Below are 138,995 nucleotides of genomic sequence, written 5' to 3' on the forward strand. Positions count from 1 at the left end.
CGAGAGCTGGCACCACCAACCCCACTCCAGCTCCCATCTCATCCTCACTTCTTCCAGTCAATTCTCCCTCTATCTCAACCCAGTAACTCCTGGACCTGATCCCCGGATAGAGATGGCTGCTTCCTGGCCTGGAGTTCGATGCCATGACCCTCCCAGCCCTGCTCCTCAGCTGGCCATGTGACAGTACTCCACTTAATTCAGGATTTGAGGCAGAGAGGGCATTAAAGAGTGGTCATTATTCATATTTTTGGCAACTCCAAATGGTTTTTCTTTTAGATGGAGATTTGGGGGCAAAAAAATCAACAGATGAAGAGAATGGAGATTATTAGATTAATTACAATTTTATTCTCAGAGAACCCAGGACAACAATACTGGCAAAGGTTTGTTTGCACCATTTGCAATAATCGCCGATTTGACCCAAGTCTAATACAATTCACTGATCACGCTCCAAAGGGCTGATTTAAGAAGTGAAACAGCAATAGAATACACGTCAGTCACATTCACATCCCCATACGACAGGTGTGGGGGCTGCACAGTGACAGAAAATCTGCCCCCATTCCCTTATTACCATGATATGTACAGATTATCCCAACCCATCACCTGTATAACCAGAAAAGGAAATATTCTCGGAAACGGAGGAGGAAAAAGAAACCCACAAATCTACACTCTCCCCTTCCCCCGCAGCAAAGCAGCTGCTCCCACCCACAGCACTTTCAGGTCACCTTCAGGAAATTGTTACCAAGCCCAGCTGAAGTGGCTGGCAGGGCCGATGCCAGTAGAATGTCCGGTCATTTTCCATGTGAAAAACAGATGCCAGGCTCTGGTGACAGCGCCGAGGGTGAATGGACAGCGAGTGAGCACACAATGTGCTGCGTTGGCTGGGAGCTATCTGGGGACGACGTGCTGTTTGTTTTCTACTTCTAAAATTACACACTGGGACGTTTCAGTAAGAAGTTGGCACAGAGCTCTGAGGCCAGGAGCTGTTTTTGCAGCAGGGTCAATCGTTTCTCCCTCACACTCTCACACCCCACCTGCTTTCACTGTACGATCACCTGTTGCACACCCTGGCATGCTCAGCCATCAGTCTGTTCTTGGCAAGAATTTCCACGAGAAGCCTCCATTACAACCCTGCTAACTACAGCGTCACACCAAATGCCTCCTCCTTGCTAGGGTACAGCACTCCGGTGGAAAGCCAGGAGGAGGGAGGGGCTCATGGATCAAGTCCTCCCAGTGCAATGGGAGATTTTAAAGTGGCTTGAAAACTATTTGCTCCAGCACCCGTACAAACGCAGCAAACAAGGAAAACTAAGGGTTAAAACCAGAGGCAGGGCATTTTGCTTCCCCTAAGACTCAGGACACGGGAGACCAGGCGGGAATAAGGCAAGGCCCTGGGATGGCTGCTGGACGGAAAGGGGAGGTCAGAGCCCTGGGCCTGCAGAGCAGGTGCCAAGACCTGGAGCGAGTGGGGAGAAGGGACGCTGGCTCTTCAGGGGAAGTCCTGCTAGGCCAGTCTCAGGGGACAGAGCAGGGGTTGGAATGCCAGGCAGGATGCTGGCACCAGCCCCACCCCCACCTGGGAAAGCCCAGCCATGTCTCAGCACTATCAGAAGAGGATGATACTGAGGCCTATCGCGACTCCTTCCAGCAACAGGCTGACACCCACCAGCTACCTAGGAGGCAGCAGATACGCCAGTTGGTGCCTACCTTGGCGAGCGAGCCCAGCCGTCCTATAGCAGCCCTGGTGTAAGGAAGGCAGGAGATGCTACCAAGGTGAAGGAGCCATTCTCTGGACCAGGGGTTCTCAGCCTCTTTCTGAGCACCCCCCAAAATGCTTTGAAAAGTCCACGGCCCACCTGTGCCACAACTGGCTTTCTGCAAATTCAGTAGATCAAAAGCCAGGGCCAGCATTAGGGGGTAGCAAGCAGGGCCTGGCACCACAGGGGCCCCCCTGAAACCACGTTGCTTGGGCTTCAGCTTCAGCCCTGGGCCCCAGCAAGTCTAATGCCAGCCCTGCCCTCTGGGTTATTTTAGCGGAGCCCTGGTTAGAGACACGGCTCTGGACTGCTGCCCCAGCAGCTGGCTGGACTTGACATTCTCCGCTAGCCAGACAACAAAGTGCTGCTGAGTCATACAACTCCTCCGTTCGCTCACTCTAGCTATGGCTCTGCAAAGTTATGGGCTCCTGCACCCAGGGGTCTGGCTAGTTTGGGATCTCTGTGAAGCAAGATGAATGGAGGATACCAGGGTAAAGAGTGTTTGGAATTCGGAGCAGGGGCTAACAAGCGATAAGGACCAGGATTGTGCTGGCCTCTACTTTTCCTAAAGCTTTCAAGATGGCCTGTCTGGACTGATCTTTCCACAGACGTCTGGGGAGCATGCAGAAGTCACTCTCTGCATTCACCAGCTCAGTGCAGCTGGGCAGCGGTGGAATTTACAAGCTCTGAAATTGGAAGAGAGCCAGGGCACTGGGTGGTTTCTCTGGGAAGGCAACAGGCAGGTTAAACGAGGGGGAAGGCAGAAGAGAAGAGAGAGACACATACGTATTGCTGGGACAAACATACGGGCTGTAGATTTCCTCATCACCGGGACAAGGATGTTACAGGCAGCTTAAGTTCAAGAGTTTGGGTTTTGAACAATAAGACGAAGCAGCGACAGAGATAGAGATGGACAGACATCTCCCCTAGGCAGGGGCAAACATCATGGCATGTAGTCAGTTACATCTAGGCGCGCGCACACACACACACACACACACACACACACACACACACACACACACCACTGTTAGCCACCACTAACAGTTCTCCAGGGTTACCACCATGCTGACAGTCTCTAATTTCCACTGAACACCAGCTATTGTGCTAACTGCAGTCAACATCACTAGGAGTCCTCTAGGTAGCCACTTGCCAGGTCTTCCCAGCTTGGCTCATGTTCTCCAAGCCATCGTCCTTGCAGACTTCTCTACGGCCCAGTCCGTCAAACACAGACATCTGACCTTCTGTCCAGTGACTGCAAAGGGCTCTGGATCAGAGCCTAAGGCACTCCCAGCTAAGTCACTGGAACCACTCAGGTCCTTACTGGTGAGCAAGCACTTTGTGGGGTCGGTGCTGAAGGGACCAAGTTCCCCAGACTCACGCACCTCAGGCCCCTGGGCGAGTTCTTGGCCTCCTGTTCCTTGCTCGGAACAGCTTGTGTATTACCCCCTTCTCTCTCGTCACCTCTGTGAGCTGAGCGGGCAGCCCACCCCAGCCCAGCAATGGAGGTTACTCAGGGCTGCACCCACAAAAACAAAATCCAGGCTCCCTGCCACCTCCACTCCCCCCCAAAAACCACACACCTGGACTTTATCTTAACAATGGAAGTAAATCTAATTTTGAAAACAAGCCCCCCCTCCCACACACACACACAAATCAAACACTGCAGCCCCATGCAGACTAGACATCTGGGCTACTAACTCCCAGTTTTAACAGAACCACGAATGGTCCTAACAGGGTCACACACAGGCTGGGCCCATTCAGACACAAGGCATGAATTCTCCGGAGGACGCCCAATCCAATGGAGGATGCCCAGATTGACAGGCTCTCCAGCCTGCTGGGTGGCACAGGGATGCCAGAGAGCTTTCAGGAGAACCGAACCAGGCCAGCTGTAAACCTCAGACAGGGAGAGATGGAGTTTGAAACATCAATGGATTGGCAACGCTCGCCACCCAGTGGGGGCACAGCAACACAGCAACACCTGCAAATCTACTTCATTAACTCCCTTTGGCCATCAGGAAGGCACTTGCTGATCCCTTCGGCTTCCTGCCGCATTCCTGGTCTCTCTGCTTTTACCAGCGGAGCCCAGAGCACCCAGCCTTTCACTTGACTCAGTAAGGCCGTAATCCTGTAATGTACAGCAGGCCCCTGACTAATGCAATTGCAGAGGGGAAGCCAGGAATGTCATTATGCACAGAAAGGTCCTGTTCTGTTTTTCATCTGCTCCCCTCAGCAACTGCAATAACAGGGGTGGGGGGGTCACACCCCTCCTCTAGTCAGGAGGCCCTTATCTCAGCACTGCAGGGAGTCCCTTCTCAGCACTTAACAGCCAGAAAGGATGGTGGACTAGCCACAACATGTGGGTGACTTAAAGTGGCATGCAGGGACTAGGGAATCTTTGGGGTACCTTAGCGCCCCCTCCCCTTGCAAGAAAGGGGCATTTTCCCCTATTGGGCACACAGGATTCATCAGAGCAGGTTTGTCAAGGAGCGGAAAAATAAGTGTTCAACTGCCTGAGTCAGCCTGGCATTTCACACTGCCCCGAGAATCCCATTTCAAAAACATCATCACCTCTGCGCAGCAACGGGCTTCCACATTCTCCCCAAGCGTCCAGTAACCTGGGAGATCCACTTCCCCACAACTACTGAAGCAGGTTTCGCAGCGCAGAACCACAGGCTCTAGTCTCAGAGGACGAGTCAATCCAATGTACAGAACAGCGTATGTCTTATTTACACAGATTTACAATAACCCATTTCTGCAGCGGCTGAGTGCAGAGTCTGAGGTCCTGTGGGCCACACAGCTTTATGACCAGATGTCCCCACAACGTGCTCGCGACATCTTCCAAGTCTACAGAGTCACCAGTTGCTTCACCAACATTTCCCACTTAGCCGGAAATCCCTCAGCAAGCTGAGGATCAAACAGATTTCATAACAGTGGAAACGGAAACGCACCATGTTGCCCGGTAGCACAGAAGAGCATTAATTACAGTGTGTGGGGGGGAGCGTGTGGGTGAGATGGATCGTTGATGTTCTAATGGAACGAGTCACAGGATTAGAATTAAAACTTCTGAAGGCAAAAAATAAAACCTAAGCTCTGGCGGAGGGTGACGTTTACCCAGGATTCTGGTGCACCCAAGAGTCAAAGGCAGCAGAGAGCGGGTCTCAGCATGGCCACAGATTCTGGACAGGGACTGGATGAGAGTGCACAAAATCACCGCTTCTCGAGAGCGGCTGGCTTGAGACCCGCATGCTGCTGGGAAAGGCGCTCAGAAGGTCTCGCATGACAGTTTCCATCAGGGAAGGGACAGCTCCTCTCCGCACGGCAGGGCCCCCTCCCCGACAGCTTTAGTCTATTTTCAGAATGTCCGAGTTCGCCTTCAAGAGGTACAGGCTGTCGTCACGGAGGAAACTGCAAGGATAATGAGAACAGCGTGAGCGAGTTCGAGGCAGCGTGGCCTGGGAGCCGGGGGGGGGGAGGTTCTAGCCAGAAACTGCCCCATTTCAACCCAAGCCATTGCAGCGGCAGCTAGTTCAGGCTAATTCCAAAAGAAAGGGGTCTTTTTTGTCAGAAATATCCAGTCAATGCAATATGGAGTCAGTGCCAGGGCAGAAGGGACCCAGTCTGACCTGTACCAGGCCACCACCTTTTCCCAGCAGCCGCACTCAGAACCCACCATTTTGTGTTCGCTGTTGAGGGCCTGCTCCTCAGCAGCCGGAAGTCAGCATTACCCCAGCCGCGGCTCTGAAGCGAAACCCCCACACTTTGGATCCACCATCCATTTTGGCACTGACTGTGTCACTCAGATCAGAAGTTGCAAGGAGGTTGGGGTGCCAGCAGCTGGGTCAGGGGACCAGGAAGGCATGGTGGGGGGAGCTTTGGGAATGGAATGCATCTTCTCTTTGGGTGAGATAGGATGGACAGGCACACTCTGGGTGGGTGATGTCCAAATGCAGATCCTGGGGAGTAGAGATGGGGGGGGACGGACTCCTGCACAACTGGACATAGCACCGTCCCCCCCCTCCCCTGACCCAAATAGGCCTACCCAGCACGAGCGTCCTTGGGCAGAAGTGAAGTTGTGAGCTTCCGTCTGGAGCGGCAGCTAGGCCTGGCCGCCAGCGAGCAGTGCTCGAAAGGGCACCGCTAGCATAATTAGTTCCTACAGCTCACACCCTGTTAGCTTGTTAACCATAATGAGCTCACATGACATGTGCTCCATCTAAAAACATTAACGGTGCCAAGTCCTTGCCCTGCACTGGCTCCTGTGCTGCCGACACACACAGCTCTGCACCGAGGGGCTTCCCTGCTGGGTTACTGGTTTAGGCTATGTGGGCTGGTGGGACACTAATGGGACAGGATTACACTCATGCTGAGGGATTCGGCACACTGTCTAGGTACTTGTATGGCCCCCGTCCCTAGTACCTGAGCATCTCAGACTTGTTAATGCATTTACCCCCCGGGTAGAGGTAGGGAACCTGAGGCACAGAGCCATTCGGTGACTTGCCCAAGATCAAACAGGGAGGCTGTGGTCTCCAGAGTCCCAGGCCAGCAGCCTAACCACGAGATCTCCCTTCCTTCCTGCTCTCAATGTTGGTGGGTTGTAAGATCTGCCTGTCCGGACTGTGCTCCCATTTGAGAAGAACTCACCATGAAACTGCTTCTTGCTGTGATGCCAAAAGCTAGAGGCAGTTCCCACTTTGCGAGTCAAGAGCCCCCTTCTCCAGGCATGGCTTGGTCTCACTCACCCTGCCAAGCTGGCGAGATCAGCTGGAGCTGCAGCACATGGCAGAGTGGCTGTGTAACAGGGGATTACATTTCAGAGCTTCCTGTTGTGCTGCCTGCGTTCCTGCTGTAGCCACCCCAGGGAGTGGATCTCAAAGGGGGGAATTGCCTGGCGAATAATTACACAGTTCTGTCGCCCAGACAGCCCCCCAGAGACCGCGTACCCAAGGCTGACCTGTAGAAGAGGACGTTGACAGGAATGGTGCTGATGTGCCAGATGGCGTGTGCGTCGAAGGTCCAGAAGAGGGGCGGGAAGTCGAGGAGCTCAAGCAGCGCCAAGCCCTGAAGGAGCAGCACCACCACCACGCACTTCCGCACGTATGGGAGGCGCTGCTGGTTCCTGACGCACCAGCCCAGCCACCAGAAGAGGTTGAGAAGGCCTGGAAGGCAAGAGGGACGGGGCGGAGGATATCATGGTCACAGGAAGCAGGACTTGCTCTTTGGGCTGGGCAGATGTTTGCTGCTCAGACGCAAGGGCAGGGAAGGAGTCACCTCCTCTACTCCACACCCATACGGTTACTCCCCCTGTCCTGGAGCCCCACCATGTACTCAGTTCCTCTTACCAATCTCGCTAGCCAGGTTCAGGCTCCATCGAGAGCTGGCCAGCACCCTGACCACCCCTGCCTTGCCTCTCCTCCCTCAAAGGCTGAACTCACCCTCTTGGGGGTGTTTCTGTCTTCTGCCAGCCCAAGGGCACAGAACCTGGCTGTAGAGACCTGGCCCTGTACGTGACTCAGCCCTCGCTTCACTCACCCACAGCACGGCTCACAAGCCGATACGAGTGTCATTTAAATGTGCCCCTGCCGCGGGGTTAGCTCCCCTCTCCCCAGCTAGCCCAAGAGGCAGGCGGCTCTCAGATCCATCCACTGGGATGGGGGGAGACTATATTCCCCTTCAGCCACAACTGCCAACCGTCCTACAGTGCCTAACGTTGCCACGTTCCTTCCTCTTCACCCCTGCGATCTTCTCCCCATAGTCACCCTTCCCCACTCCCCCAAACACATCACCCTCTGGGGAATTAACAAGCTGCCTGCCAATCAGTGTCCTGATCACCTGCTCCTCTCAATTTGTCCCTATGCCCCCACTGTCCAGAGTGCCCCAGCTGTGTGCAGCAATGCACTCTGGGCCCTGCCTCAGTACTAGGCTGACCCTGCAGTGCCATAGAGTTGTAGGGACATAGGGACATCAGCCTCACTGCTGCCAACGTAGCAAGGAAGCAGAGCGTGGCTAGAGGAAGGGGCATGACCACGGTGCCTATGTGGCACCCAGGCTTCAGTTGCATGGTCAGCTTCTCGTAGCCATCTACAGCCCATTCTGCATTCCGGCTGCCTTCCTCTTTCTGGGCCTTTACGACACACCCAGGGTCACGTTTTCAAACTTTCCTCTGAAGCCGCGAGGGCTGCAAAGTTACCCTGTTAAAAACGATGAAAACTGATTCTCACAAAACACGACGCCAGGAGCTGGGGCTCAAAGTAAAACATGAAGTAATGTGAGACTCGCGAGAACATGGAGAGCTGGGGACGTGGGAAATGGAGGCACCAGGGGAGAATGACTGGCCTGACACCACAAGTCAATGGCAGGGGTCTAGGGCAGTGCCAGGCAACTCAAAAATGGCATTTTCCATTAACAAAGGGGGAAGTTGGACTAGCACCATGTCAGGACTGTCCTGGTGATGTCTCCAGCCACACAAGCTGCAGTCCTTAGATTTAGCAGACAAACAGCCACCCCACCTTGTGCTACAGAGAGCAGAGACAACACACACCAGTTCCCAGGGAATGGATCAGCCCCTTTCCTCAGCACACAGGTGCAGTGGAATAGCTAGGAGACGCCATCGCCAGAAAGTAGAGCCAGACAGACTCTCTCTAACCACCGCAGATTCCCAAATCCCGCCCGGGGGTGACACTGAGCAGCATGTGGCTGTGTGTGAATTACATACAGCTCCATTGCTCATGTTCACTCCAAGTCACTACCAAAAACCGACCCGTCCACCCTGCCCCCACCTTCCAGCCTCCCCCGGGCCTTACCGATTGCCACGTTTGCGGCCATGTTGTAGCCATAGTCAAAGCGCACGAGTGTCAGGTACGAGACATGGCAGGCCAGGAAGAGGATCAGAAAACCCCCAAAGGCATTAGCAAAGGCTGGGCGTTTCAGACCCAGGGTCCTACAATGGAAACCGAAACAATGCAGAGAAGCTCTCAGACTCCAGCAACTTACACAGCTCCTGCAGGACACACCAGCGGCTTCGCCCCAGCTCCTGCAACCCCAGGAGATCTCACCTGCTCTATTCCCAGCCTCTAGAGAGAGTCCCAGCCTTCAAGGCCGGAAGGGACACCAGATCATCCCGTCTGACCTCCTGTATAGCACCCGCCACCAACTCCTTCCAGCACCTGCATGCTAACCCCAAGCACCTGAGACCCAAGTATCACAGCCGAAGGGAGACTGGATTGCTATGTGCCGCAGGCAGAGAACAGGAGGGACCGAGGTGCACCAGTGCCCAGGGCACCCCCACAAAGGCACAGGAACGATTAAGTGAGATACCCCTGAAAATCCTGGCAAGTGACCCATCCCCACATGCTGCAGAGGAAGGTGAAAAATCCCTATGGTCACTGCCAATCTTACGTGGGAGAAAATTCCTTCCCAGCCCCACATATGGAGACCTGATAGATCCTGAACATGTGAGCAAGAACCAGCCAGCCTAGGCCCTGAGAGAGAGGCAGACAGACAGACAGACACTGACAGCTCGGAGTCACCTCAGAACCCTGGCCCACTCCGCCCGGTGCCCACCTCGGGCCATGGCCATCCTCAACGCTTCACAGGAAGGGGATAAAACAAAATGCACACCCCGCCCCAGGGCCTCCATGGCATTGTCCTTTCTCCCCCTAAGGCACACAATTGGGCTCAGTCTGGGGCAGCTGATGCCACACAGGAGGTCACACTAGCAAATCTAAAAGTTCCTTCTGGCCTTATGCTCTTGGAAGTATAGAAGCTGTTTAGTATCTGACACAACCCCCTGGCAGAGGATGGATCTGCCCTTGCAGGGGAGAAGTCAGTGAACTCAGAGGTCTTTCTGCCTCTTAACTACTATGTATCTCACAGCTCACCTTCCTGCCCCAGAAACAGCCAGGTACGGCGAGGCACTGGCTAAACCGTACAGCAGCTGAATGCTTTGGGCTGTGCTTTCAGACAGCAATAAGGAGCCCCAAGCCCTGGGACACTAGCAGAATACAAACCTCGCCGGCACTTACAGATAGCTACTGCTGTTCCTGAAGTGGCTAACCCTAGCATGGGCACACGCCAGCTCTGGCTTGGTCCAGGTAATCCTTAGCCCAGCCATGAGTGCAGGGGATTGGACTAGATGACCTCTCGAGGTCCCTTCCAGTCCTACGATCCTATGATGGGTCTCTCCCCTTCACTTCCTGAATGTTAGGCTGCAGCAACGTTGCTGTCCCTTATTGGAAGTTCAGACGCATTCCCCCCTCGGTGTGAGAAGTGGCACTCCCCAGCTCCTTGGCTAAACAAAGCCACGGTCAGATTCCATAGCACAGACGGGGGGAGGAAAGTAAATACCAGGTTCCAGCTTATCTAGCTGCAGGGCTGCCAGCCGAAGCCAGAGACACGCCCATCATCTCAGGGAGCCTGGGACCGTAGGAAGCTCACCTGACACAGCACAGGTAGATGGAGTGCAGGATGACGGTGGAAGCGCAGAAGTAATCCATTTTCTGTGGGACAAGAGGCCGGGTTAGATCATTGGTAGAAGAGCAACAAAGAGAGCCAAGGAGGGACAGCAGAGACACTGCTGAGCATCAGGCAGATCAGGGTTTTAAAGGGCTGAGAGTTCTACAAATGGAACTTTCCACGATTTCTTTTCACGAGTCTTTTGAATGTATGTCGTGCACAGGAAGGCAACAGTATCAGATTAGTTTCCAGGGGACTTAACTCCATCCTTACTCAGGAGCCACTGACAGTTTGCTCAAGTAAGCACTCCTAGGACTTGGCACACGGTGAACATAAATGGGCCATAATGCTGAGAGACTATCTACTGGTAAAATCAGCTTATACTTCTATCTGGATCAGGGCCTAGACAGACAGGACACAATGGGGTACAAGAAGAAATGCAGCTAGCTAGTCTCCATGTGAATTCAATGTCTTTTCAGATGCTATAACTGGCTGCCCGTTTCTGGTATTTGTACAGCAGTAGCACCTGGCAGCCCCACTCCTGGCCAGGACCCCACTGTGCTAGGTGCGGTACAAACACAGAACAAAGAGAAAGCCCCCGGCCCAAACAGCTGACAGTCCAACTGTCGGAGACAAGCACTGGAGTCTGCAGTTTTACAGTCACATTTTCGTAGGTTTCTCACATCACAGAGAGCACTGACAGCTCTCGGGGGCTGCACAGATTTGTTACACAGACCCATTTTTCAGGTCAGACAGATTCACCAGATCCCCTTCTGCAGCCCCCCAGCTTCATGCCAGCAGCAAAGGGGCATCTTAGAACATTATGGAGGTAAGGGCAGGTCTCTCTCAGCCACATCTCAGCAGACACTGAACTAGAGAATAGCCATGTGTTTCTCACCCTCATTTACACCCAGGGTTTGCCTTGTAGATTTCAGGGGGTTGAGAAGCAAGGGTAGATCACAGATCCTCAACTGCCGAGACATGCAAAGCTCCCCCAGCAGGGTAACACTCACCTCGGTTACATCAGTCTCCCTTGTATGGAAGAGTGTAGACCAGAACCAGGCATTTAATGAAACCTAAGAGAGGCAGACAGTTAGATGTTCTGTATGAGACAGTCCCCCGCCCCAGAGAGCTTACAGTCTAAGAGAAACACAGGTGATGGGATTCAGTCGAGAGCACGCACAAAAGGATAACTTGGGGGCAGATATTTTACAAACCCTTTAATGTTTAAGTGAAGGCACCATTGAACCAGAAAGGATGTTTAACAGATGGGTCGACGTATGTTCTCATGTACAGCCTGCAACACCACTGACACCAACAGAACTGCACAGAAGGAACTGAAGTCCTAACCTGACCTACAGTCTATCGCCAGCCATTACCAAAGATCCTAGCGCTGTCCGACCACTGTCATAGATCCCTACGGCCAGAAGGGACCATTGCATTCATCTAGTCTGATCTGCAGTATCCCAGGCCATAGCACTTCATCCAGTAATTTCTGCGTCAAGCCTATGCCTCGTGGTAGGACGAGGGCCCTGTTTTCCTGACATCTGGGTAAAACCTACAAGAGTGCTAAGCTCCTAAATGACTTAGGAGAATTTATTTTACTTTCTTTAAAGCTTGTTTCTACATGGTTTTGAGGTTTTCACCATTTACATTTTTTTTTCTTTTCACTGCAGTGTAAATATTTAAAAATAAAACAGAACTGAGGCATAGCTCCTAGATGACATTTACTGCAATTCTGTTTATACAACTAAACTGGCAAAAATAATATCTGCTTCTCAGGGATTTTGTGAGCTTAAATAAATGCCTGGAGAAAGCTTTGCAATCCATAAGTGAAAACACATTGTACCTCCAGCACGGTGCCTGCTATCTTACATAAGAGTTCCACGCCTCCTGATGCACGATTAACACCTGTTTTTTCCAGTCTCTCTCTCCCCTGCAACTCTTTAATCCCTGCACACAAATGAGCTCCTTCAAACAGGATTATAAAATCATTAAATCAACAGCTTTGTGCTACATACCTGAGATGTTCATAGGGCCCACACCTAAATAATGCCCTTTGGCTCTTCCAAAAGTATCAGCCCACGAGCCACAGTGAAGATGCAACAAGGGGGACCCTGACCAGCTTTTCTTATTTTATTAAGGATAAGCCTGTAGCAGCTCAGCCTCGCCGGGTGGGGATGTGGTGGAAAACAATCTAAATAAAGTGATCTAGAACAGAGCCCAGAGGTGCCTCCGATTACTAGATTAAGAAGATGCTCCTAAGTGACACAGGTAGGAGCTTTAATTGCAGAGTGAAATCAATCATCATGCAGAACTAAAGAAACCAGAAGCTGACTAATCGCAAAGAAACAATCCAAGCAAAGGTTTGAGTCCCCGGGCTGGAGCTCGGGCTCTGATGCCCAGGGAAGGGTGTGGGTTTCAGAGCCCAAGCCCCAGTCTGCAGCCAGGCTGTAAGACTTGCTGCCCTGGGTTCTTACACTGTCCTCGTGGAGTTCCTTGTAGCCTGGGGAGCAGGTGGAGGGGAAGAACACAAACTTCCCAGCGCTTTCCACGTGGAACAGAGAGAGGTGAAGAGGAAAAGCAGGATTTCTAAAACAGCAGAAGCAGAAATGGTAATCAGCAGCAGGCCAAATGCACCCGTCTAACTCCGGGGAAGCCAGGGGAGTTAGCTAAGGGAGGGATATGGCCCAGTGTATTGCAATGAGAAGCAAGACTCCAATTTCGCTTTACAGAGGGGCTACGCTTCATCACCTTGTTAGCTGAGGCATGGGGTGGATGGGAGAGGATTAAGTGACTATCGCTATTAGCTAAGTGCCAATTGTTCATTTGAATCACATTTCCACCAAACAGCCCGTCAATCTCATTATCAAGAGTCCACGAAAACTGGATTTGAAGACGCATGTAGCAAGGACTGGCAGCAGCGAATGGGGCTGTGCACATTTTGGGGATCAGCTGTTTATTTAAATGCTCTGGAGCAGGGGTGGGCACACTACGGCCTGCGAGCTGTTTTAAGCCAGCCCGCTAGCTCCTGCTGGGGGGCGGGGTTGGGGGCCAGACCACCCAGCCCGGCCACACTCTGGCCAGGGCGCTGGGTCGGGAGCTGCTCCGGCCGGGGTGCTGGTTCAGGAGCTGCTCTGGCGCTCTGGTCATGGGCCACACCACAGGGTCGGCTCCACTCCAGCCAGGGCACTGAGTTGGGGCCCGCACCACGCGGCTTCCACAGTATGGACCCGCTCTGGTGCTCCAGCCAGGGTGCAGGGTTGGGGGCTGCACCACGCGGCTCCCGGAAGCCGCAGCATGGCCCCACTCCGGCTCCTATGCGCTCCAATGGCCCCTCCGGTGCTCCAATGGGAGCTGCAGAGGTGGTGCCTGCGGATGGGACAGCATGCAGAGCCGCCTGGCTGTACCTCCACATAGGAGATGGAAAAGGGACGTGCCGCTGCTTCTGAGAGCTGCTTCAGGTAAGCGCCGCTCAGAGCCTGCACCTCTGAGCTGCTCCCCACACCCCAACCCCCTGCCCAAGCCCTGATCCTCCTCCCCAAACCCCTCGATCCCAGCCCGGAGCACCTTCCTGCACCCCAAACCTCTCATGCCCAGCCCCACCCCAGAGTCCACAGTCCCAGCCGGAATCTGCACCTCTTCCTACACCCCTGCCCCAGCCCTGATCCCCCTCCCACCTTCCAAACCCCTCGGTCCCAGCCCAGAGCACCCTCCGACATCCGAAACTCCTCAACCCTAGCCCCACCCCAGAGCCTTCACCCCCAATTTTGTGAGCATTCATGGCCCACCATACAATTTCTATTCCCCAATGTGGCCCTTGAGCCACAAAGTTTGCCCTCCCCTGCTCTGGAGACAAATGAACAGCCTTTGATCACTATTAACAGAGACTCGCCTGCCCTAGAATGGTAATTGCAGGTGCTTTGATAAGCAGATCCAAAGGTTGTCAAATTTTGGTGGCAATCCCATATATGCCTCTTTGCAGGCTCTGCTAAGACGCTGTAGTATAACTTCCTACAATGGTACTCCTGGATTAGCTGCCATCTACACCCCACACGACTGTCGCTGCACCTCCCATGGTAACACTGCACCAAGAGATGGTCTGCACTTGGAAAGCTACCCAGTGTTAGAACATGTGGTAACCACCCTGTATCAAACACGGCTTAGGCCTGGTCTCCAGCGAATGCTATTGTGTTTAACAGCATGTCAGCCAGTCGTTAACTTGATAGGACACTGGGATTAACCCCAGCCGGCCCACACAATGTTAAATATATTGAATTGCCAAGAGTGGGTCAGACCCATGGTCCATGTGTCCTGCAGAGGAAGGTGCAAGAACCCCGCAGTAGCAGGTGCAGGATAAACTGCCACCCCACATCAAGTCTCATTGTGACTTAAGCACACAACAGTCCTTGTCCGCACTTGGGCTCAGATCCTTAGAAGGTACCCGGGCATCTAAAGAGGCACACGGCCGTCTACATCCACCATTTAGGTGCCACTGACATTTTCAAAACAGCCACTCTGCTGCTGCCTAGGCACCTACATTTCCAGCAGTCGGCATTTGCAAAGCACTGACCTTGCCCCACAGCTGCTCAGAGCCCTAGTTCAAGCCGAAGCCCAGAAGCAGGGTTCTCGGACTAGGTGGAGGAACTCCAATTTTGCCAGCAGAGCCTGGTCCCGCAGGCGTGCTCCTAGCACACCGAACACCTGTTACCTGCCCCCTGACATCAGGAGGGCTGGAGGCAGCTCACCAGTCAGTGGAGAGGCTGCAGAGCATCCACACAGGACAGTCGGGGTACAGAGTAATGCAGAGCAAGAGTGAGAAGAAGTGTCCAGTGAAACAGGAAACAAAGAGACAGGGGTTTGGCTGCTAGGGCACAGGTGACTTAGGCACCTAAGCCAGGTCAGCCCTTACCTCCAGGAGAGGGTTCACAGCTGAGGATCCTGAGCAGAGGAAGGCACTTCTCTCAGACTGTGTGCACCAAGCCAGCCCCTTCAGTGCCTAAGTCCCTCTCCTCAGCATTCATTTCTGGCTAGCTTACGCAGCTCCCCACCCAGCTAGCCAGCGGCTGAAAAAAATCCTTTCCTGAGGCACCCAGCTCTCCCCATGTACTGCGTGCCCTGCTCTGGGTTGAGAGTTGCACTGGGCGGCAGGCACCCTAGGAGTCAGGCCGAGAGGAGAACTCTAGATACCTTTAAGAATTGGGCCTTCACATTTCAGATTGTATAGTTAGTAGCATTCTAACTCCCAGTGCCGACAAAGCCTATGGGAGAATCCTTTCCTGTATCCCGCAGTGGAATCACGACAGTCACAAAACACCGTTGAACACAAGCCTGTTCTACACAGATACCAGCCAACCCTCCACCTAGGGCCTGCTCTTGTACTGAAGTCCAAGGGAGCTGACAACACTCTGCTTCTCATAAGACCAGTTCCCTAAAGCACAGGCATAGGCCCAGACAACACAAGCACTGTTACAAGGTTTAAAAGACCAAGACGAGGGCTGGACAACTTTATGATCGATATCATCTGTAACGATGTACTGAGAGTAAATCAAGTCACATGCTTCAGGGAACAGACCACAACGGTCAGGAAGAAAACTCCCCACCACATGCAACTGTGCAGTAAGCCAGGAGCGTGATGTTTTCCACCTTCCTCTGAAGCATCAGGTGTTGGCGTCTGCTGGAGGCAGAATCCAGACTTAATGGACCCGGGTAAGTTCTGTGCACCTGTGAAGTTCTAACTGTAAGCTTAGTGACAGAGCCCTTCTACCAGGTGCTAGCAAACTCCCGAAAGAAAGTCAGTAGGGACACTGTGAAGGAGCCAAACAAGGCAGTTAAAGGAAGATGAAATGTTTAAGGAGTAGATGACAGCTGGGTAACAGAAGAATAAGAACAAAGGGGGGAAAAAACCCTCCGTGGAGCTGTAAGAAATAAATCGCATTTCAAGGAGGAAGGAAAACCAAGCCAAAGGCTAAATTAATAAACCCAGGAAGCAAACACGGTTTAATCAGTCGAAAATTGATACTATCGAATAGCATGGTGCTGAAAGTTGGAGCAGTGACAGCATAGTCACCTTGCAACAGACAAAAAGAGGCAAATCCTGCTCTCAGTAGCAGGCGTAAGCCAGAGTAACTCGATCCATTCCGATGGCGCTCATTCTGATTGAACTGACGAAACCCAGAAGAATTTGGCCTGGCTGGATTAAAATAGAGCAATTTTCCAAAAGAACTCAGAATACTAACCAGCACTCTTATTGGCCTTGGGGGAGAAGGCGCGCTGCTGTATTAGGCTGCCTCAGAGCTGCCAGATAATCCAGCACCACACAGTACAGCACCTGCAGCAAGTCTAGGAGGCTGCAACCCAAGGAACTCAACAATACAGAATGAGACAAGTTAATCAGTTGCATTAAAATGGCAATTCACAGCCTCAGACAGTGACAGCAGAGGGTCTGTTCTCTTTCACGCACACACAGCACTATTCATTGCTAACTCAAGAGCACTGCTCTTTACTCTGCCCCATAATGTGCGGTTGGGAACAATATACAAGGAGAATTCATAATCCCCTTTGGGCAAGGTGCAAGGTCACGTTTCCTTGTATCTTAAAGGAAACCTGAGTAGTGTACTCCCCCCTCCATCTGTCCTCACTACACGTATGCAGTTTGCACACTGCTTTCACTGTCCCAGAAGTAGGCAAGCGATTGAGCAGGAATTATTTTTGCTAATCCACCAACTCACCTTTTTAAAAAACTTCGAACGTGGGGTGAAACATTAGGTTTGTTGCCAACTTGGATGACCTTATACTAGGTCTCCATAATAAAGGGCAATTTATCTCTTTTCTTTTTTAAAGCAGTGCAGGTTATTAACCATTAGAACTAACTAGCTTCAAATCAAGCCTGGATGCTCGTTTGGAAGGGATGCTGTAGCCAAACACAAGTAATCGGGCTCAGATTCTATGGTGTGTGTTAGAGGTCAGATGATCGAATGGTCCCTCAGGATGCCTCAGACTCTGAGTGCTCTGAGCAGTTCACAGTCTTGCACTGCAGAGATGGACGTAACCACCTTGTGCAGCCCTGCAAAAATCAGGGCAAACATTCACCAATCCAGGCACGACAGCTACTCACAGCCCTTAGCCCAAAGCTGAGGAAATTATATTTTCAATGCCCATGAACAGGATTTAAATGTCTCTGTCACAAGTTCCCATTTAGTCCCTGGGGATAAATGAACAACAGGGCTGTGGAGGATTTCTCTTTCGAAGGCTCTTCATCACAAGGATGCCCTGAATGGCAGCTGTTTACAGCTGAGACCCCGGTCAGGCTCCATGAAAACTGGGGTTGTGGTCAGCACACTGGGAAACACAGAGATAAGTCAAGATTCATTTCTAATTCTCTAGGCACTAAATGTGGCTAGAAGCAAGCTCTATCCAGCGAACCTGCTTCTAGAAGACCCTTGAAGTGGGATTCCAGACACGCCCTCTGCTGTGAGTTCATTCGTTCCCCAGACTCTCTCCTCCTTGGACACAAATTGTTACACTCAGTATTTACAAGTGGAGGGCCAAAATCTGGTCCCTGTCTCCAGAATCACAGAAATGGCTTGGGCAGCCGGGCACAGGACAGGACAGGACAGGACAAGACATGGATGGGCCTTTGCCCAGTGACTGGCCATGCTACTTGCTACTTGCATGGTGTCAATTTCAGGATCAAGATCAATGTGTGTGAAATCTCTGCCATCATTTAGCAGGGATGTGCTTCCTAAAAAAAAAAATTTAAGCTGTTCAAAGTGAAAGCCGCAAGTTATACAAGTGTCTTTCATTTACAGGGAGAAACTCCTCCTGGGGCTATTGTATTCTTCCTCCCTCAAGTACCTCCTCAGTTTCAACAGATCTGATGCCCTTCTTTCCAACAGATCTAATACCCCTTGCGCTTTCAAACAGCTCCTGCATACCACCCCAGGGGTGGCTGCATTTTAGCAAGCCCTTCTGCAAATCGCTGGGGATGAAAAGCGCTCTCTAAATGAAAGTTATTATACACAATGACTATTAAAAACAAACCAAACCAGGAAGTTCTACAAAGGGGTGGGGAGGAGGAATGAAAGGCACGAGGAGAGGGAACACTCCAGTGACGTTTTCAAGCTACCTACCCAAGCAAAGGCGATACAGGTGTGGTACATGGGAGATGAAGGCGGGACGGATGCTTTGTATCTAGTCAACATCACAAAGTTGGCAAGTCCGTTAAGGAAAGAAGCAAAGGCAGAGGCAGGTTCCTGGAAGAACAGGAAGCGGGAAAAGGGCCACTAAAAAATAAAAGTGGAAGGGGAAAGAGGGACACAGTTAACAAGACGAATTCACATTTCCCACTCTTCCCTGCCAACTGGAGGTGTCAGGAGTTAAACCTTCTACCCTGCTGGAACAGCCAGACTGGAGCTCCAAGTGAAAAAAATTCAAACACTCTGTTCTAGGAACAAGTCTGGGCTATGTTTTAAATCTCACCTGCTTTCATAGTAACTTTCATCTTCCTCTTTCTAGCTGCTGGGGCTGGCCAGCTTGGGGTGCTGAGGCCGGCCAGCCAGCCAGCCTGGGGATTAATGGTTAAGGAAGGTTAACTGGTAACACTAACACTTACCATTAACATTTCACATCCCTAACAGAGACCAGCTTGCCCAAGGTCATACAGGACAGTCTGTGGCAGAGCCAAGAATTAAGTCCCATTCCAAATGCCTGAACCCCAAGACAAACTGGTCTCTCTATACATTCCTCAGGATTCCTAAAGGAAACAGGATCAGTGCTGAAATCAGAGCCAAGTCAAGCCCAGACATGCATGCTTAAGGCTCTTCCACTCACCAGGTTATCAGGGGCATTTGGCACAGAAACAGGAGTGGAACAGGGGGTTAAATGATCTTGTTTAAAATTCTTTTGAGCCTCTGAAGATGCCAGGCTCCCCTGGGTTCTGTAGCGATGCATCATTCAGAGAGGTCACAGGATCCAGAAAGCCCTGACAGGCTCCTGGTATCAGTGATGGGCTAGAAAAAAATGGCATTTTGGGCCTCTCTAGCGAACCCAGAAGTGCCGGCAGATTTTAACTGAGGATGGAAACGATTTTTTTTTTTGTTTAGAAGTTTCATAAAAAATGTGTGTGCTGGATGCTCCCAGTAGGCGTCTCAGTGGGAGCCTTCAAGCACATATGAAAACAATAAATAATTCAGAATACTTTGCCTTTCCTCTCACCTTCTGCGCCAGGTTCTCAGAGAGCTTGGCAAACATTAATGAATTTAGCCCCAGTAACCCCCCTGTAACGTTCATATTATCCCCCCACTCTCTTTTTACTTTTTACACAGCTCTCCCATGAGGGGTTCAGACCAAGGCACTGCGGGTCTGATTTTCAGAGGAAGCAGAGTGCCAAGCACTTCAACTGAAGTCAATGGGAGCTGCAGGCATCCAGCACTGCTGAAAAACAGGACCTGAGCATCTTAAGGCGGGCACTTGAAAAACAGAAGAGCCTAAACTAGATGGTACTTTTGAAAACCCCAAAGTCAAATCTAGGTCTGCTGACTTCCAGGCTTAACCACAGCCCATCCTTACTTTCCACAGCACTACAATCACTTGCCAAAAAAAAGATCCTGTTTCTCATGCAGAGACCAAGGGGTGAGAGAAACAGACAAAAGAACTTGCAGGAGACGAATAGTTTCTAAATAAGGAGTCACCTTCCCCCTGCACTGGCAGGTTGCTAATGGTACCAACCAAGTCATCCTTTTCTATGAAGCAAAGGATTTCATGGCACAGGTCGGGTGGTGAACTGGAACCAAGTGCCCATAGGCAGGGCACAAGCAGTTCCCTGAAATTACAGAACTCTTTTGCCACAAGGTTGATCCAAAAAACCAACAGCTGGCTGTTTGCCAAACCAGGCCAAGATATTGGCATTCTCACAGCTGCAGCACAGGTCACAGGAGTTCTGATCTGGGGCCAAATGGCTCAGGGCCAAATGACTGCTCACCTTGCCATGGAACTGAGGCACTCTGTAACCTTCCTGGACATAAAGCCCCACGGTAAGCCACATGCACTCATATTTACAGTCATCTCTGCAGGTCCAGCCTGAAAGAGACACAAAGAGGAGAGATGGAGTCACTTATGAGGAGGTGGTGACAATGTCATGTCGAGTTTATTTTAGCAGCTCAGGTTGCTCACATCCCCAGCAGACAGAAGAGGGATGGGACAGAAAGGTCTCTGTGGAATGTAGCTCAACAGCCATGTGCCTATTGCAGGAGTTGATCTGACTATCTCTTTGGTAGTGTCAACATCCTCTTTCAGACCTCCTGCTTTGCATATGTATTAAGCTAAGGTACAAGGAAATCAACTGACTGACTGAAGTTCTGAAGGCACTGGCACTAGGTGGCGTTTTCTGACTGCTATTCTTGTGCATTTGCAGTAAGTTACCGTCACAAATAAACAAGGAACCTGAGAATATGATCTCCAACAGGCAAAGGTGACTGTTCCGGATCCTAAGGCCCTTCTACTGGTTTAAAGGCCATGTCTACTCAGCAAAGAAAAAGCCACGGCTGGCCTGCGCCTGCCGACACAAGTGCACAGGGCTCGGGCTGTGGGGCCATTTCATTGCAGTGCAGATTTCTGGGCTTGGGCAGGAGCTTGAGCTCTGTGACCCTCGCAGGGTCCTAGAGCCCAGAAGTCTATACAGCAGGGGTAGGCAACCTATGGCACGGGTGCCGAAGGCAGCACGCGAGCTGATTTTCAGTGGCACTCACACTGCCCAGGTCCTGGCCACCGGGCCAGGGGGCTCTGCATTTTAATTTAATTTTAAATGACGCTTCTTATACATTTTTAAAACCTTATTTACTTTACATACAATAGTTTAATTATATATTAAAGACTTATAGAAAGAGACCTTCTAAAAATGTTAACATGTATGATTGGCACGCGAAACCTTAAATTAGAGTGAATAAATGAAGACTCAGCACAGCACTTCTGAAAGGTAGCCAATCCCTGCTATACAGCAATGAAACAGCCCCACAGCCTGAGCCCCACGAGCCCAAGTTGGCTGGCACGGACCAGCCAAGGGTTTTTCTTTGCTGTGTAGGCATACCCAGACCAAGTGCAGTGCAGGCAGCAGCAATGCAAGATCCTATGCCCACATACCTCAGTCTGAAGAGGAAGCAACACCTCTATAGGAAAGGTTTCTGCAGCCCATTTAGTCCTAAGTATACCTGTTAAGATTATCAACAAGCAGGCCAAAGAGGGAGGTGGGTTGTGTGATGTGGACACCCGCCCACTAGAACTGAGAACCACCCTACCACCCACCAACGGAACAGACAGAGGGTTACAACTTTTATTACTGCTATCGAATGGATTTAGATGGTCCCGCTGGTTCCACAAAACCTCTCCTCTCCCTGGGTGATCCAGTTTGTGTTAAGGGTTGGTGCTGTTTCACTTCTGCTACTTGTGCTCTCTCTCTCTCATGTTATCTATCATTCTCATGACCGCTGCACCTCCAAGGTATCTGGTGTAATTAAGCAACTGGATCTACCCACAGGATCAAAAACATAGCAAGGAGACTCGGGGGCAAAACTGGTTCCTCTGAACAGCCTCAGGATCAGTCTACTTCTCTCACTTAAATTCTAGACAAGCCTGGGACCTTAAATTCAAAATTTCATTAGATTCTAAAAATCATGGACTTAATAAAGCCAGTGGATGTATGGCTCCTTACAGTAATCTATAACCCACTAATCCTCCTTTGTCCTACTACCGCAGAGGTGTTGACTGCCCTCTTCCTTGTGAAAGATCTCTTACATGCTCACGTCGTATGCAAAGCAACCTGCTCCACCTCGTATTTAGCGGCAACACTCAGGTTACCTTTCCCGGACCTGCGAAGCGCTCTCCCTAAGCACGGCAGCCAGTCCAATCAGAGATATGACCTCACCCACCTTGGCTCACTAGCTGCACTGTCAGCCTGAACGGCTCCCCATTTCACCTCTGTCATTTCACCTCCCCATTTCACCTCATGCCCAGAACCTGTTCCCTTTCAAGTGACTTATCACGAGGTTTGAGGGAAACAGGTTCCAGGCAGGGAAGGGAGATCCCTGGGCTCTGGGAGAACAGGTTCGGGGGGGGGGGGGGGGGGGGGGGGGCTTGTCGAGGATGCTGATGGCAGGAGTTTTGTGGCTGGGGGTGGGGCGGGAGGTGCCCTACAGGGGGGGTCTGGGAATGCCAGATCAGGCACGTGCTCGGGACTGGGGGGTGAGGACAAGGACTGGGGGGAGGCGGGGGGGTTGCCGAGGATGCTGATGGTAGGAGTTTTGTGGCTGGGGAAGGGGGGGGGAGGTGCCCTACAGGGGGGTCTGGGAATGCCAGAGCAGGCACGTGCTGGGGACGGGGGGTGAGGACAAGGACCGGGGGGGGGGGGCAGGGGGGTTGCCGAGGATGCTGATGGCAGTTTTGTGGCTGGGGAAGGGGGGGGAGGTTCCCTACAGGGGGTCTGGGAATGTCAGAGCAGGCACGTGCTGGGGACTGGGGGTGAGGACAAGGACCGGGGGGGGGGGCGGGGGGGGTTGCCGAGGATGCTGATGGCAGTTTTGTGGCTGGGGGGGGAGGTGCCCTACAGAGGGGTCTGGGAATGCCAGAGCAGGCACGTGCTGGGGACTGGGGGGGTGAGGACAAGGACTGGGGGGGAGGCGGGGGGGTTGCCGAGGATGCTGATGGTAGGAGTTTTTTGGCTGGGGAAGGGGGGGGGAGGTGCCCTACAGGCAGGGTCTGGGAATGCCAGAGCAGGCACGTGCTGGGGACTGGGGGGTGAGGACAAGGACCGGGGGGGGGGGGGGTTGCCGAGGATGCTGATGGCAGTTTTGTGGCTGGGGGTGGGGGGGGAGGTGCCCTACAGGGGGGTCTGGGAATGCCAGAGCAGGCACGTGCTGGGGACGGGGGGTGAGGACAAGGACCGGGGGGGGCGGGGGGGTTGCCGAGGATGCTGATGGCAGTTTTGTGGCTGGGAGTGGGGCGGGAGGTGCCCTACAGGCGGGGTCTGGGAATGCCAGAGCAGGCACGTGCTGGGGACTGGGGGGTGAGGACAAGGACTGGGGGGGGGCGGGGGGGTTGCCGAGGATGCTGATGGCAGGAGTTTTGTGGCTGGGGGTGGGGGAGGAGGTTCCCTACAGGGGGGTCTGGGAATGCCAGAGCAGGCACGTGCTGGGGACGGGGGGTGAGGACAAGGACCGGGGGGGGGGGGGGGCGGGGGGGTTGCCGAGGATGCTGATGGCAGTTTTGTGGCTGGGGGTGGGGGGGGAGGTGCCCTACAGGGGGGTCTGGGAATGTCAGAGCAGGCACGTGCTGGGGACTGGGGGGTGAGGACAAGGACCGGGGGGGGGGGGGCCGGGGGGCACCAGCAATGGAGCCAGGAGGGGGGCTGCTGCCAGGCCAGTACGAGGCTCACGGGGCCCGGGGCCCTCCGAAAGGGGAGGGGCTCCAGGAGGAGTGGGCGTGGCCAGGGCCCCGAGGGGCGGGGCTCGGCCGGCGGTACCTGTCAGGCTCATGTAGAGCGGCTGCCGGGAGCGGAAGTGCCGCAGGCCGGACCCCGAGCAGTTGCGCCGCTCGCAGTGGGCCAGGCAGTCCCGATACACTGGCTCCCGATCCCCCTGCGAGCCCCGCACCGGGCCCGGCGCCGCTGCCGCCCCGAGCAGCAGCAGCAGCGCGGCCCCTTTAGCCGCCATCCCGCCGCCGGACCGTGGGACTACCGCTTCCGGCCGCACCGGAAGGGGCCGATTCCCCCCGGAAACGCGGGCCGCGCACAAACGTTCCTCGCTGCGGGCGAAGGGGCTCATGGGAAAAATATCTGGCCAACCCCCACCCAGACAGAGGGGATCATGGGAAATAGTGTCTACTCCCAGGGCAGAGAGGATCATGGGAAATAGTGCCTGACAGCCCAACAGGGCAGAGAGGATCATGGGAAATAGTGTCTACTCCCAGGGCAGAGAGGATCATGGGAAATAGTGCCTGACAGCCCAACAGGGCAGAGAGGCTCATGGGAAATAGTGTCTACTCCCAGGGCAGAGAGGATCATGGGAAATAGTGCCTGACAGCCCAACAGGGCAGAGAGGATCATGGGAAATAGTGTCTACTCCCAGGGCAGAGAGGATCATGGGAAATAGTGCCTGACAGCCCAACAGGGCAGAGAGGATCATGGGAAATAATGTCTTATCCTCCCAGGGCAGAGAGGCTGATGGGAAAGTGTCTGTTTCCCCACCCCCCAGGGCAGAGAGGATCTGGTACACAGACACTGAAGTTCATGGGAAAGCATCCGCCACACACCCAGAGAAGAGAGGATAATGGGAAATGGTGTCTGTCCCTCCAGGTTGAGAGGCTTATGGGAACGAATATCCAATCCCCATGTTTCCGCTGAGGTAGTTGAGCTCTGAAGGGAATGATGTCTAGTGGTTAGAGCAGGGGAGTCCAGAATCCTGGGATTGGATATTGGTTCCCATAATCCTGCTCTCCAAACTTCCCTGATCTAACGACTAGACCCTAGTCCTGTCAGAGCGCGACTGTCTGAGCACACACAAGAGCAAGGCCACTAGATTTCAGTGGCCTGCTTCTGGTTTGCAATTTCTAAGCCATTCCCTATGGTGCCTTCCTAAAGCCCTAATACCATAACAGTCAGCAGCTGCAACCTGGGAGACCATCTTCTGTTTGCAGTAACAGGGCTTGTATCCTCTTGGCTGCAACTGCTAGATGGTAACATGATCACAAACACACAGGCAGGTCTGTGTTCAGTACAGGTGCAGAGTCCTATCCTGGTCCTGCCCATTTCCCCCTCCAAGATGCACAGGCCCAGCACATCAGAGAGTGAAACTGCTATTGTCTAATGCTAGAGCAGGGGACAAAAGTAGGGAATGAAAGTAGGATGAGGAAACAAATTGCCCCAAACCAAGGCCTTGTCTACACACACATTACACTGGTTTAACTTAAATAGGTTTTTTAACTGATTTACTTAGACAAGTGCAAACCCTATGTGGACACATTTTGGTTTAAAGAGTAGTTTATTTTCATGCATCTTAAACTGATTCCTAATCAACATCAGTCAAACTAAAACCTGGTTTAAAGCAAAGCCAGCGCACCCACGTGGCCTTTTGCACCAGTTTAGTTAAATCAGTTTTAAATCACACCTTCAGTTAAAACAGCAGCGACTTTCTCATACAGACAAGAGCTCATTAAGACACATGCAAATCTGTGTCTAAACAAGGCCCACAAAAGGTAATGCCTTAATGCCAAATTGGCAGAGGGTTTGATTTGGAAATATCCAGACCAAAAGGAACTCCAGTTCCTCCACCCTATCCCCCAAGACCCCTTCAGAACAAAGTCGCTCTTTCACTGTCCAATAGTTCAAGGACAGTGCTCGCCTAACTCAGTTCTATCTTGCGGAGTAGATGAGATCACACTGTTTGTAAACTGTGTCCCTGAATCAGGGTACAGCTTGGCTCTGTCTACACTCCAAGATGCAAATATGTTGTAACCATCCTTGTAATGTGACAAGATCCCCGGGACCTCTTCTTTTTTCTCTCTTGCCTGCACTCTCTCAACTCTTGGACCTGTATCTGTCTCCCCCTGCCCACTCTTTCACACACATCCCAACTGCAACACAATTGCACGGATTGTAAAGTGGTGCCTGCCTATTATCAGGTGCAGATTACAGGGAACACGAGCAATAAACTCGTTTTCCTGCCTGCTTTTTCCCTCTCATTTTCAAATGGCTGCAGGAAAGGGAGAAAAACAATAACAACAACAGATAGATTTTTTTTTTTTTTGGCTGCCTGGAAGGCTCAGCAGAGGCTTGAATGGAGTTCATTCTCTAAGAGCCCTTCCTGCTTCCAAGATTTCCTTCCCCAGGGTCTAATCTCTCAGGCCGACTCCACCCCCAAACCACCCTCTCCTGACCACACTCTCCTCTGAGACAGAACTGTGGCAGCCCATTATAGCCCTGATGAGGACTTCCAGCCACGGGAGGAAATGAATGGAGAACTGCCAAATATAGCAAGCTCTGTCTATTAGTCTTCTGAGGCTGGGAACAGCAATCAAGCACCAACTTCCCAGCCGTGGGATCCTGCCAGAAGTGCCAATACCTGCTCAGATTCAGATCACACATGCTATCCAGAGATACATGTACCCTCTTGGACACCATCCAACTGCCCCACGCTAGGCATCTTCACTTAGGATATTAACAAGCAGACTCCTCACCCTGCACTGTCTGTTTACGATATTGTGGCACTAGAAATACTCTCTTGTACTCAGGATATTGACCTCTGTTTATAATCCAGAAAATTACAAAGAAAACTAGTTTATTCTTAACAAGACACTTTCTCCTTCTCCAGGGCCTTTAATCCAAGGGCCTCAAGCTTTCAGAGCATTAAGTCTTGCAACTTCCCTTATTTAAGTTTTATTAAGCTAATTTAGAGCAGGGGAAAGTGTGAGAGAAGTAACCTGCCCGAGGTTACACAGCTGGGTCAGTGGCAGATCTAGGAACTGAACCTAGGTGTCCTTTTTCCCAGACCCTTATCACTAGACCAACTTCTCTTTACTTATGATAGGGACTAGTTAGTCCCTTCCTCTTGGGATAGGTTCAGCTCTAGCTCCAGGTGAACAGTGAATGGAAATTATCACCATCCGTTGGCTGTTTGGTGGCTTGTGTGAATGAATTTGGGGGTCTCAGCTAGGGATTATCTGAGAAAAGGGGTGTTTGTGGAAAATTTTAATGAAAACAATTATTTTTTTCATTTAACTTTTTCATGGTAAATTTCATCTTTTTGGTTAAAAAAAACTTTATTATTTGGAAATGCCACCATGGTGCCTCATGGGAGTTGTGGTTTGGGTGCCGCATGCTCCCCTTTTGCTCTGGGGGCTAGGTTTCATGGCTGGACTACATCTCCCACGTGGCCTACATTTCCCATGATGCAGCATGGTCTCCTCTCCTGATCCACTGAGAGATGGGGTTGGGCACCCTCTGTGCAGTCGGTCAGAACCAAACTGTGCTGTGGTTCCCTGATGGATGGTGTGGCATTTTGAGGGCATCTTCTGCCTGTGTGAGGCAAGGATTCCCTCCCAGAGAAGATTGGAGGGCATCTTTTCATAGATTTTCAGGCTATTCTGATTGTCTAGTGGTCTGACCTCCAAACTGATCTCCTTGGTCTTCCCATGTGCCCTAGTCAATCAGAATGGCTGTAGCAGTTTGATTCCTCTCCCAATAGGCAGTGATAGACCCATGCTACTAAATTCTGATCCTATCGAAACTTTCCTAACATTGTGAGGTGTTCAGATGCAAGGGGTTGGTTGAGGCTTAGCAATACCATCAGGGGTTGAATTGACAACATCTCCTGCAGGGATGCTCTCCCAAGTTCCACCCTCAAACCAAATTCTGCCCATAGCTAAGTTCATGGAGGACAGGTCCATTAATGGCTATTAGCCAAGATGGTCAGGGGCACAACTCTATGCTCCAGGTGCCCCTAAACCTCTGACTGCTAGAAGCTGGGACTGGACAACAGGGATAGAATCACAGAATATCAAGGTTGAAAGGGACCTCAGTAGACATCTAGCCCAACCACCTGCTCAAAGCAGGGCCAATCCCCAGACAGATTTTTATCCTAGTTCCCTAAATGGCCCCTCAAGGATTGAACTCACAACCCTGGGTTTAGTAGGCCAATGCTCAAACCACTGAGCTATCCCACCCCATCCCCTCACTCAAAATTGTCCTGTTCTGTTCATTCCCTCTGAAGCATCTGAAACTGGCCACTGTCAGAGACAGGATACTGGGCTAGATGGACCATTGGTCTGAACCAGACTAGCCATTGTAATGTTCTTTCGCTCATAAACCAAACTCCAGTCACTTTACTTCCAACTCTGCATAGCCTCACCCTCTATCTCCTTTCTCACATACCTAGATCAGCAGAAAAATGCTTAACAATGTTCACCTGAAGTAATAATTAATGATCATTAGTTTTCAGAGTTAAAATACACACTTGAGGGCAGTTCACGCTATTGTTTCAGGCTGTCCGCAGACTCAGGTACAGATCACTGCAGCTGGGCACTCGGAGCCCAGCACCCTTAGAAAGCCGAGCAGGAGGCCAGAATTTTCAGGAGGGTTCTACCCCCAAAATCAGGGCAGATTTCCAAGGCAGCCAAGCCTCTATTTTGGCACAGAAAGATGCGGTTGGCTATTCAAACTGCACAGCACCCAACCACTCCTGTTGAAAGCCATCTTGAAAATCCAGCTGCTTTAGGGGCCTGGAGAGTTGCACCCTTTTGGAGATTTGTGCCTAAATCCCAGAACCCCTGGGCAGCGGCTAATGTCCACCTCCCAGTTCCCTTGATCTGGAGGGAGTTTCCCTGCTATGGCCTGGTTCTTAGAGCAGTTTGCAAGCCTGCCTTCTCCTGGGAGAGATTTTCCAATGTGTACGCCTCAATCCGCCCTTTTTTTTTTCGCTCTCATCCTTTTTCTTGACATCTCCATTTACTCCGATCAGTCCCAGAGCAGCCCAGGCTGAGACCAAACAAAAGAGGCAAAGAGAACAGTGAAATCAGAAGGACCCTGCAGCAACAGGACAGAGAGAAGTGCTTTCCCAGGAGGCACACAATGGTCTTGGCATGCTACAAGGAGTGAGACTGCCTAGCCACTCCCAAGGGAGTTGGAATCCAGCTCGGGGGCGCGCGGCACGTCCCCGCCTCCCAGAGGAGGAAGTGCTGTGCACGAATAGAGTTGTGGCAGTGGGAGTGCAAAGGAAGGGAAACCCACCCAAACTTTCTGGGAAGCCCCCTCTCTGCAACAAGCCATGGGCTGCTGTCTGCAATGAAAAAGATGATCCTTCCCAGCAGCTGCTGCTTCTGCATGGGGCTACTTTTAGCCTCTTTCTTGCCAGGCTGTTGGAGCACAGAAGGTGGGTCAGATTTGGAAAAAAAAAAAAGAGAGAGAAAAGCAAGTTTGTGTGGGACGTTGGGAAAGAGAAACTTCAGCTCAGGGAGAGAGATCTTAGGATGTGGGCGAAGAAAAATCAAAAGAAGCACACGCAGCCCCGGAAAAGAAAGGGGGGCGGTGCAAACCCAAAAAACTTTGTCTGAAGTTTTGTGTAACTTGCATAAAGAAACCTGACCTAGTTTAACAATCTTATTGTCGATACTCAAAGATCTACCGAGAACGCAGAAATTAATCATTCCACCCAGCAGGATGAGGTGTGAGGGGGAGCTTGTTAATTACTTTTGCGATCATGACATTGACTGGGTCCCATGAGTCCTGGTTTAGCAAGGATTTAGCTGGAGCTTTCAGAGCAGGGCTGCCGCTTCACCGGGGAGCGTGTCTCTAGATGTTGTCGTTTTGTGTTGTTTTAGACACGCACGGAGAGGGACCCTTCCCAGGGACCATCCAGACGTGACTAGAGAGGCAGAGAACTGCGGTTGCATCAGGAGTGCAGGGAGGGGGAGACTTGGCTGGTTTTTAAAATGGTTTCTTTCATTCCCTGTTCTCGTTGTTGCTGTTACAAGGAAAGAGTGGGTTTCAAAAATAGGATCCATGGAGTTTGCCTAATAGCACAAAACCGATAACATGCAGACACTCATGCATGCAAAGATCTGGAGTGAGTTGTGTATCTAAGCACTGCGTTGTAAGGGGACAGAGTTACCCATCTGGTTGTTGTGTACAGTAGTAGATGGCTGGATCAGACTTTACTTTCTCTAAGGTGCTGGACGAACACTACAGGCTGAATTTTTCTCTTTAGTTGTATTTTACTCCGTGTGTGAAATCACCTCTGAGGATGAATCTCGAATCCAGTAATAGTTTACCTGGGCAATTATTTCATGGCTCACTCACAAATTAAAACGTCTGGAAAGGAGTTTATGTTACCAATTTCAGAGGCTGGGATCCTAACCAGTTTTTGTGATGGGGCTGGTTGAAGTGGATACTTGTTTGGCGTGTTTCAACATTTGCAGTGAGGAAATAAGTGAGGCCCAAAAGATTTTAGCTTTTTTGATTTATGCAGAAGGCAAGTTGTTTATTGAAAATGTTACCACCTCATCCATCTTGTCTGCAGATTACAGTGTCAAGCTGTTTATTGTATTTGAATACTGTGGGGCTGCAGCTTTATTGATGCAGTTACATTTTGTAGTTCATTGGCTGTTGGGCGAGAGGACAGACAGGAAATTCTAGGTGCTGATTCCCAAGGGAGTTATCCAGTATGTCAGATTTAGGTAAATAATCCATAGCACCTTATGCACAAACCCAAATATTTACTAACTAGTTGTGTTTGTTTTCTGATGTCTTAGCTGAGTATGAGTTGGATCTGCCAATTGGGCAGGTCTACTTTAAACCAATATCTAGGCCGTAGGGTCCCTGTAATACACTATATTTAGTGATAAGAGCTCCTGGGTAATGTGGCCCTCAGAGAACAGTATTCTATAAAAGACCTCTGATCCTGAAGTGCTTCAGAGACTTTACATATACAGGAGTAAGGATATATATCACTCACAAGGTGAGATGCAGCCAGTTCTGGGGTGGATCCCATCAGCTTCCTAACAACACAGAGCAATACTATCCAACGGTTTGAGGGAGAAAGTGAAGGGGAAAACTCCTTCAGTTGAATCTGCAGGAGTGAAGGGGGATATAGGGTGGCAGAATGTATTTACTCAGATTGGAATTGGCAAAGACAGCCAGATTATCACCCCCTACTCCCAACGGGAGAAACTCCCACAGGATCTTTAATTACTTTAGTTGCTGTCTCAGCCAAAAAACAGCACCAGTGACCCCCTTACTGCCATGGTGGGACATTGGTTCAGAAAGAGCATCACCTACTGACTTGAAAGCTCTGCTTGGGTTTCCTGTGTGCTTGTGTGTGTCTGTCTGTCCCATAGACATTCCATCTAGGCCCAACCCTGCTAAGCTGGTGAGATCCAAGCAGCACGTGGACACTGAATTCTGAATCGCCTTTTCCAGTTCGCATGCCAATAAGGTGCTTTGTGTTTGTCGGGATCAGAATATCTGAAAAAATGTTTGTTAATTGTTCTTCCTAATTTCCCTGGAGAGAGAACCTGTTCCCAGGAATGGGGACATCCTGGCAGGGCCTGAGTTACAATGTTCCAAAATAAATAGTGATAACACCCTGACACTGAAAAGAGTCACTGGGGATTTTCAACTTCTATATCCTAGTTTTGGGATGCAGGGCTTTACAGGTGTGCATGCCCCAATCCTGCAAACACAGAAGCCCATGCATAACTCGACACACATGTGTCTTCCCATTAACTTCACTGGAATGATTCATGTAGGTCAAGTTACACACATGCTTGAGTGTTTGCAGGACTGGCGCCTGTCGTGATTCGGTCCACTGGGTTACAGCATCCCTGTTGGTTACAGTAGAATTACTTTGGGCACTAAGAGAACTTGAATCTGATAACGTTTAGGGCACAAGGTCAGGCCCGTCTGTTTACACAATGGGTGATTGCAAGGTTTATGTGCAGCTTATCCTTGGGGTGAGTCTCTGTGTGTGTTGTTTGTGGATGTTTTGCACATGATCCTGGAATCAGTGCATCTAAAAATCTAACTAAATAACTATCTCCAACGTACTGGTCAGGCTATGGAATCGGCCAGGTTTGCAGTGGGAAAAGCCCTGTTAAATCGCATCCTCCCCGCAGGTTCAGGATTGTTCCATGGGTCTATTCTCTGTGCTTTTGCAGTCCTCCAGTTTTAAGCATTTGTAGAGATGGAGCATCCAGACTCTTCCTTAAGATCCAGTTCCACAGCCTAATGGATCCCTCCATTAGAAATCTTTGCCCGTAGAGTCCCCTCTTCAATTCTCTCTCTCCAGACCCTGCTTAGATTTTTTTTTTAAATGGTGGCTGTTATTTTAATGTAGGTAATAAATAATAGCACCTACAGGCCCCACCTGAGATCAGGACCCCATTGTGCTTGGTGAGGCATAGTCCTAGAGTAAGACACAATCCCTGGCCGAAGGGCTGATGCCAAGGATCACAGTGTGCTCTGCTTTGTACCCCTCTGCAGATGTCTAGTGATAGGCCCATTTCACTCGAGGCTGAATCCTGCACCTGTGCCCCTGGGTGATTAGCACCCACTCCTGTTTCTCCCCGGGGCTCCTTGAGAAGGAGGCTTCTCTCTCAGGAGCTGTGTAACCAGATAATGTTTGCAGCCACACAGTTCAGCCTTTTCAAAACAAAGTATTATTTAGTACTCAACAGGATCACAGTAGGGAGAATAGGGTTAAAACAACAAAGGCCAACATGCATGAATCGTACCAACACTTTGTTCTTTCCTTGCAAGGTTTGGGCAAGTTGCACTCAGCCTAGACATCCTCCACCTGGCCTGGGAGAGCCAGACAGCCTGCTCAGCATCCTCTCTGTGCATCCCTGTCAGAGATTCACCTCCTGCTCCTGCTGCCCACTCACCACCCTTCCTCTCTAGCCGGGGGAATTGTAATGGTTTAGTGTCCCTTTGATCCTAGGCTTGGGCCTGGGAAAAATTAACCTGCTGGCTGAGCTGGAGAGAGACAGATGGGCATTTCCCAATTAATAACACCCCAATTTCCCCTGTCCCCACCATTGCTCCCTGGAAGACCCATGGTATTCTCTCTGGAGGTACCGTCTCTCCATCATTGTTTTGTTTTCTGTCTGTTTCCTTCCTCTGATTTAATGCCATGGAATCAGGGAAGATAATATCAAGCAGACAAACTGGGGCACACATAATTATTAATAGAAACAATAGAGGAATCTCCCACACTCTCCACAGCAAGTCAATAGAATATAGAGGCTTTCATAGCTAAGTGGCCTGTTTGAATCCAGTCAAAGTCAGTACAAGTTACAATCTGATGGCTTTTTCAGTGGCAAATGTGTGATGAGTTTGTGACACCTCAGTCCAGTTTGCAGTGGAGAAGTGTTGGCACTAATTGGAACCCTTGTTAGCAGGGATTGAAAGCTAGACTCCCTGCTCTGCTGAAGCAGCAAAGAATCCTGTGGCACCTTCTAGACTAACAGACGTTTTGGAGCATGAGCTTTCGTGGGTGAATTCACCCATGAAAGCTCATGCTCCAAAACATCTGTTAGTCTAGAAGGTGCCACAGGATTCTTTGCTGCTTTTACAGATCCAGACTAACACAGCTACCCCTCTGATACTTGCTCTGCTGAAGAATTGTTCCCTCCAGGTCAGGTCTGAGAGTTGTTAGCAGAGTTTGATGCATGTTTGTGTGGGGAGCTCTCCCCACTGCTGCCCTGCTCTATGGTTAAACAAAGGCTTTCTGTCTCCCAGGTTTTTAAACAGGTTCTATGCACACTGAGACATTTAACAGCAGTATAAAGAAGAGGCCCTTAGCCTCCCAGCGAAATGTCCAGTGCTGATTGAATGAGTGAGCCTTTAATGATTGATAATTGACTAACCTTGCTGGACGCCTGGGCTGTCTCACATTCCTATGCAACTTTAACAACCTGCACCCACCCTCCTTCTTTGGCACCCGGCTCCCTTTAGATTTACCGCCAGAGGCACAGAGCACAGCTGGGGAGGCAGGAGACCGCACCATCCACCACCCCCTCCACCACTGCCCTCAGGCCAGCCTGGTGAAACGGGAGATAGCAGAGAAGGAGGGCGGGGAAAGGGACAGTCTTCCTGTAACGGATGGATGGATCTCAGCTTGGGACCTGCTCAAGGATGTTGCATCTGAGGCTGTGTAGGTTGGGATGCACTCTCCGTGGAGTGCTCATTGTAATTCTCCGTCCCCTAGTATGTGGGTGAGATGGGATCATAGTCAGAGCATTGATTCCACCTCCTGAAACAGCAGGATACATCCCCCCTCCCCTCAGAGAGGACAGAGCAAGTAGGGCAGCACTCGGCATCTTCCTTTTCTAGTTTACACGCTGGCTGGCCAGCGCTGGAGGCCAATGCTTCTTAGCCTCTCCCCAGACCGAGGACAGCCCAGAAAACAGCAGGGCACGCTTTCCACACCTTCCCTCCCTACACGGCATCCCTGCAACCTGTCTTGTGCCTGACCCCCAGGGAGAGTTTGGTCTCTACCACCTGCTTAGTCCTCTGCGGAGGCTACCAATAAAGGGATCCGCAGGTGCTGAGTGTGATGCTTCTCTGTGCTGTTCGGTTTCTTAAGTCCAGAAGCTGAGACTATCCTAAGAGAGTCAGGTACCCAATGTTCACTGAATCTCCCTTAGGAAATTCCTCCCTCCCATAGGCTCCTTTGAACAACCCGCCCCTGGTTAACAAATGGCTGTAGAGGCAAAATGGACCCGGTGGTTACGCCACTAGCCAGGGATTTAAGAAACTCGGGTTTAAGTCTCTGCTCTGTCACTGCACCCTGCATGACTCTGGGCAAGTCAGTTAGCCTCTCCATGCCTTATTTTCCCCATCTGCACAGTGGGGATAACTACCTTGCCTCATGTGGCTGTGTGAGGATAAATGCAAAGCTTGTGAGGTGTTTAGATCAGGTTCCTACCAGCAGATAAATAGATTCAAAGGAACATTATACAAATCGTGTGGCTAGGCTAATGATTTATATGGATCCAGACAGAGATAAAAGCTGCCCTGTCTTATTCTTAGGAGCACATGCAACAGCTTTGAAAAGAGAGGCCATCAAGCTAGAGCCAGACACTACCCCACCAGCAGTCCCTCCACCCCCCAAATCTCAGCATGGCACTGACCCTCTTCCAAAAGGCAGAGTAAACAGACAGGTCTTGCCTCATGCCGGGAAGATCAACAGACCCTGTGGGGAGGGGAAGGAGAGAATTGGGGATAGAAGGATGAGAGTTGGAAGCCAAAGCTCATGGATTTTGGAAGCCTGATTCCATTTAATTGTTACTGGGCATCCAAATCCAGCTCTGAGAAACCTCCCCTGTAAAATGTACTCGTGCTCCTGGGGCCAGGTGTTGTTTGGTAAAAGGCCAGCAGTTCTCACTGAACTCTTGTGAAAATCTGGCCCTGCTGCAGGTGCTGGGTCCTTCTGGCCTTTGCCGCACCGAAAGCCCCATCTCAGCTGCCACAGTTCATTGTTCTCTGGAATCCTACACCAATCTCGATTAGCAGGTGGATTTAGACCTTGAGCTTTGACTGCAGGTGATAGCTTGTTTTCGCTTTCTTGCCGTCTATGGGAGATGGGACCTTCCCCCTCGAATGATTCCCCTGGCAGCATGAAGCTTTACGTACTCTGTTCTGCTCTATGCACTGGGCACGCGCTTGGATCTGTTCTGGTCAAATGATGGTCCCCAGGACAGTTTGGTTGGGTCCCAGGATCCTCTAGGAAACAACACACACCTTTGAGAGCCCCACCTCCCTCTGCATAGCACCCATGCTGCTCGAAGGGGAGAAGCTTCCAAATCCAAAAGGGATTCCCACATCATGCTGTCCTCCGTGTGCTCAGTTGGGGCGGTCGGGAAACTGGGGAACCCCTGTGATGGTGCAGGGCTGAGCCAGGAAGCTCACAAGGACGGATCAGGTCAGCCCCTGGCATTAATTATTCTCTTTCTCTCCGTATCGCCCCAGCCTCTGGGGGATTCCTCTCTGTGCTAGCCTAGCATGAAATACAAATCTGCCCTGGCCCAGCTTGTTCTGAAGGTGACCTTTAAACTCATGCCACAGCAGGGATCTGCCACACTCAGACCTCTCCTGAGCCTCCCTGAGTCTCAGCAGCAGCTGTTAAATGTTAACTCAGCTTTCCAGAGCCCTGCCTGCTGGGCCCTGGGAAATGCAGCAACTGGGGAGGGGCAGGGGCTACTCTGAGTAGTGGGGTGGGTAAGAAATGGGTGGGGACAGGAAATAGGGGGGCCCTGCTGGCTTCCCCAACTAATGGGACTGGAGATAAATGTATCCACGGATATGTGTTTGGTGCAGTGGGTCCCAGCCTGCCATGCTTTGTCACAGAGCTTGGGCCCTTGCGATGGTGGCAGCCACCCTGGGGAGGGCTAGAGGGACTGAACCGAAGGGGTCGGACACCCACTGGCTCACCAGAGTCCAGTCGACGCTCCTGTCGGAGTCAGGTGCTGCCCCAGAGCGCTGGCAGGGCAAGGCAATGTTAGCAGCTGCACTCTGGCAGGCTGGAAGGGGATGGCAGCAAAGCCGCGGAGTGAGGAATGGTGCCAGGGAGCTGGCAGGAGGAAGGGGCAGAGAACACAGAGGAAGCTGAGACCAGGCTTAGCACAAGAGAGAGCTGCAGACAATGACATCGAGTTTAGGAGCCCGGGGCTGGACAGCACATTGGAGCCCCCCAAGGGGATCAAGGAGACGGCTCCAAACTCAGCCCCCCACTCAGCCCCTTTTTGCCAGGCCAGAATGCCTCGCCTTTTGACATTTAGCACAAACCTTTCCCGGGACAAGGGACAGGTCAGGAGCAGGCTGCGCAGACACGTCCTGTGACCCAGAGCAGGCGGGAGGCTGCTGGACGCAGCTGGCTTTACGCACAAGGCATGCCGTTGCTGGGCAGCTGCTTGGCCCCAGGCAAGCTGTCAGTCAGGCCGCATGGGGAGTGATCTGTTTGCTGTCCCAGCTCACAGGCCGAAAGCTGAGGAGGGTTGGTAATTTAGCACTGCGGAGGTGGGGTAGGAACAAGGAGATTTAGGAACCTCTCCCTGAAGTAACAGTGTGCCTGTGACAAAGAGAGAGGAGGCAAAACGGCATCTCGCTGAATCTCTGTGTGGATCAGGTTTTTCCAACCTGGATTTAAAGTCCGCAAGCCTGTAGGCTTCCCAGCCCAACCCAGGCTAAATCCCTGATCCCTGCTGCTCAGTCACGTAGCTGATGCTGCCCAAGCTTGGCCCGAGCTTTTCAGGAATCTGACAAATGGAATCCTGGCTCCCGTGATCTGTGGCGAGCAGCCAGTGAGCTTCTGCTGTAGGGTCACCGGGCCAAATGCCAGCACTGCTCTTCGGGGTGTATGACAAGGCAGTTTGCTTTTACTGTGAGGGACTTGTGGGGCACAGAGTGAACCTCAAAGGCTCAACAACTGCTGCCCCTTTTCTTCCTCCCCACCCCCACCTCAGTAGCTAGCAGAGAAATGTTTGCTCCCCCTCCTATTTTTTCCCATAATTCTGCATCCTGAAGAATTAAACAAATCCACAAGGCTACCAAATGGGAGGTGAGAGCAAGGGGGGCAGGGGGTGAGTCAGGACTCCTGGGTTCTATTCCTGGCTGTCCGCATGACCTGTTGTGTGACTTTGGGTCAGTCAGGTCATCATTCTGTGCCTCAGTTTCCCTACCTGCCAAATGGTATAACTTCCTTATTCAGCACTTGACAACTGCCTGCTGCGCATACCTTAATTTAAGCTTAAATTCATTAAAATGGGGATAATAAGCCTGGAGTCTGGGAGTGTGGAGAAAGTTTGTTCATGTGTACAGGACTTTGAGATGCTCATATGAAAGGCAAAGGGACATGAATATAAAATTCCCCAGTGATCAGTCCTGGGGCTCAATACCCCAGCTGGTGGAAAGTTTGGGGGGAGGGCAGGGGATACCAACCAAGCTGATTGAAGGGAAAGGACCTGGCTTGCACGAACTAGTCTCTGTCCCTCTGTCCCTCAGTTGTCACTCCCTGCTCTTCCCTTCCGATCCCTTGTATTTGCCAGCCTACATTCTCTCCTGGGGAATCAGGTACATGTCCATTTTACCTGTGCAAAGTCTTCACTTGCGTACACAGTCCAGACTAGGTGGGGGTGAGGTACTGTTTGCACACCCACTCGTGCAACAGTAGACGTGTGTGTGTGTGCAGGGGGGGGATGCTGGGATAGCTGCAAACCACCCCCAGGAGACCAAGGGGGACAGATCCTGAGTGAAGACCCTTTGGAGAACAGAGGTAGCACAGGGGCAGTGCGGCCCAGGGGTTATTGATTCCCACCCATCTTGCTTCCGAGGCAGAGTTGCCCATCTCTCGTGGCTGCGGGTGGCCCAGGCTGTTTGCTGGCTTGCCTAAGAGGCGCTGTTAATTTGAATCTGCCCTCCGCCCAAGCGCCAGATGAGAGCTCCAGAGTCAGGCCCCCCCATTCAGCTGGGCCATGCAGGCCTGAGGCCTACCGCTGTCGTTGCTAGGAGACTGGCTACCGACATCCAGAGAATGCCTGGCCGTGGGGAGTTGACTTTATTACAGGCCCTCGCGGGCCATTGTCCCCTGTAGAGACCCCGCTGTGGACTGAATGCTGGGAATGAGATGTCCTTAGCACGCCTGCCTCTTTGGGGGGGCGGGTGGGAGAAGCCGAGGAGGAATGGCGCGGTGGTGCCACCCCCCGCCATTGTGGGGGCCAACGGCGAGGGTTGCCAGTTTTGGTTGGATGTATTCCTGGAGATTTCATCACAACATAATCTTTAATTAAAGATTAATCTTTAATTCCTGGAGACTCCAGGTCAACCCTCCTAAGGATATCCAGCAACTCAGCTGCTTCCCCAAGGGGAAACACATGCCCCCCAAAGAAGTTTTCCCTCTGTACTATCCTGATGGGCCACCCACCCGACTGAGCCTAAGGGAAGACCCTGTTCCTCCAACAAGTTGGTGCAGCCCATTGGTCAGCTTCCCCCCATGCCTGATCCACAGAGGATCTGTCTTGCTTAAACTTAGCTCCGGAGGTTCCCTGGGTCAATCGGTGGGGTGTTGGCCAAGATGGCAGCTGTCATAGAAGTGGGACCATATCCTGGATTTGAGGTGGAAGTATGGCGGGGGTCCAGCTCAGAGGAGGACCAGTAACACGCATGCACCACTGGGTTACACCAGCATCTCTGTGGGAATTGGGTCTCTCTGCCCCGTGGACCGGATGCGTCTAGGAAAACATCACACATTCCAGAACTTCAAACGGGACTTGGCTCTGAGTTTCTGGTGCCTTATTGTCTGTGTGTTTGTTGTACTCAGGCCCTGGCTCATCTTTAAGAAGTAAAATGTTCAATATTTATTATCCTCTTGCAGCTATTTTACCCCCGTTTGGTTCTGATCACTTATAAATATTGGGACCCAAAATGGACATGGTGAAGAATCTTGGCTTGCCCCCTAGGTGGCACACACTACCCTGGGCAAGCAGAGTCAGGGTGATGGCCTGTCGAGCCCACGTGCACCTGGCAGGCCTGCGCCACCCTGGGTGAGCGGACAGTAGGCAGCTCACAGCGTATGGTGACAACCACAGCGGTTGCAGGAGGCAGGGCTGGGGGAAGGCTGCGTCAGGGCAGGCGAGGCGGAGGTGTGTCAGGGAGGGGAAGCTTGGCTCCACAACATTGCATCAGTCCTTTGCCTTTTTAAACACGCCCAACCTGAAAAAGCGGTTCCGTCAAAAACGGCAACTGCCTGGGGGTGACCTGCTGCCTCCATCAATCGCGGAGACAGGGTGAGGCAGAGCCTTGGCCGTACTGCCCTGCGAGGAGTCTGTGGTAGCAAGGGGGGCCTCAGGTGGGAGCACTTGTGTCCCTGAGCCACCAGGTCCTGTGTTTCTGTCCCAACCCAGGGATTAACATTGTCTAGAAATCGCCCTGCGCTAGCTCAACCCCAAGGTATGGGCTGGAGGCACGAATTGCAGGGGCCAGTTTTCTGCCCCGTGCTATGCAGGAGGTCAGAGTAGACAATCAGGATGGGCCCTTCTGGTTTTAAACTCTGTGAATCTGCCCAAACCAAAGGGGCACCAAGGCCTCTGGTATCCTATGACCACAGCTCAGCAGAAAGAATGAAGAGCCCCAGCACAGAGACTTATCTCCAGGTCGACTGTTCCCTCACAGATGCAACAGACATCCTCCTGGCTGACACAATGGGGACTGAACTGGAAACCACCAGCCCTAAAAGCAGGAGTTGCTACAGCTAGAGCTAAGGATTCATAGCTGTCTAGGGGGAGGTTGTAACAACTCACATCATGTCACTGAACTCCCTCAGGCACGAGTTGCTTGAGCAAAAGCTGGGGTACAAGGGTCTCCCCTGTTCCCAGAGCGTCCCGGCAGGGAAAGCCACAGGTGGGGTTTCAGGGAGGGATAAACGGACACGCCTCTGTTTCTCTCCCTAAATGATCAACTGAATAGCTTAAAATATTGTCCTCCATGTACAGCACACCTTAAAGCTGGGCCCGGAGCTGACTCCTTCCTGGGCTGCAGCCCTGTCTGGTGAAGGGAATGTTTTCTCTCCGGATAAATGGTAACAAGGGGGTAACTAGTAAAATTGCAGTGGTGTGTGAACGCTAGACAGCCTGTTGGCCTTCATAGCTTCCCCTCATCAAGCCCAAGAACCAGACTGACTTGCCGCTACTGACGCTGCTCAGCACAGCGGGTACAGAGACAGAGATGCTGGGCCGAGCACATTAACGGCCTAAGGGTGGTTTGCTGACCCCAGTGCAATGAGTTTGTTGGGTCTCAGCTGAGTTCCTATTGGGCAAACATCCACCTCACACAAAACCCACCATCCTGTTTGGGATTAATTGACCTATGGCCTCTGTTACCGGAGCGCCTCACAGCCTTTTAATGTATTTGTTCTCACACCCCCGTGAGGCAAGGCCATGCTATTATGCCCATTTTATAGATGGGGAAACGGAGGCAAGGAGAGGCTAAGCGACTTGCCCATGGTGAGATAGGAAATCGAGGCCTGGTCTCCTGAGGCCCAGACTAGAATCCTAACCCTAGCATCAAGTTTCCCCTCATTTCATACAGTGGTGATAGAGATTGTCCCAACGCCCTTCATCTTCCAACTCCCCTCCCCCAGTGATCAGCACAACCTCAGCTGGGGATGTCGGGCAACCAGGTGGGTGTGTATTAAACCTGATGCATGTGCTCACTGACCCGAACCAGAACTCACAACCCTTTGGGGTCTGATCCTTATGGTTTGGGGCCATCTGCCATTGCCATTCCTCGGAGAAGCAACTGTTCCTAGTTTTGTTTGTCTGGGGTGGGCTCTGACCAGCAGCTCTCTTAACAATTGGGTCTTTTTTATCACCCCAGTTGGACTCTAGGAGAAAATCCCGCATCCCTCTAGCTCCCCCGGCGCCCTCACTGCACACTTAATGCCAGCCACTGACACAGGGATTTGAGAGCCACCTGTAACATCAGAGCGAGCCACAGGAGTGATGTTTCTATGATCTGAGGGACTCTGGGTGTCCCTCTCTGGATGTGATAAGAAATGGAGCCCTCGCGTGCCCCTTCGGTCCGGTGGCTTCCTCCGGAACCGCCTGGGTTTTTTAAACCAGCGTCTGCTGGCTGGGCTTGGATTACAAAACCCATGTCTCTGATTTCATGAGCTGCAGTTGGACAGAACTTGGGTTTAATTGCTTCAGTGCCTGGCGCGTGTGTAGTGTGGGGGTGGGAGTTAAGAGGGATTTGTACAAAAATAATGTACCTCTGATACTGCATCGGACACAGCCATATCATGGGCACGACTGCCCCTCCAGCACTGTGTGCTGCAATGCCCCATCTGCCAATGGCCCTCCATGCACAGCTTCCTCTCCAGTGCCGCAGCATGCATGCCTAGGGGAAAACATGCTCCTCCATAGCTTCTCTTGCACCCCATCAAAGTGCAGCTGTTGCAATGGAGCACTGGCTATTTAGCAGAACTCTGGCAGCAAGGGGGTTAAAGTTACATTGGCCACTGTCTGCATTCACCCAGGTATCTGTATGTGTGTTGGAAAGAGAGGGGCTATAGGAATCATTCTACTGCCAACCTCCTCCCTCATGGACCAGGTTTGGAAGTCCGTCTTCATCTGAGAATGAGGATGACAGACAGGCGGATGGTGGGGGAAGAGGGAGAAAGCTTCTCCAGAAGTTCTGATAAATGCTTCAAAGTTTGGATACTTCTCCAAACTTTCCAGGCTTGTGTCTGCAAAATCCAGGTGGAGAGTAGGTAGGACAGATTCTGGATCTGTTTTGGTTCCTATCCGGTGACACTCTCCTGCCTCCCAGTATTTCAATGGCACGAGCCTGGAAACAGGTGGAGAGCGAACATAATGGTCTCCCAAAGCGTTTCAACTTCTATGGGAAGTTGGGGGTTCGGTTTGAGTCTGGGGCACGCTTCAGTGCGCCCGGTGGTTTCAATCCACATGTAAGCCCCACCCTTGATTATCTAACTCCAACGAGCCATCAGCATGGCTGTAAGGATTGTTTACCAGGAGCCTTGCAGAGTCAATTTCCCACTAAGGAGGCTTATCTGATCAAATGCCAGAGCACCAGTGGCAGCGAGCTGGCGGGAGCAAGCTGCCTTTTCTCCCTGCCGGATGACTGATCATGGCATTGCTTTCCCTGTGTGTCTGTCTGCAGGGAGGGACCCTGGGAGGGAAGTACATGCAGCTCTTCCTTTCTGCTGGCCAATCAGAAAAATGAGGTCTTAGATCACCTGCCCTAAGATGTGTTTTATAAGTAGTGTTTCCTTTGTTGGGTGCGCATAGGGGAGCCAATAGGGGCAATGCTATAGGGGGATGTTGGGTGAGGCAGCCAAAGCCAGCATGAGAGTTCTCTTCCCACTGGCACGTGGTCAGGTTTGTAGATGCAGCACCCTTGACTGGCGTTCGTTCTGCCCATGCCAACGCATCTTATGCTTGTAGGTGTAACCCATGGCCACGCGGTGTGATGCTCTGTCTCCCTCTCGTGGTGGCTGGGCAGGCAGACGCTCAAGCTAAGGTCCGGAGGTCCCTCATCTGATCCCCGCAGCCGACAAACCACCAACGGGGATTGTGTTACATAGAACTGCAGCTCCCTGAACAAGTGTGAACAATAGGCCAGGACCCGTGAGCCAGCGGCTTGGAATTGGAGTCTGCATCCAGATCCCAGTATCTCCCATGTTTGAGCTTTGGTAATAGAGGGACTAGTTAGTTAGTTAGGCTCTGAAACTCCTGCCCCCAAAGTGGGGTACCTTGTATTGGCAGGGCGTGGGGGCGCTGTTTAGTTCCATCTTTAGACTGAGAGCTCTCTGGGGAAGGGACTTTCTCTTGCTCTGTGTCTGTGCAGCACCTCGCAGGATAGGGCCCTGATCTCGGCTGAGGCGTTACCCCAATACATGTACCAGTCTCTTTGTTGAGCTGGTTTTGATGGTCTTGTTCTGATTCTGACGGAACCTTCTGCAGTAAGGGAAACTCACAGGGCTGATAAGTGTGTTCCTGGGCAAACAAGAGGTTTGCACAAACACTTGTGAGTCCAGACTCCTCGTTTGACTGGGATCGCACAGTGCACCAATCGCAGAGTCGTGAGTAGAACCAGGGAATCCTGTACAAAGACTCCTGACACTGACCGGACTCTGCTGCAAACTAATCTGAGTCCACTTGTCATGCAAGCCCTGTAGACCCAGAATCACGTGTTGGTTTTCCAACGACTTCCAGCCACCTGGAGCAACTGCTCTGCAGCAGCACTGTGCTTTTATCCTGGTTTGAAGTGTAGATCTGAACAGGGAACAAAGTTGAGGTGCAGGGTTCCTATCCTGGGCTCTTCTGGAACCTGTTTCACCCCAAAAGACTTAGCTTCCAAACCAGCTAACCTTGGAGGTGTAGTGCCATAGGAGTAACAATCTCCAGTCCCTTCCGACATTCCGCTCAGCGCAACACCCACGAGGACTGGATAGTCGGGCCTGTTTGGAATAGCCTGCTTGTTTATCACCCTGTCTCTTTCCTTTCTCCCCCCTCCCTTCTGGGGGGCTCTTCTAGGGAGCACAGGATAGGAACTTCCTTGGAATTGGAAGGCGGTTCGCTAAGGCTTTTCAGTTTGAACGTGTGCACACCCTTGGTCTCCAGAGCAGCAGGTGTGACCAAGCCAGGAGGAGGTGGAGATGCTGCGTGGGTTTGTGCTACTGTGTGTTTCTTCTCTCACTGGGCTGATTTCCTAGCCCAGCTCCACCCCAGCCCTGCTACAGAAGAGGCAGCAAAACTGAGAGCTTTGAAGCCAGCGTAACTGGGTTACGTAATGCCTGGGGCCCTTGGAAACCTGGCTGGCATCCAGCCCGCAGCGGTTTGGGGTGCCCACCCCGTGCTGGCTGTGTGCATCAGGACTGTTTTGTTTGGGGCAGCTGGGATTTTAGGAAACATGGCGCAGGGGTGCTGAGCTGATGCCAATCCAGGGGTATGCGCACCTGTCCCTTAGCTACGATTGAAGGATAGTAATAGTGTGGTGCAACCCATCCTAACCACCGCATACCATCCTAGGGAAGTAAAGCAGGGGGACCCCATGGCATATAAACAGGGCGCATGACAGGAGTCGGGGAATGGATACTCTGGGGTCAGAGGGGAAGGATCTAAACCAAGTGGTTCCCTGTGCCCCTGGGAGGAGCCATGGAGGCCCATCAAATGCTCTGTCCTCGGTTACTCTCAGCAGAGCTAAGGGCTCATACCCACCAGTGATTCAAGCAGCAACATGGAAACATCCCCCCAGTTTCTGGGGTGGGAGGGGGGAGCAACCTCTCTCCCCGCCCCAGCCTGGGAAAGTGAAACTGACTCATTTGGCTGGGCATCCCCAGGAACAAAAGAGCAGGGCCAGCAGACAAGCAGCATGGCTGGGGAACGGGAACGGGAACGGGAACACTTCAGTCTGACGCGCCTGGGAGGCTGTTCGGACCAGTATGGTCCGGGGTGAAAGGGCAGGGAATGAGACAGGACTCCTGGGAAGGGCAGGGTGTTAGTGGTTGGAGCAGGGGACTTGGAGGCCAGCTTTCTGGCTCTGAAGGGCGTGTGATCTCGTTACTAAAGCTCAGGAGTGGGATCCAGGGATCCTGAGTTTCTGTTCTCCAGCTGACTGGATGACTTGGGGCAAGTGCCGAATTTCTCCCTCTGTGAAGTGGGGCGGACGGGACTCCCCTGCTCAGGGAGAGAGGAGAGTCACTCAGCCTTTGTGACCGGCAGGAAAGTCGCTTTGTGGGCATCCGGATAAAACTCTCCTTGCTGGAGTTCCACGTTGACAGCTTCTGTCTAACATTAATTGACAGGAGCCTTTTGTTAGCTGATCACAATGGTGGGGGTGAGAGGTCCTGACACACAGAAGCCATCAATCCATTTGGCCTCCCACTGGGGCCTCCCCCACTCACGAGGAGCTTTTATCTGAGGCAGTGAGGGGGCTGAGAATGGGGGCTGGGACCAAACAAATTGCTCATTTAGAGGGTTGTGGCTAAACCCCATTGTTCTGCCTTGTGGTGGGGAGAAGTCATACAGGAAGCCCATAGGAAGCTGTTGAAAGCGCTCCCGAGATAAATGGATGTTACTTTAGTCCATGGCATTTCCTGTGGAAAGTGACACTTCCTAAACACGTCCGGCGTCCAGACCGTGTGGGGAGTGAGTCCGTGACCCAGAGAGTATTAATGCCGGCCTCACTACGCTTCCAGAAGTTGGGGGCGAGGGGCTTCCAGTGACAGGAAATCCTGAACTGTCCCCAGAGCTGAGGGGGTTTAAACTTGGCTTGGATACTGAGCCTCAGTAGCCAACCAGGTGGGCCTCTCTCCCTCTCTGTCGGATTTCTAGAGATCAGCAGGGTTTGTAACAAACGTGGCACAGTGCACGGCTGTGCAGTGCTCCTCACAATCCTCCTGCAACTTCGAACCTGCTTTGCATCCGCTCCAATCACTTCAAGATAAAAATAAACCCGGCACTTCGCCCAGATGCTCCATTGCTCCGATTCCCGTCAGATCCTTCCTCTCTGTCCGGCACAAGTCCTGGCACAATCAACCGTTTCTCGACTCTCTGCTTTAAACCCAGCTTGACCCTGGCAAACGCCAGTGAAAGGATTTTTGGGGGAGGGAGTGGGGTGCTTGTAAATTCCTTTTTTGTAATCTCTCCCACAGGGTTTCTGCCAGGCTTCAGACAGCTGCTGCCTGATTTACAGCCACTCCGCAGTGGTTGGGTGTATGGTCAACCTTTGAAATGGTTAACGGGAACCTGCCTACAGATGGGCAGGTTCTGACCAAAGTGGGCTTCAGGAGGCAAAAGAAAAGTCTGGGGATTTGCAGGAGGCTGAGTTTAAAAACACCACTCCAGGCGCTTTTATCTGTTGAGACCTGAGTACAGGGCCCTGTGTTTTCCTTGCAGCCGCTGATGCGTAATAATCCCCTGTGAGTCTCTTTTGTGTATTTACGGGAGCATCTAGGGGCGTAGTTGATTAGGGCTGAAGTGGCAGGTGCTGCACCCCCATGCGCTAACAGAATCCCAGCCCCAGGAATTTGCGATCTAACTAGACCAGCCAGGAAGGCGTGTTCCTCCCATTTTACAGGTGGGGAACTGAGGCCCAGAGGCACATAATGGCTGGGCTTTCTACAGAGCTCAGCAAGCCCTTTGGAAAACCTGCCCTAAATGGCAACTGAGCTCTGCTGCAAATCTGGCCCCATAGGCATGAGAACTAGAGGTCAGGCCGCCCTTCCTCTCTCTTGCCCTGCAGAAGGGCCAAGCACTCACTAGCTCTCCTGGGGTGGAGCAGCCTTTAGCAAAACGGTGCCGCGTGTCTCTCCGAATGGCATCCATCGTCTCTGCCCCTGTCCAAAGCTCTGACCACCACCCCCACCCAGCCTCACTGGCTTTTCCTTTCCACCCCCCTGCAGTCTGCACGGGCACTGACATGAAGCTGCTGCGTCCCTCCAGCCCCGAAAACCACTACGCCACCCTCAGCCGCCTCTACCAGGACTGCCAGGTGGTGCAGGGCAACCTGGAGATCACCTACCTGGGGCCAGACGCCGACATGTCCTTCCTCAAGGTGAGCAACTCAGCGGGGATGGGGGGAACCTTGACCCTGAGCTCAGCATCCTCCCTTCACCCCTCCTGCAGTGGGACGCTAGCTAACATAGCAACCCCTACTGTCAGGTCATGGCATTGCAGGGCCCTTGCCTCTCCCGCCCCGAGCTGATCATCTCTTTGGCCTTGCGATGGCCTGTTTCTGTCCGTGTCTCACCCCTCTCACGCTACCCCCCAGCCCATCCTCAGGGCTCATTCCTTAGCCCCACCCTGGGCTGGCCAGGCCTTGTGTTGGGGCTGGTCGGGGAACTCTCCGTTCTGGGTTCTGGCCCATGGATCACTTGCTACCTCCAAGCCCTGTGCTGCTTGCCTGTGGCTAGTAGAGCCCTTCCTCTAGTTCCTTCCATCTCATTCCTCCTCTGAATGCCAACCCAGAGGGCTTCCAGGGCCCACCGCAGAGAATAATTGCATCCTGGCCCTTCCCAGACAGCCAGCACCCCCTGACTCCTCTCGCGGGCTGAGTTCTCGCTCTCTGTGCAGCCCGCCCTGACCCTATCACAGCTGGGGTCACTCCGGGTAACGAAGCCAGCAGATCAGGCTCAGCTGGGGGATAGCTGCTTCTCACAGGCAAGGCTGAGCCCGGCTCTCCTTAGAGGGCAGCCAGCCTGGGATATGACTCTCTCCAAGAAGACACTGGGGTCTGTCCCTGCAGGGGATAACACAGTAGCAACCACCTTCAGGTGGGCATTGACCACCAGTCCTTCAGCACTAAATGCAACATCCTTTATGGCTGGAGCTAAAGGAGTAACTCCCCTCGCCAGTGGCTGTAGTAGATTCTTATCTGGGTGACACAGGCCCCGCACTCACCTGCCTGTAAGGAACCCCAGGGCAGCATCTTGACAAGTCTCCTCAGCCAGCGGGAGCTGTTCCAGCTCAGCTCATGAAGTCTTTGCCTGGGGACCCAGGTTCTGTTCCTGCTGCTGCCAGTTTCCCAGGGGTGAGGTTACCCCTTGTCCCCTGTTTATTGAGGGTGGAGCACACGCTCCTGGCTGGAGGGTCTGGAGAGCGGGGAGCACCTGCCGAGGCGCTGGGCTCACTCTCGGCAATTTCCTCCTCTGGTTAAAAGACCAGGCATTCTCAATGGGCTGGTCCTGGCAGGGTCTGGGGATCCAGAAAGAACAAGGAGGGGGGGGGCTACGAACCGCAATCCTTGCATCTGGAGGCATCTTTCCAGCCCAGCCCAGAGTCAGGGGGCTGAGAGGCTTGTCTGCCTCAGGGGAGGGAAGATCTCCGGCTCTCCCCACAGAAAGTCATCTCCATCTTCCCAGTGCTTGCTGCATTCCCCTGGGTGCTCTGACCCCATGAAAGTGCCTGTACCTGAAGTGCTCCTGCCTCTGCTAAGGTTGGCCTGTGGTCATGGGCAGAGACATGGGGGTTGCCCTTTAGCTCAGGCAGTAGCAGCTCCTGTGCTTAGCTCCAGGGCTCGTAGGTTCTGCACCCACTGACGGCCCCATTCAGGGGCTATTGCCTCAGCCTGATGGTGCCCAGCCTCCTCCTGACCCTGCTCTCTGCCTGTCTAGGATATCAAGGAGGTCCAGGGCTACGTGCTGATTGCGCAGAATCAAGTGAGCCACATGCAGCTGGAGAGCCTGCGCATCATCCGGGGCACCCAGCTCTACGAGGAGAAATACGCTCTGGCCGTTCTCGCCAACTCCGACCCCACTGGGACGGTGGGGCTGCAGGAGCTGGGCATGAGGCATCTGACAGGTGGGGAGGCTGGCTCCTGAGCCAGTTGGGGGGCCCGGGCTCATCCCAATGAGCACTTAGAATTAGGGGGGATGCACCAGGGACCTCTTTAGAAGAGCTGATTAGTTTGCGGACGATACCAAACTGGGAGGGATTGCAACTGCTTTGGAGGACAGGGTCAAAATTCAAAATGATCTGGACAAGTTGGAGAAATGGTCTGAGGTAAACAGGATGAAGTTCAATAAAGATAAATGCAAAGTGCTCCACTTAGGAAGGAACAATCAGTTTCACACATACAGAATGGGAAGAGACTGTCTAGGAAGGAGTATGGCAGAAAGAGATCTAGGGGTCATAGTGGACCACAAGCTTAATATGAGTCAACAGTGTGATACTGTTGCAAAAAAAGCAAACGTGATTCTGGGATGCATTAACAGGTGTGTTGTAAACAAGACACGAGAAGTCATTCTTCCGCTTTACTCTGCGCTGGTTAGGCCTCAACTGGAGTATTGTGTCCAGTTCTGGGCACCGCATTTCAAGAAAGATGTGGAGAAATTGGAGAGGGTCCAGAGAAGAGCAACAAGAATGATTAAAGGTCTTGAGAACATGACCTATGAAGGAAGGCTGAAGGAACTGGGTTTGTTTAGTTTGGAAAAGAGAAGACTGAGAGGGGACATGATAGCAGTTTTCAGGTATCTAAAAGGGTGTCATCAGGAGGAGGGAGAAAACTTGTTCACCTTAGCCTCCAATGATAGAACAAGAAGCAATGGGCTTAAACTGCAGCAAGGGAGATTTAGGTTGGACACTAGGAAAAAGTTCCTAACTGTCAGGGTAGTTAAACACTGGAATAGATTGCCTAGGGAAGTTGTGGAATCTCCATCTCTGGAGATATTTAAGAGTAGGTTAGATAAATGTCTATCAGGGATGGTCTAGACAGTATTTGGTCCTGCCATGAGGGCAGGGGACTGGACTCGATGACCTCTCGAGGTCCCTTCCAGTCCTAGAGTCTATGAGTCACTGAACCACTAGGCCAGAGCAAAGCAGTGGCCTGTCTAGTGCAATATCTCTACCTTGTTGGACCGGTGATCCCTGTAGCCTGGTATCCAGGCCTCCATGCTGTGCCCAACCAGACCCCTGGTCCATGTGGTCTAGCATCCCCTCGCTGCACCGGATCAGACCCCTGCTCCATGCGGTCTGGCATCCCCCTCACTGCACCGGATCAGACCCCTGCTCCATGCGGTCTGGCATCCCCTTGCTGTACCGGATCAGACCTCTGCTCCATGCGGTCTGGCATCCCCTTCGCTGCACCGGATCAGACCCCTGCTCCATGCGGTCTGGCATCCCCCTTGCTGCACCGGATCAGACCCCTGCTCCATGCGGTCTGGCATCCCCCTCGCTGCACCGGATCAGACCCCTGCTCCATGCGGTCTGGCATCCCCTTGCTGTACCAGATCAGACCCCTGCTCCATGCGGTCTGGCATCCCCCTCGCTGCACCGGATCAGACCCCTGCTCCATGCGGTCTGGCATCCCCCTTGCTGTACCTGATCAGACCCGTACTCCATGCGGTCTGGCATCCCCCTTGCTGTACCTGATCAGACCCGTACTCCATGCGGTCTGGCATCCCCCTTGCTGCACCGGATCAGACCCCTGCTCCATGTGGTCTGGCATCCCCCTTGCTGTACCTGATCAGACCCGTACTCCATGCGGTCTGGCATCCCCCTTGCTGCACCGGATCAGACCCCTGCTCCATGTGGTCTGGCATCCCCCTTGCTGTACCTGATCAGACCCCTGCTCCATGTGGTCTGGTATCCGCCCCGCTGCACCGGATCAGACTAGTGCCTGGTAATCCTGACCTCCCTGCCACACCAGTTCAGACCAGTAGGCCCAACCAGTCACACATCTCCCTTTCTCTGAGCATGGCCAGTACCAGATGCACAAGGCTCCTAGTGATGCAGTAGCCCAGCAGTGGGCTTGGTGGGGGGAGATTCTTCCTGGCCACCCTGAGAGCTGACTGGTGCCCTGGAGCATGAGGATCGACAGCCCTCACCGGCCGTGCTGCTGCAGATGAAGCTATCAAGATCAAAGGCCTTTCTGAGAATCCCTCAGTGCTTTACCTGGCTAATGTCATTTCAAATAAGCTTGCGGCCCCCTCAACTGGGGGCTGGATTCCCCAGCCGCCAGGAGAATGTCACGTATCTGGGTCATGTGGGAGCACCGGGGTTGGCCGGGCTGGGTCACCTGCTGGTCTGTGTCACCCAGTCTCCCTCAGTGGCCACGCGGGTGGGAGGCCTGTAGCTGTCCCTGCTGCTCTGCTTACTGTCCTGTCCTCCCCCGGCTCCAGAGATCCTGAAAGGCGGGGTGCACATCGAGGGCAACCCCCAGCTGTGTTTCCAGGAGACGATCCTGTGGGGCGACATCTTCCACAAACACAACGACCTGGCCCTGCACCAGCAGATCAACAGCAGCAGGGAGAGGACGTGTACGTGCCCGGGTGGGGTCCCTCCGCGTGCAACCTGCCTCCCAGGGAGGGAGGGAGGGATCGTCCGCCTCCTTGGCGGGGGTGACAAGATGCCCGGCGTGTCGGACCTGGCCTGTCCAATCCTAGCGCCGGCCTGCGGGCAAGTTTGTGGGGCTCTGGCTCTGGAGAGGAGATGTGGGACTGTCCTGTGCCAGATGCCAGGGGTGGGGCCTCTACACCCTTCAGGAACCGAGCCTGGCACACCCCAATAGGCTGGTTTATGACTCCCCCAGGGTTGACACTCAGCCACTCACAGCTGAGCCTCCCCCACCTGCCCCACAGTCCTTTGCTCCCGACTGGCCTGTCCCAGGGGGACGTTGGTGCCTCAAGCCGGAGGCTAGTCATGGAGCGAGGATCCTGCACCCCAGCTGGCTGCTCGATGAGCCTGGGCAGGGGGTTGCCATGCCTGGGGGAGGAGGGCGAGGCAGAAGCATGCTGCCTCTTTCTCCCAGGGCAGAGTCTCGGGCATCCTCTAACGCCCTCGGTCTCCTCTCCATCCCGTCCAGGTGCTGACTGCCGACGCTTCTGTTCCCAAGGGCACTGCTGGGGGGAAGGGCCGCAGTACTGCCAGACACGTGAGCACCGGGCACGGGGGGAGAGGCCGTGCTGGACTCAGGTCTCCGCCCATGGCCTGCAGGGGCACATGGGGCTAGCTCGTCCGTCATGCAAATAGGGCACGGACCCTACAAAGCCTGGCTGGGCTGGGGGCACCGTGCCAAGCAGGGCCCGATCGGAATACTCAGCGGCGGTCCAGGGCTTCGGCGGCACTTCCTCAGCGGGGGGTCTGCTCTGGGTCTTCCGAAATGCCGCCGAAGACCCCCAGAGCGGACCCCCCGCCACTGAAGTGCTGCCGAAGACCCGCAGAACAGGGCCCCCTTAGGCACAGGGCCTGATTCCGGGGAATTGGGGGAATCGGCATAAAGCCGGCCCTGGTGCCAAGGTCCCAGCTGTGTTGCCGGGAGGTGAAACAAGCATGTTGGTGCCCAGCAGAACTGTGTGGCTTCCTAACCCCGCCACGAGCGAGGGGTGGGGCAGGTGCCGGGGGAGGATGGCAGAGGTGTGGCTGGGCGGTTGGTGGAGATGCACGTTGGGGAAACGCAGGGTGTGGCTGGGGGGTGGAGAAAGGAGGCACAGACACAGGAGTGGGGCGGGATGAGGGGGAAATGGATCCATTGAACAGGGGAGATTTCAGGATGCGCAGAGCCCCCAGATGTCAAGAGCCTGTCACACGGCCACAGCCAAACGTCCAGGTCCTCATGGTTCCTCCCCACTTCTCTCTCTGCCTCAGTGACCCAAAGCATCTGCGACGGGTGCCCCAGGTGCAAGGGCACAAAGCCCACGGACTGCTGCCACGAGCAGTGTGCGGCGGGCTGCACTGGGCCCAAACACTCGGACTGCCTGGTGAGTGCCAGCCCCCGCCCCAGCGCCATCCGTGGGTGTGAGCGTGGCCGAGGGCCTAGCACAGTGGATGGTGCAGGAGGGAGGGGTTAGCGTGGTGGGAGTGGGAGGGTGGCAGGTGGGGTAGGCGCGGTGGGAATGGCTGGAGCAGGTGCAGAGAGACTCGCGTGGGGGATGGAATGGGAAGGTTGGTTGGAGCTGGTGGAGTTGGCATAGAAGAGGTTAGGGACTGGTGCAGGGGGGTGTCCCAGCTGCTCACACTCTGGCTGGCTGGCTCCCCCCCAGGCCTGCCTGCACGTCAACCGCAGTGGGATCTGTGAGCTGCACTGCCCACCCCTCTTTATCTACAATTCGGACATCTTCCAGTCGGTGCCCAACCGGGACGGGCGCTACACCTTCGGAGCCAGCTGTGTCAGGAAGTGCCCCTGTAAGCACCGCTTCCTCCGAGAGGATCCCGGGGGGTGGGCTCTGCGGGATGCCCCACTTCCTGCCAGCTGTGTATGTGGGCTTTGGCCATGCACCCTAGCCCCGTGGAGAGACCCCCAGGGCAACCCCCCCCCAGGCCTCCATTTGCAAAGTGCCCCCTGCTGGCAGGGCAGGATGGTGGGAGGTGCTTCTACTGGCGCTTCCCAAAGTCGGGTCTGGCTCCCAGGGGGCCACAAGCTCCTGGAGCCCAAGGCCCATAGCCCTCCCCCGCTCCAAAACCCCCACAACGCACAATGCAATTCTCGTTAACTGGGCAGCCACATTGCAAACAAAGCCCTTCGTGTTGGAATGCAGCAGCTGAGGGGTTAATGGGGAGGGAGCTAAAGCAAGGGGGCTTTGCCCTTAGCTGCACGGGGGGGGGGGGGGCATTTCCCCTCCCCCCACCCAGGGTCAGAGTCTGGGATCCAAGCTCGGTGACCAAAGTGAAGTCCCCAGATCGGACCCAGGCTCTGTGTGAGCTGGTCAGACTCGTGTATCTCGTCACTGTAGCCTCTGGATGCCTCCTGCTCCTCGGTGCCATTTATCCCCCCAGCGAATAGAGACCAAGCCCCAGAGGGGTGAAGGGATTTGCCCAAGGTCCCACAGGCAGTCGGTGACAGAGCAGGGAATTGACGGAAAGTCTCCTGAGTCACAGGCTAATGCCCTAACCACAGGGCCATCTTTCCTCCCCATATCTCCCTCTCCCACAGACAATTACCTGGCCACGGAGGTGGGCTCCTGCACGCTGGTGTGTCCCCAGGACAACCAGGAGGTGAGCACGGACAGTGTGCAGAAGTGTGAGAAGTGCAGCAAGCCCTGCCCGGAAGGTAATGTTCCCCTATCCCCTGTGCCCCACCCTGGAAAGCCCCTCTCCTGGAGGGACTCGGGGAGGCACATCCAGCAGTTTAGGAGCATGGGATTTTTTGAATTTGAGGAGAGGGAGCTGCGTGAAGGTCTGGGGGACTGCAAGAGTGTCTCCGTTCTGAGGCTCAATGGGTGGAATGGAAGCACATGGGTGGTCCGTGCAGGGTTATTCCACACCAGGGTTCCCTCCCAACCCCTCTCAGCCCCCTGCCCTGCTCTCTCCTAGGCTGCTATGGGTTGGGCGTGGATTTCTTGAAGGGCGTCCGAGCTGTCAACTCCTCCAACATCCAGCACTTTGCCCACTGCACCAAGATCTTTGGCAGCCTGGCCTTCCTGCCTGAGACCTTCACGGGGTGAGTAGCGGTGCCAGGTGCCCCCATCTCCACTGCCAGTTGTCCAGCCCAGGCAAGCTCAGCACAGCTCCTGCTGGCTCGCTCCAGGGGAGTTACTGGCCCTGTGGGTAGGAGGGGCCAGTTCTGGTCTCAGATGTCCTGGGTGAAGGAGGTGCGTGTGTGGCATGTTGGAGCACTGTGGGGGGGCATCAGGAGCTTGCTAACTCCTGCTCAGCTATCCGGCCACCAGGGGAGTCTCTTCTCCAAAGCCCAAGCCCTTAATGCATGAGCCAAAGGGGAATCGCAATTATCAGCGTAGGGCCTATGCCACACAGCTGAATGGTTCTGATTCTATCCAGGAGGGGGCAGCAGTGCACACCCCAGCCAGTCCATTACAGTCCTGTCTAGATCAGGCCTTTTTGGAAACTGAAACTTCCCTTGGGCTTTAGTCTTGCAGGCCCGAGGCGAGTGTGCATGTGAGTGGGTCATGGGGCATGAAACGGGTGTGAACAGGGGCTCCCTCCCGGAGCGTCCGTTTTCTCTTCCAAAATCCAGCTGGGCTTCATAGAGATTGTAGCCCATCAGGCCGGGCAGCACCTGTGACTGCGTGGCTGCAGGGCAGCCACTGCCCCCCATGTCCATGATCCCAAGGGCTTATGCCTCCAAGAATCCCCCTCCCCAACCATGTTCCTTCTAAAACAGGGATCCTGTCACCAACACTGCACCCTTGAAGCCAGAGCAGCTCAAGAGCTTCGGGAGTCTGGAGGAGCTGACAGGTGGGTGAGGGACTGCTTAGTGCCCGGGCTCACTCATCCACGTCTCCAGCCGGTGCCCACCGAGAGCGTGATGCAGCCTCCATCTGTGACGTGCAAATGACTCGTTTCCATTTCGCTCGCTTGCAAAGTCACTGGACGGGGCTCAGCAGCAAAGCCACCCCAGGGGCCTCCTAGCAGTGGGGCCTTGGCTAAAGGTCACACGCTCCTGCCCTAGAAATTTAAGCCACCTTGCTTAGCGTGGGAGGGCGCCCATAGGAGGCAGGCCTGGGCCCTGCACCTGTCAGTCACCAAGGAGTTTGGGAAACCGACCCACCACCAGCTGGTGGGAGGCCGCTGCTCGCATGAATAAGGACACACCTTCCTGCTCCATTTCACAGGCTTCTTATACATCGAGTCCTGGCCAGAGACCTTCCCAGACCTGAGCATCTTCCAGAACCTCCGGATCATCCGAGGCCGAGTGCTTCACAAGTGAGCAGGCAGGGACATGGGGTGGGGAGGAACAGGCCCTAGGACGGGATCCGGAGAACGGATGTGCCTCGCAAGCCTTGTGAAAGCAGTTGGGGATGTGCCCAGTTCTCTTGGTCACTGGAGGGGGGGTGGTACTAGCTAGTCCTCCAATCCCCCCCAAGAGCAGTGGTGATGAGGCCTTTCAGGGTGGAAGCCTAGAGATGAACCAGTGGCTGGAATTTGCCAGATGTGGAATGAGCTTGGTGTATCTCAGCCCAGACGCCAGCTCACAAAAGCCACCCTCACGGTTTGTGGTTCAGAGGGAGCACGTGGGAGGGTGTGACCAGATCCAGAGCCCCTCAGAGTGTGGGGCTGGCAGGGACCCTATAACTCCTGTCTCATTGTCCTTCCCCTCCTGGCTCACCCCGTGCCTGTCGACGTCTCTCTGCAGCGGTGCTTACTCCCTGACGCTGCAGAACCTGTCCATCGTCTCGCTGGGCCTGCGCTCCTTGCAGGAGATCAGCAGCGGGATGGTGCTGGTCCACCAGAACCCCAACCTCTGCTTCCTCCAGAAGGTGCCCTGGGAAGCCATCTTCAGGAACCGGCGCCAGACGCTGTTCCAGACTAACAACAAGCCTGTGGAGCAGTGTGGTAAGGGGTGGGGGCCTCTGCCAGGGCTCTGTCCGTCTCTCTGCCCCACCCAAGGACTCCTCCTATGCCCAACTCACCTGGGCTTTGAGTGGCACTGCCATGTTAGCTGGGTGCCAATGGGTGCTCTCTGCTGACTGGTGCACAGCCCTCCAGTGCCACGTAGTACCATGTGTCCCTGGCTGTCACGCTGATACCAAATTCCACACGGACATCCATGGCTGGCCTGTGCCCGGTGGAGTCTGTGTTCTCCTGGGAAAGGCCACTGGTCCGGCTGCCTCAGGGGACGGCGGGGACAGGCTGGGCTCCAAGTGCTAATTGTGGCATCCTCCCCTCAGAGAACGAGGGGCTGGTGTGCTTCCACCTCTGTGCCAAGGGGCAGTGCTGGGGGCCAGGCCCGACGCAGTGCGTGGCCTGCGAGCAGTTCCTGCGTGGGCAGGAGTGTGTGGAGTCCTGCAACCTTCTGGACGGGTAAGCGGGGGTCTGAGCGGCTGGGTTCACTGTGTCTGTGCCCGACAAGCCTCCTGGGGGGGATCTGTGTGAGAGGGAGAAGGAGGAGGCTTTGGCACTGTGGCTGGATGCGATGGGGGCAGAGGATGCCACCAAGTCCCTGGGCCAGGCCCCTTCTCCTTTGGCACTGATAGTGCAGCCCTGCCTGGGTTTGGGGTGTCTCCAAGGGACCTTGAGGATAGAATGCATGGGAAGAAACTCCCTGGGTATCTCCCCTAGGGAGGATCTTGCTGATCAGGGTGCAGCAGAGCAGCAGATGGGATGCTGGAGCTGCTGCTCAGCGGCCTGTGCCTGGTGGGAGCAGGGGGCAGGTTAGGAGCCATCCCCAACCTGCTCCCCCTCCCCATCACACCCTCCTTTCGGATCGTGCAGGGTCCTGAGTGGCTGCCCGGTCCTTTACCAATGCAGGGAACAACGCTGCTGGGCACTGCCCTGATCCCAGCCCTGCCCACAATGTGGCGCCCTGGGGGCCGCTTGGAAGGAAGGGGGCCAGCTCTGGCATGGCTGGGAGAGGTCAGCCTACAGGACAGCGGGCAGAGCCTCCCACACGAGGCACCACATTCCAGCCCTGAGTTTAGGGATCTGAAGCTGGGCCCCTGGTCGCAGAGGCAGCTGTATGGGAAGAGGGGAAGGGGCACATCTCTGCCCTCCCACTGCTGCCTGATCCTCAGCTGGGCTGGTCTTGCCCCATCAACAGGCACTGTGGGGTGAGGGTGAAATGTGCCTTTGTGCAGCAGCTGGCTCAGGCTCTTTCTCATGGCAGGGCCGTCCGGGAACATGTCAACGGGACCCGCTGCCTCTCCTGCCACCCTGAGTGCCTGCCCCAGAATGGCACGGAGACCTGCCACGGATCGGTGAGGAGCTGCCCAGGGTGCCTGGGGGGTTGGCAGATCGCGTGAAAGCCCCTTTAGGATGGGGGAGGGGATCTGCATTCCCAACCAGTTTCTATTATGTCTCAAGGCTTTGGACTGACCCCGGATTCCTGGGTTCTTCATTCCCTCCCCGCCCCCAATCCCACGGTGCTCACTCTGTATCCTTCCTGGCAGGAGGCGGACCAGTGCATGGCCTGCGCCCATTACAGAGATGCCCAGTACTGCGTGGAGAGGTGCCCAAGTGGGGTGAAGGCCGATTCCTCCTTTGTGCCCATCTGGAAGTATCCGGATGAACATGGTGTCTGCCGGTTGTGCCCCACCAACTGCAGCCACTCGTGAGTACGGGCGCTGGCTGGCACGGAGCATTGCTCTTCGCTTGCAGTATTCAGCGCATCCCGAGGGCCAAGCCTGGCCTAGGAGGAGACAGCAAAGTGGGGCGAAGCAGGTGGGGATGGGCAGAGGTTTGCAGCTGGGGGAAAACTGGCATGGGGGCCTATGGGACACAGCCCAGCAAGATGCTCCACTGCTTGGCAGTGAAACCAAGCCCGTGGGAGGATTTTCTATGGCGCTTCTGCCTCCCGTCAAGTAACAAAGCAACGTCTCTGGGTCCTTCCCCAGGTGCACAATCCGGGATGAAGACGGCTGCCCCATGGATCAGAAGCCGAGGTACTGCACCCCCATCTGCCCAGCCCCCTCTGTGCCAACTTCCCAGGCAGGCTGCACCCTGGGCAGTAGCCAGGGTCCACCTCTCCCTGGGGGAAGCTGATGCCATCTGCCTTCTGCTCAGCATCCCCCTACCCCATATGCACCTGCAGCCCCCTTGCGCTCTGCCAGGAAGCACCAGAGGGGAATCCCTTCCGCAGCCGATTGGCAGGGGACAAGGCTTGGCCAATGGGGCCAGATGCTCTGTCCTCCTCGCAACCTTCCCAGCCCCAGGAGCTGTTCCTAGGCAGACCATTAACCACCGGGCCACCAAGGAGCCACGAGCCACAGCTTCGAAATGAGCCACCCATGGGGGATCATTTCTGGAGAAGGCCCTGGATTTTACAGTCTCCTCATGTCCTTGTCCCCCATTCCCCCATAGAAAGCCAATCCCGCAGGTTAGACTGGCCCCCCCAGTGGAACCAGCCCATCCAGCAGCCTCCCCCTTCTCCCAGCCAGGTGACATCCATCATAGCCGGCGTGGTTGGCGCCCTCCTGGCCCTGGTCTTGATCCTGATCATCGTCGTGTGCATTAAGCGGAGGCGGCAGCAGGAGCGGAAGCACGCCATGCGGCGCCTCCTGCAGGAGACCGAGGTACGGACAGCACCACAAGCCCAAGCACCCGCCCTGCACACTCAGGCAGGCTTCTGGTGGCACTCGTGGCAGTGACTGGTAATGTGGCAAGGCCTCCCAGGGCACCTGAGCGGCCAGAGGATCCCAGCTGAGCCAAGGGAGGCCCTGGGCAGAAGTGACTGGTGGGGGGGCTACTGCAGGGGGACGGAGGATGTTGACCACCCTGGGTGCCCCTTGTGGCCGGTGCCCAGGTTGGGCCCGTGCGAAGTGTGCTGGTGATTTAGAAAGGCATACCCCACAGCCACTCCTCCTGCCATCTTCCAGTGGGGACAGCCCAGACGCTCCCCCTCTGCCCACAGGAGAGACAGCTGCCCCACCGTGAGCTCTGGGGCAGGGCCTGAAGGTGCCACGCAGAGGGGTCAATCCTGGGTTCTGAGTCTCCGTGTCACCTGGGGGCTGCAGCGGGGAGCGCCATGGGCCTGAGGCTGCCCAGCTGGCACCCTCACTGACATAGGACCCTCCTCCCCATCCCTCACAGCTGGTGGAGCCGCTGACGCCCAGCGGGGCCCTCCCCAATCAAGCCCAGATGCGGATCCTGAAGGAGACTGAGCTGAAGAAAGTGAAAGTGTTGGGCTCTGGGGCCTTTGGCACCGTGTATAAGGTGAGGCGGAGACGGGAGGAGCAGGGGGGCAGCGGGGAACCGGGGCCAGGCTGCTGCTCTGCAGGACCTAGGAGAGGGATGGGGAGCTGGCTGGGGGTGAGGCAGCACTGAGGGAAAGGACACACTGGAAAGCGTCTCTACCCTCCCTCCCTCCCGAGTGTCTGGCCCCACGGCTGCATCCTCAGCCCTCCTTAGCACTGCCTGTGCACCGCCCATTCGAGCCCTGAGGTGTGGCCCCAGCGAGTGCCCTCACCATCCTTCCCTCCCCTCAGGGCATCTGGATCCCCGACGGCGAGAGCGTGAAGATCCCCGTGGCCATTAAAGTCTTGAGAGAGAACACGTCGCCCAAGGCCAACAAAGAGATCCTGGACGTGAGTGGGAGATGGGCGCTGTGGTGGGCACACCTGCCCTGGGGGCACACATGCCAGCACTGCACAGGTGCAGAAGGGCGCTGACCCAGCCTGCCAGGCTCATTCGTGCCCAGGCCACCAGACTAGGCTTCGCTCAGTGTTACTGAGCCACCGGGTCCCTCCTAGTCTGACACACGTTGAGTTTGCTCCCATCCGTGGCTGTGGGTAGCGGGTACAAACTCTCCAGCTCAGGGCACTTTCCCCACTAAGCTACCAAAGTCGGTGCCTATGCTTATTTCCCTGCGTCCATACACCACTTCCGCCCCCAAACTGGGCCTGTGCATCCCAGCATGTCCATTTGCTGGAGAGGGACAGGCTGTCGTGTGACCCACTGTTGCAGAATTATTACTTGTGGCAGGAGAAGCAAGGGACCCATCTCGTCCACCGTCTTTTCCTTGCAGCTCTGCTCTTTGATCTCCCCGCTGCAAGGCCCCAGACTTGGCTGCGTCATGCTGTGGAAATCGAAACCCAGCTGGCAGGTGCAGCTGGGCAGGGCTACGAGTCTCTGCCCTGTGGAACCACACATGGTTTTCTGTGGTGCAGGGGGGTAGGAAGCCAGCTCTCAGGTCTGGGCTCCTGGCAGGAGTCTCCCCTGTGGTGCCCAAGTTGAGTCCTGCCGGGGTTGATTTTGCTGCAAGCCAGTTTCTCTCCTCCCCAGGAGGCCTATGTGATGGCAGGCGTGGGCAGCCCCTACGTCTCCCGCCTTCTGGGCATCTGCCTCACCTCCACGGTGCAGCTGGTCACCCAGCTCATGCCCTACGGCTGCCTGCTGGACTACGTGCGGGAGAACAAGGACCGCATCGGCTCCCAGGACCTGCTCAACTGGTGTGTGCAGATTGCAAAGGTAGGAGGAGCCCCAGGGTTGGGCGAGGGGGTTCAGGTGCAGCTCTCCTGCCAGAGAGGCCGGGGCGACGACCAGCATCAGGCGCCTTCCTGCCACCCACAAATCACAGGTTCACATTACAGCAGGGCCAACGCAGCCGTCCCACTGGAGAGGATTCCCAGGCCCTGAGGTCCCCTCTGCTCTGCGTGGGTGTTAAAGACCCCATGGCCAGGCTTGTAAGCATGGAGCTGGGAAGAGGGTTGCCGCAGGATCCTGAGGCCAAAAATCTCATCTTGAAATCGCAGTGTGCTGGTTGTTCACACTGCCCCTCACTCCCCAGAGGTGGCTGTATTATCCCTGTAGGTGCAGCGTTCGTCTAGCCCGTTTGGCTCTTTCAGGCTGAAAGATGCTGCGCAAACATAGGAAGTGATCAATATCAAAACACGGCTGCTGTTTCCTATCCTACCCATGATACATGGCCACAGCAGCTGCTTCGCCAGCCCTAGGTCCACAAGGGGCAGGCTGCTTCCAGCCCAGGGGGGTAGTACAAGCGGAGGATGGCCAGCCATAAATGAAGGGGGAGTATTGATTAGAGCAGCAGGGTGGGCATCAGGACCCCTGTAGTCTGTACCTGGCTATGCCACTGAATCACTGGATGGCCTTAGGCAAGTCTCTTTCCTGCTCTGTCCCTCAGCTTCCCCATTTATAAAATGGGGCTAATGTCTGTAAAGTGCTTTCAGATTTTCTGACGTGCAGAGCACTACTAACGGGGGAGAGAGGGGCGCGGGGCTGGACGGGCTGTGGCTCAAACCAGCTGGGTCCCAAGAACTCCACCCTGGGGCTGAGGCACTTACAGGTCTCCATGATGGTTCCTCTCTCCCCTCTCCTCCCCCCCTCAGGGGATGAGCTACCTGGAGGACGTGCGGCTGGTGCACCGGGACCTGGCTGCTCGCAACGTCCTGGTGAAAAGCCCCAACCACGTGAAAATCACGGACTTCGGCCTGGCCCGGCTGCTGGACATTGATGAAACAGAGTACCACGCAGACGGGGGGAAGGTGAGCCAGGTGGCAGGTACCAGGGAACTGGACTGGGAGAAGCCAGTGGGACTGGGGAGGGGCCCAGACCCCAACCCTTTACTCAGAGACACCCTGTGCCACATGTCCCCACAGCAATGGCTCGCTGTGGTATCACATGGCAACCATGAGCTGCCAGTGCTGGCTGGGCACATGGGGAACTGGCTGAGAGCCTCCTGCATTAACCCCATCCCATCCCAAGGGGCAGCTAACCAAACCAAGGCCATTTCAGGGCCCCCCTGGGGTGCATAGATTTGGGAGGGCCATCACTGTAATTTATTCTTTGGGTGCTAACGCTTGCGGCCTCTTTGCCATTCCGTGTCCCTCGAATGTGGCATCAGAAGCAGCGAGTGAGCCAAGTGGCTGTGCTGGATGAGGGGGCTGCTGACTCCATGCACCGTTCCAGCTCATTGCTGCCAGGCCTCCGAATTGCAGAAACTGACGCACCCACAAGCCCTTGTAGGTCCAGCCATGTCCATCTGGACAGGCCAGGTCAGGGGTACATCTTGCAGTCAAAACCCTGGGGACATAAATCTAAATGATGTATCTCAGGCCGTTCCCCCACCCTTCTCAGAGAGCATGGTGCTGAAACTAGCCCGGTACACGGCTGCTCTGCGTTCAGTGGCCGTACGCCTGTGGTTCTCAAACTTTTGTACTGGTGACCCCCGTCACACAGCAAGCCACTGAGTGCGACCCTCCCCCTTGTACATTAAAAACACTTTTTTATATTTAACACCATCATAAATGCTGGAGGTGAAGCAGAGTTTGGGGTGGAGGTTGATAGCTCGCAACGCCCAGTGTAATAACCTTGCTATCCCCAGTTTGAGAACCCCTGCCATACGTGGACCTAGCAGCTCTCTGCTACCTCCCTCCTGGCATCAGGTCCTGCTGGATGTTTTGCTGTTGAGTGCCGACAAGGATGGCCAAGCTCTTGGCTGAGACTGGTCCAAAACCTCAAATTCTTAGCACAAAATCTAAATCCAAAATATTTTGGCCCAACCCCGAAATTCCTTCATTCCTAAATGTGGCCGTGGGGCCTCACAGCAGCTATAATTTGTGTCCCTACTGCATCTATTCTCCGCTGTGCACCAGGCTCTTCCCATGATGCACCATGTTTCCTCGCCCAGAGGAGAGAATGGTGCATCATGAGTGATGTACTCTGACTAGAGAGCCTGGCCTATATCTGCAGGCAGCTCTTAGTGCCCATCCTGTTTCTCCCTGCTGCTGAACACATGACAAGGCAAGGATGAAATGAACAGGCTCAGTCTGCTCTGTGTTTTTCCGGCCCCAGGTTCCCATCAAGTGGATGGCTCTGGAGTCCATCCTGCGCAGGAGATTCACACACCAGAGCGATGTCTGGAGCTACGGTACGTTGCGTTGTCTCTGGGATCCCTAGCTGCAAGGGACATGGGGTGAAAGTCCCATTGCTCCTGGCCCTGATGAACCTGTCTTTCCAGGAGTGACTGTCTGGGAGCTGATGACTTTTGGTGCCAAGCCATACGACGGGATCCCAGCCCGAGAGATCCCTGACCTCCTGGAGAAGGGAGAGCGGCTGCCCCAGCCTCCCATCTGCACCATCGATGTCTACATGATCATGGTGAAATGTACGGAGGGCCCTAACTGTCATGGGCATCCACTAGCCACCCCCCACCATTCTCGACTTCTGGGTTGTACTGGTGGGAGGCACATTTGGTCTTGGAGCCTCAGCAGAAGGCTCCGAAGAAAAGGCTCCAGGGTTCAGAGGATGGGGTTCCTCTTGCTACTACGTGACCGAGGCTTGAGGGTGAATTTGCTGGGTAAAGACCCTGAGGCCTAGCCTCTGGGATGGGTAATAGCCAGCTCTGTTCAACCAGTCCTAGAGGGCAGGGAGTCTTTGCAGGACAGGCCAACGGTTGGCCTGTGGCCTGGGTGAGTGAGCTTGGCTACCTTCTGGACACGGGGACTGGGGCTTTGCCAAATCCTAACTGGGACAGAGGGTAAATAGGCAAGATGGACCCCACCACACGCTACAGAGTCCTTCAAGCCAGCCTTAGTGGTGCAGCCTCCTGGGGCTGAGGCGACGCTCGGGCATGTGTTCCGAGGAGAGGGTCACAAGTAAGGGCTGGGAGGCGTCTTCACCAGGCCCCTAGAACTAGTCCTTGCTCCTGTATCAGAGAGCACAGTCTCGCCAGTGGTGCACATGCCTTGGGCTCACTGGCGCCTTGCTCCCTGCCCGAAGGTTGGATGATCGACTCGGAGTGTCGCCCCAGGTTCCGGGAGCTGGTCACCGAGTTCTCCCGTATGGCAAGGGACCCACAGCGCTTTGTGGTCATCCAGGTACGTGGAAGCAGCTTAGGTCACTACACAGCTCTTGGCAGGGAGTGTGTCTGTCTCTCAGTGAGAGGCTCGGGCACCAGCCATCTCCCTCCCCACCTCTTGGTTCCCAAAATCTTTCAGTCTTTGGCCTGCTGCAGGGGCACCACTGGGGACTCACACTCCAACCCAGCCAGTAAGTGTGCTGGCTTCACCCACCCCATTCAGCTCCTCAGCAAGTCCAGGGCTTGGGGTTCTTCTCTACCAGCCGGGAAGCTAAAGTGTGGTGTAGGGCAGGGAACGACAAGCCAGGACTCCTGGGTTCTAGCCCTGACTCTGATTCACTGTGCAGCCTCTGGCGAGTCACTTTGCTGTAGCTCACATTCCCCTTCTGTAGCGGAGGGATAACACTGACCTACTCCCAGGGGCATGGGGAGGATGAACGTCCATCCTGTATTGGGGATCTTGTGATGGAACATGCCAGAGAAGCCCAAAGAATAGTTCCAACCTTCAAGGGATGTCCTTTTGGGGCCGTTAATCACCCACACACAGAGGCTGCAAGAAGGACCAACAGCTAAAGGGCTAATTTCCCAGCAATATCGTCCTGCCCACCCACTTGCCCTGGAGTTGTGATCCCAGCCTGGGGAGTCCTTGGCGCTTTGTAGAGCATGAGAACAAGGGTGAAATGCCCTAAACTCCCCTCCTCTGCCCCCAACAGAATGACGACATGATGGGGCCAGCCAGTCCCATAGACAGCACCTTCTACCGTGCCCTGCTGGAAGAGGAGGACATGCAGGATTTGGTGGATGCTGAGGAGTACCTGGTCCCTCACCAGGGTTTCTTCAACGCAGACCCCGCCGCCAGCTACCGCAGCCGGATCCCTTCCACCAGGGTAAGTGTGGCGCACTCGGCTGCAGGGCCTTCACTTATCCATACCGCGGCGTTCCAGACCAGGCTGCCGAGCCAGCTGCTGGGCTGTGTGCGGGTGAGAAGTCACAAGGTGAAAGCAAGTCAGGACTGGCTGGGAGAATGGCAGGTGCTGCAGAGGGGGGCGCTAGTGACCCAGGAACTGTCTTCCCTCCAGGCTGGCTCTGACCCCGTCTGGCCCAGTAGGTAATAAGCTGCTGTGCTGCTAATGCTGCCTTCATTCACCTGAGGGGTAAAAGCAACTCCTCTCCCTGTGGCTTGCTGAGTGCCTGAATCCCAGCTTCACAGGCAGAGCTGGCTCAGGAGGAGGGTCCTCAGCAATCATCCCTCCCGCTTTGTTCTCTTCCCACTCCCTAGAGCACGACAGAGACCCAGGTGGATGCGGAGGAGGCAGAGGACTCGGCCCACTACCCATACCTGGGCCAGGCTCTCTTGGAGCAGTCGGAGGGCCCCACTCCCGACATGTTCGACAGGGACTACATGGCGAGCAAAGCCCTTCAGAGCCCGCCTGTGCGGGAGGCCAGCACCCTCCAGCGCTACAGCGAGGACCCCACCAGCGTCTCAAGTGACAAGAACGAGGGGCCGGAATCAGAGAGTTACAGCAGCCCGGCATCCTGCAGCATAGCTCCAGGTATGGAGGTCGGGCCCAGCCCTCCACTGCAGAAACTGCCCTTTTCTGACCAGGGACTAAGCTGAGCATCAGCAGGGGAGGTGTTCTTGGGGCAAATTAACAGAACTAGGACTCAGCTGATGGGGATCTGTACCCAGCTCTGCCATCAACACACTGGGTGACCTCAGGCAAGTCCCCTGCCCCTCTCTGCCTCAGTTTCCCCCTCTGAAATGAGACTAGCTGGCTCTCGGGAGCTTTCGAGACCTAATTCATGAGTACTTTAAAAAGTGCTGTCTATCTCCAGTATTTCCATCAGAGTGAGAGACGGCCATGTAATTATCCTCACAACCCCCTGAGAGGCACAGATGGGGAACTCAGACAGAGAGAACTAAGTGACTTGCCCAAGGTTTCAGGGCAAGGAGGGAGGTGTGGTGGAGGAGCAGGAAATTGAGCCTGTCTCCCCTATTTCTCAGGCCAGTCCCCTCAAAGGGCATAGCATTATATAGAAACACTCCAGCCTCAAGCAATTTCTGATCATGGCCTAAGGAAGGAGTGTCAGAAAACATGATACAGGGTGGTTGTGATTTCAAAGACTGTGCTAACTGGGTGGAACCATCCAGCACTAGATAAGCTGCTCATGCGTCCCAAAATCGGTCACTCCAACCCCACAACCCCCGCCTGCGACTCTTGCAAAGATGCCCATGCTCGGCCCTAGAGATGCTGCGTTGGCATCGCCTACAGCTTTGCTGCTTTATAGCTTTGGAGTTAGGCCATTTCTCTGAGTTTCCAGGCTGGGCCTGGAAGGGAGTGTTAGGCGGGGAGGGGAAAGGAAGGCGTTAAAACAAGCTGTTCTGCACTGGGGGGGAAAGTGATGAAAAGGTAAAACAAGGTCAGATGAAAAACAGGGCAGAGGGATCATGAGCTTAGGAAGACTGGCAGCAAGGGAGATAGAGTCTAAGTACTTAGACTCACCTCCCAAACCCCTAAGGGAACCGAAACCTAAAGGGTGTGAACCTCCAGGAGGAACCGTTTAGCGTCACACAGCTGGGAGCAAAAGGATGAAATGAAGCAAGGGCAAATTCAGACTGAACAGCAGGGGAAGTTTGATCAGTCAGGAATACAGGACTTTCCAGACAATTTGAGCCATCCAGCCCCCTGTCCTGTCTAAGGGTAATGGCCAGTAGAGGAAGCTGCAAAGGAAAGCAGAATAAAGCTACCCTGGTTGGGAAGCAATGCCCCCAAAGGGACATGGTGGACTGATTTCAAAGCTAGGCTTTACAAAGTACCAAGAGCAAACAGGACAGAGTTGTCCTGCATCATCCCCAGGGCTCCAAGCTGCATGGGGCATTGGGAAAGAGGCCCAGTTTCCGTGATTCATTAGACGTTTTGTCTCCCATTTGTAGAGTACGTGAACCAGACGGAGGATTGCCTCTCGCCTAGCAAGCACCAAAGATCCCAGGTGTCCACGCTGGAGAAGCCCAAGGGACACCTGGGGAAGAATGGGCTAATCAAGGAACCAAAGAACCCTTTCCAAGGCAGCTTCGCCAATGCAGTGGAGAATCCAGAGTACCTGACCCCACACGACCTTTCCTTGGCGAGTGCTTTCACACAGGCCTTTGACAACCCATACTACTGGAACCAGGACCCTTCCAAAGTCAGCCCTGCCGAACCGGGCTCCACAACCAATGGCTTCACCACGACTCCGACTGCCGAGAATCCAGAGTACCTCGGCCTCACTGCGTCCATCACGCCACCCAAGGACACATCAGACTAACGGCCGTGCCTGGTCAGCAGAGGAAGCTATTTCAGCCAAGGCAGCTTGGATATGTATCAATGTATGAATGGTAACAATTCAGTTATGCAGCGTGTGGGAGTCCTGTAATGAAGAATAGCACCAAGGCCCGTAACTATTGCTCAAAGGCAGCTCTGCCAGTCCTCTTAAAACTAGATCTGGTTGAAGATTGGCGATGACCTGGAAGGACAGAACAGGGCTGGTCCATGCCTCGTTCCAGCGAGCATGTAAGGACTGAGCACTGCTTTCAAACAAGCCGGTCCTTCATTTATCTATGCAACCAGATTCATTTTGACAAATACCTTGGTGTCTATGGAAAACATGGGACCTATGGGGTCTCTTCCATCTCCACCTTCTCTGTGCAGGGATTGTCAGACCCCTCCACTTCCACATGCCAACCACTGGGCCGCTTGGCATAAAAAAGCCAGAGCTGGGACAATGGTGGGGTAGAAATTCAAGGGCTTTAATCAGAGTGATTCTGACTGACTGGCAAAATGTGAAACGAAGCCTACAAGGGTGGCAAACCACTAGCATCTCTTCTCCTTGCTCCGTCATTAAGAGGAAGGGTGGGGGACAGGCCTTCATTCACCTGGGGTACCGATAAAGCTGGATGTGCTCTCACAGCCTGAAGGGGGTTACCAGTAATGTTTTTTAAGACACTCATGGAAAAGCTTTAACAGACAGGGTTGAAAAGTAGTGGGGGATCGGAGCGGACTGCAATGGTGAGCAGCCCTTCCCTGCCCTTAAACAATTCAGAGCTGCTCCTGCCAACAGAACTAGGGTGAAGCATGCAGCAGGCACTGTCGTTCAGAGCTTTCTCTGTAATAAATAATCAAGAGCAGTAAGGGAGGAGGTCTGACTAGACCACTATTAGCACAAGTACTGGCCAAGGACAGGACAGCTCAGCTGTCCAATTCAGCACCCATTCTGGAGAACAGGATGGGAACGAGAGACAAGGAATGGAGATCAGGGTACCGGTCCTTTCCCATTGTGTCCAGCAGCTACAACCACCTACTTAACAGACCTTCATTCCAACTGTCCATAGAGCTGGGAACCAGGCCTCTGTCTGAGCTCTGTGAAACGAGTCGGGGGTGGAGACAGGTATTGCTGTGCCACCATACCACCTCTCACACCATGAGATCACCCACTGAGCTGGTAACCCTTGCTTTGACTTCCTGTTTTAAGACAATGAACTAAAAGACAGGAGCACAGCCTGTTCCCACTGGAGTGGCACTGTCTACATAAATGAGATGGCTTCCTCATCACTCTACCTGGAGAATATACTTTTTTTTTTCTTAAATTGGCAGTCTCTCATTGCCCCTCCAAATTATCAAGAGGGCCACATATTACACTAAATAGCAATAACCCACTTCCAAAACTGGCTTGGTCTTCCAGTGTGGTAATCCCGTGGAGAGACTTCTGTGAAAGCCTCAATTTCTCCCTATATCTGTTTAGGTTTACATTGGTTTCTCATGCAGTGCCCTAGATAAACATTCAAACCCTCCACGTGTGCCTCAGTTGAAACCTTCCCAGACCTACATGTGCAAGAGAGAAATTTGCTCTTACAAAATTTCCCAGGGGGGATGAGTTGACTTGTGATACATCCCCAGATCCTGTTTAAAAATGTTCGTTTTATGCGTTGTACGAGGTGACTGATGGATTGTTTTTAATCACCTGTATCAAAACTATTTGTATATTAGATTGTACATTGTTTTTCTACTCTATTTGTCTGAAGTGTTTTTCCCCCGAGTGCACATCCTCTTTCTACTCTGAGGCAGATGTGTTTGCTGTTTACTTTCTATCAGCAAATGTCAGAAGTAGGAATATTGAGCATTCAGCATCCACAGAAGATAGTAACACTTAGCACTGCAGTTGCACCCTCCTGTGCAGGAGAGCAAAGGGATGTAACCACGTTACCTACCCCTCAGGGCTGCGATCTAGCTTGTTATTTGTTATATAGGCTGGAAAACTGAGGCAGACACATGGCAAAGCCCTACTGCCAAGGCCTGCTTTAACATCTGTTTGATGTTAAACGATGATTACGATGAGGAATTCAATTCAGTTTAGCCATCTGATGGGGAGAAAGGAGATCTGAAGCCTCCAGTCCCTGCCAGACTTCATTCAGAGATGACTAATGTCTCCTACTAAGAGGGCAGGTTCACCTGCATTACCTGAAAAGACCTCCACCTTTCTGACTCACTGCTGGGAAAAGTGAAGGTAACCAAAAGCATTTCTCAACCCGGAATCTTTCAATGAATGGTTTGATTAGAATCAGCCAACTGCTCAGTTTAACCTCGATTATAAACTCCTCAGGGCTGATGAGGTGCTCAGATATCATGGTGGGGAACACAGTAGAACAACAAAGATAGAACAGAAATGTCTATTCTCTCTAAGCCAGCATTTCTGAGCCTGATAGCCAGTCAAACTACTTCCCATCCTCATTAAGATGGAAAACATACCAAAAGAGGAGAGTAAAGTCATTTTTTTCTGGCCACTAAAGCAAAATCTATCTGAGAAAAAACACTTCTGACCAATTTGCTGAACTAGGAATCCTATTCAGGTCTCCAGCCAAGCTACCTGAGGGAGACAGTCTCAAATTTCTTTGCCAGTGTTGTTTTCACTAGAGAGAAAGAGGATTTTGTGATACATGGCCCGTTGTGTCGGCTCTGTCTTCTGTATATTCCAGCAGCCATTATGCTTTGAGCCAAGGAGCTTGCTAGCTGTGAGACATTAATACAGCTGAGCTGTTCACCTATCTTAGAATATCAGGGTTGGAAGGGACCTCAGGAGTCATCTAGTCCAACCCCCTCCTCAAAGCAGGACCAATCCCCAGATAGATTTTTACCCCCATTCCCTAAATGGCCCCCTCAAGGATTGAACTCACAACCCTGGGTTTAGCAGCAAATGCTCAAACCACTGAGCTATCCATCCCTCCCTCCCTATTTTTTAACTCATTTGCTTTTATAATCAGGGAACCCATACTGGCATTGAAATACTCAGAGCCCAACCTTCCTGTGTATGCACAATTTTTAAACACTAATTTAGGGCTGGTCTACGCTAGAAAATTAGCTTGGTTTAACAACATCATTCAGGGGTGTGAAGCCGACCCAAGTCTCTGTATAGACTATGCTGCTTCCTCTCGGAGAGCTGGATTACCTAAAACGATGGGATAAGCCCTCCCATCAGCGTAGGTAGTGTCTATGCTGAAGCACTCAAGTGTATGCTGTTACAGTGTGGACAAGGCCTAATCCTTCCACCCACAAGGAAAATCTCCTTTGAGTATCTACTGCAAAAACAGCACGTCTGTATGTTGAGATAGCAAACGATGTAAAATTCTAGCGGAGACAAAAGCATAGGGAGTTTCTACCTGCATGGAGCTAGACCAGGTCAACCCCAGGGGGTACTGGGATTGACTTCGTCTAGCTGCATGCAGGTAAAAAACTACCTATGCCTTTTGTCTCCACTAGGATTTTACATCATTCACTATCTCAATGCACACACTTTTTTTTTTTGGCAGTGAAGACAGTTTTATTTTACAAAGAGAACCTGAAGCAAAAGACCAATGGGCTGCCTTGAACGCAGATACACAGATGAAACGCAGAAGTGCTATTATTCATCTAGCACAAGGCACCCACAAGCGCAAATAGAACTGTTTTCTCTGAACAACAGGTACGTACCTTTCTAACCAAATGGGTTGCAACCCACAAGCAACACATTTTGTGCCACCCAGAGTTCCAGGTGACTGAAATCCATAAACAATATTCACCCTGAGCGCTACTGTAACCACGGCTAGAGTTTCAAAGCTTTCATAGCCCAGTGCACAGTACCCCATCTTATAACACAGTGATAATCTCCCCGTCATTTATACTCCCCGACAAAGTAAAAAGGAACAAGGTTTTACTGTGATTTTATTTACTACTGGCTTTTTTTTTTTTTAAATACACAGTCTATAATAAATAGAATCACCCCCCTTAAAGCATAAATTAGACACTGGGTAGCCAGAATTTCATTGGCACTGCCAGGTTCTTATCTTTAACACCAGCATTCTCTTAAGTCACTTAGCACTTTATCCTTTAGCTCATTCACCCCCTTGACATTCAGTGTCAAAGGGCAAAGTCATGACAATAGAAAGTGAAAATTGGGTGTTAAAACAGGAGGAATGGGGTGGGGTGGGGTGGAGGGGGAAGTTTTCTGCAGGGAGCAGATGGGCAATTAGAAGACAGTCACTAATTATGGTTCTCACAGGAGGAGAGAAAATAAGAAAGGGATTTTACGATCCAAAAACTGATATCTAATTGATCCTGCTTTAGCACTGGTTTAAACAGTGACAAGGGTTGTGACAAGGGTTTTTTTAAATGATTAACAATAGTATTTAGCATTTAAGAACAATTCAGTTCTTCTCTAAAACCTTCTGATCCAAATCACCAGGTCTTCATAACCACTGTGGTCAGTTCTCTGCCCCAAAACACTGACTTTCTCATTTCCATATTACACAGTGCTAAGCAAAACAGGCAGAGCTTTCTCAGTGCACTTAGAACTCCTGGTGGGGACTCCTGCTCTCTGGCTGACTCCACTCAACCTACCAGGATTTTAAGGGAGGCTGGCAGCAAGCCAATTAGTTGCCCATCTATGTGCTACAGCAATAGGAGAAACGGGGACATTTATGGAGAGGAAGAGGCGTAGAAAATGATGGAGTGGGGACGCTCTCGTCCTCCTTGGGGCTTGGGTGACTGTCTGGGGTTAGATGGCATGCACAAAGTAGTTCCAAAGTTTAGTCATTTCTACCCAACAGCAACATGTAGTAAGCTCTCAGCTATCCCATCCCCAGTCCCAAGTCACCTGATGTGATGCCATTCCCACAAGCCTCTTTGTACAGCCATGTTAGCGATTCAAGTTACCTTGATGTCTCTTCCACACATGACGCTGCCTGGCCATAGAGTAAGACAATTAAGCCAGAAGGCAGAGAGGAGCAAAGCAGCAAGGTAATGGCATTTCAGAGTGGATGGGCAGAGTTGAAGGTGATCAGAACACAAGGCCTGTAGTGACGAGGAGGGTGCTGCCGGGGCTACAGGATGACACAGGGGGGACGACTGTTGGTGATTTTTTCTAGAGGTTCCCCATTTCTGGCTCTTCTTATTGCTTCAATGAGCTAGAGAACAAGAGACAGAATGGAAAGGCATTAAACTCTCCATCAAAGATTCTCCCATAGGCCTCTAAGCCCTCTCCACATGCATGAACCAAGATTACAGAAGCGCCTACTGATCTTGTGGGCTCAGCCTGAAATAGTTTCAAGGGCCGGACTTCCAGAAGTGTGATGCACCCCTTTTCTGAAAAATCAAGATACCTTAAAAGGTGTCTCAAGCCAGGCATCCAAAATCACTATTCGTTTTTGAAAACGCTGGCCAAAGTTTCTAAGTTAAGTAATATTAGAGGCAGGCAACAGTTTGTGGTTTAAGCTACACTAAAGCAGAGTTCAGGATGGTGTCTGAATTCTTGTTACAGGCAGCAGGGTTCTGATCATAACATGCCCTTCAGTTTGAAACGTGCCTTGATACACTATGAGGAGAGTAGCAAAGCCCTAGGATGATGAAATGCCTTTGAAAAGCATGTCACTTCCAAAAATAGAAAGTTTCCTCGGTCAGAAGGGGGTTGTTGTAAACAGGAGTGTCCCTATAGGCACATTCCACACAGGCTGATGCAAGGGTCCAGCTGGGATCTGGATACTTACATCCTTCTCATAAGGAAAGCCACCATTTTCTAGTTTGGAGAAGACAAGCTGCCCATTGATTTCAATTTCAAAGGTACCTTTAAAACAATAAAAACAACCAAGCTGTAACAATCCACAGACACTTCCAGAGTACACTGATCAGTCCCACAGGATCACTTGCTCAATGCTGAAGATCAGGGCATTCAGTCAGCTTAAGCATACAGACAGCAAACAAGGACAGACGTATCTAACTGAAGCTGTGTTATAAGCCTATGCTAGGCCTGTCTTAAAATACGTGCTTTTAACCCAAGGATCTCAAAGAGCTGCATAAAATATCCTACACCTCACCACGAGGTCAGGAACTATTATCCTCGCTTTACAGAAGAGGAAAGCAAGCCACATGATTTGATCTGGTCACCCAAAAGGCACAACATTCAGATACAAAACCTAGGAGTCCTGCTGTATTAGATTACACAGCTTCAAATTTGCAGTGAAGGGTCAGTTTCTGTGTACAGTATCAGAGGGGTAGCCATGTTAGTCTGGATCTGTAAAAGCAGCAAAGAATCCTGTGGCACCTTATAGACTAACAGACGTTTTGGAGCATGAGCTTTCGTGGGTGAATACCCACTTCCTCAGATGCATGTAGTGGAAATTTCCAGGGGCAGGTATATATATGCTAGCAAGCAAGCTAGAGATAACAAGGTCAGTTCAATCAGGGAGGATGAGGCCCTCTTCTAGCAGTTGAGGTGTGAAAACTAAGAGAGGAGAAACTGGTTCTGTAGTTGGCAAGCCATTCACAGTCTTTGTTCAATCCTGAGCTGATGGTGTCAAATTTGCAGATGAACTGAAGCTCAGCAGTTTCTCTTTGAAGTCTGGTCCTGAAGTTTTTTTGCTGCAGGATGGCCACCTTAAGGTCTGCTATAGTGTGGCCAGGGAGGTTGAAGTGCTCTCCTACAGGTTTTTGTATATTGCCATTCCTAATGTCTGATTTGTGTCCATTTATCCTTTTCCGTAGAGACTGTCCAGTCTGGCCGATGTACATAGCAGAGGGGCATTGCTGGCATATGATGTCGTATATTACATTGGTGGATGTGCAGGTGAATGAACCAGTGATGGTGTGGCTGATCTGGTTAGGTCCTGTGATGGTGTCGCTGGTGTAGATATGTGGGCAGAGTTGGCATCGAGGTTTGTTGCATGGATTGGTTCCTGAGCTAGAGTTATTATGGTGCGGTGTGCAGTTACTGGTGGATCTACAACCCATCCTGGACATCAAGGATCTACAACCCATCCTGGACAATGATCTCACACTTTCACAGGCCTTGGGTGGCAGGCCAGTCCTTGCCCACAGACAACCTGCCAACCTGAAACCTGAAACATATTCTCACCAATATACGCCATCATATGCCAGCAATGCCCCTCTGCTATGTACATCGGCCAAACTGGACAGTCTCTACGGAAAAGGATAAATGGACACAAATCATACATTAGGAATGGCAATATACAAAAACCTGTAGGAGAGCACTTCAACCTCCCTGGCCACACTATAGCAGACCTTAAGGTGGCCATCCTGCAGCAAAAAAACTTCAGGACCAGACTTCAAAGAGAAACTGCTGAGCTTCAGTTCATCTGCAAATTTGACACCATCAGCTCAGGATTGAACAAAGACTGTGAATGGCTTGCCAACTACAGAACCAGTTTCTCCTCTCTTGGTTTTCACACCTCAACTGCTAGAAGAGGGCCTCATCCTCCCTGATTGAACTGACCTCGTTATCTCTAGCTTGCTTGCTAGCATATATATACCTGCCCCTGGAAATTTCCACTACATGCATCTGAGGAAGTGGGTATTCACCCACGAAAGCTCATGCTCCAAAACGTCTGTTAGTCTATAAGGTGCCACAGGATTCTTTGCTGCTTTCTGTGTACAATTATATCCCAACATCCTCGTACAACTGAACCAACCTGAATAATGTTAAGTATCCTCTCCCTCATTAAGATTACTGCCCACATCACTTGGTCTGAGGCAGTGACCTTATCAGACATCATGTGCTAAGCAGGGACAGACTGGGTCGTAGGCATGTATGGTGCAGAGTCCTTTGTGATAAGACAAGACAGGTCTGTAGTGTAGCAAACACAAAGGTGATTCTTTATATGCACAGAGCTGTGTACTGCCGAGGGCCCTAGAAGATGCAGATTCCAGCGGGTCGCTGGTGAAAGGGCATTCCACAGCCATGAATCTCAATCAAAAAGCCCTGACCCAGGCTCCTGGCGGTTTCAAACTGAGATCCAGCACTTGCTGCAATCCTGTTGACTCCTATATGCTCAGCTGGCTGCAGAAAGAGGCCGTTCTTGTGGTTAGCAGGTCCTGGCCCAACGAGTTACATATCCCATAGGAAAACCAAGTGTATGGGACCAAAGCTGTCTCCTCTCTTCTCAGACTTACTTTTAACCCCTTTCACCCTTGAATTATTTGCCAATACACAAGATATGTCACCTAGGTGGCCTTTGGAGGACAAAGCTTTGAGGCTGCAAGATTGGCATAGTAGCACCTAAGTAGTTATGAAAGTTTAGTGGAAAATCCTACCTTTCCCCCCGAGCCTGGATTCAATTTCTATATCTGGGTACTCTTCTTTCACTGCACTTGCCAATTCCAGGTACGTGGACTCAAACCCACACGGCTCACTGGTAAGAAAGGGAAAAAAATAGATGGTCGAAAAAGGCACACTCAGGGTAAAGCTTTGGAGATGCTACTGGAAATGCTGAGAGGCTAACATGCGGGAAGACGAATTTCAGTGCCATTGCTATGCAGAGCAGAGATCTAGTGGGAGCTTAATTGTAGAGCAACACACAAAGGTTGGAATGGATATGGGGCATCCCCCCAAAGACCATCACTCCATCATATTCCCACTGAACCCTATATCCCCCTATGCATCCATTACATCACAGTCCCCTCTGTGAACTGCCAATAACTTCCATCTGCCTAATTCAGCCCACCACTAAACACTCCCTCACCACATTCCCTCCACGACAAGATCCCCTCTGCAGCCCACACAACCGCCACTGCTCCCAACAGCCCCCAGAGCCCACACAGGCCCCCTAGAGCCTCCCTAGAGCCCACACAGGCCCCCACTGCTCCCAACAGCCCCCCCAGCCCCCACTCTTCCCAACAGCCCCCCAGAGCCCCCTCCTCTTCCCAACAGCCCCCCAGAGCCCACACAACCCCCCACTGCTCCCAACAGCCCCCCAGAGCCCCCACTCTTCCCAACAGCCCCCCCAGAGCCCCCTCCTCTTCCCAACAGCCTCTCTAGAGCCCACACAACCCCCCACTCTTCCCAACAGCCCCCCCAGAGCCCCCTCCTCTTCCCAACAGCCACCCTAGAGCCCACACAACCCCCCACTGCTCCCAACAGCCCCCCCCACGGCCCCCCAGCCCCTCCTCTTCCCAACAGCCCCCGAGCCCCCACAGCCCCCTAGAGCCTCCCTAGAGCCCACACAGGCCCCCTAGAGCCTCCCTAGAGCCCACAAAACCCCCCACTGCTCCCAACAGCCCCCCAGAGCCCCCCCTCTACCCAACAGCCCCCCAGAACCCCCCCAGCCCCCTCTTCCCAACAGACCCCCCAGTCCCCCCTCTTCCCAACAGCCCCTCACAGCCCCCCTGCTCCCAGCGCCCCCCAGCCCCTCTAGGACCCCCGCGACCCAGAGCACCCGGCCCAGAGCCCACCCCGCGGCGGGGGGGGGGGCAGGCCGGGCTCTCACCAATACTCCACCACGATGCGGACCCCGGCGGGCGCCGCCGGCTCCGACCCTTCGCTCATCGCGGCCCCACAGCCAGCGGCCCCGACTCCTCCCCGCTCAACGCTTCCGGGTTCCCGGGTCACGTGCAGGGGGCGCTTCCGGGATCCGCCCTCCCGCCGCCGGCCCCGCGCTCTAGCGACCCCTGGAGGCGAGGCGGGGAACTGCAGCCGCGGCGGGGCGGGGCTCGGCTAGGCCCCGCCCCCAGCCCCCCCCAGGGGGCCCCCGGGGTCTGATCCCCGCACCCAGGGGCCCCCCCCCCATAGGGACCGACCCCCCCTCCCGCCTGGCACATCTGTCTCTTGTTTGTTTTGGGGAGACCCCCCCCACACACCCCGAACCCCCAGAACAGGGGCCGGTTTTGTTTCCAGTCTCCCAAATCCCAGCCCGCTGCCCACCCACGTGTCACGCCAGATCCAGGAGTCATGTGTCCAGCTGGTGCCGCGGGACGTTGACGTTTTCCACCAAACGGGAGGGTGACCCGGGGTCCGGTTTCCCACCCGAGCGCCCGGTCGAAAAGGGACCTTGGCAGCTCCACTCAGCACCACCGACCGGGCCGTTAAAAATCCAGGAGCCAACCAATGGGAGCTGGGGGGGCTCCCTCAGCCCTACCCCCCAGCCTGGAGCCCCCTCCTGCACCCCAAACCCCTCATCCCTGGCCCCAGCCCAGAGCCTGCACCCCCCAGCCCAGATCTTGAACCCTCCCCCACACCCCAACCCCTTGCCTCAACCCACATCCCCCTCCCACTTTCCAAATCCCTCGGCCCCACCCCCCAACCTGGAGCCCCCTCCTGCACCCCAACCCCTCATCCCCAGACCCACCCCAGAGCCTGCACCCCCAGCCAGAGCCCTCACCCCCTTCCACACCCCAACTCCCTGCTCCAGCCTGGATCCCCCTCCCACACCCTGAACCCCTCATTTCTGACACCACCCCAGAGCCCATCCCCAAGTTAGAGCCCTCACTCCCTGCTGCACCCCAACCCCATGCCCCAGCCCAGTGAAAGTGAGTGAGAGTGGGGGAGGGGGAATGTAGTAAGTGGGGGGCAGGGCCTCCGGGAAGAGGCAGTGAAGGGGACAAGGCCTTGCGGAAGGGGTGGGAATAGGCTGTTCAGTTTTGTGCAATTAGAAATTTGTCAACCCTACCAAATTGTCCTGTCTTTCCAAGAACCATTTTTTCCACAACAAACTTTCACCCACTTGTAGCCCCTCTGGTTGGGACCTGCACTGGAGTGAGTGCATCCCCCTCAGGACGTCCATTTGAATTTCCTTAATGCATACAAGCCCAAGGAAATATTTTGCTACCTCCCGCAATGACATTAGCCCGCCCACTGGTTGCGATTTTACAGTATTTGGTGGTTTTTCTTCAAGCTCCAGCTCCTAGAGTCAATTGATACTGCGGGAATCTCTGCTTTCAGTTTAAAAAAAAAAAAAAAGAGGCTGTTTCTAGCCCCCGTGGCTGTGGAGAGCAGCTAAACATGGCCCCTAAAGGCCACGCTGCTGGATACCACCACAAGCTCATTTGTCACATCAGGGAAGAGATTGGGGGCAGGGGGCTATGGGACACCACTGCAGACGAGGCAGGAGCTACTCAAGGAAATCCAGGGATCCTACTTGCGTCCCAAACCCCACACAAATGAAACACTCCCAGTTTATTTAGTTTATTTCTCCTCTTTCCTTTCAGTGATTTGACACCTTCACTTCAGAGTTCACTTCTCAGCCAATCCAGATCCCCCATTTGCTTAGGGAACCACGGTGGCAGAGGTCTCTATGCCAGCAGGGCCGCCGAGAGCGGGTTCGGGCCCCGGTGAAAAAATTTTCGGGCCCCCCAGCAAGGGCGGACTGGCTAAATAGGGCCGACGAAGCTGGGGAAGCCGGGCCCCCTTCCGGACCGCTGGGCCCCAGCAATTTGTACCGGCTTCCCCCCGCTCTTGTCGGCCCTGTATGCCAGCTGTCCCTCTCCCTGCTCTAATTGCACACCCGGAGAGGCTCATAGTCCTGCTCAGCCAGCACCAGGCCAGGGCAGAAGAAAGGGTGCAATGGCTCCTGGAAGTTGCCCCTGAGGGTGCAAATCTCTGCCATGCACTCGGCGTCATAAAATCCAACTCTGCCGCTCTCATAGTCCAGGCAAATGCCCACCTTCGTGGGGCTGGAATCCAGGGTCAGGAGGGCTGGGGGTGAGGACAGGGCATAGTAACGGTTGCCTGGTATCTTCCGAAGGGCCCAGTATCCATTTTCAGGGTTGAGATCTTCTGTTGCCTTGCGGTTGACCCAGTGGCTGGCTACCCCAATCACCCAGTTGCTTTTGCCCCCAACACTCACCTCCCAGTAGTGCCTGCCTGAGCGGAAATCCTGAGAGCCGAGGACATAAAGACATGGCTCAAAGCGCTGGGGGCTCTCCAGGACAGCCTGGGCGCCAGGTCCCAGTTTTGCCGATTTCAGGTCTTCGGAGAGCTGCAGATGCGAATGGGCTGTCTTAGGGTCCAGGGTGAGGCGCTCCAGTGCAGACCGCATCACATACCCCAGCATCCTTCTACAAACCATGTATGTCAGTGAAGGGCTGGAGAGGACAGTGGGCCTGTAGTGTCTCAGTTCCTTGCTGTGCCAGGTCAGCTCTGCCTTTAGATGATCCACCTGGCTATCAGCCATAGCCATTAGGTATCCATCATGGTCCTCCACCTCACTCAGGTAATCTATTAGCTCCAGAACACAAGCTTCCCTCTTGGTGATGTCCGTCACCCTGTCCTCCAGGCTGCTGAGTACCTGCTTCTCTTCTTGGCCAATCTTGGCCATCACAGATTGCTCCTCAGCATACAGGAAGCTGTGCATCTTCCGGAAATCCTCCATCACCTCCTCCCGAAGGGACTGCAGGCCACTCTGAGTAGCCTGGATCTTTTTCTTGTAGGAGCAACAGAGCTTTTCCACACCTTCCTGGGCCTCCAGGAAGTTACAGACCACGTCTTCCATTTCTTTGCCACCACTCTGCTCCATTGGGTGCCTCTGAGGAGCCTCCATGGCAGAGCCACTGCCCTCCTTCCCTTCCCTCTGCTGCTCCAGCTGTACTGTTGCGAATTTAGCGGTGGTATTTCCCCGCAGCTGGATCTGACAGCACTCCAGCAGGGTTGCACCTCCTCAAGGCAACAGCTGTCCGCGCTGCACAGGAAGCAACGTACTGCAAAGCCCAGCCCTACTGGCATTGGGACAAGGCCTGGTTACCAGTTCTTCTCTGCAAAGAGCTTAAGTTTCAGTTTCCCTGAACGCAGTGGAAGAAGCCCAGCCAGGTGCTCATTGCTTGTGAAATCTCCTGGTGTTTGCCAAAGGCTGGAAACGTCTCCTTATCTACAGTACGAAGTCTGTTGTGGAATAAAGGCTGAGTTTGAAATGCCCATCAGGCCTACCATCTGAGCACATTTGGATTCTCTTACCGTGACATTCTATACCATGGAGGAGCACCCTATAACCCCCCAGATTCCTCATTTATATATAATTGTGATCTTGCATATAAAGCAGGCCATGTGAGGTATCAGGGGAAAGGTTATGATCTGCTGAAACGTATTGTTCCATTGTATGTATATTATCAGTTCAGATGAGGTTATGAGAATGTCTTGTATGGTTGTCACTAAAGTATGCTGTGGGTTTGGGGGGTGCCCAGATACCAGCACTCCAGAGACAGTGACAAGGGAGGTAACCAACACCCGGGTGGATGCTGAACAGAAATCACCAGCCTCTGTCCAGCAAAGGAGCTACAATGCAATGACTCACCTGCATAAGGCCACACCAGTGGAATTCCTCAACCTTGCCTGGCCCACAAGCCATGCCCACAAAACATGCCCGGACTTGTGTTCTCCAAGCACATGAACTAAGATCATAAAACAGAACACAGTGGCACTGCCCACATGCTGGGCCGTTCTCCTGCCCCCCACCTATGCCACAAGCCACAAAGACACTGAGAAGACTGAAGAGTCCAACAGAGGAGACAGGCCCAGGTTTAAGAGACAAACCTGTATATTAAGGACTGAGATATCCAGTGGGTGAGAAAAACGGCTTCATCGAGATGTTGCCCAGTTTAATAGGGTTGAGAGTTTAGACTGCGTGCTTATATTTTATTTATTTTGGTAACTAACTCTGACTTTTTGCCTATCACATATAATCACTTAAAATCTACCTTTTCTTTTTTTCCTGGCAATAAGCTTCTTTTACGATTTATCTTTACCAGTGAGTTTGTACGAAGTGTGTGGCAAACCTGCTCAGGTTTTGCGAAGGTGAGTGTATATCCACTTTCCATTAATGAAGTGGTGAACCAATTAATAAATTTGCACTGCTTGTCTTGAGTAGTGCAGGATGGTATATTCCTGAGATACAAGGCTGGGAGCTGGGGGGATGTGGCTGGTGCCTTTCTCCGTGTGTTTCATGAGTGGCTCTGGGCGCATTCACGCAATCTAGCAGGGTGTTGGGTCTCCACCTGCGGCTGTGCTGAGTGATCCGGGCTCCTGGAAGGTTTTGCTGCTGGTCACTAGCAAAGCATTGTGAAGGACAGCCCAGGCTGGAGAGTTAAGGGGGCATAGAGGTCCCATGGTCCCAGGCTGCACCCCGGGGATCCCCATCACACTCACCTCTCTCTCCCTAATGCCTCCTGTTCTGTGGGTACGTGAAATCTCCACAGCAAGGCAGCATCGAGGCCAGATTTATTTTGCACTAAACGTAGGTTCTGCTGGGTCTGGGACGAAGCTGCCTGAAGTAGCAATTGTGCACCGTGCAAAAGGCGGAAGGTAAGGAGGAATCCAGCTAAATTTTTAAAACCAGCAGCCAGGGGCGGATTCTTCAAGCCACGGGCTGCCTCAGCTGGCCTGTTGTTTGCCTCTGGAGTAGGTGGAGTTGTGATCAGTTACAACAGGCTGAAGATACCCTGCTCTGGGCAGATGGTCCGTTATCAGGGGCGGCTCTAGACATTTTGCCACCCCAAGCACGGAGGGTCCGCTGGTCCCGCGGCTTCGGCGGACCTCCCACAGGCACACCTGCGGGAGGTTCGCCGAAGCCGCGGGACCAGCGGACCCTCCGTAGGCAAGCTGCAGAAGGACCCTGCCTGCCGCCCTAGCGGCGACCGGAAAAGCGCCCCCCGCAGCTTGCCGCCCCAGGCATGTGCTTGAATTGCTGGTGCCTGGAACCACCCCTGTCCATTATACACGGTGCGGAGATGGTGACACCGTCCATAGGTGCATAGATCTGAAAGCCAGAAGAGACCTTTTGATCATCTCATCTGACCCCTGCATAAGAGAGGCCAGAGAATCTCACCTAGTTACCCCTAAACTGAGCCCAGTCATTTGGCTAAACATCTTCCAGAAAGGCAGCCAGTGTGGAATTGGAAGAGCCATGGGATGGAGAATCCACCCCTCTCTCGCCCTGCAGGTTGGTAAATCTGTGGTGGCACCTGGAGTTGCAGATCCAGCTCTGAGATTATAAAGACAGAGGAGAGAAAACAGCACATCAGTGGCCTTGGCGTTTCGCACCGGGGGGCAGCAGAGCTTGTCAGGGACGGGGTTGGAACAATTTGTATGGTGCAGCAACTGAAAGCCATTGAACAAAACCCTAACCCCTGTACACGGCAGGAGCCCCCATATTCGGTTGCTACTCTTACTTCTGTACCCCAGCCTTCCCCAGGCCCAGGCCCCAGATTTTACACCTCACTTGAGCCGGTGGAGGGATGGGAGGTGTCAAGGGAGGCCTTGCCCCTCCCTGAGAGTGAAGGGAATGAGCTATGCTGCTGGCCCACCATGATCTCCAGGGTTTAGGTTAACCCTACATGAGACCTTGATCCGCTGGTCCCTGGGTCTGTCCTGAGCCAGGATCAGTGTCCTGCAAAGCCAAGGTACAAACCAGTGAGCACCCCCCGAGCTCACCCCAGCTCCCCCGCACCCCGTGTCAGCACAATGGCTGGAGGGGGCCACCCCACTGGAGTGCAGCTGCCCTTGTTATAAATGAAAGCCCCACGCAGGGCAGGGTGAGGTCCCAGAGGAGAGTGGTGATGCCATTAACCCTCTCCTTGCCGCAGCGCTCTGTAGAAGGCAGGGAGGCAGCGCTGGTGGCCAATATGTTTGGCAGCAGGCTGAAGGTGCCAGGAGGCCCTTGGGTCCAGGGTGCTGAAAAAACCAGGCTGACGCTGATTGGTAGCCCCGCATGCAAGCAGCAGGGTGCTCTATGGTGTCTTGGGGCAGATCAAGGTGCCTCCCTGCCCCCACTGGTCTTCAGTGTGCCACTTCCAGCCTGTGGCAGAGTCCAGGGTTTCCTGCCAGTAAGGAATACCCCCTGAGAGCTTACGTCCTGCCTCCCTTCACCCGCCAGCGGACAGAAATAGCTCATGACACGGCTTGGCACCAGGTGGAGTCTGCGGATCCGGGGGTAAGTGCTGCTCCACACGTCAGCACACGGGAATTCCAGCGTGCAACGGAACAACTGGCGTCTCCTTTATTCTGGTTGCGAAGGGAGAAGGAAGGGAGCCCAGGGGCAGGTAGGTGCAGAGGCCGGCGAGCCGGGGCCGGGGGAGGTCCTGGCTCAGCGCTGGTCTTGTCACTATTTGAAACATCCAGCCCTGTCATCACACGAGTGTGAAGTGTACGGGGCCCTCGCTGCGGCTGCGTGTGTGCAGGGCTGGAAGGGAGCTGCCCGCTCGGCCGCCAGCTGAGTCATTTCGGAACTGGGGCTGGAGCTGGGTGGATGGCAGTAAAGCTTGGGCTCCTGGAGCCCGCCCTTGTTAATGGGGCCGTTTGCCAATTAAAGAGGGGAAGAGGAAAGGAGTGGGGAGGCAGCCTGTGAAAGCCACGTGGAGGGCACTGGGATTTAGCCCAAGAGCTGCAGCAACGGGGTGGGGGGACCTTGGGAAGGCGTCGGGTGGAAGCCACAGAAGAGCATCCGCTCAGGGAGAGATGAATCAGGTTATGCAAGACAGCAGGCTGCTCCCCTGGAAGAAGGCCGTGGGGGTGGTCTTCTGCTGCGCCTGCCTCGGCAAGCGGAGCCCTCCAGGGAAGGCGCAGGCGCACCCTGAGCAGAATAGGACACTCAGCCTGACCTCCCACCGCAAGGTAACCGCTCCCTCCCCAAGGGGCCATGTCCTCTCCGCAGCACAGGGTTCCACCTGCTCCTCAACACTCGCAGCACCACAGGGGCAGTGCAAGGGACAGCCTTGGAAGCTTCTGGACCTGCTGCCAGCTGGCCTGGGGACCCAGCCCTGCCAGTGTCAGCGTGTAAATCTTTTGCATGTGCACATGGCTGTGCGTGCATGCACAAATATGTGTGCTTGGGTGTGTGCACGGATGCATGTGTCTGTGTGGAGGTGCACGCCTGCACTAATGTGTGTGCATGCGTGTATGCATGCAAATATGTACACACTTGTGTACATGCTTCTGCACCCACACAGCAACTGGCACGTGTAGGTGCAGAGGTGTGGGCTGAGCCCTGGGCTGGGAGCCAGGAGTTCTAATCCCACCTCGGACACCTGTGTTGGGCAAATCACGTCTCTTCTCCGTGCCTCAGTTTCTCCACCTGTACAATAGAGGGATGTGGGGATTCACGGGCCCCGTGTGTCCCTGAATTCAGGACAGTAGCTCTAAAGTTCTTTGTAGCTCAATGGGGCCACAGACAAAGTGCATGTGTGCACTGTGTGCACACTCCTGCCCACACCACAGCAGTTCCAGCGCCACATCGGCAGGGCTCTCACAGCCCCAGCCAGCTCCTGGTGTCATCAGTAGCACTCCCTTCTCCATGGAGTCCAGCGGGAGCAGGATCTCCACTGCAAGGCACTGGCTAAGCAGCCTCAGCAGGTGCCTGTGGAGACTAGTTAGCAGCCACCGGCGGTGCTGGCACATAAGGATGCAAGCCCAGATCCAGCATAGTAACAATCCCCACCTCAGAACCAAATCTCAAACCTTCTCTGGCTCCCTGCTCCTCCAGCGCCCTTGACTTTAGCCCCACCTCCCATCACAAGAGGCGGCTCCTTCATGAGCTCCCAGAATTCAGAGGCAGGTGTCCCAGGCATAGCGTCAGCCATGCTCTCAGCCCCATGGCCTCCTTCCAGCCTCTCTACATCCTCTCCTCCTCACCTCTCCCTCTGCCGCCTGCCATGGATCCACTGTCTGGCCCCTCCAGGATTGTCGCTTCTGGCCGTCTCGCCCAGTGGTGCATTGGTCTTGCACAGATGCGGCTTTGGACAGACGTCTGGAGTCCCTCACTCTGGGGGAGAACTCGCATGTGTGTGTACACGGTTCAGTGTGCATGGAGGAGGGGCAACAGGCTTGCACGGTGCTGAGGGGAACGGCTAGGCATAGGGTTGTCCTGGCTGCTAGCGGGAGCGCTGTGGCCTGCTTTCGTTTGGCCCAGGAACCTGGGGCCCCAGGCTGCAGGAGCTGGGACCCAGGGATGCATGGGAGTGGGTCTGCACAGGGCCCAGAGGGGTCAGGCCTGCACAGGGGGCCTGTGGAGTGCAGACATCCTGGAGAAGCTCTGGCCAGGCCTGCCCTCCGCCTGGCAGGGCCAGTGGTAACGGCACATTGTGCTGCTGATTTACTGACCTTCTCAGAGCTCCGGGGGACCTGCAGCAGCCAGCTCTGCCCAGTGCAGCAGATCAGCCGCTGAGCCGAAGCCGGTAACCCAGGTTCCCTTTCTCTCTCCTGCTCTGTGCCCACCTATGGCATCGCCCCTCGCTGCCAGCTCGCTCCGCTGCGGCATCAGGCTGCTGCCGTCCTCCTCACCCTGTGCCCTTGTCCATGGTCTCTGATGGCCCTGCGTCCTCCCCTCCGGGCATCAAAAGGAGCAGCCACCCTAGGTCCGGTACAGAGAGCAGCCCAGAGCCCATTCCCACAAGGCACACTGACCATGAGGGCCAAAGCCGGCGGCAGGCCCCACATTGCCAAGCCTCAGTTCTCCCTAGTCCCTGCATGGTCCTGCCGGATTGCTGATGACCAGGGGGACTGCGAGATTGCTGCCACCGGACCCAGGCGGAGGATGCATCTACACTGCAGAAACAGAGGGGTTTTTACCTCAGGTTAAAGCAGCAGAGAGGATGCAGCACTGCAGCTTTGAATCGGGGTTAGCAGCTTGTTCAACCCCAGGCTGCCGTCCGGGCTTTAACCTGAGCGGCTAACTTGAGCTTACAGCGTCTGCTCTGCTATTTTAACCGGTGTTAAGAACACCTCTCTTTTTCCAGTGTGGACAAACCCCTTGTGGGCTAGAGCCGGGCCAGAGCCCCTGCTTCTGGGTGTGACGGGGGCCAACACAATGCAAAGCTGGCCGAACATGGCTGCTCTCTGAGCCAACGGACTCGGACTAAGAAGCCCATGTGGCCCCGGCTCTCAGGTGATACTAGGGCCTTAGCGAGAGTGAGGTGGGGCACGGAAGGCAGGAGAAAGAACAGCCTGGCATGCAGAATGGGTCTGATGCACAGCAGCCCCTGCTCGCCATGCCTGGCCCATGGCTGCTCCCAGCCCCCGGGGGATTGGTGCTGCATGCTGCTGTGTCCTGTTGGGTTTTTCCCCAGGGTGGCCGGGCTTGCGAAGGCGCCTGGAAATGCTGCTATCCTGAACGTTCCTGGAAAGTAGTTTTCTGTTCCTGGAAACATAAGCTCAGCCTCTGTGCTGCGCGGGGATGGGAGGCGGCAGCAGCCAAGCCAGCGCTGTAATTGTACAGCTATAAACGGCTTTTTCTTTCCTCGGGATGCCAGGACTGACTCTTCCTGCTGGACAGAGCAGGCTGGCAGGCACTAGCTTCCAAAGGAACCCCGATCTCACTGCTGCTTTTCCAGCGGGACCATTCGCCTGAGAATCTTGGGGGAGCTTGGGAGAGTAAAATGGCAGCTCCTGTGAATCCAAACCACTGGGGCCCTTGGGTGAGGAGGACTGGAGCGGTGGAGGAAGCCCACTCTGATCAATTTGGGGTGACTCCTGCCCGCGTCTGGGGATTGTAGGAAACATCCTCATTCATCATCACTGCTCCAATCCAGCCTCAGTCCTGATTGTTCCCCCATCTACTGGTCCAGCCAGGTCTCTTCTCCTTGGGCAGGACTTTGGGACAGGGAGAGAGTGATAGATTTCCTCTCATTTCAGCCTGTTTGAATCCCGCCTGGATGCCAGCGCCGCTTGGATGCTCATGGCACTGCTTTTTAGAGCATGTGATGTTTGGTTGGGGTAATTGGACAGTCAGTGAAATTAGAAGGCGGAAATTTAAAACTGATTAAAGGAAATACTTTTTTCAGATGAAGAATGGTTAGCCAGTGGGACTCTCTGCCACATGATATCAATGAGCTTAGCAGGATTTTCAAAAGGGACTGGGCATTTACATAGAGAACAAGAACATCCAGCATGAGAACAGAAAGGAGTAAAAATAACCAGGAGGAAACTTTGAATGGGAAATAAACCTGCTGGCTTCAGGGTGCAAGACAGCTTCTAACTGATGGGGGTTATTCCATAAGTGACCACTGGGGGCGTTCTCATACCTGATGTTGGGCCCTGTTGGAGCCGGGGTACTGAATTAACTGAACCCTGGTCTGCAAATTAACTCCATGCAAAAGCCCTGCTCCAAGTGGCAACCCTCGCTCTGAAATTCCTCTTCCCAAATATTAAGTTAGCCCTGGTGAAACTAAAGGCTCCCTGGAGACTAGGAGGGCTTAATTATCCACAGAACTTCCTCCAGGCCTTGCTCTGGGCTCATTTGAACCTTGACCTCCCTACTGAGACTCTCCAGGAGGCAGGTGACAAGGACTGGGATGCGGACGCGGGCCCATCTGGGAACTGAGCCAAGCCCTGCCCTAGCTCATGTCATGCTGACCACCGAGGAACCTTTAACTCCATCTCCCCAATCCTGATTCTCAGGGACTTTCAGCCCCCCTCTGAAGGAACATATACACCCCTCTTCTCCCTTAGCAGCAGGCTGGCTAATCTAGTCAGGGTCTTATCCTGCCCCCATCACCGGTACCTGAGCACCCTCCCCCTGTGCACAAAGCGACACGGCTAACATCTGTCCCATGTGGTTCCTTCTCTCTCCCCCGCTGCCTGGGGTTGTCTTGGGCCTAACGTGGCTTGTTTGGGCAGGGAACAACCATGCTGCTCTGTGCAGAGATCAGCGAGTGCAGCTCACAGAAGTGCCCCCTGCACCGGGAGCCGAAGGCGGGGAGATCTGGGATGGCTCTTGGCTCCCACGGGAGTTCGTTCCAGTCTGAGACTGGCCCCCAAGAAAGCTCTGCTGCCTGCACAGACAAGCTCCTAGCGGCCTTCTAGCCAGCACCCTGGGCCCTTAGGTAGGACACCTGGGTTCAGGCCCTGTTTGGCCTCTTGCTCTGCTGAGCTGGGAGTGGAGGCAGCTGTCTCCTTGGGGAGCAGAGAACCATATGCTGCTCTACAGTACCCTCTGGTGGACTTTCCTGACAGTGTCAGACATCTGCCATGGGGCTTCAAGCCCACAGGGAAATAGAGATGAGGTGACACTTGTAGGGTGGGTGGGATGTTCAGACAGGGACCCTAGCCTGGGAACAGCTAGTCACAAATCATTGGGTCATTAACCCCGAGTTCCTATCCCTACAAGTCTGTGCGAATTGGCCACTATAAAAGCCAGGGCTGGCACTCACAGACAATTAACGACCACAGTCCCTTGCTAGGCAGGCAGGTAAATATCTTCAGCCCCAGTTTACAAATTGGGAAACTGAGGCACAAAGGGGTAGGGGAAGAGATTTTCCCGAGATCTACATCAGAAAGTCAGTGATGGGGCCAGGAATGGAACCAATCTCTCCCCACCTGATGGCTGCAGGGTTAACATACAAGGAGAATGCACGACAGTGAAACCAACCTGAGACCCACAGCTGAAGAGACCACGTTATGGACCCCACAGCCGTCCCAGTGCCTTTTATCAGCTGCCTACTAAAGCCAGCTGGCTGAGTTAAAAAAAAAAAAAAGAAAGAAAGAAAATCCAGCTCCTCCTCCATGGACGCTCCTGGTGCTTTCCCTAATCAGAGGGGTTTGCTCCTGCATTCTTCGCCAAGCTAGTCTCTCCCCATCGCTACTTTTAGTTTTCATCCCACCTCCCCAGAGGTGGCTGCATCCTCAGTTGTTCTGTATACAACCTGTGCTGCAGACTGGATCTTTTGCAGTGAAAGGCACTATACAAATGTTAACAATCTGGTCCCCAGCAGGGAACAAACGTAAGATTTTGCAGGATTAGCTAGAATCTTATTAGCTTCCCAAAAATACCTCACAGAGTTAAATAAACTCATTGCTTAAAATGGAATTTATTATAGGCCAACTTTACTGCTCCTTTTGGCTCTGGCTGGGGGCCTGCGTTCAGGATGGAGTTTAATCTAGTGAGAGCAGGTGATTAGGAACCAGGACTCCTAGGATCTATTCCCAGCTATGTGAGGGAGTGTTGCCAGGTGAGGTGGAGGGTCACAGGTTTGGCTGGCAGAATTTCTGCTGTTCCCAGGTCTGCCACTATCACTTTGTGGCCAGACGCAAGTCACTTCAGCGCGCTGTGCCTCAGTTTCCCCCACTACAAAGTTAAGATACTGATCTCAGCCTCGAAGGATGGGCAGTCTTTGAGGCTGGATTAATTCACAGTCAATAAGCACAATGAGATTCTCTGATTAAAGATATTTGTTGGCGGTTAAAACACGTGTCCTCACTGGGGGTCTAGAAAGGCATGTGCCCCAGCTCACAGCAGAAAATGCAGGGGGCACATCAAGAGCTTGGGGGGGGGGGTTGCTGTGCAGATGCAGTGCACAGGATCACTTTTCTTCAGTCTCTCTTTCCCTTTCTGCACAAAGCCAGCAGCAGCAGCGAGCTGTAGCTGGGAAATTACAGCAAAGCAAGAGCCCAGATAAGGCTCCCAGCTGGGGCTGGTGGTTTGGAACAGAAATGGTCATAACTGCTAGGAGAGGACAAGAGGACGCGGAAGGGGAGCGCTAGGAAGTGGGCTCCATGGGCGAGGTAGGGTGGGCTCATTGCCCCCAACGGATGGGGGATTCTAGTCTCTCACTTTACTGCTAATTCTCTTTGTGGGGGGCTGGTCAGTGGGTCCCTCAGGCCCACTCTTGGGGGTCCTGGCACTGATTTCAGGGTCACTGCTGTTTATAGGCGATTGGCACCAGGGAGGGAAAAGGGGGTGTCACATACAATGCCATAGCCAACACCATGGTGGTGGGGGGGAGAGAAGAGCCTTTCACCGGCAGGGCCTGGTGGGATGCAGTGACGATCTAAGAGCAATGCCCAGACACCATGGTGATGGGTGCAGTATAAGAATCTAGACAGGCAGAGGGGGGCCTCCACTCAGTTCCCATGGCGCTCCCCCGTCGTCGGCACTAACCACTCCCCTCACTGGTAGTGAAGCTGAGGGCTGCATGGGCCCCAGAAGCTCTGGGCTCATGGGGGTTGGGGGAGCTTTTTGCACCGCTGTTCGCACTTGGTGGCTCTCCCTCTGGGTGCCCGGTGTTCTCCCAGCCCCCTGGGTGCGGCTGCGTGTGCTGGGGCTGAGGGACCCTTCCTGTCCTCTCCCACAGGAGAATGTGGAGCTGGGGATGTCGGGGCGCAGGATTCGGGCCTGGATCCGAGGAAGATCGCTCCGCCTCACCGCTCAGAGGCAGGGGAAAGGTAGGGAACGCCCCACCGCACGTGGCCAGGGCCGGATTTCCAGCTAGGCACAGGAGGCACGTGCCTCGGGACACCTAAAAGTGAAAAGTGGGTTAAAAGTTTCATTTTTTTATGGAAAACACAAAGGTCAGCTATAGGCGTTTGTGGGGGGGAGAGGGGGCACTGAAGATGGCACCTAGGGCATAAATCCAGCCCTGCATGTGGCTTGGCCTCCCTGCCAGTGACAAACCCACAGGAGCCGAACGACCCTCCTGCGAAACAGGATCCCAAGGGGCCTCACAACCCCACTGCGTGGCGGCTCACCGTCACCTCCCCTGCCCCATGCATGGGGAAATAGGGCTGGGGATAGAACCCAGGTATCCTGGCTCCCTGCCCTGGGCTCGAGCCCCAGCCCCCCCACAAGCGCTGTGTTCTCCCTGGAGAGCACCGGACGCTGCTCCCTGCCACCCCCGCCGGCCAGCCCCGCTCCTGGCCCTGGGCACTGCAATCCCACAGCCTGGCCAGGCGAGTCTGTCCCACCCGTGGGGGACTGTTGCTAAGAGATGGCTCAGGAGCGTTTCAAGCAGCGCTGTCGCAGAGGCCGTCCTCGGAGGGCTGCTGGTTGGGGGCGGCATCGGGGTCCGAAACTCCGAGAACGTGAAAAGGTGCCTACAGGCCTAGTGATAACCCACAGCTAGAGGGACAGAGCTACCTAGAGAAATATCCGTCTCTCCGCCCCGTTCACACCCATCCACTCAAGCAATTGATTTCTAAGGCTCCGAAGTGTGCTCATCGTCACCATCTTACTGTTCTGACGCCAACAGCCACAATCTCTCATCGCTCACATTTCGACAGCTTCGGTCTCTTCTGTCCCCGTGGGTCCCAAAGCCCTTTGCACCCACGGGAATTGCTTGGCCTGCCTGTGGGCTGGGTGGCGACAAGACAGCTGTTCAACCGCGCACTGTCGCATGGAGCGGCAGCGCGGGACAGGACATGAGGACAAACGGATCGGGGCGAGGTACCTTGGCAGAGCTGGGTATATAGGGGAAGCTGGAGGTCAGAACAGACGGAGGGATATTGGCAGAGCCTAGGGCTGGAAGATCAATGCAGGGAAATATGGGGTAGGACTGAGGGGCATCAGCAGAGCTGTGTGCATGTATCTGGGAAGGCTGCTTTCAGTGATCAGATTAAACTCCGTCGAACCTGGCGCACGCCACACCAAGGCTGCAGCGACAGGGGATGGACGGGGACGTTGGTCACCCCATCGTACTCCCTGGAGAAGCAGCCCAGCTGATGGTCCCATGGCTAGGGACCCTGCTTTCAAACGCCCAGTTTGATCTAATCCAGCCCCCATGCTGGGCACAAGCCTTTGTCGAGTCCGGTGCCACCCGGCGGGAAGTCTGTGTGATTGCAAGACGTCGGTAAAAGCCAGAGGAGGCTGTTTATAGACAGGAATCAAGTCTGACACTAACCCCGGGCCACAGATGGCTTCACAGCCATCACTGCACTGCCCGCCATTGCCATGCAGACCAGCAGGGCAATGGTTAGAGGCAGAACCCAGAACCTCTTGCTCCACAGCCCCAGCCTCCTCCCAAGGGTGTTAAAGGAGCACACCAATGTGGCTACACAGGAGACCCAGTGGAGTGAGTGTGGAGCTGGGATGTCTTGAGTTCTAATCTCAGCTCAGGATGGAGAGCCAGGACTCCTGGGTTCTATTCCCAACTCTGTGATGTGGGACAAGTCCCTTCTGCCTCAGTTTCCCCACCTGTGAAAGGGGGATCAATGTCCTGACTCCACTCCCAGTGACAGGCGCAGGGGGTTAACATGTGCAGAGCTCTTTGGGATCATCAGGGCAGCAGGCCAAGAGCAGCCTGGATGAATGGGAGAGGCAGCATGAATGAGGGATGGGGAATTTACAAGGCTTGTTCCCTTCTCCTCCTGGTGGGAGCCCCAACACCCTCAGGGGAGGAGGAAGCTGCAGCAGATGCTGGATTGCAGCCGATTTATTGAGCAGAGGGTCTGCTTGAGTTCTGGGAGTATTACACTAGTGCTTAGAGACTGCTGTGTGCTGCATCTACATGGGACAGTCCCTTCCCCCAAAGAGCTGACTAAGCAAGAAGATCATTATCCTCCTTTAAATGGGGGTGGGGAGCTGAGGCATTGAGCAAGGACGTGACTAGCCCAAGGTCTCACAGGGCATCTGGAACAGAACTAGGAATTGAACCTAGGTTTCCAGACTCCCAGCCTAGGGCTATAACCAGCATCAGTACGTCCGAGGGCCAAGCCTGGGATGCTGAGTCAGCACCTGGCAGGCAGCACTGGCTGGTCAGGCTGATTGACCAATTCCTTCCCGCCCTGCGTCTTCTCAGCAAGCCATTTCTCAGGCTGGTGGAGCAGCCTCATCCCCCACTGACGATGAGGGTGGAGTAGGAGGGGGCGGAACACGCCCGCACGGGCTGGTTTTAGCTGATCTCTGTGGCTTGTGTCATGGGGAAGGGGGCAGATGCTGAGGTAAGACTGGTGCTCCGGGTGCAGTCACTGGGCTGGGCAGAACGGCCGGAGCTGGGAGGGTCCCAAACTGGCCAGATGTAGGGCTGACTGTTTCTCGGAAGAAGGGATGGTGGTTTGTGGTTAAGGGCCAGCACTGAGCCTCCAGATTCTGGGCTCTATTCCTAGCTAGCTCTGGAAAGAGAGCGGTTCCTAGCGCATCACAGCAGGGGACAGCGAGTCCAGGACTTCTAGGATTTCTGACTTAGCTACAGCTTCTTTGTGGCCAAGTCACCTGGCCTGGGAAATAGGACACCTGGGTTCTATTGCCAGTTCTCTGTGCTAGGTCCCTTATTATTAATTATTTGAATTGAGGTGGCAGCTAGGAACCCCAATAATGGGCCAGGTGCTATGCAAACATATCTGTGCCTCAGTTTCCCTATCCGTAAAATAATGAGCAGCATGACCCTCTCCTCTTTCCCAGCAGAAGGCTGAATAATGCTTGTAAAGTGCTTAGAGATCCTGCCACAGAAGAGTCAACTATTACCCTCTAGATGAGAGGCTCCACTCTCCTGCCGAAGGAGGAAAGTACTGCCAGCTGCTGCCGTTAGAACACGGGTCTCGCCTAAGCACTGCTTTCCAGGCTACGCTTCTCCCCAGCAGGGCGTTGGCACAGAGAGCCAAGAGATTGCTTGCTTGAGGCTGTGTGTGCTGGCAGATCGCCCAGAGAGGGTTAGTATGCTGTCCCCACTGCTCTGGACAAGGGCTTCCTTGGAAGGGATGTTCCATCAGAAAGGGGCGTCAGCATGAATCCATCTGCACAGGGACCAGCGAGGAATCCTGACCTACTCCCCACACTCAAAAGGGCAGCACTGAGCAACTGCCCCAGTGCAATATGGGCAACTCCCCCCTCCTCTCCAGGCTCAGGCCTCTGCAGGAGCAGGGTGACAGGCCTCATGGTGCTGCGGGAGCAGCAGTACCAGGCGGGATGGAGCAGTGTTTGGAGTCAGCATGGCTGGGAGGACAGGACTCCGGGTTGGGTTCCTGCCAGGAAATCCGGCTGCTAGAGTCCAGCTCTGTATCCATTGAGTGCCACGATTTGTGGAGCGTTTTGTCAAAGGATCTGGCCAGCTCGGTGTGCTCTGGATTATTGCTTATTATTCATGTTGCAGCAGAACGCAGAGTACCCAGCTGCATAGCCAGGCACTGCAGAGATGCCTAGGGCGAGACAGTCCCTGTCCCAAACTGCTGATGGTCTGAACAGACCAGGCAGACACGTGGTGGGAGGGGAAACTGAGGCACTGACTTCTGCATTGTCATGGATTGTCCAGGCATTGCACAGAATTAACAGACAAAGCCTGAGTCCCTGTCCCCATGTTGCTGTCCTGACCCCAGTGCAGGGGAAACTGAGGCACAGAGCAGAAAAGTGACTTGCCTGAGGCAAGATTGAGGGGGGCAAAGCCAGGATCAGCACTTGGGACAGCCTGAACACCCCGACGGGCCAAGCCCGCAGAGCTGGGGCCAGGTGTTGGGCAATGGACACGCAGGAGATGGGACCGCCTTCCCCAATGAAGGACGATGGCTGCTTCAACAGCATTCCCTGTCCCCACCCAAGCCCTCTCCTCCAGCTGCAGAAGGAGAAGTGGGAAATGTGTCCTGCAGAGCCCTGGGTGAGTGGGTGGGGGTCTTTTTTAGCTCTGACGTCTCCCCATCCGTCACAGTTGTTTCTTCCATGGCCGGGGTTGAGAGAGGACAGCGTGGGGGGGGGGCACTGATTGTGTTTTAAATTTTGAACGTTAATCTCTGCACGTTGCACAAGAGTCTGGTGGAAAATGCTGTCCCAGCATTTTGTCAGGATTTACGACTCTGCTGCTGCTGCTGGCTGGGCACACACACAAAATCTCTCTGTTAAGAGCACCAGCTACCTGGAGGGGGCGCCACTGCAGCAGCAAAGGCCCCCGGGCAGGAGCATGTGTGGGCACAAACAGGCCGTCTGCATGCAAGCCAATATTATGTATGCCCACAATGCACCCGTGTACACCACGCATACTCAGACCTGCACTCTGCACAGTCATCCTGCACAAGACTATAGCACGGCTCAGAAAAGAACTAGAGAAGTTCAGGCAGGATAAGTCCATCAGGTGTTCCTAGCCTCTGTTTGCCAGAAGCTGGGAATGGGCGACAGGGGATGGATCTCTTGATGATTCCCTGTTCTGTTCTTTCCTTCTGGGGCACCGGGCATTGTCTGCTGTCAGAGACAGGATACTGGGCTGGATGGACCATTGGTCTGACCGCTGTTATGTATAAACCTGCAATACGCAGCCAACCCTGAACTCAGACATGGACTATGCACACCCACCACTGAGGACGTGGCAGTCACGCCCAGTGGTTAGAGCAGAAGTCAGCACTCAGAGCCAACGGTTAGGACTGGGTTAGCCTGAGTAAGGCAAGGCTGGATCGAAGGCAGGAGCAGGGCTGCAGGCACTATCACAGCTGTGAATAAATTATTCCAGCAGGCGAAGCAAGCAGTGACCTGTGTCTGCTGCTGGCTTAAGAGCAGTTCGCTGACTCTCCCCACCAATCAGGCAGCTTATAGACCAGCTCCCCTGGTTAAATCGTCTGAGTCGGTCTCTGCAGTAGGCCCCGATACCTGACCCTGCACACAAACATGTGCTATGCACAATCACTGTGCACATAGCTGCACTATGCACAGCCATCGTGTGCAAAGCTGCGCCATGCACCTACGCAGTGCACAAGTGCACACTGTGCATACACCCAAGCACAAGTCCCTGTGCCACGGATGGGCAGATAAGCTCAGCAGGACCAAGCCCAGCGCCGCGGTGACTCCCAGCCCCTTTGCTGGGCACATGTAGCAGGAGCAGAGGGATCAGCCCGGACCCCGGAAGGGGGCTGTGTATGGAGAGGGACACCCCTGGAGAGGGTACAGAGGCCCGACACACAGGGCAGCCCTTTCACCTCCCCTGAGATTTCCCCCATTGCTAACAAGTTGGAGCCTGCGCTTAGGGGCAGCTCTGTTCTGTGACTGTTCAAATTCATCTTCCAGCTGTGCCTGACTAACATCTGGGCTGGCTGGCAGGCACCTCCCAGCCCTCCCTCCGTACCGAGGCAGGGTAATAAACACCCTGGACCATGCTAGGTCCTAGCAGCTGGGCCTGGGCACGGCACGGCTGCTCTCATTCTGCCCATCTCCCCGGTGAGCCCTGAACAGTGCAGGTCAGACATATGTTGCTCTTGGCCAGGGGCCAGGCAGTGATGGCCCTCTGCGAGTTATGAAATCCATAATGAGAGTGCTGAGTAACATGGGCTGCCGGCCCCGCCTGGCACCCGCCCGCGAGTTCAAAGAGGCATGGAGAGTCCCGGACAGGGGAAGAGACAGATGAGACCAAGAGAATGGAGCACAGTGGGTACTGGACACAACAGAATGGCAGGAGGGCTGTGGGTCGAGATTGAGGGGCAGGCAGAGTTGTTATGGGGGGCAGGCCAGGGCTGGAACAACCAGGGGGCTGCGGGTTGGCATTGAGGGGCATCAGCCAACCACGTGAGGGAATATTGCAGAGCATCTGTCCACGCTAGGCTTGGCCTTCTTCGACATTGCAAGAAGCAGCGTCCTTCCTCGTCACCCCCCAAGCGCCCTTGGACACAGGAGACTCCAGATTTGCCGACCACTTTGGAATCCCAACAGCTGGAACTGCCCCTTGCAAGCAGCTGCTGCTCCAGGCCTGGGCAGGTGCCTGGCATCTCAAGTCCTGGCGGGTGGCACACGCCCCTGGGGTCGGGGCGCTGCGTTGGGGAAGGGTGGCATGGAAAGACATTCGCCTGACTGGGGGGAATGGGGGACTCAGGGACACAGACCTCCCAGGGAAGCTGCAGAGCTGGAGGGGTTGGGGGTAAAGCATGGCATGGCAGGTGCTTCCACATCCAGGGCTGCTTTGAGGGTCGGTCCATAAAGCCAGGGAAAGGCCTAGGATGGGGAACAAAGCCCTTTCCCACCTCGACGCATCCCCACCAATGGGCTGTGCCTCTCCCAGCTCCCCTTACACCTGCCGATGAGTCAGGCGGGGTTCATAACGCCAGGGTGGGTGGGAGGGAGGGAGTGCTCTCAGATGCAGCCAGCCGGGCAGGGAGGGGGAGGCATTAACCACACAAGCTGCCATAGGGCATGGGCACCCTGCCCCAGCACAATGAGCCCATTGATTCAGGGCAGGGGAAGGAGGTGCAGGAGTCTCGTCTGGTGGGAGAGGCCCGTCGGCACCTGGCAGGTGCCAGGGAACATTCCTGCCAGTGAGGGGGACGGGGCTCGGAGCTGGGTCGATTCTGTGCAATGCGGAAGCCTGACGCGCCCCAGAGGTGGTTGCAGGCCCATCTCGTCCTTTGGGACGTAGAAGCCCCAATGCCTGTGTTTGGTGAGGGGGAACAGCCTGGATTTATTTTCCTTAGTGACTGGGCAGAGCCTGCCCTGGGTGGGATCCAGAACAGGGCCCATTTCCTGGCCAGGGTGAATGGCCCCAAAAGGGGAGACTTCGGGTGGGGAGGAGGAAGAGCAAACATGGCAGCAGTTCGGAGCAATTGGCCTCCAGGGGACACTGCTTCCCTTCCTCCCACCCAACCCCGGCTGCTCAGGGCAGCGTGCGGCCCCTGAAATACCCGCAAAGGGTCGAGAGACGGGGTGGCACCCCCGGAGGGCAAGGCCTGCCACAGAGCGGTCTGTTCCCATAGGGGCACACACAGCCAGCTAAGAAAGCCCTGAAGAATTGAGCCTGTGACGGGGGAGAGGGGGAGACCGGCCCAAGGTCACGCAGAGCGAACCCAGCTCCCCTGGCTCCTCGCCCGGTGCCTTAGCCACTAGGTCAGCCTCCCTCTCCGGGGCTGTGGTGATCACAGGCTCTTTCAAGGCCTCACGGGCTGAGTGAACCCATGGCCCTGTCTCCCTCCTGGTCCCATAAGATTGTGGCAAAGCCTGATGCAAACAGCGGGAGCCTGGGGATAGTTGGCATCTCCCGGTTCCTGGCTATGCTGAATCCTAGAGGCTCAGCTAAGGAGAAGGGGTCGAGCGTGGGTGTGTGCACGGGGGGAGGGCGGGTTATCAACAAAGCTACATAGTTACAAAGTTAATAGCAAAGCAGGCAGCCGCACAGGGGCCCTGCACCTGCCATGGGGCCTTTTGTTGATCCTGCCAGGCCGGTGAAGCTGTTTTGTCTCTCCCCGGCGTGATGTCAAGCAGGGGGCGTGTGCTGCCAGCCGCCAGCGAGGCAGGTAGATAAAGGATTAGAGCGAAACAGGAATCCCCAGTTTTTCCGTCAAGCCAGCAGAGACGAAGCGTCTCCCCACCGCTGGGGCCAGGTAGGCGGCTGGTTTGTTCCCCCACACACACTAATCTGGGACACGGGGCACGGTTCGTAACGCGGGTGCGAGGGCAGGTGTATGGGCCAATGCTCCTCCAGCTGGCAGGACTCAGGGGCAATATCCCTAGTTTCAGACTAACGCGCTCTCTCTTCCGCCATAGCTCTTCTCTCGCTTCGTCGGTTCTTTGTTCCATCCTCCCCTTCCTCGCCTTCTTCCTCCCTCCGTTCCTACCTTCCTTCCCTTCGTTTCTCTCCCCCACCCCGCTTTTCCCACCTGCTCCTGCCGTTCCGGCCCAGCCAAGCGAAAGCCAAGAGAGACAGGAACCGGGCAGAGGGGACGCCCTCAGGGCAGGAGAGATGGGGCCCGTGCGGTGCCTTGCTCCTGGGGTGTCTGCAGAGGTGGGTGATAGATGGGAACGGGATCCCTGTCTGCCATCAGAAAGGGAGTAGCCACAGGGAGGGGTTCCCGGGGAGCACCTGCTTCTGGCTGCAGCAACTGCAAGGCAGACCCTGACGAAGCCAGGGCCTCACCTCACCTAGGGAACAAAGTCTTCCCTGCGGGGCCAGGGGGCTGAGCGTGAGTCTCGGGAGCGAACTCGGAAGCCCAGAGTCCAGCACCTGACTATGTGCTGGGTTTATTATCTCAGCGGCTGAGGGGCCCCCCCTGGCCTCTGCCTTTGTGCTCCATCAATCGTCTCCAGCTGCCTGGGTTACGCGTGGATCTGGCACCTCCACGATGTGGAGCTTGCCCCAGGATGCTGCAAAGTACCTGCAGGGGCAGGCGATGGGCAGGCCGCGTCAGGGGCACCCAGGACAAACAGGCACCATTGGTACTGAGCAATCTGACGCTCGCGAGCGGTGACCTGATGCCATGGTGATGGGCAGGGGGTAAGGATCTAGTTAGGCCCGACTAGGAAATACAATAGAGTAAGATGGGAGGAGGCTTCTAGCAGGAGCTGCTTCTCCCCAGGAATATCCCAGCAGGGCCAGGTTACCGATGAGAACAGCGATGGTTGGAGGACCTTTCTGCGGGCCAGATTTTGAGCTTGCAAAGAGGAAGGGCACGGAAGCCGGGGGACGAGGGGAGCCCTCCTTTACTCCTGCCCCGAGCTGGGTCTCTCGTCGCCCTGCTCAGAGCCAGGGCAACGGACGAGCAAGACGTGGCACAAATGCAAACCCGCTCCAGTGTAGCCAATGGGGGCCGGCCAAGCCAGTCCGCTTGGGACCCAGGAAGGTCCCTGACTGAGCCCTGCTGGGGCAAATGTGCTTTGGCCTCTTCCCTCGGGTCATTTCCTCTGCTGCTGAGCCTGTGTCCAAGGATGTCAACAAAGGGCCCGCATCCTTCCTGCAGCCCGGCAGGGCTTTGTTCCCAAAGCCAATCGTCCCTTTCCCTCCCACTAACCCTTTGAGTGCTGCCCACCCACTCAGGGACTGCTCAGGGCTGGCAGGAGCCTACGTACATGTCTGTGCCCCCCCGAGGTCTGTTAACTGGAGTCTGGCTATCCACGCAGCTACCAGGAGAAGAGTTCTGCTCCTGCTGAGGTGGGGAGACTTCCCAGCCTCTCCCAGCCAATGCCTTCAGTCCTGTGGTTGAAATCACACCGACCCCGGCTGACCCATATGGCCTGGCACCCTTTGGAAGTTGCTTGCACATGGAATGCAGGCAGACAGTCTTTCTACGAGATGCTTTAATGGCTGAGCTCAAGGGGAGTGGCAGGTGAGGGCGTAAGTTACTGATTAAAGCCCTTGGTTTGTGTTTGCTGGGGGGCCTGTCAGTGCTGGATGGTCTCTCAGCGGGTGGCAGGGACAGAAAATCCAATGAATTAAGCTCCGGGGCACCCATCTTCCCCACCCGCAGCCCATCAGCTCAGCCAGGCACGGCTGTCCTGAGCTCACCAGCAGGCTGCAGAGCAGTGGGGCATTCAGGCCAGGGATGAAAGAAGCAGCGTGTCCGTGAGCCAAGAAATGCTGCGCTCTGGCTGGTTGTTGCTGGTGCTTTGTCAACCGTCACTAAGGCCCGTACGGGCAGGCTGGGCAGATGCTCTAGTCGTGTTTAAACTTTAAACAGCTTTCATGGACATGGTTGGATTTTAAAAGGTTCAAAATCCAAGCGCCTGGGAGGTTCTAAAAGGACCTAGCTCCTTAAGACCGTGAAGTTATTGATAGTATCTGTGTTTTGATAAGTACCAGCAGTGCACAAAGCGCTCCAAGTCATGGGGCCAGAGCGTCAGCCAGTGTAAACTGGCCTGCATCCATTGCGCTCTGCTGATTTAGACAAGCTGAGAATTCGGCCTGTTGTACCTGCCCCAAAGCATTTACAGTCCAAAACAAAGTTCTTAAGGGTTCTAAAATCCAGAATCTGCCGAGGTTTAAGGCGGGCTCCATTGTAGAACCCAGGAAGTTCTAAATTGTTCTCAGTTTGAAAACACAAAAAGTTTGAGGTTCTAGAGCCTGTACTATCGTGAGAGATTCTTTGTTTTGATTAGAAACTTAGAAAGTCAAAGAACCCGCCCATGAAAGGCACCATACTCTAGAACCCAGGATGTTGTCAGGTGGTTGGTTGGGGGCTTCCCACCTGTCCAGTTCTGTGCTCTTAGCCATCTCAATCTTGGAGCCCCTATTTGCCCTGGGAGCACAGCTGTTCATTGCCTTTTGTGCAGGCTCCCTGGTGGCAGGAGATCACACAGATCTGTGAGGTCCCAGGGGCAGCGTCTTGCAGGAGGTGGTTGAAATAATGGGCTGAGTTTCAGGCATGGCATCCAGGTTGCTTGGAGCATCAGACAGTGTTTCTCTGTGAGATTAAGGACGTGCCTTTGTGCTTTGGTCATTTGATTCCCATATACCAGTGCATTTCCCCACTCTGAGCCGTCCAGTCAGATTCTCCATTTGTAGAGCTCTGATCCGTCACAGTCTTTCTAGCTTGTCGTTTTGTCAAGGATGAGCTGTTTCCACGCCGGGATGCCGCTCTATAATCTGCACTTGCCCATTGCAGCAAGGTCTGGGAAGGATGCTGACTCAAGGGCCGTCTTCTCAAACTATTTCGATCAGTTGTCTCTATCCATTTTTGTGGCTCCTGTCTCTCCTCTTGTTTGCTGACAGCTTGGGATTCACAGAATTCATGAATCTGAAGATTTGTGATGATAAGTGCAAATCGTAATGCGCTAGCTCTGTTTCAGGGGAGATGTAGAACTGAGGTCCCAGCCACTTGTGGCCATATCATTTCTCTCATGCTTCGCATTATAGGCCTGCATTCTAGCCAAATTCCAGCTCTGCCTCCTTAAATTCTCCTTCACGTTTCAACTGGATGCGGCAATCGTCACTGTAGCATTGCGGCGACTGTTAAAACAGCTGCCGTGTTTCACCCTAGAGGTGGCTGCACTCAATGGAAAGTGAGCGGCTTCAAATTGCTCCCCCCTCCAGCGGCACACATGAACTTTCAAGCACAGACATCTTAGGAAGTTGCTCCTGACAAAGCATGGGCCTGGGACCTTGACCAGAGACAGACAATGGACTCTGAGCTTCCTGCCCTACCGGGCAGGCAGCAACCGGAGAAGGGCTGTGGGGAGACAAATGTGCCCTCCTCCCTGGGGACTGTAAATAAGAAATGAATGATTAAACCCCGAGATCAATGAGCCTCTCGCCTCGGCCTGTTGAACAAATTAAACTTGAAATGGGACTGCTTTCTCCAGGACGTGCTGTTGTTGGCCGTCTGCAGATTTCATCAGGGTTGTTTTTTTTAGAGAGGGGTGCGTGTGCGTGCAGGTGTGTGCGTGTGGTCTGTCTGTGTGTGCGTGCAGGTGTGTGCATTGTGGTTGGTCTGTGTATGTGTGTGGTCCGTCTGTGTGTGCACATGTGTCTGTGTGTGGGTGTGTGTCTGTATGGGTCTCTTTTTATTTATCCACCTCTGTGTGTGGCGGGGGGAGGGTGTGGGTGTGTGTTTTGCATCCTAGCCAGTGGCTTTGCCTTTAGGCAGGAAGTTGTTTTCCAGGAGTTGGCTCCCAGGCAGAGAGCAGAATAGTTTGCAAATTTAGGAATGGGCGACAAGTGGCCCAATTTCCTGCTACACTTCATGCCTGGGCCTCTCAGCTGCCCTTTGTAGAGGTGCTTGGAGGTCAGAGAAACAGACTTTTCGATGGAGTATTCTGGTACCTGGCTTTCCGAGGTGCAGTTGAGGTTCTGGAAGCACTGATGTCTCCGAGTATCCACCTGTCTATCCGTTTGCAGTCTCGTTGTAGCCATGCTGGTCCCAGGATGTTAGAGAGGCAAGAGATATTACCTCACCCACCGCATTTGCCTATCTATCTATGCTCTTTACAGAGTGCTTCTAGTGGTGTCTCCCCTAGTTCGGCGCCTGTCTCCTTTCACCAGAACGCATTCAATTACCTTCAACCCTGTTTTGCCAGGTTGGAGAGTGACACCCCTGCACCCACCCCCAGTGCCTCTATGAGCATCACGTAAAGTAACGCTTTTCGGCAGGTCCCCTGGGTGAGGGGTGGAAGGAATCGGGCCTGGGACTCGGCAGGCAGACCCTAAGAATCTGCATCCACATTAAAAGGGAATTAAATAGTCTACACTTAAAACTTGGGTCAGCCCCTAGCAACCCCCTGACCAACACAGCTAGGCCACCTTAATCTCCAGGGTAGAAACTGCTATGTGGGAAGAAGAATGTTTCCGTTGATGTAGCTAGAATTGTTCTGGGAGGTGATGTTCCTCCACCGACGGAAGACCCCTTCTGCCGGTGTAGATGGTGTCTACGCTATGGGGTTATGCCACCATAGCAAAGCCAACAGAGCTATGCTGATATAGTCTCTGGAGCGTAGACACAGTGTAAGTGGCTGCATTCTGCTCTGCATGCACAGCAGGGCTTATGGTGTCTTCAGAGTGCTGGAACCACAGACCCCCAGCCTACCCTCTTTGAACCTGTAACCAAAGAACCTACCCAGACCAGCTGGTTAATTTCAGCCCTTCGCTGGTTTCGTTTGGCTTGGTGGCTCAGCACAACCTCAAAGCACAGGAATTTATTTCATGGTAAGAAGTCCCAGGCCACCAGGACACTGTCATGCTTCAGGTTACAAACCCTTCACCCAACTGGAGGCCAGGAAGGAAATGTCCCCTGTTGGACTGTATGGGTCAGAGAGGAGCATTATTGTGCAGGGTTGGACCTCTGTGATCAGTGGGACCTCATTCTCCTCTCTCACTGCAGATTGATGCTGGCCTAGCTCTGTTGGTCAGTGGAGTTATGCCTATTTATACCAGTGTGAAAGAACTTGTATTCCCGTGTTTCCATGCAATACATTGGTACGATGCAGCCAAGAGTCCTGTGGCACCTTATAGACTAACAGACATATTGGAGCATGAGCTTTTGTGGGTGAATGCCCACTTCGTCGGATGCAAGTTGGTACAATGGTTGCTCTAGCACTTAGAAGGGACCAGATCCGGCACTGTGTAAAGGATAAAAGCAGGATCAGGATCTGAGAGGTGACAGAGAACATTGGCTGAGGCAGCAAAGTGTTACCAAAAGTCCTTGTGCAGGTGCTCATGTCAAAACAAGAGATGGGCAGAGGAATGAAGAGCCAGAGTTACCGGGAGACGGCAAGGCTGTAAATTGCTGGAGACCAATGATGACAGGCTATTGATCTTGAGGCTTTTGGGGGCTTGGTGCTCGTTATAAGTAGTAATTTGTTCCTGGGCTGTACGTACTGGGCGGGTGCATTCTTGGTATTTCCATTTGGGCCATGTTTAGATTAGGAAGATGGCTCATATTTTAGAAAATATGTTAGCTAGGAAGGATCCTGGGGGTTCTCGCAACCAGCCACCAGGTTCTTAAAGGATTAAACCTTTTCTACACTCCTGTATAAAACTGTAGCAGACACGCCGCTGGACACGAGCAGTTTTTCTGCCTAGCTACAGGGTGTCCATTGTGGAGGTACTGGAGCATCAGTGCAATCAATACTGCATTCCCCCTCGCACCCCGTGTGAGGCAGGGCAGGTCTATTGCTCCCGTTTACGCACAAGAAACTGAGATGCAAAGAAACTAAAGGCCACATGGTTAAAGGTATTTAGTCACCCGCTGGGGAGCCTCCCTGCATCTTTAGGTACCTAAATACCTTAGGAATCTGGTCCTAAGTGGCTTGCCCATGGTCACACAGGAAGTCTGTGGCAGAGACAGGGCACTGAACCCAATTCTCCAGCTCTTTAACCGCTACATCACCCTTCCTCCCTATAGCGTTTGCTATGTCTCTAGTGCACTGATCTGAGCCCAATCCCCCTTTCTGTGCACGCACAAATTAGTCTCACAGCTCAGCACCCAGGTCCTCAGACCCTGCTAGGGGGATGGGTCATCACCACCGCGATTTGGGTCCCTGCCCTGTCATTGTGCAGTGTGGACGCCTCAGCGTGGCTGTGAGTCCCAGGTCCAGCAATTGTAAACCCAGGTTTAAAATGCAGAGTGAACGCTCAAGTGCGGGCTTGGAATTACCAAGTCCACACACCTGGATTCACAGTGCAGTGTAAACATACGGTCATTCCTCAGCTTTGGGGTCATTGTTTTAGCCCTCAGCAGGACTTCAGTCTCATATGACACTACGCTCTAGTGGGTTGTATGGCTGCTGGTAGCTGCTGCATTAGCAGTGTAATCAACATTCAAACGTTAGACTCCAACATTTCCTGTAAACTTGTGCAAATCCCTTAGAAGTTTGTGTAAACAACGAATAAAACTGGAACAGTTTACATGATTGGCTCCCACTCACATAACATTTTTATTATAAACATCTTGAAAGTACCTGTGACTGCAGCACCCAGGGGCTCATAGACAAATGGGGTTGCAGGTCAATAAGGCTTGTGCTTCTAAATCACTTAAGCTGTTTTGAAAATCATATCTGTAAAGTGTAATCCAGGTAATGTATCAGGTATTTCGGGCGTGTAAGAGTTTAAATGCTGTGTGGTGTTTCATGCATGATGCTATGTGTGATATGACATCAGAGAAACGTAGCTATCTTGCTTTGCACTTCTATAGCAGTTTCATCCCTGAAAATTATGTTGCTCAACAATCCAAGGTCAGTATCTTCACCTGCGTTTTACAGCTGGGGAAAATGAGTTACAGAGAAGGGAGGGGACTCACCCAATGCGCCAGAGGCAGAGGCCTGTCTAGAACCCAAGAGTCCTGACCGCTAGTGTTAGGTTGACCAGACAGCAAATGTGAAAAATCAGGATGTGTGTGTGTGTGTGTGGGGGGGGTGTTAATAGGAGCCTATATAAGAAAAAGACCCAAAAATCAGGACTGTCCCTATAAAATCGGGACATCTGTCATCCTAACCAGTCTCCTGCTCCAAGCGTATATGTATGCTGGATCCAGACCTGTAGATGCGTCTATGGGGAGAATGTTTTTCCCTCTGTGGAAATTCTGCTGCGATTGCAGCCTCTGGCTCTTCAGAGGACTTTAACCCCAGGGCTCTGTCTGCCTCCCGGCCCGTCGTGGGTTCTGTTCTAATCCAGCTCATACTTTTCTCTGGCGCTGCAGTACGGTATGTGCTAGCGGGGAGGTTTATGAAGCAGCAGCCGTGCTGGGCTGAGTTCCACACACAGATGCGTCTCCACGCAGCCCCTTAATCTTCTAAACATGCCCCCATGTGACTCTAGCCTGGGTCTAGGATTTCTTCCTTTTCCCAGATCCCCCCAGTGCCACAGTCAGGCAGATAGTAGATTCCAGGTGCCTGCCATGAACCTCAGCCACATTCAAAACCAGCATAAACAGGCAAAGCCCAGATCCCTCATTGCCCTAGCTACGGGGGCCACTGGGTGCAGGAGCCATGAAGGGTGGGGAATGGCCGGAGATTATCTGCATTCTACTGGTCCTCTACCCCGGCAAAGTCCCATAGAAGCCTTGAAGCAGGGGCACAATTCAGGGCTGGCCAGGTCAGCACAGGGAACCTGCAGTCCCTGCAGAGGAGAGCTGGCATCACTGTTTACAAGTGCCTACTGTTCCTCATCAAACTGAAGTTGCTTTTTTGCGACCTTGGGACTTCCCAGAAACGCACTCGAGTGTAGAAAAGGGTTCTTAAACTGAAGCCAAGGAATCGAGCCAATTGGATTACATCCCTCATCAGGTTTATTGCCGTGGCTGCTACAGGATTTGTTCCAGCCGGAGCAAATGGCTGGGCTTGGGCGTCTCCCTCCTCAGTCTGAGCCAGTGGCTGTTCATTTTCACCTGCATCCATGCGGCATGAGGCGCTATCTGAATAAGCCTGGCACCTACTAGGATACAATCCCGAGAGATATCGATCCTCATGCTGCAGGGCACAAAGCGATGGCTAACTACAGGGGTCAGGAAGGAACCTTCCCTCCTGGGACAGTATTGCAGATTTTGGCGTGCTGCATGTGGGTGGAAGGAAAACTGCACCTTCCTCTGACTCATCCAGCTTTAGTCACCATCTGAGGCAAGTTACTCGACCAGCTGGGCCCACTGGTCTGCCTGGCTGTGACAGATCAGGCGTGATGCAGGGCTAGATGGGCCCATTGCTCTGATCCTGTGCAGCAGGGAACAGGGGATAGCAGACTGGATGGAGACAGTGGGCTCACCCGGCACTCCAGATTAGGGGGATGATGCTGAGCCAGATGGACTTCTGGATTGATAGTCCCTTTGATTTCTCTCATTCACCCCTTAGTCCTGTGCCACATGAAGCAGTATGGCCTTGTGTAGCAGGGTTCTCCTCCTTGACAAAGGCTCAGGACCACACAGCGCCCTCGTTGCAACCTGGTGTCTGAACGTCCCGGCCAGCTGGATGTCCCAGATACCAAGGGGGTGAGCAGTCGCAGAGAAGGGCCAGCAGCTCATCATGCTGGGGAGGTCCAGCTGCAGAACTGGTTTAGCCAGAAGCAGGGAGGCATATGGGCTGCAGGGTAGGGGGAAGAGATGATCAGCTCCATTAGGCTGTGTGAAGCAGTGTCCTACCTGCACTGCATGTACCACACATGTGCTATGCAAAGATCTCCAAGCACACTCAGGCTGGTACCTTCCTGGTGGTTCCAGGGGGAATCCACTCCCGTGCAGAGGGGTCTAAGCAGCACATAAATATTGGAGGTAAACCCATTGCTCTGCCTTGGGAAGGTTTTAAGATAAATTAATTTAAAACCATAGAATTTGTTGCCTACTAAAGGATCCCGAGTTTAGCAGATTGATTGTGATTGGGAATCATGTCCTCTTTTCCCCAAATGCAGCCACCTTTGGAGTAGAAGGTCACAGCTGTTTGTAACAGCTCACAGCCATACTATATAACAGGTGCAGTCAGAACATGAAGAAGAATTTTGCACCCCGTTAAATCTCTGGGGTGGAATGTAGGTCAGCAGAACGCAGTTACCCTAGACTGGAATTTTGCCAGGATACCGATGTGAACACCTGGATTCCAGTACAAGATACAACAGGATTTAATCACTACAAGGGCCTCAGATTTACATCACATCCATGTGATGGGGATAATGGGGAAAATGTTCACAAGCGCCCAATTGATTTAAGATTGAAGGCCCCTGGACTTTCAGAGTGGAAGGCCATGCCTTCCTCGCTTCCTGGAGAGTCACCCTGTACCTGCGTGTGAAGAGTGCCATTTTCCAGATCGCCAGCACGCTTTATCCCACAGGATCGGCACAATCTCCCATCCAAGCACAAACCCAGTGTAATACTGCTTAGCGTGGACCTCAGCAGCAAGCATAATAGTTGTAAAAACAGCTGGCTCCCAAGCCCTTGTGCTGAGCCTGTGCATGAGGCCAAGTCGTATCCACTGTGTGCCGATTCTTTCCTCTCTGGACAGGTTCCATTCCTGGTGGGTTCAGAAATCCTGGCCAGGATTTACTGGTGATCTTGCCAGGGAAAAACTCTTCTCCCAGGACGCTTAGGCGCCAGGCATGGGGAGGGCACCTGCTACCTGTGAGCTTGCTGCAAAGTCAGGGGCAGATCCCTCTTCCCACTGGGATGCAGGCTAGCAACTGGAATGGGATCGCTGGGCCCAGTCCGGCACCAGGGACTGACACTGCTTGGAGGGTATTAGATGAATGGGGGACTCCTCTCGGTGGTTCCCAGTCCCCCAGCCCCTGCAGAGGGAGCACTGCACCCCATTTCCTGTAGGTTCCCTAGGGATCAAGGTGCAGCCCTGCAGCCATCCCTAGTGCACCATGCTCTGACATGATGGCTCCTTTGAAACCTGACAGCAAAGGGAGGGATTGGTCACTCCCTCCCTTCACACCTCCCGTCCCATTCCCTCCCCAACACTCCTGTTCTGTCCAAGGCAAGTCAAAGGCCTGGGATCTGCCACCCACTGCCCATTACACTCCCCCCCTGGGGGGAAGCCCACCCATGCCAGGGGGCTGCAGTGGGAGAAAACGCCCAGCGTGGCTGGGTGAGTTGTGGTCCCATGCCAAGTGTCTCGGTGGTGCCTGGCAGTGCCTGTTGCGCAATCTGCCTGGCGATCGCTGCTTTGTTTTGCAGTTTCTCTGGGGTGGGTGGATGTTTTCGAGCGGGATATAAAAGGCAGGAAGCCGTGAGGGTGAATCACAGCTCAGGGCCCGCCTTAAAGGAACCCTGCCCCTTTCCCTTCGGGCCAGAGTGGCTTGACTCAGAGCAGTGCGGGGGAGAGAAGGAAACAGCAACAACTTGCCAAGCTGAGAATCCAGGTGCCCCCTTCCCCTGCCCGCATCTGATGCTCCCTCCTCCTTCCGGCCCAGACCTCTTGCTGGATGGACAACATTGCTGTGTCTGGAGATGCTGGTGTGGGGAGGGCTCCGACCAGTTGGCAGGGAGCCTAACATTGCTGGGGGCAGGATGCCAGCTTGGCAGAGAAAGTGTCCCTTGCCGCCCCCATCATGCCCATGGAGCCGCAGTCGCCGCCAACTTTACTACTTCAGTGATTTTAATGATGTTCTCCCAGGCCCACAAAACCTGTTTGTGTAGTGACACTGGGGGCGAGGGGGACACAGCCTGAATGAGCTGGGCTTGTTGTGCCTTCCCTTCCGTGCCCCCGGCAACGGGGTGTGAGCAAAGCAAGTTTGCAGACAGCATCCCCCCAGCGCAGTGCAAGAAGGTTTAACTCAGGGGCCAGGGGCCAGCTTATATGTGGCCAGCCCCTGCCCTAGGAGTCCCTTACTGATCCCCACTGGGCTGGCGCAGCCCTGGCACCAGCAGGCCGAGCTTCCCTCTCCACGAGACACCCACCCTGCCAGCCACAGGCCTCAGCCTGCCCTGGAGAGACAATGGGGCCGACTGAGGTGGTGCAGGCCCCCAGACTCATAGCAGGCCTGGGCTGCTGTGTGACAGCATCCGGCTACCACTCACCAGAGCAGGGATCCATACTGGTGACAGGCTCTGTGGCCCTGGAGCCCTTCGGTCCCCATGCAGAGCTAGAGGGCACGTCTGCTCTGGCAGACAGGACGCTGACTTGAGCACTGGGGTCGATTCTCAGCTCTGTTACAGACTCCCGGGACGGGTCACTTGGCCACTGTTTCTCAGTACCCCACCTGTATACTGGGGATAAAGCCCTGCCCTGCAGCACGGGGTGTTGTGATGAAAGGCCACACAAGAGCCATCGGTAGTTTGAAAACCCACCAAACACCCTATTCTCTCTCCTATCATCTCTCTGAGTGGGGCAGACTAGCTCCTGCCGAGAACACCTTTACGCCCCGGCACCATGGTCTGGCTTCCCCTTCCCTGGGAGCCTGGAGAGGTCACGTATGTAATTAGCAACAGAAGATGCCAGCGATCCTGTTTCCTCTGGATCGATCCCTCCAGCACGGGGGCCCTGTGAATTATTTCAAGCATCCCCGGGTCGGTCGGCAGTGCTGAGACACCAGGGAGTGCTGGGGGCGGGAAAGGGAGTCCCCTCTCGCTGGGGGCGCAGCCTGCAAACGGGGGACCGGGGTGTGAGGGAAGGAAGAGGAGGTGGCTGAGCTGATAGGAGCAGCGGTGTCATGGGAGCCTTGAACGGGTCACGTCCTGCTCTCAGCTGGGTTGGCATGAATCCTGTGAAGTCCGGGGAGTAACAGGGATCAGAATCTGGCCCCGGAGCCCACAGGACTGGCCTCATTATCCAACCCAGCCAGTGTCTGTTTCACGCTCCGGCCCACCCGTCTCAGTGCTCACTGGGGCCAGGCCTAGTTCAGAATCCAGCTTGTCTGACTCCATCACAGCTTCTCCAGCTCAGTCCCGCGTCCCACAACAGCACCCAGAGCCAGACGGAAGGGGGCAGACGCAACATCACGGCAACAGACAAATCCAGAAAGCTGCTTTTCTAACCTATCCGTGGCTCTTTGGAGCCCAGCCACCAGGGTGATGGGCACCTTAGGAAAACGGAGAGTTGTCGGGCCAGCAGGAGGGTCCTGGCAGCAGCCCCGGAGTGGCCAGTGGGGATCATCTGGACGTCTCAGTCCAGGCTGCCAGCCAGTTCGACCATTGGCTCCTTCAGCAACCAACTAGATGGAGCATGTTGTGTATTTGGTTGCCCCCAAGGATATAACAGAGCAGCTCACTGGTTGCCTCTGTGTTTGTGGGTCAACCTGGGCAGAGGCACCTGGTCCAGAGCTGGTAGGCTGGGCCATGCCCGCCCCAGTAGCAGCTACTCCACAGCAGAATGTGTGGGCAATGCCTGCCCTGACTTCTGCCGCCAACACAAACCTCTGGGCAAGGTGGAAAGGGACCCAGTACAGAGGAAACACTAACGCTGCCTCCGACCTGGCTCCAGATCCCACCAGCCTGGAAGCGTGTGGAGGAGGTCTGTAGTGAGAAGGGCGGGGCTGTGCTGAGTCACCTGCCCACACGCTGGCTCATCCCTTCATTATGGATCAAGGGAAAACAATGGGCCGTGGAGGCCAGCTGCCGGATCGTGGCCAAAGGGGCCAGATGCCAGCCTCTGATTCTGGCTTTGCAGTTCTTCCTTCTGATGCCCGGCACATTGGGCTTTAGCCAGATGGGCTCTGGTTCGTGCCAGCAGCGTAGCCGAAACGCAGGTAACTGGAGAGCTGAGCATGGTGCAGCCTGCAGGCTGAGTCAGTGACTGACACCCAGACTGGGAGATTGGCACCTGTAAAAATCTGGTACAGCTGAGCTGGCCAGGCTGCCAGAGAAAGCTGGCATGGAGCAGGCTAGACGGAAGGGTAACCGCTCATGCTCAGAAGGGATGCTGGTCAGTTTCTGGAGGTGCCAGGGAGCATGATACCCGGCCTCAGCAAATGTTTCTTTAGGATAAACCAAATTTGGTGCTGATGGGCTGAGATGGCAGCAACGATATGTGCAATGAGCTGAGTGACACATGCATGAGACTGGTGCACACTTAGTGAGAGTGCATGGAGTCCATGTGCAATTAGCCGACTGACTTGTGCAATCGGGATAACTGTGCCCAGAAGACCTGCCTGATTGCTTAAAATTCCTGGCCAAGGCCCCAGGTGCACTCACCGAGCCTGCCGGGACAGCACCAAAGGCGGTGGAAGGTTCCTGAACAAGCCAGCTTGCCCATGTGGCTCAGCAGGGCCTCTTACCACTGGATTCTCCAGCCTGTGCCTGCCAGACCCAATCCCACTATCTTGGTTCAACACAGGCCTCTGGCCAAGCCGGCGTCTTCTGGGACCATCAGGCATCAGCTTCTACCTGAGTAATCTGACCCAGTTCAATAAGGGGGCTGTTGGATGTGGCCCGAGGCTGTTGCGATAGCAGGAGTGGGGTTGCACCTCTTCGCACCGTAGGGATGAGCTAACAGGAATCCAGCCCCAGTTCAGGGCACACTCCAGAGGCAAGCAGGTGGCCCTCCAGGGCTGGGAGGGGTTCTGGCAGGTTTGTGCTTTGCCTCAGATGGGGCTTTCTGCTCTTAGCCACGCCAGTGCCAAGCCAGAGGGACCCCACTGACTAGAGTAGCTGGTGGTAACGTAAGCTGCAGGTTTCAGAGCTGATGAAGCGTCAGCATGGCTCTTTGGGGTGCAAGCACCGTGGGGATGGGGTGATCGCTGCCCAGCCTGCTGCTGCTGATTCAGCACCTGGGTCACAGATGGTCACCTGTGGCTAGGAGGTTAGAGAGAGGGAATCCCCCACTGTTTGGCTGGCGCCCAGGTGCTCCCTGCCAGCCGCCTCTCCCTGGTGTTGCTAGGTGCCCAACCTTTCTATGGGCGTTCAGGCCTCATTCCCCAGCTTGGCCCATTCCTGCTGCCTGGCTGCGCTCTTTGCCCCAGGCTGGAGGAGTGGGGTGCACCTCAGTGCAGCTCCCCGTGGCAGGAGATCCAGTACAGAATGTGAGTGAAGGTACATCCAGCCCTCTTCTGTGCGGAGCAGGGGGGCCCCTCCCCAAACGGCCATGGTGCCTCTGTCCCAGCGTGACTCAGGCGGTGGCTGAGCGTGGCACTTGGCATGGTGGGTGGGGAAGGCGTGGTGGCCGGAAAGAAGTCGCAGAGGCAGGAGTAACCATCCCAGTCTCCTTCCTTCGATCTGCAGATAATGCCATGGACCTGGCAGCGCTGCGGAATGACCTGCCCACCACCTTGGACAACCTCTACCAGGACCACCTGGAGCAGGACCGAGCCCGGAGCCTGCCCAATGGCCATGCCTTCCCCACAGGCGAGCGGGACAAGGCCGGGCTGCTGGCCGGCAGCGACGTGAAGCGCTCACAGCCACTGGTCATCCAAGTCAACAGGTTGGGAGCAGGGCATTGTGGGAAACTCCATCCTTTCCTCAACAACAGGGTCCCATGATTTTCCCAGCAGTGTGTCTGGCCTGCCCCCTCGGGTGGTGGGGAGAGCGAGTGTGTCCGTCCCCTTGTGGAGCTGTGATTCCCTCACCGCCATTAGCTCCCCAGCCACATGGTCCTGGAAGGTTGGTCATGTTAAAGTACAAGCCTGGGAGTCAGGACTCCTGGGTTCTAGTTCTAGCTCTGCAGCTGTGTGACCTTGGGTGAGTCTCTTCCCCTCTTCATACCTCAGTTTCCTCCTCTGCAAAATGGAAGCTATTGCCCCAACCCTCCCCCACAGGAGGGAGGGGAGGGATCCAGCAGGAGGAGACAGAGGTGCAGCCTGCAAAGAGGGAGTGTTTGTTACAAGGCAACCAAATCACTCCACATGAACAGAAAAGAAACCAGAATCTCCCAGCCCCCTGGCACTGGCCCCCCACCGTCTCATACACCTTTACTTCCCAAGAAGCCAATGTCCAGCCCCTGTGTGCCATTAACCCCCTTATTCACTGGGATCCGGTACTGCTGCAGCCCCTGGGATGGGGAAATGGGTGTTTGTGGAGGTTCCTTCCCCGCCTTTGAGCCTGGAGGAACAGCACCAGGGAGAGCCAAGGGGTTTAGGGTTAATTATGAACTTGCCTGCCCACCTCTGGATATCAGCGCCTGGGCCTGCTCTCCGGCTGCGGAGTGCTCGGAGTCCCTTTAAGGGCAGACTGAAATCACCAGACCTGCTGCTGCTGCCTGGGGTGGGGGGCAGCTTTTGTTGGCACAGCCATCAGTCTCTGGGGAGGGGCTGCAGGGGTCTGGGCGCGCATTTGCCTTCAGGCACTAGATACTTTGGGCCCAATCCTCCGCCCTGTGTGCTGTTGTTTGCATCAGAGCGTTGTGTGGCTCACGTGATCTCAGCATGGCTCACGTGTCTCTTACATGGGGTGTCTGTGTGGCTCCCATGGGCTTGCTTTACCCTCTAACTGGGCCAAACACCATGCTGTGCAGGGCAGGGCGATGGCAGGCTGGGGGTGGACAGCCAGGCCCCTGCACTGCCTACGCCCTCACCCCAAACCTCTCCTTTCTGGCAGGAAGTTGAAGGAGGAGGAGCCGCGAGCCTCGTCACTGCCGTCCATCCCCAACCCCTTCCCCGAGCTCTGCAGCCCCTCCAAGTCACCCATCCTCAGCAGCCCCTCGGCAGGGCAAGGCCCCCAGCGTGAAAGTGGCCCCCACGTAAGTGCACCTGGGAGGGCACGGCAGCTCTTGGGACGGGTTTGCTGTGTTGGCCACAGTGGTGGTTGGACACATGGGGAATCATTGGGTCTGCATGCCAGGACACCTGGGTTCTCTCCCTGGTTCTGGAAGGGGGCAGAGTCTAGTGCTTGGGGCAGTGGGGTTGGGTATCAGGACTCCTGGGTCCTATTCCCAGCTCTGCCGCTGACCTGCTGTTTGACTCTGGGTGGGTCATTTCCCCTGTCATGTTACTCAAGTACTAATGGTGCTAGTGCCCCATCGAACTCCCGAGCTGGGTCAGTCTGGGATGTGCAGGGCAGCTGGGCATGACGGGGCTTGACGAGGCAGACGGTTGGTTTCCATAGGGATGGTCGGCATGGATCCTGGTGTGTTTCGACCCACAAGCTTGTAATTATAGGTGGGACAGTTTCCAGGCACCCTTGGAAACTTTCCAGCACTTCCCACCCGACACCGCCCCAGGCAATCACCTGCCTCCTAGCTGGGTCCAGCACAACCGCTTAACCCCTGGTGTGCCAAACAACGCACCCTGAAAACACCAGGCGCCCAACACAGTGTGGCCCACCCAGTGCCTCCGCCCCTGCTGGAGACCTGGATCAGTGCCCCCTTGTGCAGAGACTTTGGTGGGCTGGTACTCGGGGCGGGGAAAGGGGCTGTCAGCCCCACGTGGGAGATGGGTCCTGAAACGTGGCACAGGATTCACTGATGCCACTAAAGCAGGAGTAGTGAGGGCTGGGAAATACCCCGAGAGAGAGCCTGGAAACATGAGCAGGAAGTAACACTGATGGTTACTATTATTTAACATCTAGGTCTGTGTAGTGGTTAACGATCAGGGCCCCACTGGGCTGGGTGCCGTATAAACCATCCCTGCCTCAAAGACCTCACAGTCAAGCCAGATAGATGAGATGGGTTGGAGCAGCCCAGGAGAGCCAGGGAACAGCTGGGAAATGCAGCGGATTCTCGGCAGGGGCAGATGAGCTGAACCACAAGGGAGGGAAGTGGCTGCTCTTTCGAGGCTCAATTCTCTTTCCCTGGCAAGTCTGCTTGGCTTTGCTCTCTGATCCCCGGACCTTGTTCTTCTCAAGATCTGGACCAATCGTGGTCACTGAAGATTTCACAGCACCTTTCATGAGAAGCCAGGGTGTTAACGCCTGGCTTTCTGGCCAAATCCCAATTTGAAAAGCTCCATTCCCCCTTGCTAAACTCCCCCTACAGATCAGTACCTTTCTTCACTCCCTGCCCTAAAGTATTAGGCAGTGTTACTGAGGGCTTGCTCAAGGTGCTGACATGTTCCACCCCAGAGGTGGCTGCATTTCAGCAGGTTGGGACAGCAAACTCTATTTCCTCAATGTGAACAAAGTGCTTTGGGATCCTTTTGACCGAGAAGCCCTGTAGACATGTCAGTCTCTGTCCATGTGTCGGTCTTTGGCTGTTCCTTCAGGTTCGGAGGGACAACTGGACTTAGCACAGGGACTCTGTGGGTTTTGATGCTGGCAGCTACCCCGGGTGGGGTGGGGAGAGTGGGATTATGTGTCTGCCCCTGGAAGAGTCTCTGGACATCTCTTGGAGGTCTGTGTGTCCTGATGTGCTCAGATATCGCAGCCAATTTACTGACTCACTGGCAAGGAATAAGATTACAATTAAGGGATTTGGAGAATAATAACTATAAAGGTTCTCTTGCCTTTCATCTGGGGCGTGGGTGCTGCTCGGTGAGCGGGAGGGGGCACTGGGGTGCTCTAATCCCCGGGGGAATTGATCACAGTCAAGAGGAGCAGCGGTGGGGCCAGGGTGGGGTGAGGAGCAGGTGGCCAGTGGGAGGGATTGCATAGCAACGGACAGGTCACTTTCCCACAGGGTCACCCTGGTGCCGGCCCCATCCCTTCCCATTGCCCCCAGGGGTGTTGTCCGCGTGCTCCATCGTACATTTCCATTGCACTTTAGGATCCCTCCTCTGGGGGGGGTCTCACCTGCCCGCAGTGCAGGTAGCAGGCGTCAGGGCGGTTCTGGGGAGCCCTTGGGTAGGGGACAGCACAGCCCCCTCCCCTGGAAAGTCAACAAGCCTTAAATCAACCCACTGCTGCTACAAGACCTGAATCTTCCCTGGGACGGTGATGGGGTCCAGCAGCGTCCTGGCACCATGGGGTCGGTGCCCTTCACCCCCAGGGCTGGGTTAGCTGAGCGGGCAGAGGGTGGGAGCTGGTGTCCCTCCCCCGCACACTGGGAGGTCCTGCTGAGAGGCCAGTGCAGCCATCCCGACAGGCTGTGGGGGCCACAAGCCATGGGCTCCTCAGCCAGTGGGACGGAGACCTGGCTTTGGCAGCAGCATGAGGCCTAACATGCTCGTGACAGTTTCCTCCCACCATCAGCAGCTCAGAGGCCTCAGTACAGCCCCAGCCAGGCAGCACCCTTCCCCCAAGCTGAGTCCTACCACACAGGGGCCTTGCTGGCCTGACTGTAAATTGATCCCCTTCTGGTAGCACCCCCCCCTCACATATTTCATCCCCTCCCAGCTCCAATAACCCTGGGAGACCAATCAGGGCCATTCCCAGGAAGCCCACGTCACTGTTACCATTGCAACCCTCTGCCAAGGACAGGCTGCCCCCGGACTGTGAGCTCGGGGGCAGATGGTTCCCAAGGTCTCTCTGGCAGAGGGGACGTGCAAGCAGGACCCCTGTTCCCTGGGGTCGGCAGCATCGGAGCAGCCAGAGCCCAAGAAGCCAAGTGCCTTTGGCTTTTATTTGGCCTGGCTACTGGATGAGGAACCTCTGGAAATTCAGCACTTCCCAGAGGGAAGCAGATGAGCCATCACAGAAGGGGAGGAAGGGGAGGTGGGCATGGCATGTTTATGGGTTTTCTACCCCTTGCTTCTCTCCGGGCCAGAGAGCTCCAGTGGTGCCAGGTGGATAATGCCCATGGCAGGCTGCGCAGGGGCTATCTGGGAGCACAGAGCAAGGGGCCCATGGCACACATAGCCAAAACACGGCCTGCAGCAGGGATCAGCACCTGGACTGCCTCCTGCCAGGCAACGGCCGCTGGATAGAGATAAAAGGAGCCACCCGGCGGGTGTCATGCGGGGCCAGCCCAGGAGCTGCTTTATTGCAGTCCTAACAACTGTCTGCCCCCTCCGTGCGCAGACACTCAGGGCGTGGCTGGCGTCTGCAAGGAGCAGCTCAGGTGGCTGGTAGAGAGCAGCCAACCACAGAAAGAGCCTCCCCCGGCCCCTGGCAAGCAGAAGAACCAGCTGGGGAGAGAGGAGAAAGGTACTGAAGGAAACCTGAACCCTCCCTGCAAAGGTCACAGACTTCATGGCACTTGGGAAGGGGGAACCTGTGGCTTCAGGACAGCAGCTGGCAGCCTCCCAAGCCACCCCATGGCCTGGGCTGCCCCCTGCCCCTCCTCACTGGGGCCTGGGTGTTCAGAGCAGGGCAGCTTCCTGTCGCTCTGCCCCCTTGCACGGTCATTTGCAGCAGTGCAGCGTTGGGCACACTCCCACCATGAGAGCTTTGCACGGGTGTTACTGATGACACAAGGCCCAGGGCAGCAGGGTTGGGCCCGACGGAGAAGCTGACGGGTTAGTCGGGCTCATCTGGAAATCAGTGGGACCCACGTGGGTCCCTTGGCCCTGACTCCTAATTCAATTCAAGCAGATTCTAAAAGGGTTGCTGTGCAGAGAGACGAGGGGTGATAACAATCCTAATCCTTTGCCCATGGATATTCACACAGTCCCCCAGCCAGGCAGGGAAGAGATTGAATCTGAATTGCTCCATCTGCCGCTGATGTTCAGCCACCTCTGGGGTGGGATGCAACAGATGTTGAACAGCAGCACCACAGAATGGGGCAGGAAGTGAAAGCGAATCCTATCACCAGCTGCAACTGTAGGGCAGGATTTGAAGGAGGCGAGAGGAATTTGCCCAGAATACCAGTGTTAACATCTCATCAGAGTAATTTTTAAGGGGGGGAATGTGAGAAAACTGGAGAGGCAGCATGATCCAAGGGGCGGGATACCAGCCTGGGAGTTAAGTAGCCTGTGTGCTGTTGCCTTAGCAGCTTTGTGACCCGTGCCTCAGTTTCCCATCTCACTCTTCCTTAGTTCTATTGCAGTGGTGCTCAGGGGCCCCAGTCACAGAGCAAGGTCTGATGGTGCTGGGCGCAGTACAAATGCAGAACGAAAAGACGGTCCCTGCCCCGAAGGGATTACAGTGTCACAAGCTCTTGGGGGAGCGCCTGGCTCTGGAAGGGCTGCCTCTCGCTGTGTGTCTGTGCAGTGCCCGGCACAGAGGGGCCCTGATCACAGCCGGGGCACAGAGAACAGGCCCAATGGGCCGGCTCTGCAAAGGGCATTATTAGACGTATGGCCCAGTTCAGCAGGCGCCTAGCCCCCTCTGGTGGGTTAACTGGGGACTAGCAGGGAGGATTTGGTCTCAGCTTTGCCCCAGGTGCTGATTTCGTTGTAAATCTCTTGTGGGCAGGGTCCAGCCATGCTGCTGCTTCCTGCCAGGATCCGCTGGAGGCAGACGGTCTAACAGGGATGAGAACTGGGGGCTGAACATCCAGGTTCAGCCCCCGGCTCTCTCCCAGGCTTGCTTGTGTGACCTTGGCCACCTCACTTTGCCTCCATTTCCTTGCTAGGGGCAATGCTCCCGCTCCCACACACACACACACACACACACCACCCCTGTGAAAGGCCTGTATGGCTAGAAACTCAATGAGCTTGTTACGTTCACAACCCCCCACCCCACCACAACCCCTAACTGACTCACTACACACCTCAATTTGCGACCAAGTACTATAATGAGCATGGACATTACAACTGAGCCAGGAATAGAACCCAGGTGTCCTGTACTCCCAGTACCTACGCTAGTCCCTAGATAATGCTCCCTCTGTGGCAGTGACACAAAAGAAGGCTAAAGCTACCTGGCAGCCGGGTCCCTGGGCAACCCACATCCCTGGCACTGCTTCCCCAGGCGCTGGGAGCAGAGGGACGCTGAAGCTACCCGCTCACTTACTGAGGGAGCCAGGGGGTGCTCACAGCCAGAGGGGGGAGGTGCTGGGGGGGTTTCATAGCTGAGCTGAGGCCAGTGAACAGCCAGAGGGATTTGGGCTCCCGGGGGTCAAACCTCCCTGTGCCAAAGAGTCAGCACCCGAGAACTGCTCTATGACCCGGCCTCGCGGGAGGGAGACAGAGAGACCTGGTGTCGGGGAGCTCTGGCTTGGAGGTGGGAGAGTCCAAACCATGCAGGGATCACTCCTGGGACTTTTTGCTCCAAAAGCACAGTCCGCTAGCACTTGAATTAAAGAAGCACCTCAGTTAGCTGGCTGCAGTAGAAGGTTCTTATCCTCTGCATGGAGCAGTTACAGCCAGCCAGCCGGGAGCACTTCATTCCACCCTGAAACCGACGCTGAGATTTTACATCTCCTGCTTAGGTCTTACTCCGATCTCTTAGCTATTAGAGACCAAGATGAGACCCACTAATGGGGGGTGACAGATTACCCCACTGCTACTGCAGGGTTCTTACACCTTCCTCAGAATCGGCTGCTGCTGGGCCCTGCCAGGACATTGGGCTGGATGGATTCTGGGGCTGATCCTGGCTGGCAGTTCCTGTATGATCCCACAGTGCAAACATCCCAAAACTGGTCTTGGGGGACAATTGCTCTGGCCAGCAGGGGAGCAGGTGCAAAGACAGGCTTGTTTGCTGTCGCCCTGCTACCCTGCACACATCACTGCCTCCCCTTGGGAGGGTGAAAAATCTCAGCTCAGCTTGGATTTGCCCTTGGGGCTGGCTATCTGGCTCTCCGCGCCCCACCCTGTCCTCCACTGCAGAGAGCATTGACCCAGCCACTCGTGCATTCACAACTGAGAAGTGATGAGGGGAGGGAGCCCAGGGAGTGTCCAGACTGAGGGGGTAGGGCTGTGGGAGAGGGGAATGAACCTGGCTTGGCCTCTGCCCCACAGGTGGTAAAAGTCTTCAGCGAAGATGGCACCTGCCGCTCACTGGAGGTCACGGCCGGCACCACGGCCCACCATGTCTGCGAGATGCTGGTGCAAAAGACTCACGCCCTCCACGACGACAGCTGGTCCCTGGTGGAGCTCCATCAGCACTTGGTTCTAGGTGAGGAGGCGTGTACACCCCCAGGGGGGCCTTGCACGGCTGGCTTGGTGCACATGGCCACCAGTGTGTGTATGCAACTAGGAGCTTGGGGGGAGACGTGTGCAGCTGGTTCTGTGCACGTGTGTCCACTAATGCCCAAATGCAAACACAACTTTTGGGGGAGGTGTTCATGCTGCCAGGTCTGTGTGTGCAACTGCAGGCTTGGGTGAGGGACTATTAGCCAAGGGACTATTAGCCCCCAAAGCACAAGCTCCTACCCCTTGTGCTGAGAGCAACTTGCTGAGCTGGGGCGGTGACTAGCTGCTGTAGTCTGTGAGACTGGCCACTCGAAGGAGACAGGCTGACCCAAGCTAAACCAGTGTGCTGTGGTGCATGATGGTTGGCAGGGCTCTTCCCTGACCCGGTGGCTTTCTCCTCCACAGAGCGGTGCCTGGAAGACCATGAGTCAGTGGTGGAGGTCCAGGCCACCTGGCCCATTGGGGGAGACAGCAGATTTGTCTTCCGGAAGAATTTTGCCAAGTATGAGCTGTTTAAAAGCTCACCGGTAAGTGCCTGCCGACCTTGCTACTGGGCGACCCAGCCCAGCATGACCTGGCGGGCGGTGTGGAGGGGGGGACGACTGGCCTTTCATGTCTTGGACTCCAGTTGGCAGGACCCAGGCAGCATCCCAGGCACAGAACAGCCCTGCCTGGATAGAAGCCAATCCCGGCCACATATTGACCTGACCAGAGAGGACCTGGTGGTGCTCAGAGGAAGAATCCTTGAAGCTGCTGGGAGATCTGGTTGCCATTCCTTCTCCTGAAACCCCAGGGTCCTGGAGCTGCCCAGCTGGAAATGAGCTTTGAATATGCTAAAGCCACCGGATTAAGCATCTACCCCTTAGTGCCAGGAGATTAATTCCAGCATGCCAGCACCGCCCGGCATTAATTGGACAGCTGCCCAGTGCACCAGGAAGTCACCCTTATACAAGCTCACTGGTCCTGATCCCAAGGGAGCCGGTTCTGATCCCAGGGGAGCCAGTCCTGGTGCTCAGCCAGACGCTGGGGGCTGCTATGGTGCAGAGCCCTTCTGCTGCACTTGGGCTTGCCCTAGAGTCCCCGCTGACCATCTTCTCTCTCTCTGATCCCAGCAGTCCCTGTTCCCCGAGGTGATGGTCTCCAGCTGCTTGGATGCCAACAAGGGCCTGTCCCACTCGGAGCTCATCCAGGTATGCACTGCTAGCCTGCCCTCCTGGCACTCATCGCCGGCGCCCAGTTCTGACTCTGGGCCACACGGTTTGAAGAAGGAAAGTGACCCTGGGGACTGTCCATAGACACCGCCCACAAGCAGCTTCGCCCTATAAACAGGCATAGCACGAGCCTGCGGTGGGGTGGGGAGCACTTGGGATAAACCCGCCCTGCAGCCTGTTAGTCAGAGAGCTCAGTGCTTGACCTGCAGGCCTGATAGCCTCAAGCTTTGGGGCCAGTTCAGTGTCACCTCTCCCTTCCCACGCTCTCCCCAACTCCTCCTCTCCTGCAGAACTTCCTCAATTCCGGCAGCTGCCCAGAGATCCAGGGCTTCCTGCACCTGAAGGAGGTTGGGCGCAAGGTCTGGAAAAGGTTTTACTTCTCCCTCCGGCGCTCAGGGCTTTACTACTCCACAAAGGGCACATCTAAGGTGAGGCTGAGCCCACTCTGGGCAGATTTGACCCTCCCCTTCCAACAGGTCTCCCCAGCAACATTAGGGGGCACCGTAGGAGGGGTGGGGCTGAAGACATCCTATGGCCGTGGGTTTCCTATAGAAGTGGTTAGTTTTTACTTACTTTGGGTGTAGCGATCTGAACTGTGCCCTTTATGAGTCACAAGTGGGGCTTGAATCCTGGATAGTTAGCTCAAAGCACAGGATGTACCTCCCTTGGACTAAAGGAATAGCTTGCTTAGCTGGTAGCAGTAGTAGATTCTTATCCCAGTATGAAGCGCTGCATGCCCTACTGATGTTACACATACGTCACCCATATGCACCTTGTGAATGGCTCTGTTCCCCTCTAGTGGTGGCTGGACCACACACGCCTATTGATGAGCCTGCTGCAGCCCTTGCTAAAGGAGCTGGAGCTTTTAGCTCAGACACCAGAGGCCCCTCTAATTCAATCCAAAGGTTCCTGGTTCAGTTCCCCGGCTGAGAACCTGCCTAGCAGACTGACGCTACATAAATAATGGCATCCAGAATAAGCACACGCTGAGCTATTAAAGCAGAAGTGATTTTTAAAACCCTTCCTTGACCTTTGATGCCATTTAAATCTGCCCTTCATTCCCTCGAGCCAGTTATTATCAGTGTTTATTATGGGTATTCCGCAGCCTTGGTCAGCATGGGAGACCCAAATTGCTTAGAGACTGATTGCTTTCCCTACCTCTGGCCAGTCGGTTTCCCTTCCTGGTGTTCATGCTCTAAGGCCCCGGTAGCTCCTGGGTTTGAGTCCCCTGTGCCAAGTGCTTGGGTCGCTGGGGTGTCCGGAGTCTGGTCTCTCCGGCCCTTCAGGGTGCTGGACGGGAAGTGTCCTGGTCCCTGGTCCCCCTGCCCCATGACTGCCTCCCCTAATACAGCACATGCTCTTCCTTCCTCTCCTCCCCAGGACCCACGGCATCTACAGTATTTCGCTGACCTCAACGAGTCCAATGTCTACTTCATCACACAAGGGAAAAAGCACTATGGCACGCCCACCGAGTTCAGCTTCTGCATCAAGGTGAGGGAGGCCAAGGTGTTTCACGGGGATACGGCTACCACCTGGCACCCTAGGGGCCTCAGCGGTGGGTGAAGCAATCCCTGCCCAAACAGGGCCAAATCCATCTCTGCTGTAAACCCAGCAGAAGTGAGGAGGGTTACAACAGGGGCCCAGTGCGCAAAGTCCTTTCGGGCACTCTTGAGGTAGAAGGGACTGGAGAAACACCAGCGGCAACCGTTAAGGCCGTGTGGTTAGCGTAAAGGAGGGCTGGGCATCAAGACTCCTGGGTTGACGTGCCAGATTTCAGATTAGAGGGTAGAGCAGAGGGGCCTGGGATACAGGACTCCTGGGCTCTGTTCCCAGCAATCAGAGGAGATTAGGGTCTAGTGGTTGGGGTAGTAGGGGGATTGGAACTCAGGACTCCCGGGTTCTTTTCCTAGCTCTCCCAGAGACTTATTGTGGTTAGTCCGTGCCTCACTCTCCCACCCCAAAACAGGGCTAACAACTTGGGGTGCTCAGTTAGCGCCCGGAGAGCTCAGTGCCGTCGTCTTCCGGCTGGCACTGGAGACGGCTCTTTGCGGTTACTGTTGTTGTTCTGCTCTGCAGCCCTACAAGGTGCGCAGCGGCATGAAGGGCCTCAAGCTGTTCTGCAGTGAGGACGAGCAGAGCCGCAGCTGCTGGATGGCCGCTTTCCGCCTCTTTAAGGTAAGCGCCCCCCAGCCGGCCCCTGCACCTTGCTGCCAGCCCACTGGCATGCTAAGGCGGACAGCGACACCAGCTGGCAGAAGCGGGGACTGCACTTCGGTTCTGCTTCCTGGGGGATCTCAGCATCCCTTGGGCTGGTGAGGTTAGTGCTGCTACTTAGCACCCCCCCGCTCCTCCCCGTGTTGCGATGGGTTGCTAATTGGCCGGTGAGGGGGCTGCTTGCATTGCAGCACATGCTGTTTGCCTGGGGTGAGGCAGCGCCCTGCTGCTGGGCCTGGCTCTGATGCTGCTGATGCTAACGACGGCTGCTTCCTTCCCAGTATGGTGTGCAGCTCTACAGGAACTACCAGCAGTCCCAGTCCAGACGCAGCCACCAGTCTTGGATCAGCACCACGCCCCTGGTAAGCGCCTCGTCTGAGCCGCCTTGAGAAGCTTCCTTTGCAGCGTCTCCACGGGACACCTTCCCCGCTTTCCCCTGGCTGGCTCAGCGGGTTGTGCTGGCTCAGTGGATTTCAAATCGCAGTCTGCTGTGGTGGCCCCATTCCCACATTCTCCCTACATCCTTCCTCACTGACATGCTCACAGAAAGGGTAGAGCCCGGGTCAGAAAGGATCTGGACAGGCAGCAGCTGTTCACTGCCCTTGTTGTTCCAGGCCGATGTTCTCCTGTGTGGACACCTTTGGATCTCCTGTTAGTACAGCAGAAGATGCTGTTTCTTCCTCCCACCTCTGGGGGTGAGGTGAATGCCTTCAGCCTAGACAGCTGGCTGAAAAATGGAGATTTTTCCTTGGAAAGGGGTGGCAGTGCATCATCGGAGGCCCTAGCCAGGGTGCATCCTGGGAGATGTAGTTCAGCTGAGGAGCCTGGCCCATAGAGAAGAATAGCAACATGGGCCAAGTGAGCTACAGCTCCCATGAGGCACCGAGCAGCCTTTCCAAATCAAACCTTTTGGGGCTTGGGGGAGTTTGTTTTTCAGAAATTTCACATTTTGTGAAAAATGTGTTTCATCAAAATCCCAATTTCCCATCAAAAAACCAGTTTCAATAGGAAAATTTTGACGAGCCCTTCCCTGGGCTCCTCCACCCATCCCAGGGCGCAGGAGCGGTGCCTGCCAAGCTGCCCAGCAAGGCATGGTGCTGTTATTCAAACAGAACTAAAGGCGAGATGGCCTCAGACAGCGCCCTATAGAGGAGGAGCCTGTAAGCACCGGGTGCCAAAGGGAGGACAAGCAGACTGGTGTCTGACCAGATGGAGCCCTTTTGGGGGTTACATGTCAGGTTCTGCCTGCACTGCTCACCTGACAATATCTCCGTGAGGGCGACCTCTCTGGAGGGCATCTATCAGACCCGGTCACTGGAGAGCATCAGTCCAAAGTGACATTCCCTACAGGACCTTTGCAGATGATGGGGCAATTAGCTGAGGCAGAGGCTGGGTGGTACCCAGCGATGTAGCTGGCCAGAAAATGTTTCCTTTAAAATACCCAGGGATCTATGGACCTCGGTGGGATTTCATCATGCCCATAATGGTGCTTTGATTTTTATGCCCTGAACTGCTACAGCTCAACACTTAGAGGCCGCCAGGACTCAGCGCTGATGTAATGAGACCCCTCTCACAGCTGCTTACAGGGCCCTGAACTGTACTGCTGCAGGCGGTGTCCCTGTCCCACTACTCCCGTCTTCCAGTACAGGGTCCCTCTTCCTCACCCCCATTGCTGCGTCTCTTCTCAGCTGTTTTTTCATCCCACAGAGAAGCATGTCTGACAATACCTTGGTGGCCATGGATTTCTCTGGGTGCACAGGCCGGGTGATTGAGAACCCCAACGAGGCGCTGACAGTGGCCCTGGAAGAGGCTCAGTCGTGGAGGGTGAGTCCATGCTTCCATGCGGGGCTAGCAGTCAGAGGCCAGGCAGGGAAGCAGGCTGTGGCTGGAGGCGGCGTTCAGGCCATGCGTCTTCATCAAGCTGTCCAAACAGCTTCCAGCGGGTGGCTTATCTGCACAGAGAGCTGCACCGGGTTAGCTTAAACAATAAAACAGCGATATGGGCTGGTGGATGCAGAGTTGTTGTAGATGTGTTGATCCCAGGATAGTAGAGAGACGAGGTGGGTGAAGTGGTATCTTTTGTTGGACCGACTTCTATTGGTGAGAGAGACAAGCTTCCAAGCTCCACAGAGCTCCTCCTCCGGTCTGGGAAAGGTGAGATCGTCTCAGCCCAGCTCCATAAGCATCCAGTGGGATGCTCTGGTGAGTGTATGGAGGCACAGTGCCATTGCACCAGATTGGAATGAGGCTACGGTAGCTCATACATTGCAGCCTCCCCTAGCTGCAGCCTGTGCTCTCGCCCTCTCTGGGTCTGTCCTATCCTTGCTCCCATCATGCACCGTGGTGCTCGTTTCTGATTTGATTTTCCATGAAAGTAGCATGGCCTAATAACAACACCCCATAGTAATGCCCTGCTCCTTGCTTTCCATGCTGCAGAAGAAGACGAGTCACCGCTACAGCCTGCCAACTCCCTGCCAGGGCTCCCCGCTCAGCACAGGTGAGTGGAGACCCCTCTACCCGGCTCCGGTTGGCTGAGGGTCACCCAGGGAGAGATGCTTCCCAAAGAGCTTCTGGGCTTGATCGAAGGGGAGTCAGAACCAGACGCTGAAGGGATACAATGAGCCCAATTTCTCTGAACCTTGTGTCAGTGCCAAGTCGGTGTGAAACACTAGCAGACCAGGGTGGTTGTGTCTTACACACACCCTGCACTGGTGCAGATGGAGACATAAAGTGGAGGGGGACTTGGACTGGGGCTTGTTCCAAAAGTGAATTTTGAGATTAAAAAAAAAAGATTTTATAGAACCTAAAATGCCACCCTGGATATTCTTCTAACTTTGGTGATAAGGAAATTTGGGGACTGAATTGAAACCTTCCCCAGTATCCGATCTACATGGTGGATAAGGGTCTACTACTGCTGCCAGCCAAAGAATAGTCTTGTAACTAAGGTGCTCAATGGAGACTCGTGTTCAATTCCTGGCTTTGCCACAGACTCCCTGAGTGATCTTGGGCAAGTCATTTGATTTCTCCATACCTCAGTTTCCCCTCCTACCCTTTGTCTGTCTTGTCTATTTAGCCTGAGAGGGGCTGTCTCTCTCTCTGTGTCCATGCAGTGCCCAGCACAATGGGGCCCTGATCTCAGTTGGGGCCAGTGCTACTTTAATTTATTATTTGTGTTAAGATAGCAGCTAGGAGGTGAAGTCACAGACCAGGACCCCATGGTGCTTGGCACTGTACAGAGACAGAACAAAGAGACAGTCCCTGCCCCAAAGAGTTTGCCTTTTTAATTTTTCTTGCTGTCTCCAATGCCCCTTCAGTTTTGCAAACCCCGAAATACCAGCTTTCTCTGTGAAAGGTTTGTAAGAGTCAGATCAAAAAAGCTTTTCTTCCTCCATTTTCTTTTCTTTTCTCTTCTCAGCCATCCATCGAATGCAGCCGTGGTTTCACGGGCGGATCTCAAGGGAAGACACACAGCGATTGATAATCCAGCAGGGATTAGTGGATGGGTATGGAAAGGCTTTGAACACCGATTATATGGCTTTTATTAACTTGGAGTAGACATTAACTCAAGGGACTCCCTGCTGCAGGATGTCAGTGAGGCCAAATGCTTAGCAAGGTTCCAAAGACATTTGGACAACAATTTAATCCCCAGTCTCACAATATTTTCCTTAACGTTTCCTTAAAGGCATTTTTCTTAAAGCCCCAGCTTCTGGAGACATGTGATGACATGAGAATCTCAGCTTTTTTTTTTTAAGTGAGTTTCTAGCCCTTGTGGTTGCAGACAAAATGTGACCCTTACTACAGGCTCAAAACCAAGAAGACAAATAAGAACCCCCCAATTTAAAAAATAAATAATGATTTTAAAGATAAATCTCAAGTTTTTGGGGCCTGACTTGTGTTTTTTAATAATTGAGGTTGGCAGTACTGCTTTTGTGGATAAGATGAGCACCAACAGCGGCGCTAGAGAGGATAAAATAAGAAAAGCTTTTGATCTTCATGCTTCAGGGCACACATCAGTTCTGGGGTCAGGAGGAAATGTTCCTCCTTGGTACAGGGCTGTGCAGTTAGTCAGGATTTTATGCCTTAGAGTTATCCAGCACAGGCCACTGCCTGGAACAAGTTCATTGCCAGCTCTCACTGCAAAGGGCTACAGTACCCCTGGGTCATGGCACGGGTTCGGCTGCTTTTAACATGCGGCTGTGTTCTTTTCAGCTGAGCTGACTGAAAAGCTCACATGCTGCTCTGGGCTCCCCCTGGTGGACAGAAGAGGTTGGGTGGGCAGCAGCAGTGTGTTGGTAACAGCCCCCTCTCTTGTTCTGATTTTGTAGGGTGTTCTTGTTGCGGGAAAGCCAGCGGAACCCCAAGGGGTACGTCCTGTCCTTGTGCCACCTACAGAAAGTCAAGCACTATCTCATCCTGCCAGTAAGTGCCCCTCCCCAGCCCCAGCTGCCACGGACTGTGCCTTCCCACCAATATGGGTGAGGGTACTTTACGAACTCTCTCAAGGAGCAAACCCATGGGGAGGAGATTCACATATAGGAATGGTGTGGAGCTCCCAACTACTCCAGCCCCAGCCTCTCCCAGCAGGGGATGCTGTAGGGAGCAGAATAGGAGTGTTGGCTGTGGGGGGAGCTCCTGTATACTCCAGCCTCAGCCTCTCCCAGCAGGAGGCGCTGTGGGGAGTGGGGCAGGAGTGCTGGCTGTGGGGAGCACCCAGCCTCTCCCTGTGTGAGTCCCTGAAGAGAGACCTATAAGACATCACTAACCTTGGGAACGCTCGCACTCCAGTCCCTCCAGTGTCACTTCCTGCCAGGAGAGGTCACTGCAGCAATAGCATAATAAGTTCGTAGGGGAGCTGGCTGTTCCTGGCCTGCACAGTCCAAGCACAGGCCAGGAGAGCTAAGCACACAGCTTCCCACCCCATTTCTCTGCAGAGCGAGGAAGAGGGGCAGCTTTACTTCACCATGGACGATGGCCAGACGCGCTTTGCCGATCTCATCCAGCTGGTGGAGTTTCACCAAATCAACCGGGGCATCCTGCCCTGCAAGCTCAGACATTACTGCACCTGCATTGCCTTGTGACAGGCCCCCGGTGGGTGTCAGGGCTCTGCGACGGGCCACGGCCAACGCACGGCGAGCAGAATGAGAATCAACTCAAACTTCCGCCCCTCGCCCCACTTGGGCCAGGGCAGCGGTGGCCACAGGGGATGGACTTGGCTCGTGCTCCATCCTCTATTGCGGTGTCAGTCACCACTCAGTCCCGTCAAGTGAGCACCAGCCAGGTGAGAGGCCAGGATGGCATCCCTGGCGCCCAAGAAGTCCGAAGGACCGAAAATCACCGTTCCAAGTCCTCGCCCCTGTGCTTCCACCAGCTCATGGCCTCGTCTCACTGCTGCCCCTCCCTCTGTGCCCCCGCTCCCGTCTCTTTCTGCCCCCATATCCTTCCGCTCTGATCTTTCTCTGCCCCTCCCTGTATCCCTCCGCTCCCATCTCTTTCTGTCCCGTATCCCTCCGCCCCATATCCTTCCTCTCCGATCTTTCTCTGCCCCTCCTCCCCTGTGTCCCTCCACTCCCATCTCTGTCTGCCCCATGTCCCTCTGTCCTGTAACCCTCCATGTCTGTATTCCCCTTCCCACCTATATCCCTGCGCCCTCAGCTCTGCCCCGATATCCTCTATATGTTTTGATCCTAGAGTTTCTCCTCCCTCCCCAGCAGCTGCTCAGTGTTAATGGTCATATTCTCTGTGCCCTTGGGAAGTCAAGCTGGGAGCTTGGGGATGGTCCCACTTGGTATGTCCCAGCACTCTCCCTGCACAGGGCTGTGGATGCTCTGTTCTGCGCCCTCCTTCCTGGGCCCCTGCTGCCTCTTGGCTGGGTTTCGGAGCGCCTCATCCTTTGGGAAAATCTACCCACTCATGCACTTTCTCCTCTGGGTTCCGACCTCTCTGGCCAGTGACGGCTAGGAGCCGAGCCTTCTCTTCAGGTTTCCACTTCTTTCCATCAGACCAGTGCCAGAGTGGCTCCTTCTAACCTAGCCCACTGGCCTCCCTGGGGGTCGGAGTCCAGACCCTTCTGTGCACAGACTGAGGCTCACCTTTCTGCTCCCCGTAGTAGCAACCTGCCTGAGGGCAGTCACCATTCCCCGGCCATGGAGAACTGTATGTCGGGGGCAGCAGACCCTGATAGATGCAGATCCCACACACGTGCCCCCTGTGTGGGAGTGGCCACGTCTCCCCTTCTGGGCTGGCGGGTGACGCCGGCAGGCCCGGTCACAGCAAGAAACAGCACGCAGCTGTTTCTGTGCCAGCTGGGGTTAGCGGATGGGTTATCAGGCTGCATGGAGAGGCCCGGGGGGGTGGGGGCAGGGATGTCAATAGTGATAGTAGATAACGTTCCGCCAACATGCCATGCTCCCAATCCTCTGGGAGGAAGTCCCTCCTTGGGAACGAGGTGGAAGCTAGCGTCAGCCAGGTTCAGGGCTGGCCAGGAGCTAGGGTGACTCATACAGAGAGTCCTCTGCCATTTGCCCAGGACCATAGGAATCAAGGTGCAGCTGGGTCCATTCAGGTCTGAGCCACAGGCGAGAAAGACCTGAAGGTGCAGGGAGTCCAGGGTCACGCTTCGAGCTGGGCCTTGTTCAGATGCTGGGAGGGGTGGGGTTGGCCCCAAGCCCTGCTCTGGACGTGGCAGGGGGGAGAAAAGGGGGCTTTGGTGGCAGGTGTCAAGGGCGAAAGCAGACAAGTGGAAGAGCCACAATAAGGAAAAAGCTGGGCTTTTCCCTGTCCCTTCCTGTCAGGCCAAAGGGGCTTCCGCTCTCTGGAGTGTAGGCTGCCAGGACCCGGTGATGGGGCTGTGACCAGGTCTGGAAAGTCAGGGGAGGGGGGAGAACGTTTCTATCTCCAACTACCGAGATGCCGACTGTCCTTCCAAACCCATCTCTGTGTGCTCCACCATGCTGCAAGCACTGAACTCAACACACCAGAGACCCCCAAAGCCAGGACCGCCTGGGGTGCTACTAACCCCCATAGCACCAAAGAAGAACCCTATGGGGGAGACAGATGTGACCCCCTCAGCGTGGTGCTCTGCCCCCTTCAGTGACGGCTGGGCCACATACAAAGCCTGCTGTCGGCAGGGCTAACAGAGGTGAGGGTTTCAGCTCGGGCAGTAGCGACAGGTATTAAGATCCCCAGATTCACCTCCTATTGCTGATAACCCAGCCAAGGATGTGGTGTCGCTGTGTTAGAAGGATCCAGGGTTGTGCTAAGAGGACGAATCTATCTCTGTTGTACATACCTAAGAGGCCAGTCGAACTGTGATGTGTTTTATACAAGTGGTAATAAATGCTATTTTTTCATATCCTTACTTTTATTTTGTACAAAAAAAGAGAAAAATAACCCAAATTAGCACCAAGCCCTGAAAGAAGACAGATTTATCTCTATTTATATCTACTCCAAAATCTTCTCACTACAAATAAATCTCATCTACTTCACACCTGGCTGCTCTGCTTTCCTTATGGCGATCTGATGGGGAGATGGGTCAAGGGAGTTTGGGATCCAGCCGCCTTCCCTCATTGGCGCTGACTTCTGATCTGCATGCAGTGTCAAACTCCGTGGGAAATTCCACGTAGGGCACAGCCAGAGAAGGGTTAAGCTGAAGGAGGGCTGGATCAAGAGAAAGGGGCCTGGAGGTGCAATCAGGAGCCAGGACTCCTGGGTTCTGTGCTTGGCTCTCGGGATGACTTTGGGCAAAGTCAGCCCCAGATAAGGGCTGGAACGTGAGAGCCAGGTTAAATTCCCAGCTCTGCCCCAGATTACTTGTGACCCTGGGCAAATCACCTCATCTCTCTGGGCCTCCCTTTCCCCAGTCTGTCCCATGGGGATGATGCTTCTCCTCCCTTGCAGAGCAGGGGTTGTGAGGCTGCATCTATTAATGTCTGAGAGGGGCTCCGGTATGTTCAGCTCTCGCTGCACCTATTCATTGCCATGCTCACTAACAGACTCCCTGCAGTTGCTGGCCAGCAGAAGGGTGGCTGTTCCCATGGGGCCAACGCAGCCCTGGTCTGCAGCCCAGTCTGCCGCCCTGAGACCCCCAGGGTTCCAAATCAGGAATCAGCCCCGTGCAGTGTTTCAGGCTGGTTCATGGCAATGCAAAACCAAGGGGGCTTGCAATGGCCTGAAGAGGGCTCTTTGCACCAGCTTGGCATGGCTCAGCCGAGAACCTTCCGGCTAATTTAGGCAGAAGAGCAGAAATCCATCCTCCCATCCCACCAAAGCACCCTGCTCCTGCCTCTCACAGTGCTGCCATTGTGCTAACTAACTGCCCTGCCTCTGACCCAGACCGTGACCTTCCTGCACAGTGCTCACTTGGACAAGGGCCTGAATGCAAGGCATGCTGGGTAAGAGGTTTTTGCCTGCCGCCTGAGTTCCCGTGGTGCTTTTTGTGCATCACGTGTGGTGGTAGCCAGACGAGATTAGCCAGGAATCATCATGCAAATCCATCCTGAGATTAACAAGGACCAGAAGATTAAGGTCTTGGGCACTGGCCAGTTAGGAGCCAAGCCATCCTTTATTAGGGGTGGAAGGAAGGTCGGAGCAGGATGTGAAGACAGATCTGGGAGCTGCCAAGACCCCTTGAGAACTTCCAGCCTGAGAGCAGCACTTTGAGTTCTCCTTCGGCAGGAGGATTTTGAGGGACCCCTGCTGTGCCTGCCCAGCTCATCCAGACCAGACCCCCCGGGTGCCCCGCTTTTCCTGGGAACGGCATGGCTCCCAAGACGGTGCTGATAACAGGCTGCTCCTCGGGCATCGGCTTGGCCTTGGCTGTGAAAATGGCCCGGGATAAACAGAAGCGGTTCAAAGGTGAGCGCTTCCCACATGTGTCCGGGGTGTCGGGCACATAGGCACAATGCCCAGGTCATGCCTGGACGGAGCTGGTGCAGCTGGGATGATGGGAGAACCACGACTCCCCTGCAGCTGGGAGGGGCTGTGCCTTCCCACCCCCATATCCAGAACGGCCGAGTCCATCTCCCTGCCCCATGCCGCCAAGCCTTGAGCTCTGCTGCAGGATGGGGAAAGAAGAGCTGACCAGCTCCCTCGCCTGTCCTGGGGCCTTGCTGTGCCAGCATGCAGCCGGGCTTTGGGTGCATGGTACCCGGCCTATTGGACACAGTCGGGAAGGGGTGAGGAACTAGGAACATTTTGCAGGAGTGGCAGGGCACAGGAGAAGTCTTTAAACATGATGTGGTAAAATAAATAATTTGCTCCAAAGGGAAAGAAATAGAGCGGGCGATGGGTCCTCCCTCTGCCCCTCTGCTCCGGGGCAGGGGCCTCAGCTTGGAACACAAGTGGGACAACACAAGGGACTGGGAGTAGCTGCCTTCCTCCTACCTGCTCCCCTCCCAGGATAGTTTTGGGCACCTTAAATGTGATCCAGTGGCCAGGATCCCAGTGAGGGATCGTGGGGGAACCTGCAATCCAGTAGCCGGGATCCCAGTTAGGCAGGGAGGAGAATCTGACCCACTGGCCTGCATCTGAGTTAGCGTGATTGTCATCTTCCTTTAGGACATGGTGGGGGAGGCTAACCCCGACTAGCTGGTCCATCTCCCCGGGTCGACACAGGCCCGAAGGCCTTTTCAGGGGGGAATGGCTGCATGGCCTGCAGCAGTTTTGGGCAAGAACGTGCTTGGGGCAACGAGACACATGCCAAGTCTGGAGCCCCCTCCCTCCATCTTGGCCTGTGATGCCAGAACACCTACTAGAAGCAGCATGGCTGTGATGGCCCATAAGGCCCCGCATTGAGCCGAGGGTACCACACCTCCTCTGAACCCCCTGCAGCCTCTGGGTGCATGGCCTTGGGATTTGCCTTCGTGGGCTGCTCCCCAGGACTAACCCCTGCTGCAGTGAGAATAGCAGGAGAAGCTCGTCATATATCGCGGGCCCCTCTACACCCGTCCTTCCCGCTCCCAGTCCTGCAGCATCACTGGGGTCGGTCCAGCTTCAGCAAGCCCCAGTGCCTGCAGCCAGGCTGCTCTGTGTTATAGTCATCGCCACCATGAGGAACCTGGGCAAGAGGGGGTGCCTGGAAGCGGCCGCCGGCATCACCCTCAACAAGACTCTGGAGATCAGGCAGTTGGACGTGTGCGACGAGCGATCCATCATCAGCTGCATCAACAGCATCCCCAACCGTCACGTCGACATACTGAGTGAGGTCCCCTCCTTGCCTCTGCCCAAGCCCCTGCTGCTCTCCCCTGCGTGGTGCCCCCCACCATAATCCCTACCACCACACATTTCTCTCCCTTATCACTGCTCCTCCCAAATATATCTGTGCTCCCCAATGCCCCACGAGTCCTGACCTCCCCTACACAGATCTACCTAACAAGGGAACAACGAGGACCTAGGGAATTACAGACCAGTCAGCCTACCTTCGATACCTGGAAAGATACTGGAACAAATTATTAAACAATCAGTTTGGGAGCACCTAGAGCAGTGGTTTGCAACCTGTGGTCCACAGACCCCTGGGGGTGCGCAGACTGTGTCTAATATTTCCAAAAGGATCCACACCTCCATTTGAAATTTTTTAGGGATCTGCAAATGAAAAAAGGTTGATAACCCCTGCTTAGAGCAGTGCTTCTCAAACTATTGTACTGGCGACTCCTTTCACATAGCAAACCTTATAAGTGTGACCACCCCCCCTTATAAATTAAAAACACTTGTTTATATATTTAACACCATTATAAATGCTGGAGGCAAAGCGGGGTTTGGGGTGGAGGCTGACACCTTGCGACCCCCCATGTAAAACCTCGTGACCCCCTGAGGGGACCCGACCCAACCCTCAAGGGGCTTGTCAGTTGTTATACAGGCCTGTAACCAGAGACTCACACCAACAGTGTGTCCAACTCTCGCAATCAGGAGTCTTACCACGTGTTTTCTTAAAGCCCCAGCTCCTGGATTCACAGGATTAGATGACTGTCTCGGCTTTCAAAGTAAGGTCCCAGCCCTCATGGCCACTGAGCACAGCATGAACCCAAAAGGCTCAAAAACTCTGAAGGCCAAGAGGAAGAACTCAGAACTGATTTTTATTTTTAAAAACCCTCATGATTTTGTGGGGCTTTATTTGTGATATTGTGCACTTGTGTTGGCAAAGCTGCACCAACACACCTGAAAGCAGGTGCCAGGCAATGAAATCCTAAGCTAAACCAAAATAACCTACAGAAACTGAGATCAGAGCAGCCACACAGGGGTTTGCACCAGTGCAAGCCTGTGTGCAGACATGGCCTGAGATTACACATGGGCATCTAACAGACAAGCCCGTTCAAACCAAGCTAACTCGATGCAAGAGGGCCCCTTGGCAATGCTACAGTGCTTGTCTATATCTTGCAGTTAACAACGCCGGGGTGGGGATGATTGGCCCCATCGAATGCCAGACCATTGAGGAGATGAAGGGTGTGATGGAGACCAACTTCTTTGGTGTGGTGAGGATGATCAAAGAGGTGCTGCCCGATATGAAGAGGAGACGGAGTGGGCACATTGTGGTGATCAGCAGTGTCATGGGCCTGCAAGGTAGGTGAGGGCCAGGAGAACATCCCTCTACATCTATGCAAAGTTGGCTGTGAGCTGGTGTTGCCTCCCCCAGCTGCAAACCTCGGGTAAGCGTGGAATTTGCCCCCCCACGTGTGGCCCCATTGGCTTGACTGCAGCTGCCCCCCCTGCCCAAATACAAACTACACCTGTGTCTTCAGCTCCAATGGTAGCAACTTTATGGTTTTGGTAGTGGAGTTTCCCTGTTCAATTCCTGGTGTGTCATCCAAGATGGCAGCCATCACATAAAGATGCCAGTTTCTGGCTCTGGATAAGTATGTGTCCGTCTATCACTAAAAAGGAGCTGATTTTTCCAGCTGTTCTCTGTGGAGTTTTAATCTTCTACTTGGTACATTACAGTTGTAAAGTGTGAGTGTTGTTAAAGTTTCTGGAGCAGAGATCCAGCCTCCCTACACTCATGCCTCCTGTCTCGCCACAGTTTGAGACTCATTAGCCTATGTGCCACTTATGAGTTAGATTTGTGCTATTTCATGTTTTTTCTCAAAGCCCCAACTCCTGGAGTCAGGTGATTAGGTGAAAACTCTCATAGACTGTGCTAGGTGCTGTGCAAATACAGAGCAGAAAGTCAGTCCCTGTCCCAAGGAATTTACCATTTAAATGACTCACTTTTAAGAGTCTCTTCTGCCCCAAACTAGCATTAAATTAATCAAACACATTAGCTGGTAGAACCACATAAAGGGATTTTTCTGAGAAGGCTGAGGGCTTGATGACGATAGGGTGGAAAGCAGTTTCTGTAGGTGACAGGCTCAGTTCCTGTTGAGTTGATAATTTAATACTGCTGAGATTTCAGTGTAGTGTTAACACAGGACGGGTGGCCTAGACTCTTGGACAGGCATCTTTCTAGTTATTATTTAAATCAACATAAATACATCCATCAAATCAGTCATTTTCAGGGTGGGGAATGGGTAGACCTGACATGGGAAGCTGGATGGATCAGGGATCTAAGCCCTATGTTAGTGATCGGCTCCGCATACACAAGGAAGAGTGGAAGGAGGAATTCTGGGGAGGGAAAGGCCCATTGAGAGAGGCCACATTAAATGGAAAGGTCAGTCTGTAGGTTGGGATCATCTCCCACTTGTCCTCCCAGCAGAAGATGGAAAGTGTTTGGAACCTGGTGCCAAACAGACAGCAAGCTCTTTGGCGGGGCGGTGGGGCCCACTCACGCCTCTGATGGCAGGGTCCCACGCAGGGACGTCACAGATGGTATTTGCTGCTACAGTCGGAACTCCTGGCCCGTCACCCAGCAACACCAGCACACCTGCAGGAGCCAGGGCTCAGCTCAGTGACATCAAAGGGATGAGAGGCGCAGCCTCCCCTCAGCCTGTGGTTTGTGAGGATTTGACTAACTCTCTGCTCCGAGGGGGCAGGCCAAGGGGAAAAGGTTTTATCGTGGGCTGCAGCCCTCACACTCTCCATCACCTAGCGCTGAGGCCGGCAGGCTAACATGGCCCCTTTGCACAGAGCAGAGGTCACAAGAAGGCAATTACTGCCAAGCCCCGAGAGCAGGCCAAAAGTCAGGCCCCTACACATCTCAGGCCAGATCCTCAGCTGGTGTACATGAGCACTGACGCCGACGCCGATTTGCATCAGCTGGGGACCTGGCTGCTTTAGCTTTGGCTTGTAGAGAAAGTGGGTTTTGTTAACATGATAGTAACAGGGACAGTCACCTTCTGAGTGCCCCCTCAAGATCTGGGGGATTTCTGTTGCACTCTGCCTCAGTTTCCCTAACTCCCAAAAGGCATCTCGCTGTTCCATAATCTCTCTCCTCAGGGTCTGCTTTTATTGGCAAAAAGCTCAAAATAAACACACACAAAACAGCTCTCCCCCACCAGACTTATGAGTTGGATGCGGCCCCTACTCCCTGAGGTACTGTCTCAAAACTCCCCTGGTGTTTTGGGGTCCCTGGTGCAGGAGCCTTTGTCATTCTCTGAAATGTCTCTACAGCTTCCTCTGCCTTTGGCTTCGAGGCCCAAACTCCTTCCCCCTCCCCAGGTCTCAGAGAGGAGCCACCTGCTCACTGCTGCTCTGCTACAGCTTCCTTCCTGTCGCTTCTCCCTCTCTGGCTCTTTATACAGACCAGCTGCCTCGCTCAGGCCCCGTCAGGAGGCAGTTCATGAGGCACAGGTGGTCTGGACCTGGTTCCATTTACAGGGCCCAGTCCACCTGTGACTCTGATCTACAGCAACCGCCACTGACCTGGCAGATAAGGCACAGGGCTGGGAATCAGGGCTCCTCCTGGATTCTGTTCCTAGGCCTGCGACTGAGCTGTTGGGTTACCTTGGGCCAGTCACGTCATCACTCTGTGCCTCAGTTTCCTCTCCTATCTTTTGTCTGTCTCTAGTTATGCAAGCTTTTTGGAGCAGGGACTATCTCTAACTAGGTGTATGTGCACGACGGAGCCTTGATCTCAGTCACGGTGTCTACACATCCCTGGAACACCAATAAATTAATAACCATGAAAATGCAGGTACCTGGGCGATTTCAAGGCTATAGGCATTGCTCTCCTATATCAGACTCTAGGTCCATCTAGCCCAGTAGCATGTCCCCACCAATGATCAGTGATAGATGCTTCAAGCAAAGAGTGCAGAATCCCCCAATGATGGACAGGTCTGGAATAAGAACAGAGCATAGTGCTGGGGCACAGCTGTTTATATAGGGGGATGCAGGCAGCATCTCGGCCTCGAGCAGGGTAACCCCGCTCAGTACCGCTGTCATGTAACCGGAGACAGTATCCACTGACTCCAGTATCCCCCGTTAGAGACTCCCTGAGAGTTTCACAGCTCATAGCAAGTCCATTGCTGCTTTAATTTGCAGCTTTCCATGTGTTACGTGCTCCGCTGAGCTAGCTGATTGCGGGGTTGGCTTGTTTTGGTTGTTGGTGGGGTTTTTTTTCAGCTGTGGTGAGGCACTTTGTGGATTTACAGTAAAGTCTGGGGGATAAAAATAACCATCCCCTACGAAGTACAAGTGTCAGGAAACACTTCCTTATCAGCCTGATGCAAATCTAATTACAGAGGAGAATTATGCAGAGTCCACATGTGTTATCCTGCCTGTGACCTCTCTCTTCTTTGGACTTTACACACTGAATAAAGTCCAGTAAGGGCTTCTACTGGCTACACCAAAAGCTTCATGCAGAGACTTCTGACCAACAGTGCCAATTCAGACATTTCTTGGGGGGGAAGGGGGCAGAATTCTGGTCTACCGGCTGGGGCCCTGTTCCAGTCCCCGCTCGTCCCCTCCTACCTCCCCCCTCAGAGACATGGGTGTCTCCCAGTCAGGGAGTCTCCCCTCTCTCGGACCCACCCAGAGCATGAGCCCGTGCTGCCAGCAGTCGCATTCTCAGCAGACTTCTCGGCACCCCGCAGCACAGGGACAGGCTCCCTATGTGCAGGTGATGGCACCATTTGACCCATCCCTCACTCTGTCTGTACAGAACAGCAGTGTTGTGACCACGCAGCCAGAGCGACGATCCGGACTGCTCCAGCAGCAGCCAGACTGATTTAGTGTGGGGCCACTGCTTAAAAGTGGTAAGGTTGTAGCCTTCCCCCTGCTCCACGTCCTCTGGAACTTTGAGCAAGTGCAAAAAACTCGGGGGAGGGGGTGTTTTTCTACCCCCCCAACCCACCCCTTTCCCCAGCTACCTCCTGCACCACTGATCCTGACATCTTGACTGGTAACGTTGTAATGAAATTGCTGGTGTGCAGGTGTCACCACTTCTCCCAGATGGAGGGATTCAGATCTGTTT

The 138,995-nt window shown here is 54.3% G+C and overlaps 6 protein-coding genes across 15 annotated transcripts in view; 3 read left to right on the forward strand and 3 right to left on the reverse strand.

The window, feature by feature from the left end:
- Positions 1–4,458: 4,458 nt before the first annotated feature.
- Positions 4,459–23,910, reverse strand: PGAP3 (post-GPI attachment to proteins phospholipase 3). Of its 7 annotated transcripts, none has more exons than XR_007771536.1 (9): positions 23,719–23,910; positions 20,188–20,285; positions 18,338–18,490; positions 11,219–11,281; positions 10,188–10,249; positions 8,555–8,691; positions 6,706–6,910; positions 5,425–5,707; positions 4,459–5,159 (listed from the first exon to the last, which is right to left on the reverse strand). XR_007771536.1 is itself a non-coding variant. In XM_050935263.1 (8 exons), the coding sequence occupies exons 1-8, from the start codon at positions 23,906–23,908 to the stop codon at positions 5,096–5,098; spliced, it is 972 nt and encodes a 323-aa protein (XP_050791220.1). In that variant the 5' UTR covers positions 23,909–23,910; the 3' UTR covers positions 4,459–5,095. The 7 variants fall into 7 exon arrangements, 2 of the variants coding, with proteins under 2 accessions (XP_050791220.1, XP_050791221.1); XR_007771538.1 differs by lacking the exon at positions 23,719–23,910 and adding an exon at positions 22,059–22,178; XR_007771539.1 differs by lacking the exon at positions 23,719–23,910 and adding an exon at positions 21,996–22,178.
- Positions 23,911–28,928: 5,018 nt separating this feature from the next.
- Positions 28,929–68,960, forward strand: ERBB2 (erb-b2 receptor tyrosine kinase 2). The gene is made up of 27 exons (XM_050935352.1): positions 28,929–29,119; positions 46,670–46,821; positions 48,380–48,566; positions 50,885–51,022; positions 51,568–51,636; positions 52,350–52,462; positions 52,745–52,886; positions 53,635–53,751; positions 54,015–54,141; positions 54,823–54,896; positions 55,274–55,364; positions 55,795–55,994; positions 56,330–56,462; positions 57,265–57,355; positions 57,548–57,708; positions 57,992–58,039; positions 58,531–58,669; positions 59,187–59,309; positions 59,582–59,680; positions 60,378–60,563; positions 61,442–61,597; positions 62,907–62,982; positions 63,073–63,219; positions 63,834–63,931; positions 64,626–64,799; positions 65,192–65,465; positions 66,848–68,960. Exons 1-27 carry the CDS (start codon positions 29,032–29,034, stop codon positions 67,216–67,218), a joined length of 3,774 nt encoding a protein of 1,257 aa, XP_050791309.1. The 5' UTR covers positions 28,929–29,031; the 3' UTR covers positions 67,219–68,960.
- A 2,166-nt stretch (positions 68,961–71,126) lies between these two features.
- MIEN1 (migration and invasion enhancer 1) lies at positions 71,127–76,809 on the reverse strand. Its single transcript, XM_050935384.1, has 4 exons — positions 76,697–76,809; positions 75,525–75,622; positions 72,965–73,041; positions 71,127–72,385 (listed from the first exon to the last, which is right to left on the reverse strand). The coding sequence occupies exons 1-4, from the start codon at positions 76,753–76,755 to the stop codon at positions 72,302–72,304; spliced, it is 318 nt and encodes a 105-aa protein (XP_050791341.1). The 5' UTR covers positions 76,756–76,809; the 3' UTR covers positions 71,127–72,301.
- A 1,888-nt stretch (positions 76,810–78,697) lies between these two features.
- LOC127040785 (zinc-binding protein A33-like) lies at positions 78,698–79,744 on the reverse strand. The gene has a single exon (XM_050935370.1). The coding sequence runs from the start codon at positions 79,742–79,744 to the stop codon at positions 78,698–78,700; it is 1,047 nt and encodes a 348-aa protein (XP_050791327.1).
- Positions 79,745–83,172: 3,428 nt separating this feature from the next.
- On the forward strand, positions 83,173–131,142 carry GRB7 (growth factor receptor bound protein 7). 3 transcript variants are annotated; one of them, XM_050935382.1, is made up of 17 exons: positions 83,173–83,234; positions 90,258–90,348; positions 112,636–112,834; positions 113,947–114,088; positions 120,060–120,216; positions 120,639–120,760; positions 121,346–121,423; positions 121,735–121,872; positions 122,825–122,935; positions 123,521–123,619; positions 123,940–124,020; positions 125,366–125,482; positions 126,095–126,155; positions 127,074–127,161; positions 127,984–128,077; positions 128,590–130,124; positions 130,164–131,142. In XM_050935382.1, exons 2-16 carry the CDS (start codon positions 90,276–90,278, stop codon positions 128,734–128,736), a joined length of 1,707 nt encoding a protein of 568 aa, XP_050791339.1. In that variant the 5' UTR covers positions 83,173–83,234; positions 90,258–90,275; the 3' UTR covers positions 128,737–130,124; positions 130,164–131,142. The 3 variants fall into 3 exon arrangements, with proteins under 3 accessions (XP_050791339.1, XP_050791337.1, XP_050791340.1); XM_050935380.1 differs by lacking the exon at positions 83,173–83,234 and adding an exon at positions 89,620–89,688; XM_050935383.1 differs by lacking the exons at positions 83,173–83,234; positions 90,258–90,348 and adding an exon at positions 98,108–98,175.
- A 1,102-nt stretch (positions 131,143–132,244) lies between these two features.
- The window catches only part of LOC127040750 (retinol dehydrogenase 8-like), a 15,579-nt gene continuing 8,828 nt past the window's right edge, over positions 132,245–138,995 (forward strand). The window contains exons 1-3 of one of the 2 annotated variants that reach the window (XM_050935306.1): positions 132,245–132,511; positions 133,693–133,854; positions 135,032–135,211. In XM_050935306.1, the coding sequence (XP_050791263.1) occupies positions 132,415–132,511; positions 133,693–133,854; positions 135,032–135,211 (439 nt within the window). In that variant the 5' untranslated portion in view covers positions 132,245–132,414. The remainder of the gene's footprint in view (positions 132,512–133,692; positions 133,855–135,031; positions 135,212–138,995) is intronic. The other variant, XM_050935307.1, reaches the window with a different exon arrangement.

Source organism: Gopherus flavomarginatus, chromosome 25 (assembly GCF_025201925.1).
Source record: "Gopherus flavomarginatus isolate rGopFla2 chromosome 25, rGopFla2.mat.asm, whole genome shotgun sequence".
NCBI lineage: Eukaryota > Metazoa > Chordata > Testudines > Testudinidae > Gopherus > Gopherus flavomarginatus.

What these genes read in the sequence shown, in the direction of transcription:
- ERBB2 (XM_050935352.1), top strand. Translation starts at nt 29,032, where the DNA reads ATGAAAAAGATGATCCTTCCCAGCAGCTGCTGCTTCTGCATGGGGCTA. An exon ending in CAGCAGCAGGGAGAGGACGT is followed by an intron (nt 51,023 to 51,567) that starts GTACGTGCCCGG and finishes CATCCCGTCCAG; the next exon opens with GTGCTGACTGCCGACGCTTC. An exon ending in ATCCTGCAGCATAGCTCCAG is followed by an intron (nt 65,466 to 66,847) that starts GTATGGAGGTCG and finishes TCCCATTTGTAG; the next exon opens with AGTACGTGAACCAGACGGAG.
- PGAP3 (XM_050935263.1), bottom strand. Translation starts at nt 23,908, where the DNA reads ATGGCGGCTAAAGGGGCCGCGCTGCTGCTGCTGCTCGGGGCGGCAGCG. An exon ending in GCTCTACATGAGCCTGACAG is followed by an intron (nt 20,286 to 23,718) that starts GTACCGCCGGCC and finishes TGTCTCTTTCAG; the next exon opens with GCTGGACCTGCAGAGATGAC. An exon ending in ATCTACCTGTGCTGTGTCAG is followed by an intron (nt 8,692 to 10,187) that starts GTGAGCTTCCTA and finishes TTTCCATTGTAG; the next exon opens with GACCCTGGGTCTGAAACGCC.
- GRB7 (XM_050935380.1), top strand. An exon ending in AGCTGTTTAAAAGCTCACCG is followed by an intron (nt 120,761 to 121,345) that starts GTAAGTGCCTGC and finishes CTCTGATCCCAG; the next exon opens with CAGTCCCTGTTCCCCGAGGT. An exon ending in GGATCAGCACCACGCCCCTG is followed by an intron (nt 124,021 to 125,365) that starts GTAAGCGCCTCG and finishes TTCATCCCACAG; the next exon opens with AGAAGCATGTCTGACAATAC.
- MIEN1 (XM_050935384.1), bottom strand. Translation starts at nt 76,755, where the DNA reads ATGAGCGAAGGGTCGGAGCCGGCGGCGCCCGCCGGGGTCCGCATCGTG. An exon ending in ATCCAGGCTCGGGGGGAAAG is followed by an intron (nt 73,042 to 75,524) that starts GTAGGATTTTCC and finishes ATTGTTTTAAAG; the next exon opens with GTACCTTTGAAATTGAAATC. An exon ending in GCTTTCCTTATGAGAAGGAT is followed by an intron (nt 72,386 to 72,964) that starts GTAAGTATCCAG and finishes CTTGTTCTCTAG; the next exon opens with CTCATTGAAGCAATAAGAAG.
- LOC127040785 (XM_050935370.1), bottom strand. Translation starts at nt 79,744, where the DNA reads ATGGAGGCTCCTCAGAGGCACCCAATGGAGCAGAGTGGTGGCAAAGAA.